At 42.2% G+C, this 144,179-nt stretch overlaps 4 protein-coding genes across 9 annotated transcripts; 3 read left to right on the top strand and 1 right to left on the bottom strand.

The window, feature by feature from the left end:
- The first annotated feature begins 1,700 nt into the window (after positions 1-1,700).
- On the top strand, positions 1,701-11,667 carry LOC306788188 (uncharacterized protein). Of its 3 annotated transcripts, XM_079283590.1 has the most exons (14): positions 1,701-1,812; positions 1,951-2,692; positions 2,744-2,806; positions 5,718-5,778; positions 5,867-5,968; positions 7,017-7,166; positions 7,268-7,405; positions 8,413-8,562; positions 8,721-8,783; positions 8,939-8,996; positions 9,146-9,280; positions 9,361-9,475; positions 9,760-9,911; positions 10,632-11,667. In XM_079283590.1, the coding sequence occupies exons 2-14, from the start codon at positions 2,279-2,281 to the stop codon at positions 10,756-10,758; spliced, it is 1,728 nt and encodes a 575-aa protein (XP_079139716.1). In that variant the 5' UTR covers positions 1,701-1,812; positions 1,951-2,278; the 3' UTR covers positions 10,759-11,667. The 3 variants fall into 3 exon arrangements, with proteins under 3 accessions (XP_079139716.1, XP_079139715.1, XP_079139717.1); XM_079283589.1 differs by having other exon boundaries at positions 1,951-2,806; XM_079283591.1 differs by lacking the exons at positions 9,361-9,475; positions 10,632-11,667 and having other exon boundaries at positions 1,951-2,806; positions 9,760-9,880.
- Positions 11,668-12,819: 1,152 nt separating this feature from the next.
- On the top strand, positions 12,820-18,793 carry LOC306788511 (adapter molecule crk-like). The gene is made up of 3 exons (XM_079284061.1): positions 12,820-13,309; positions 14,661-15,265; positions 16,943-18,793. Exons 1-3 carry the CDS (start codon positions 13,090-13,092, stop codon positions 17,075-17,077), a joined length of 960 nt encoding a protein of 319 aa, XP_079140187.1. The 5' UTR covers positions 12,820-13,089; the 3' UTR covers positions 17,078-18,793.
- A 2,187-nt stretch (positions 18,794-20,980) lies between these two features.
- On the top strand, positions 20,981-30,900 carry LOC306788249 (14-3-3 protein epsilon). 2 transcript variants are annotated; one of them, XM_079283689.1, is made up of 7 exons: positions 20,981-21,174; positions 25,573-25,772; positions 26,638-26,744; positions 27,321-27,527; positions 27,646-27,782; positions 28,135-28,186; positions 29,707-30,900. In XM_079283689.1, exons 1-6 carry the CDS (start codon positions 21,111-21,113, stop codon positions 28,140-28,142), a joined length of 723 nt encoding a protein of 240 aa, XP_079139815.1. In that variant the 5' UTR covers positions 20,981-21,110; the 3' UTR covers positions 28,143-28,186; positions 29,707-30,900. The 2 variants fall into 2 exon arrangements, with proteins under 2 accessions (XP_079139815.1, XP_079139814.1); XM_079283688.1 differs by lacking the exon at positions 28,135-28,186 and having other exon boundaries at positions 20,982-21,174; positions 29,707-30,895.
- A 3,366-nt stretch (positions 30,901-34,266) lies between these two features.
- Positions 34,267-116,867, bottom strand: gria4b (glutamate receptor, ionotropic, AMPA 4b; the record flags this gene model as incomplete). 3 transcript variants are annotated; one of them, XM_079283769.1, is made up of 16 exons in its annotated part: positions 34,267-34,498; positions 37,285-37,422; positions 39,077-39,191; positions 42,712-42,959; positions 43,348-43,546; positions 51,971-52,344; positions 54,840-55,046; positions 61,687-61,797; positions 63,550-63,654; positions 64,002-64,169; positions 66,996-67,154; positions 67,501-67,554; positions 71,001-71,185; positions 76,154-76,393; positions 112,327-112,485; positions 116,762-116,867. In XM_079283769.1, the coding sequence occupies 16 exons, from the start codon at positions 116,850-116,852 to the stop codon at positions 34,334-34,336; spliced, it is 2,718 nt and encodes a 905-aa protein (XP_079139895.1). The 3 variants fall into 3 exon arrangements, with proteins under 3 accessions (XP_079139895.1, XP_079139896.1, XP_079139897.1); XM_079283770.1 differs by lacking the exon at positions 39,077-39,191 and adding an exon at positions 39,824-39,938 and having other exon boundaries at positions 116,762-116,852; XM_079283771.1 differs by lacking the exons at positions 34,267-34,498; positions 37,285-37,422; positions 39,077-39,191; ... (2 more) ...; positions 51,971-52,344; positions 54,840-55,046 and adding an exon at positions 60,421-60,453 and having other exon boundaries at positions 116,762-116,852.
- Between the last annotated feature and the right edge of the window lie 27,312 nt (positions 116,868-144,179).

The following is a 144,179-nucleotide window of genomic DNA, read 5'->3' as shown; positions in this document are numbered from 1 at the left end:
ACGAAGGAATTTTAGGACAATTTGCAGCAAGTAACGTTCAGAGAACAACGACAGACCACAGTCATAATTTGTGTCTGCTTAAATAAAGATTATCGACATTTTCTTCTCGCATGCTGTGCCTGGTCGTGGTGCCTTCGCTGCCTCGTTGAGCTGTAATGTGAAGTCCCGGCCACCCAGAGCCACTGCTGGCTCAACATGACGGCCGAGCCGGCTTCTCCGATTTGTTTATCTGACGCTCCACTTGAATGTCTGATCATGCTTCAATCTGTGGGTAGAATGATGCTTTTACAATCACTTTCAAAGCACCATATTTTTCTTTCAATGTTGCACATAAAAAGCAACCTAAAAAGAATAACTTCCTTTAGTAGTAGCAAATACATCAGAGGGTTTAGACGCCGGGCATAATGTGACCTCCTTATGAGCCTCTTTAAAAATCTCTTTACAGGTTGCTGATGAGGATTTTTTAATGTTTAAGGTCCTCTTCAGTACGCACTGCATGTTGCTGGTTTATACATTCATCGATGTTCTTTTTAAACTGCATGCAACATTAAAAGGAACCAAAAGGAAGGAGTGCTTAAATGTGGGAAATTACCTATTGTCAGGTATTTGGGTGAAATGTACAGTGCTCTGCAAATTGCATGAAAATGGACATTTCACTTGACAATTTGACAACATACGTGTAAAGAAAGGCACAATGAAGACAGACAATTACGATATTTAAGATAAGAATCATAGAGCAGGGGTCTCAAACTCCTCTTCACCCCGAGCCACATCAGCATCACGGTCGCCCTCAAAGGGCCGGTTGTAAATGTAACCGCTCCTAACATATTGGTAAATAACTGTCTCTGCATTTGATTATTGTTTAAAAAGATTGTACATGCAGTTATATAAATGTAAAAATATATTTCAGCACATTTCTGTTATAACTTAAATCCTTTTAATTTAGGGTTAAGAAACTCACATTACTCTCTCAAAGATCAAACTATTAAAGAAAATATCGAAGACAAATATCAAACAAGTTATTACAATAACTTTGTTCAAAGCTTAAAATCCTTTCAAGGGTGCGTTTGCACAATCCCACGTGAAGTATTTCATGTGTTTTAAAGTAGTCTTCAATGTACTCACAATACATTTCCATTTCAAGTGTACAGTAACCAGCCAAAGAGCTGCTTCTATGATTGTGTTTAAGTATCTCATCATTCTGACTTTCTATCTCAAAATTTCGACAACGGGGATATTTGTATTGTCAAGTCTAACTTTAAATTTGTTATTTAAAAAAAAAAATTTTGCTGGCGGATTCGTGGGCCACATAAAATGACGTGGCGGGCCTTGAGTTTGAGAGCCCTGATCTAGAGGGTCTTCCGATTTTAAAATTTTAAATCTTTGCGGTGCAGTAAAATGAAAGCCTTGATTTGTCTTTAATCTAAACATGTGAATACATTTTTAGAGCAAATAAAATGTGTTTTCTCCCGTATTACCGATGTGATTTTCTTGTTTGAGTCAGTTTCACGATATAATTGTATGCCTTGAAATTGACCTGTAGGAAACTCAAGTCTCTCTGTCTAGTAACAGTTTTACCAGCAGCAAAGAGACAAAAACGTTTCAATAATCCTGGCCCCTCCCCCCCATTTGATCTTTTCCAGCCCCCTTTATGTCCAGAAATACAGAGGCAAACCTGTTGCGCCCAGGCTGAGGAGACACGGATAGCTTAGACAACACACTGGGCCGGGGCAGCAGGGGTAAAGCATCCACGAAACAAATAGTAGCTGCACCACCACCAAGTCTGACACTTCAACTGGACCCCTCCGAAAGGTTAGTTTGACCATTCCTCTGCTCCTGCATGCACCGAGAACCCGATCTGCCCGCGCAGTACGTAATCTCGTTTCCCAAAATGACATTGTGCGTGAGTTTTCCACGATTTATAAATAACAACGCTCTTGCTTTGACCAGATGAGAGGAGAGAGTAAGAGAATACGCACATTGAGAGAAGTCCTCCAGGGAGCTTGATGGGACTTTAATGTTGCCGCCACGGGATCTTCCTGCACCTCCAACTTATTAACTGAAGGACTGGCACGGAACACGGCCGATATCTTTGAAGCAAGGAATTGGTAGAAGTTAAAAAAAAGTATTTGATCAATTTCATTTTGAGGACGTGAATCGGAGAACGAATTGAAAAAAGGACAATTGAGACTGAAGGTTTGGTTTCTGATCTTTGAACCGACCACCCCGTTACTCATCTGACTTGAATCTCAGGGGAGGTGAGGTCACTGAAAGAGCCATGGAAGAAGCCACACAGGGTGTTCAGGGGGTAATGGTAAGCGAGGCCCTGGTGCAGTTCAGGGCCACTTTGCAAGCAGCCGTAAGGGAGGTGCACGTGGACGTAAGCGCTTTCAAGCAGCGCACAGAGCAGAGGATCGAGGAGATGTGCATTTCCAACGGGCCCTTGGCCGAGGCGGTGACCAGGCTGCAGGAGGAGAACCTGCAGCTCAGGTCAAAGCTGGAGGCCCTCAGCCGCCTGGTGGAGGGTCTCTCCGGGCTAAAGATCGAGAGGGGTCCCGCCGAACTGAAGGGGAAGAACGTGGAGGATAGTATGGAGAACGGGCAACCAGGAGGACGGCAGAGAGGGCTGGTTTACTCTGGAAGATCGGAGAATATCCAGTCACGTCAGTCCACTTCCTCATACTCTGAAACATCACGGTCAAGTGGAGGATCAAGCCATGCTGCTGCTGCTGCTGCTGCTGCAGCTGCACCCAGCAACACCCCAGCCCCTCATCCATGGAGAGCAAAGAAACATGCTGAAATCAATGTGAGTACTCAGATAATACAATTCACAGAATAAAGACTGTTTCGACAAAGAGAGGAATGAAGATTGGGTGATTGGGTGATCAAGAGGTGTAAGGTGTAGATGAACCTGGTCTCCAAGAAATGATGCACCTGTGAGGGACTCGGGTAGACTTCTCTCTAACTTCCACCTTGAATTGATGCTCTACTCAATGAATAAGTGAATAAATAGGATATTCATGCAGTAATTATGCACGCGACTTCTTAGTACAGTGCACAACTTTACTTGAAAAGGCACAAAAATAATCACTTATAAGAATGTAGATCACCAATTTAATTAGACACGAGACCATGGCGGTCTGTTTTCAATAACTTTACATTAGGCCGCATTAAAGATTACTTTTTTTTCTACACGCAGTTCTAAAGTCTGTCTGAAAACAACCCCATTTTACTCTGCCGATTCTATAGCACCCTACAATGCCAACGAGCCTTGGCAGCTCTGTAACCCGAAGCTGTCCGACCTCCCGTCCCAGGTTAATTGCGCTCGTCAAAACATTTTCCAACCCAAAGAATATGTCTGTAAGCAACTATATCCCTTATAGTGAAATGAAAACTATTTCCCAAAAATAATCCATACGTTCAAACCTCATGAATTGAGCTTTCCCGATTCATGAAAAACCTATATTAACTGTATTATATATTTATTATATGATAATAAATATAACATATGTATTTAACCTCTGACTTCACATATTTATTAGCAGTAACAGCACTGCTGCAAAGGCTCTGCACCACTGCCTGTAGTATTATTCGTATTATTTTCAATCGCAGTCAAATAACAATATAACATCAAGCATTATATGCCTTGAATATTCAAATTATCACCATTACGGTGATTATTTCTTTACATTGGCCCAAACAACAACCCCCCCCCCCCCCCCCCCCCCCAACTCTAGTGCTTCTGTCCTGCTTTTATAACAGCAGGTCCTCCAAAGGGCACATGTATTTTGGGGTCTTTGATTTGGGACTGAGCTTCAGCTCTTTGGAGCCGTTATCTGCTCAGGCAAAGAAGTCCTGAACATTTTGGAAATAAATCACTCTCCCCTAATCGCTCCGGAATCTTGCTTGCCATCAAATCCAAGTCTCAAATCTCCGAATGGAAAGTTGACTTGCGTCTACGTCCCCGTCAATAACACCCTGAGACGGACAAACAGCTGTCCTGTCGAAACGCACACCCTGCCAACATTCCTCTCCGCTGAAATCACCGGGTCTTCTCCCAGCCGTGAACCCTCCCTCTGACGTACCGCAGTTCAATCCCCCCCCCCCCCAGGTACCAAGATAGCCCTCTGATTCATCACCTAATACTCTGCTTCATCATTTTCACATTCAACATCATCTTCCTTTTAATATTTTCAAAAATCTATTGAGGAGTGTCGCCCGCCTCACACAGCGAGTGAAAAGCTGTGCGCCGTTATCCCAATGTGGTCTGGTCTCATGTTGCCACCAGGCTGAAGCCAATGGCAAGATGTACCACCAACAATGACCAATAGTTGCCAGCTCCCTAAAATCTCTGTGATTATATAAAGTTGTTGTATAAACCTGTGTTTAAAGTATAAGTCCAATATACACTCTTCTTTAAACTCCGTTTTTTGGTCTCCACCAACTCCTGGGAAACACCCGGCTCTGTAGCTGCTCAATGCTCCACTATGTTGTTCAACTGCTCGTCGCTATCTTTGTCTGTAGACTCTGGACCGGTAGAGTGAGTTTTAAGGTCAGGCGTTTTAAATAGTCCGAGGAGAACCGTGAGACTGAATCAAACGGTAAAGTTGTGCGCCGTAAAATGAAAACGGTGAACTGAAAGGTGCTAAAACGCTCCGTAGATTTGAGGGGAACAGCAGCAACGTCTCTCACATACAAGTGAATCTTTAATCCATTGTTTATATCATTATTAGAGGTACCGGTATCCAAATGCAGTCTTAGGACATGGAATTCATTTAATGGGAATTTTAGATTTGAAAAATGTGCAGGTGATAAAAAAAAAAAGACAAAACAAAAACGTATCTTAGTGCGTTTGTCAGTTGCCTACCAAGGAATGTGACACGGCGGTAAACCCAGCCAGAGGTTGAAAGGATTCATCGGGTCAGACAGTCACACTGTGATATCCTACGGGAGCTGTTGTGAAGCCCAGAGATCACTGACGTGCTAATCCTCCTCTTGACGAGCAGTTGACGGGCTGGCTCATGAAACGGCTCTGTTGCGTGTCTCCGGAAAGCAAAATGCAGAGGGGTTGGGGAAAGGGGCAAATACAGGCCAAGCTTTTAGGCTGATCCACTTGAACAACTCCCCGATTTCCAAAGCATCCATTCGGGGCCATATTGGGACGTAAGCAGAGTGGAGCGGAAACTCTCGCAAAAGGACTGATTGCAAAATCTAAAATAGCGTCTCAGTGGGAACGTGGGTTTGTTCACCTCAGCTGTCATTTAAGGAGAAGCTTTCAGCTGTTAACAGCTGAAGATCCCACGTTAGATTAAGAGAAGTGAGCACACACACACACACCGCCAGATTTATCACGGAGGATAAAGGCCTTAAAATTAATTTTAGCTCCACAGCAGTCTGACAGACAAAAAGAACCAACTTTGTTTGTTTGCTGTGAGCAATGCGATGAGTGTTGCTACGACAAATGTATAAATAGACACAGGCGCAGTTCGTGTCGTGCCTTGCATACCTCATCCTGAGATAATGGCTGGCAAAGGAAATAGGATTCCTTGTACACTTCATACCAGTCTTTTTGAAACGAGTAAACCAGTTTTTTGGGTAGATTATTAGCCCCTGTTCCCTCCCACTTGCGTCAGCCACCAGCATATTATTTAACTGTCGTGACCAAGTAAATAAATCATAGAATTGCATGTTTTGTACGTCTTGTCTTTACCGATCAGGGCACTGATGCAAAAGGAGAGACACATTTTGCCACAACTGCACAAGAGGATGGGAACCCAGGTAGGTGGACGATCTGAGAAGTTCCACACATTTAACCCGACAAGCCGACAGGCCTCACCTTTGGTTGTGTTTGTTTGTGTCTCCTCAGAAATCTCCCAGCAGCCTCTCACAGTCATCACAAAACTAAGCACAGAGACCTCTGCTGTCACTAACTCTTCTAAATATACCTTGGAAACCCTCAACATGTGGGGTCAGTTGATTCCTTTACATGTTTTGCAAGTTCATTTTATGTTTGTTTTCTTTGTGCGAGATGAGTTTAAGGGTGCTTTTGACACCTGAGCTTTTTGTTCCATTTGAACTGATTGGTTTGGGGTTGTGTGAAAGCTCTGGCTTCCAAGTTTACTGGAGTTCAGCTCACTTAAGTTAAGAACGCAATGCGTTGTGGGTTAAAGGTGAGTGCACACTTTGTCACGCACGGGATCAACATCGAGTCAGGCAGCGAGAGAAATGGTGTGAGAAATGTCACGGACGGCCGTGGTCAAATGAGGAGGTGAAAGCCCTCAACGATAACACGGTGCTGCTGGTGGTCACACACAACAACACGGAAGTGTTTACGTTATTTGGCAGAATGAAGCTTCAGTCTGATATTTCTATCCAACAGACAAAGTAGAGTGTGAAAGCTCACCGAACCAAATGAAAAGTTCACTGCAGCTTCACTCCTGAAGCCTTAAAGCTCCACACGGGGACACTGTTGCAGCAACAGATGAAAGCATAACACATTATGTCCAGAAAGATGTTGCTGTGTCATGAAATTAAGATCAGACTGGAAAAATTCAAGCGTTCAGTTTTTTTTCTCCAGAATGATTTTTCTAGTAGTCTTTTGATTCAATATCAAAAACACAACTTTAAAATGATAACCTCTAATTTATCACACGGTTACATTGTTGCTATTTTATTGCAAACAATTACAAATGTTCATTCATACACGCTGACATTGTTTGTACCTGCAATGATTTCTTCATGTAGAAATCTAGTGCCAATCCCTGTCAATGATCGTTACTATCGGTTTGTTTGTTCGGCAGAAATATTAAATATAAACTACCGGCCTGAATTTCATCAAACTTAGTGGGAAGTTGTAGCACGGGCCAAGGAAGAACCCATTCAATGTTGGTGCAGATCCGAATACCAAGGTGGATACACCAATGATTTTTACACTTTTGTGAACACTGCGAGATGGTGGAGGTCTGCGCTCTTCGAGTGCTCTTCTGTTTTAAGAATGCGATTCATTTTCCTTCCAGATCAAGAAGAATCAGGTCTTCTGACCAAACCTCATCGTCCCCTCTCTACAATGCTGAAACCCAGCTCTGACGCTCCAGCTGTCCCACAGTCTCCTGCCTCAGCGCCCAAAGAAACGCCAGTGAAACCAGCAGAGTCTCCTGCTAAATGTGGTGAGAGAGAAATCTCTTTCTGTTTCTGTCACAATCTGCTCTGCCAGTGTAACAAACCCCATTACTTCAAATCTCAACTATTCAGATTCTCTCTTTTCCAGACGCTGATGAACCGAGGCCCCATCTTCCCGTCACTGCAATGACAACCAAACCAGAGGCTCTGGTTGCCACCAAACCCGCCCAGTCTCCAGCATTGGCGCCTAAAGCGGCTGCTCATTCTGCAGCAGAGGCTCCAGCAGGTGAAGCGGGGGAATGTTCTTTTATAAGAGGCCAGCGAGTCGGTCTTTTGTTTCATGTCACTGCAGACTATTGGGATGCATTCATAAGATTTGATCCCTGAAAGTAGTAAATGACAGACATGTCTCTTTCACTGTGTCTGACAACAGTGACATAAGTACACCCACCCAACTAGTAGCGCCCTTTAACTACTGTACTCAGAACACCATTGCAACCTCTTTGGTAGCGGTAGAACGTATCTATGTACATTTACTCAAGTATTGTTCATACGTGTGCTTTACTTGAGTATTTCCATTTTCTGCTACTTTATACTTCTACTCATGTCTCAGGGCACAAACATGCAAAAAGCTTCACCATCTTTTGTACATAGGAGCAAAACATAGACTCTGTGATGCTTTTGCCTCTTTTTGTTGCTGTTTTGCGTGTCTTTGTGGTGTTTTTGTGTCTCTTTGTGGTCTTTTTTGTGTCTCTTTGTAGTGTCTTTGGGTCTCTTTCTAGTCCCTTTATGTTTCTTGTGGTAATCTTGCATTTCTTCCTGATTGGTACGTGTCTCTTCGAGTGACACTTCCCAGTAGGCCTGTTCAGTAAACCATCCACTACATTTTAGAGGGAAATATTGTACTTTTTACTCCACTACATTTATTTGACTTGGATAGTTAATATACACGCAAAGAAATGCTATGCTTACAACAAATGATGCAGTACTATACTAGTAATTCACCCAGCGGTACACAATGTCTGGGACATTGGCTCCACATTGACAAACTATAACATTAAAATACTCTACACTAGAATTACTGTATATTCTATAATAATATAGAATAACATTTTGAAAGGAGCCTTCATAATGAGCCCTTTTACCATTGATACGATACATGAAGTATATTTTGCTGAAATTTTTTTTTTTTTTTTTTTTAACGTTCATAGGGTATTTTTTCAGATATCTTAAAATCAAAGCAAGACTTAACGATTTTTGGGAATTGGATATTCGTGTGCTTTCTCTCTTTAGACGTCACTGAAACCAAGCCACACTTGCCTCCTTCGGCTATGAGCAAACCCAACACGGAGTCTTCATCGTCTGCTACAACAGGACCGTCCCCGAGTCTCTCAGCATCACAGGACACCGCAGTAAAACCTGGGGAGTATCCCTTTAAGAGAGGTGAGTTCAACCAAGGATACAAGGATCTGTCTCTGAAATAAAAGTCACAGGTAGTTGCTTGTTTTCAGTGTCCATATTTTTTTAGGATTTCTTTCTGTCCTTTTAACAAAATTCTCCACTTTTACCCTCGTTGTTTTTGTCTCACCATATCTATTCAGCACCTATTCTCAAGACACCCAGTCCCAGTCTGAAGAGAAGTGTGAGCTTTCCTCAGTCTGCAGGTAAGATACAGTGAACAGTGTTTATAACATATGTGCAAGGATTACAACCTATTAGTTGTAGTTTGTTATTGTGTTCGGGGTTGTGTGTTGTTTCTGTCTCTTTCTAATCTATCTCATGCATCTCTCTTGTTCACTATGACTTCCTGTTTTTGCAGAAAAATTGCTGCCCTCCAAATCAATCATAAAATCTGGTTTCTCACCAAATTTGGACAAGTAAGCCACGACCATGAATCGTGTTTTGTAACATGAAACAAACTCACTGTTGACTGTTGTTTGATGGATGTGCTGTTTTGTACATTAAGAGCCTTTTGGCAGTTTCAGTCTAAATGTAATTGTGTCTGTTGTCCACTGTTTCTCCAAAGGAAGGCGAACAAGATAGGGGGAGTCGAGTTCAAGCAGGATGTGATGAAATCCCAAACGCTTCCACGCTCGGGGGGGCTCAATGGGGCTCAGGCCAAGAGGGCCCTCTTTGAGAGGATGAACTCAGAGCCTATAAAGTAATTTAAAATACTTTCCATATCGTCCTAATTCATAACAGTCAATGGCATGTTGTCACATTTGCATTTCTGTTGAGTAGACCAAAGGATTCCAAACCTAAACTGAAGCGCTCTCAGAGTTTTGGAGTGTCCAGTGCCAGTGGTATAAAACAGATTCTCCTGGAGTGGTGCCGCTCAAAAACCATTGGCTATCAGGTATGACTCTAAATAAAGGTGCTAAACACCATATTCAGAGCATTAATATAGCAGCAAATATATATTTGCTTTGTAAAGATCTTCAATTCCATGACAACTTTGGCAATAGAATAGGAATGGGGAAAAGCGCAAAAAGATGATTAATTCGCTTCAAGACGCTTCCCCCTTATCTCACACTGGACTGATATTTTGTCAAGAAATACAATTTAAGTGTGACTCAAGAACTGAATGAAAACAAACTACATGAAGGACTTAGTGTCATGACGTTGCCGTCGTTCTTTCAGAACATAGATATTCAGAACTTCTCGTCCAGCTGGAGTGACGGGATGGCTTTCTGTGCTCTGGTTCACTCCTTCTTCCCTCTGGACTTTGATTACAACACGCTGGAAGCTGCAAACCGCAAACACAACCTCCAGCTGGCCTTCAGCACCGCCGAGTAAGCGGGCTAAGATTGACTGTGTGAGGCTGTGAGTGACTGAGCGTATACTTTGATGACACTGAACTACATCTGCACTAAAATTAGAAGTACCTGGGTGATATGTTTAACATTTTTAAAAAGTACAACAGTTTAGTTGACTGGTAGTCTCTCAGCCAGTATTTGGACATTCAACATTGAATCAAACAGCTGCAACACTTTGTCAGTAGGACAGTACAGCACGGCCAAGATTTACATTCAAGCAAGACTTTAATTTAACTGGCCAGGCACAGAACACAGGCACAGAACCAAATTGTCATTTTTACACTCCGTACAGTTATTGTACTGATTAAAAGAAGATATATAACGTGAGCTTTAGAGGAGCTAGTAGGGGGATTTAGTTACCGATGCACAGAGCCAGGCTAGCTGTTCCCACCTGTTCCCAGTCTCTGTGCTAAGCTAAGCTAATATAATAAACAGATGGTATCAAGTTTCTCATCTTACTCTCTACCAGAAGGCAAATAAGCAACTTTTGTGATAAGACCATTGACTGGGGACTTGACTTGTATGAACTAAAAGACTTCTCAAACCCGAACAGAGAGGGTCTTGGCTGGAGCGCACGTTGTTTGGATGTGCTTTGAATGATCACATCTTCATGTCAGCATTTATGTCGTCTTTAACAGATCAATCTGTTGCACTTCTTTACACTTTATATACATTTTATACACTTCTGCGTTTCAGGGAGCAGGCTGACTGTCTCCGTCTGATCGAGGTGGAGGACATGATGGAGATGGGGGACAAGCCAGACCCCATGTGTGTGTTTACATACGTGCAGTCCCTCTACAGCCACCTGAAGCAGTTCGAGTAACTCTGTATCAGAGTAGACGACCCAGTCTAGATGTTAACAACCACAGTGTGTCATGAACACTTTGAATAAGCTCAAAAGTGGCCTCTTGCCAAGCAAAATAATAGAGAACCACTGTTGAATCACATAAACACAGACTTTAATGTTAGACAAATGGTTTTTCTCTGCCAAATCTGTTTTATACTGTATGTGTGCAATCACCAGTTTTCCCCATCTCCTTTAGAATTTGTGGTCGACTGACTTTGATTCTTAAACTGCAGCTTCTTATAACATGTATTGTGACATGTGTGGCTTTACAAGATGCAGGTTGGTTTTTATGTAGTTCTCAAATCAACAATAATGCTGCAGTTAAAGAAGGGAAGATTAACACTCTTTTTAAAACTAACTTGTGATAGCTGGCAGCTGCTGTTGACCAATCAGTGTTTGGCAACATGAGCAATCTTTACAAACCAAAGAGTTTATGAACCAGCGCAGAGATGCTCCAGTAACAAGAGTCTTGCCCGAGTCTTGCAATGTGGCGAAATAAAGCTATTTTCCAATAATTTTCATTTTTAGTGTGACGTTTTTACATCATTGTGGCAGACTTGCAGAGCAAGACTATTAAGAGGTGGAGTGTGAGTGTAACTCTTTAAATGGACGATGCCAGAGATAGTCGTTTGCTTGACACCAACAGAGATTGCAGTTCATTTTGGTAGCCCTTCCTGTGACACTCATATTTCTTTATAAACTTATGTGTGATATTCTGCTCATTCTGCTAAATTATAAGAACTCATTAATATTTAGAATTCTTCATAACAATAATCATAACACATGATGAAGCATTATATCATGACTTATACGGTCACTTATCATAATACTTCTGAATATCTGTTTACGCACATTTGTTTTTGCAGAGATAATAGTGTCTTATAATTCCCATTGTTGTAGTATATTCTGATCATTTTTTATAAAGCATTATAATCCATTGTAATGTGGCTATAAATGTATCTAAGTGCTCATTGTTTAATGTAAAGTGAACATTTATTTATAATGTTTTTTGTGTTCGTCTTGCATAGGTTTAATAATATATTTTCACTTTCCTCAAGCAAACAATGACAACTTGGAGCAACTTATAATCACATGAAAATGCATTTTAATAGAGATAATCAGTTTTTGTGACAACTTGGAGCAATTTATAATCACATGAAAATGCATTTTAATAGAGATTATGAGTTTTTGGCCGTCATGGCAAATTAAACTTTTTTTTTTAATTTAGAAATTCCTGCAAACTGTGTCAGAAATAATGCGTTAATTAAATGAAGCTCCATACTTTATAACAGTGTTTGTTTCCATCTACTGGTAGAATGCATGTAGTGCAGAAGGTTACTGATATACTATATAATGATTTTCATTATTTCTTTCACTGAACAAATCTTCATTTTAACTATGTTAATTTCCCATCCCTGCATGTGTGCTTAGATTATGCAATAAATTATTCCAAGAGAGAAATTAAATATTATGAGGGGGGGGGGGGGGGGGGGGGGGGGACTAACTTTCAGTTTCAATTGTTTCAGGTGTGTTACTATATCGTAATATTGTTCACATCAGTTGTAAACTTCACTTTAAACTTTTGGTTTTGACACTCTCACAAGTCAATTTGAGATCACAACTTCTTGCATTTTTTTGGTTCGTGTTTGACATCAACGTGTTTGCGTTAGTGTAAAACAAAAACCTTACATTCGACTCACAAAATGCTGTGTTAAACTGTTTAAAAGCCAAATAGGAGCAACAAGAAAAAAATCTGCAGAAAAGTTTTATTATGGTGCGTTTACGGCCTCAAAGTGTTTAGAACATTTACAGAGAGCGATTCAAAAAGGTTGCTTTAACCCACCACGGTGCTGTAAGTTATTTTAAATATGTTTAGTTCGTTAACTATTGGATTAAATACATGCTAAATGTGCTGTAATCTTAAAATATGTCGAGTCGTATCGTATCTACAGTGGTTTTTGCATCGCTTCCCATTGACCAGGCATCCCTTCCGGTAGATGAGGTCAACTTTTCCCTAGATCCGCCATTTCAGTCCCGGAGTTTCTTGTTGCACATTAGTTTTGAATTCATTCTTTTGTCATTTTAAACGTTTAAGCAGTCCGAGTATCAGGATTTCGTGGTGCAACAGAAGTTCCGTCTTCTTAAAATTGAAATTAGTCGTGGGAGTTTCAAAATATCGTGGTATTATAGCGTTTTTTTCCACGGGGAAACGTTAGTCAACCAAAGTTTTTTGTATGAGTTGCGGATAGGGAGAGGCGACGAGGGGAAAAGGCCTCAAAGCCTCGGACTGGATTTCACTTCACAGCCATGGCCGGTAATTTTGATGCCGAAGACCGCTCTAGCTGGTACTGGGGGAGGCTAAGCCGCCAGGAAGCCGTTTCTCTTCTACAGGGACAGAGACATGGCGTGTTTCTGGTGAGAGACTCGATCACCAGCCCGGGTGACTACGTGCTGTCCGTCTCGGAGAACTCCAAAGTGTCCCATTATATCATCAACAGCATCAGTAACAACCGGCAATCTGGCTCAGGTAACGTTGAATTGTTCGTCACGTAGCAAGGTATATAACTGAACCCGCGACACTCGTTGAAACCGACGTTAAAATGTGTATTTCCATAGTGAATTGCTTTGATTTTAGCCCCATTTACGTTCCACTCTCGTCAAGCCACGCCAGACGCCCTTTATGAATTCACCGATTTTACTCGATCTTGGTAAATCTGAAGCTATAAGCCTATTATCACATGTGTTTTAGTATTCCCAGTGTTATCGGAAGGTACGCTCAAAGTCGGCATGTGTGTAATAAAACAATATTCACTGATTTGGAACAAAAAGTCAGATCTTTTACATGTGGTTTAATACACTGCTCGATACCGCCCACCGGAGTGTGTGTTGGACCGTGTAGCCGTTGGCTAACAGGCTAGCTACAGAGGAGTCTGTCTGAAAGTGTTGCAACATTTGACTGAATGAATTTTGACTGAAGGTTGCCTTGTTTTGGTTAATCCTCAAGTATCAGTTGTCAAAGCTGAACATGACAATATAAAGGCCATCATAACGTAACGCTAATTTTGGATACATTGTTTGGGTGACGTAAAGTTAAGTAAGTTACTTTTTAAATGGAGTTTGGTGTTACTTTGTCGATTAGCTAGCTAGCTACCAACCAATCGGGCTTTATTTGTCATTTATTACTTTTTCCTGGCGGAGGATGGAGGCGGTATTTTGGTCCTCGTAACAGGACGGTGGGCTGCTGCTGCAGGGTTTGAATGAAACTGGGCAGACCGGGGTGTCACAACTGGAGTATGACTGGCCAGCTTGGCGCTCCTGGAATGTCTGTGATCCTTCTTGTCCTTTCAGGGCTTCCTTATTATTGGGTCTTTTTTCTTCTTCTGTGTCCTCTTATAATAGTCCTCTTATAATAAAATCATCAATTGTGAGCCATTATTGGTATGAAAGGTACCCAGTATCTATTACCCAGTATCTATCTGAAGAAAACATGGTGCCAGAGTTTAAAACAGAAACTAGCAGTATGATGTGCACACCAACTTGTTTGCAGAGTTGTGCGAGCTATTGCCACTCCATTTTGTTACACATTTTGAAAGGATTGGGCAATACAATGGAGAGATAGAGATGTTTTTATTGTCTTTGGTTGTATTCATCAATGAGCACGATTGCTTTCTGGTAGTCTCTCCAAACACACCACTCTTTAGTTGCACTTCTCAGTGTGTAATTAATCCAGTTAGGTGAATTCAAAGTTAGAGAAAAGCCTGTCAGTAATTGTGGCACTTGTTGATCTGCCCAAGAGCATTGGTATTTGTTTGATTGTTGATTTCTTTGTTTTATTTTTTTACTTTAACAAACTAACAATGTCACCCTTCCTCTGCCAGGTTTGGCTCCCCCTCGGTTTCGGATCGGGGATCAGGAGTTTGAGGCGCTGCCAGCCCTGCTGGAGTTTTATAAGATCCACTACCTGGACACCACCACACTCATAGAGCCCATCAACAAGGCCAAGCACACGGGATTCATCAGCGCCTCCTCTGCTGGCGCCCCGCTGCAGCCGGACGAGGCGGAGTTTGTCCGAGCGCTATTTGACTTCCCGGGTAACGACGAGGAGGACCTCCCCTTCCGCAGGGGGGACATCCTGCGGGTGTTGGAGAAGCCAGAGGATCAGTGGTGGAACGCGGCCAACCAGGAGGGCCGAGCCGGCATGATCCCCGTGCCCTACGTGGAGAAGTACCGGCCCGCCTCGCCCACCGCTACTGGCCTGGGTCCCCCTGTTGTGGGGGGTGGACAGGGGGGGCAAGCGGGAGGGGTGGTGGGCAGCACAGACGCAACAGGGGCCCCTCAGACCAACCCTCCGGGGGACCCCGGCCAGTACGCTCAGCCCGTGGTCAACGCCCAGCTACCCAACCTACAGAACGGGCCCGTCTACGCCCGAGCCATTCAGAAGAGGGTGCCCAACGCCTACGACAAGACGGCACTCTCTCTGGAGGTAGCAATCTCACCCGCCATTCATGTTCTCCACGGCTGGCCTTCTATTCTCTGTTTTCTCCATGTGCGTCTCAGCTGTGGCAGTGTAGATTGTCCCGATCAGTTAATGGCTTACTCATGCACGTGCTCGTGCACACAAAGTATCTTCACAAATGCAAGTTGACGGCGCACACGAAGACACTGGCAGTGGAGATGGCACTATAGAGAAAGACAGACGCAGATCCTTTTGTTTTTTACAATGGCACCTCTTCATGTACTCGTCTCTTTGTGGCCCATTGGGTTAATGTGAGCGTTACATTGTACATTCATCACCACTGGAACAAGCCGCCTTGTTTTTAGTATTAAGGGAACAGATAAACAGTGTTTGCTCAGATTAGTATTGAAACGCAAACGGTAGGGGAGGTTAATAAAGACAGGTTGAGATATGTTGCGAGGCCGTCCCACGGTGATGTAAACTAAAGTGTCTCCACGTCACACGCACACTTTGACCGTCTTGCTATTAACAAGCTGACGGTTAATGAGCCTAACATGCTGACTTACAACTCAAAGACTCAATGTTTACAGCCTCTAAAGAAGGATTGTTATGCACTTTCTGTTGTTTAAGTCACTTCAGCATGTAAACTTCTGCTCACACGCTAGCCATTAGCTAGAGATGGCTCTGATACAGGACACCTGGGTATGTTGATGGTGGTCTTCTTCCTCTCAAAGTCTCCCAACTTGTTTTCATCACAGTGATGTGTACAGTCGGTCTGTTGTAAACTCAGGAAGAGCTGCAGAAGAGTAGTTTTACTGTTAGAATAAATGCAATAAATCTACCACACACACACACACACACACACACGGTACCAACTTTCAACACAGCCAGCTCTTAAATTCCCGGCTGTTTATCTGAGTCTTCTCAAGAAACACGGATGCCACCATTTTGTTTGACTGAACGGGTGGAAGACGGTGTGTGTGTGTGTGCTTCTGTGTGAGACAGAGCAGACCTGATGACAGTGCATTTATGAATCTGCTGGTAAAATAGCTCACACTATATGTGTGCAGCCTGCTTCACTATATACTATTAGTAGGAAACACTGAGAGAAGTCGAGATTCTCAGCGCTGTGCACGTTGCTCTCACTGTAGATAAGGACGAGCAATTATTCCGTAATTCACAACTGAAGATGTTATTTTGAAACTAAATCCTATTTTAAGCGAGTTGCAAAAATGGTGACGCAGCTGTACAGATGTAAGTCAGTTAACCACTCTTAAATCTGCACCGTTCTTTGATTGTGGTGAAAAGATATGAAATAGCCTCCGCTCCCTTAACAAAAAAATGGCCCTCGCGAACACAATGTCAGGCTGAACGAATGAAGTGTGACAAATTTCAATTCAATGTGATCGTCTAGCCAAGATGGAAGGAGTCGCCGAAGTTCTGGCAGGCGTGTCGGCGGTCAGACAAGCGGTGTCGCACTTTTGTAACCAGAAACTAGGGAGTCGATGTGTGCGTTAGCTGGCGTACGGATGAAGAGGGGTCACTCAATTATATGTCGACGCTGTTCTTTCTGCGGGCTGTCAGACATTGACCGTGTATTGATCTGTTCGACTCGCACGAACCGATCCTGCCGAGAGAAACGGGGTGTCTTTGTGTCGTGTCCATGCATTCATCCTTTTCTCTTTTCTCTTGCTCACCTTGCAGGTGGGCGACACGGTAAAAGTGACCAAGATCAACGTGAACGGCCAGTGGGAGGGTGAGTGCAAGGGCAAGCGAGGCCACTTTCCCTTCACCCACGTCCGGCTGCTGGAGCAACACCATCCCGATGACGAGAGCTGAGAAACTCCCAGCACGCCCCTTCTCTTCTGGTCATCACGTCATGCTCGGAGAGACAAAGGATTTATACAAGCACACACAATATGAACCTATGAGCTCAACACGAGACGTGTTGGTGGATCTTGCCTGCTGTCATTTGAAGAGTTTACACTACGGTCAGACTGATATCGGTTCGCCTATATGAGCGTTGTTTTTTTTGTTTTTTTAAGTCTGCATCACACACTGTATGCTCGCTGCTTGACTACTTCTCTGAAACCAGCAATTAAACATGCCTTGCGTTCAGATCGATGGCGGCATTCATTGGTTTAGTATTTATTCATGTTGCATTCAAAGAAACACAATTTGTGTGTCATCTTAACCAGATGGTAATATTGGCTCATCTTAGCCTAGCGTAGCTCCACAACTGAACGCAGCCGAGTCGATAACTCCAGAGCCTTTTATTTGATTAGATGCATGTAGGAATTAGACACTGTTTAAAGAGGCTTACACACCTAACGTCTTTGTAAAGAAGGCATGAACATTTGGATTTCTGTCCCACTCTGATGTATTATAGCAGTTCATTATAAAGTGTATGAAACCTACCAACCACACTAACTATTCCCCCCTTAGTGTTATAGCACAACACTCCCTTTTCTAGCCATCAGGCATTCTTTTTACCACTCGAGGTCCCGTTGCAGTGTCGACTAATGATGCTTATAATCCTGACTTGCTGTTATTGCTTTCTCCTCGTGGCTCCATGTAGCGCTGATGATGCGTTTACCAGAACTGTCCAATCAATGAGCTCCCTGTCAGTCTGTGTCACTTCATGTTTACAGTCTTTGTGCTCATCCAAGTTGGTGCATTGGAGCTGCTAACCCTAAAATATTCCATTGTGTTTTTTTTTTAATGCAATAAAAGGTTATGGGAGATATTCAGTTCAAATTGTCATGTTTAAATATTGGCAAAATGTCAGTTTGTATCCAAAATGGGCAGTATTAGGCGGCAGGAACCGATATCAGTCGAACCGTAGTCCACACATCTCCATCCCAGTATTGAAGTCTGCAAACACACACACACAGCAGAGCCGAGCCACTCTTCCCCGCCTGTGTTACCCACTGCATTTGATTCAGAAGGGAAAATCAATTGCACATCGGGAGACGAAACACTTTGCTTCTCTCACAGAATCATGAATCAGAGAGTTTTTGTAGTGCCAGACTGTGAAGCGTACGGAGTGAGATGAGCAAAGACTTTTCCCGATGACTCAGTCTTGCGGAGAAGACGACTTCACCAACGTATTACACCCCACACTACACACAGTCTTTTGTTTTTGTACCGAAAGTGGAAAATATTATGACAGAACACATCTTACATGCTAAATACTGTAAACATGTTTTTCCTACCTTTATATTTTTCTTTTACGTGTTGCCAGAGACATCTGTTATTTTATGTTCCTCTTTTAAAACACTATTCAGCGCCGACGCGGATGACTTCACGTGAGACGGTGTGAAAGAACAAAATGAGGCCGTTTTAAAAGATGAGCGAGGTTGAGGGATTTTATGTATAACTGGTAAAAACAGACATGTCTGCACTGTCGTTGCTTGTGCCATGGTTCACGCATGGTTCATTGTTTCTCATCAGCCACATTGAATATACATGCTATTATTACAAAAAGCTTATTTTTTTCTTTTTTTTTTACAAATTGAGCATTATGTGAGTATGACAATAAACCATGAAATGGTCTATGGCTGCTCTCGTGAGTGACATTTAATTTTCCGATACCCTTGAGATTGGACCTTCCTCTAAAGCAGGCAGAGCGATCGCTGACTCGGGATGTCCTCGACGGTCTCTCTGCTGATGAGATGACTTGCAAATGTTTGTAAAATGCGGTAAACGGCGATGAAGCTGATGTAACGCTGTTATCAGTGACAATAACACTGTTTTTAAGTAAAGAAATCATCCTGTGGTCACAGTCTTATTATGTATTATAGTAAACCTTATACTCTTATGTGTCAACTCTACCTTGATACATCAATGCAATGGAGGCATCTTGTGTGATGGAAATGGTAAACCACAGCAGGAGTGATGAACCAGGGAGGAGCTGCAGAGTTTTGTATCGGAGAAAGTCACCTGAAGCCTCACGGTTCCATCATTCATCCAGTATTGTCTTTGATATGTTAAAATGAACAAAACACACCAAATGGTTTCCACAGCGCTCGCAAAACAACACGTTATCTTTGCTTCCAAAGCACACGTTAAGCACAGCCCTGGGGTCAGATGTGTAAATGATGCCTATGCACAGCTATCGTTCATGTCACTCACCGAACATCTTTATAATAAGGAACGCTGAGCAGGTGCACATCATGTACATGCATCATGAAAGCATATGCATAGAGTGCCATGGTAGAGCGGAAATTAAAAATAAGATGATCACAAAGTGTCGCAGTCAAAAATATTATATTATTCGCAACTGATATTTGGTGACGTGCTCTTTCGTTCTCCTTGCCATGTCTTAAAAGTCCGAGCATCTTTAGCTGACTGTGAGTAATCCCCAGTGAAGCAGAATATCTGAGTGGTCGACAGTTACAAGAGGGATGTAAACATGTAAAAAGTGGGCATGCTTAGAATGCAGCACAGTTCAGAGCTACAAAGGACTGGCGCCACACACACCTCCCTCTTTGCCAAAGGTTGCAGATGAATGAATGTCATATTATTGGTTTAAATTGGTTCGGTACAAGCTTACCGGCTCACTTCATATTGTGTTTTACAGGAAGAAAGGATGATTGGATTTTGACATAAAATATGAAGAAAATAAAACATTAAAAAAATATTTTGCAATAGAGTTAAAAAGGCGTTTTTATTTGTATTAGTATCTTTAGAAATATTGATTTGTGTCCAGGCTGAGCTATTCATTCATGCATCTGACCCCAGACATCCCAAAGTGTCGTCTGAGTTTACAATGTCTTGTGGAAAGTTTCCCTCCATTTTTTGTTATTTAGACTCAAATTTAAGGAAATTATCTTTTGTATGCTAAATTAAATGCCATATTTTTTGTTACCGTAACATGTGTTTATCAAGGTAATTTAAAGCCCTGTGTATATTAACAAACAATAGTTTTAAGTGCCCATATTCCATGTGTCTTTGTTAAGGTGAAATATTTGAGCTCAGCTGAATTATTGGAATTGAGTACATTCAGTGGTTAATGTGACGATAATTGTTGAGTTTGTGTAACTAAGTAGAGCTCACATGGATATATAGTTGAACAATTAACACTAAATCACTGGTGACAGTCCAATCGTTGTGATTGGATGCAAATGGGCCGTGTTAGTGATCTTGGGGAAGAATGCTTTAATGACATACAAATCTGGTGCGAGATGTCTCCCAAATCACGGCATTGTGCTGCATATTGTTTTAGCAATTTAAAATTATCAAGTTTTTGTTGTTGTTTTTTAATGATCATATATTTTTGTGCCATTTCGACCTCACGTTGAAGAGGACCCCAACAAGCAAACACAGGATTTAAAAAGAGAAGAGATTGTATTACGTGTCAAATATGTTGTTTGAATTTAAAATGTACCTTTTTTATTTTCTGCAGCATGTAATGTGTTAATATACGTTGTCAATAAAATGATACCAAATTGTATGTTGTGTGACTGTGAGCAAGTTAAAATTGTAAAACAAATGCTTATTTATGACGTATATTTATGCCGAATGGAAGAGTTGCTACATTTTAATAAATATAAAGATCACAGACATTTTAGATGTATTGAAAAGTCACTTCTTCTGTATTTGCCATTGTTTGAATGGAGTTTTGTGAGAGGAATCTTGGAGAATCTTGGTTTATTTCGGGACTTGGCAAGAGGATGAATAGTGGGCGTGAATGAGACCGCTGCGTGGGTTTCCCGGATGGAGTAGCGGCGCCATCTTTACGCCAGTGTGCTACCTACCGGTGGGTTATTCAGTTCAGCGGAGCAACGGCGCTGTTGCTGATCCACCACCGAGCAGCTAGATAATCCTCACTTTCCACTGGGACGAGCAGCCCAAAAAACATCCGAGCACCATGGCGGCTAGAGAGAACTTAGTATACCAGGCGAAACTCGCCGAGCAAGCGGAGAGATACGACGGTAAGACCCCCGCATAAATGATAATGGTCACTGCAGAATGCCTAGCCCCTCTTTGCCCATACAGTCTCCGTGCGCAAGGGGGGCTTTTGGAGACTCAGGTAAAACACTAACGTTACGCATGGATCTGTTGGGTGAGGGACAAAATGGCGGAGGTTTCTCCAGCCGAATGAATCAGTAAACGTCTTTTAATTTATTTTTCTTTCGAGTTCAGACGGAAGGTGCATTTAGCTTAGCGTGCCTTTGTCGCGTGGCCTGGTCAAATGTTAGCTTACGTTAGCTGGTGAGCTAAGCGAGTTCATTGCGTTAGTTAGCTACCACTGTAGCTACCTAGTGCTAACTAGCTAAACTAGCCATTTTTCAGACACGCGTCACACCAAACTCCATTCAGAAATAAAGCAAACGTCTCTGCTTCTGTTGTAACCGTTGGACTACACGTGGACTATATCTCCAGCTTCAGTCGGAAGATGTATCCGTACCACCGTTAATGCTGACGCACCGCCCACACAGTGTGTAAGAAAATACAGCTCCAGTCCTACAAAACAAATGGTTACCATTGCCATTTGATACACTAAAATCATGAGGGTGCAAGAGTGGCATTGCTTTGCAACAACTCGTATATGGTCTGAATTGTTTGTTGAACCCGGAACAATTAGGCAAACAATTTTAAAAAAACCCTGAAATATGAAGCTCGCTTTGTGTTGGTCCGTCTGCTGTACTTAATGGGGCCGGTGGTGTGCTGGTGTGGGTTAATTGATTCAGAGGTGGAGCACCAATGGTGGACGGGAGTAGGCGAGGCACAGAGTATTTCTTTTATTTTAGCACAGCAACGTTAATTGAGCTGCCTATTGGTATATTTACTCTGTAGTTGATTTAGATATTCGGTCAATAATGTTGATCCTCGTGGTGCACAGAGGCCTCGGTGTGGTGTAGTGTCATCCATCTCTTGCACTGATGGAGTGACTGAACTACACTGCATCAAGCATTTTAGTGACTACACACACCTGAGTGCTTCTGGTGTGAGTCACTGCATCTTGTCAGACGTGTACTTTGTTCTCCATGATAACTCATTTAGTCATGCACTATAATAAATCATAAACATTTGCATTATTTCTTCTCATCAAGGCACAGGACCCCATCTCATTGACACGTTAACATCTGTCTCCATGCTTTACATTAACGCACGTCTTTGACTATAATGCAAAATTCTAATGTATACATTTTTAGCAATATCTGCTTTTCTTTTTCATGTAATCTCCTGTCACTATGTTAATGTAATGGGTCAAATCCCGATAAACCGGATTGTGATTGAGGCGTGGATCTGCACGGCTGCTCACTGCAGCGCGTCCTTTATCATCCTTAGTTATACCAATAACGCACACTGAACGTGTACACGAGCAGACTGCTGACGCAATACAGGTGTGTGTGAGAGAGAGAGAGAGCTCCAACCTTTATGTAACACAGGGAAAGAAGCTCGCCATTTAATGAGACCTAAACGCAATTAAGACTCACACTGAGCTGGAATTAATTAAAACTCCCGATGTGTTCCATCACTGCAGAATCCAGCATGTGATTCTTTGCCACAGTCACTGCTTTCTATTTGTGCTGTGGTCCTCCATTCATTTGGATGCAGGCTGTCGTGGCACTGATGGTTAAAAAAAGTTTTGTTGCGTGAATAGTCGGTGGTGTTTTAACGTGTTTAGCAGCTCTCCATGTCTGACGGAAGACTTCATAAGGTAAACTTTCACCACGACAGGAAGTCAATGAGGTGGCAGGTTAAAACTTCTTTCAAGCAACCGGCCAGATTTTTACGTCATTGTTATTGATCAACTCTACTGTACAATGGCGTCCTACCCCCTAAGGCCTCTGGACACGGCTGCACTGTGGTTTAGCTGAGCTTCAGCTGCTGCTTCGTGTGTCCAACAGTTGTGTGGTGCACGGCTCTTTCATGTGCTTTGGTTTCTTCATGCATCTGGTCTATTTTTAAATGTATTTGATTACACGTGGCTTTGAAACTTAGAAAAAAAAGTTAAAATGCATTTTATGGGTTAATGTCTGTAAAAATACAAACAAACCACTGGGTGCTATTTTTAGTTTCTTTGGTTGAAGTGGGCGAGAGACAGACATGCTGTTCAGTAGCATACATACCAAACTGAGAGCTAGACACCAAGGAAAATGACTAACAATAAAACCAAAAAGCAGATGTTTGAATTAGTCTTTTTTTGGCGTTCTGAGTGGACATTGGAACCACAGCGACGCAGCAGGAAAGGTATGCAACTATCAGTAGGTGCATGGCCGTCCATGATTGTATATGCATTTCAAATTTGCACCATTGAGCTAAAATGCCAGCTAACAAAAACATAATTTTGTCAGACAAGCTGACATGCGTGGCTGAGTACCTGCTGCTTCAAATGCACACATCACAGGTGACAAATTCAACCTCTAAAATAACACAAATGCCATCTTAGCTGGTGGTTAAAGGAGCCCAGTTTGTTTCAGCCAGAGACCGAGGTTGACTGATTAGTTCAATGGAGCTGCAGAGCTTGCAACGCAGCTCCATTTTTTTTTAAAGCACAGAGAGGTCACTTGAGTGTGTTTGAGTGCGCGCTGGGCTGGAGGGTAAAATGATCAAAGCAGCATTAGTGCTCCTCCTGGCTTGAAACCATCGTGTATCAGGTTTCACCAGTGTGCTGTGCAGCACCCTGCCGTCGGCTTCAACAGATAACACCTGTCTGTGAAGCTGAAAGCCAAACAACTGGCACACCACTCCTCTTACCTCCAGGGTAGCACGGTTAGCATGGCCGCTGGGACTCGTATGCAGCTTGAGCTCGATTCCGCCATTAAAGACAGTCATCACATTTTTAAAAAGGCATTAGCATGATGCTACTCCGACGATTAGAAATCATCCCACAGAATATGTAGTGCATTTTGATATCGGCGTATAAGTAATAATCAAATAATACCCTAATGGCTTATCCAGAAACGACATAGAATACGTCAACAACTGCAGCAGCAGTTTAGTTTAGTTCGGTGTTGTTGTTGCCTTCTATGCCCCCTTGAACTGCTCTGATTGGGTTCCAGAGGCCCCATGCTGTGTCTGTTCTTAATCCCCAGGGAAACGGCTTGTTTGCTAATTAGTAGCTCCTTCAGAGCGGAGTATTAAATTGTTTATTGTAGATTCTTTATCAACCACATCCTACTGAATCACCATGAGAGGATGTGAGGATGTGAGGCTCAGCCTCCTGGTACATAGTCCTGGCTCCGGTCCCTGTACCGTACCATCGGTGTCTCTAGCTGGTGAATCTCTGCATTAGAGGAGTCTATACTGGGGCGGTGTCCCAGGAACCCCATTAATATAATACTGAGGATGGCAGAAAGCTTTCTATGCTCTGCTCTGTGGTTTGAACTCATTCATAATAGAGGGTGGATGTGCTTGCTTTATGTACACCTCCCTCCGCCACAGAAGACCAATAATTCCAATGGAGGAGACCGCGATATCTGCCTCCACTGCTAGAAATTTACATTACTGACGTGAAAGCCCATCAGCAATGGGATTCTCCTGACGTCCTCATGTTGAATTAAAAAAATGGAGGACAAATGTTTTAGGATAGTACCTCGTATTTATACAAACTTTGTGTATAAATGTCTACATACTAACAACAACGTTGATGCTGTAGTTCCGCATAGATGACATTATTTTTGTTATATTGTTTTGATTGAGCAACAATGTTTGCATAACCTAGCACCGATCAACCCGAACTCCATTGACTTAATAATTGTTAATAGTTGTTTAAAAAATGTAATAACAATAAATAACCACAAAGAAATAAGAATAAAATTGAATGATTGTGTGATTTATGTATGTTTTTTGTTAAATAAATCTAAGAAAACACTTTGAATCTGTAGACTACTGCCTAATAGTCTTATTGCCATTTGATGACAATTGCTCATACACTGTAAGCCTAAATAAGTATATTTATTATTTTGAACAAAGGTTGAATGTTATTTCACAAGTTTCAAAAATTGCCCCCCAATTTTTTGAAAATGCCCCTGGATTTCAGTCAGTGGGGGCAAAAATTGCCCCCCAAAAAATATGTAAATTTCCTACCCTGGTCAAAACATCATTGAACACTAGTATTGGGCTGTTGGACTGTTGGAGAAACCCAACGTCCCACTGCAGTGACCAATCGCGTAACTGGCGTTCAGACCAGAACTCAATGGTGTGTGACGACATGTTTCACGTTGAGACACTAGATTTGGCCGTGTGCACCAGTTAAATACCCACCGTTCTGATAGGCCTCACGCCCGGGTTAGTTAAAGTGAATGCTTCACACAGTGCAGGTTGTTGCTCCTTCTGTGCTGGCCTCCGCCTTATGCCATTTGTTTCCCCGTGTCTCCCAGAAATGGTGGAGTCGATGAAGAACGTGGCCAGCATGGACGTGGAGCTGACGGTGGAGGAGAGGAACCTGCTGTCGGTAGCGTACAAGAACGTGATCGGGGCCAGAAGAGCGTCCTGGAGGATAATCAGCAGCCTGGAGCAGAAAGAAGAAAACAAAGGCGGAGAAGACAAACTGAAGATGATCCGGGAATACAGAAAAACGGTCAGACACCGTTATTAATACAATGTAATAACTGGTTATTTTCCACTGATTGTAAGCAGTGTGAGAATGTCTTTTTGAGGTTTCTAAGCTACAAGGATTTGATCATGAAATTGAGTTCTTTATGCAACATGGCTCTTCCTGCATTGGAAATACAAACCCCTACTTAGAGCTTTAGGTTGCTACGTACCTTGTTGTTTCACACAGATCATTGTATCTGTCGTGCAACTGTCAGATAATCTCATTTCCACATTTAGTAGCCAACTTTCTGGCAATGTTTTGCTGCTTTTGGCAGGATTCTTTCAGGTCTCCTCCCCTGACCTCTCCACTTTGAGAGGAGATGTTGAGACTTGTCTGAGTGAAATAACGAGCTCGCAGCAACCGAGAATCGGCTGTAAATCAATTCTTCCTCATTTCCGCTGCAGAGTAACTCTCACTCACTGAGCGCAGCAACCTTCCAATCATGTAGTGAGAGCAGAAACACATTTTATTTGCAGGGTTTTGTATGCATGTCATTTCCCACAGCTGTAAGATGCTGGAGAAGTTTCATGGATCTGTTTTGTGTACATTTTATTGAAAATAAATTCAATAACATTATTGACAGGCTGCCTCGAAGACCACTGCCCTAAACGCTGCCTTGTGCATCTCTGCCCACCTGCAGCTGTTGTTCTGCGTGAAATATAAATGTAGGGTGTTTTTATAATGAGTAACCAACAGTCATGACTCGTAGACATTCATTTATAAACTATAAAATATCAAACCAGGTTTAAATTGCAACTGATTAGTCAAAGGGACCTTTATTCTAGTACCTGAGGTTTTATGTGACCATACAAGCCGTTGACCGCCGTGTGTGTGTCTTGGTCTGCAGGTCGAGAAAGAGCTGAAATCAATCTGCAACGACATTCTGGATGTACTGGACAAGCACCTCATCTTAGCTGCAGTCACAGGAGAATCGAAGGTTTTCTACTACAAAATGTATGTATCCAACACACGTGTGTGTATAAATACTGACCGTATCTCACTTCTCTCCAATCCACAAATTTCCTGGTAATCATTATAAGTATGTGTTTATCTCAGCCACTTCCTGTTATGGTTGCAGTGCAGGGGATTATACGTGGATCCATAACCAAGTCATTTAATATGCCTGTGTAGTGAGAAACTAGACATGGACCGAACCTCATAGTGGCTCTCGGTGGAGATTTTCTGTCACTGCGTTAGTTGCTAAATTAACTGTTATGTAGTCATGTCTTAAGTAGCGTGTTCAGAGTAAGCCAGGGTCCTGGCACGTTTTAACTGTCCCATTTAATCAAGTTCTAGTAAGTAATCTAGTCAAGTTTAGGTTTAGTGGCTGAGGAGGGAAAGTTATTCAACAAACACTCTTTCAGTTCTGCGAAAGTTGCAAAGCAAGCATGTATAATTGTTGGACCAGCTAATGGGGCTCAGTGTTCATTGATGTAAATCCAGTCTGTAATATAGATTGTAGGGGTGCCTTGATGTTGCTGTCGCTGCTGGTTTGTTAATGCGTTTGTTTGTGGTGTTCCCTCTGTTCAGGAAGGGAGATTACCACAGGTACCTGGCAGAGTTTGCCACAGGCAACGACAGGAAAGAGGCAGCCGAGAACAGTCTGGTTGCGTACAAAGCTGCTAGCGACATCGCCATGATCGAACTCCCTCCAACGCACCCCATTCGTCTGGGACTGGCCCTTAACTTTTCTGTTTTCTATTATGAAATCCTCAACTCGCCAGACCGTGCTTGCAAGTACGTGTGATCATTTCATGTTGACGTATGACACCGTTTGTGATTCTCAGATGAATTTGCATCCATACAATGCTGTCCACCTGTTCGCTGAATGCAACTGTTGTCTTGTGTTGGACAGGTTGGCGAAGGAAGCGTTCGACAATGCCATCGCAGAACTGGATACGCTGAGCGAGGAAAGCTATAAGGACTCAACACTTATCATGCAGTTGCTACGTGACAACTTGACACTATGGACCTCAGACGTGCAGGGAGATGGTGAGAGAGCCATTCTGTTTCACTCATGGCTTCAGTTATAGGTGCTTCAATAGACGGCATCTACTAGCATCTAGTCATCAGTGATACTGAATGAAGATTAGTTGTTTTTTGGAAGTTTTTCTTGTATTTTTTTCCTTTAAATAGCCGCTCCGTAGTCCTTTGACTTCAGTTTCTGAGATACTTGTGTTTAAGTGCTGATACCACCAAAAAGCATCCTGAAAACTGAAGAATTAACCTTTTCTCTAACATTTCCCTTCATCCCAGTGGTTCCTCTGAAGTGAGAAGCTCTCTCTCCTTTCCTTCTCAGTACTCACACACTGCTTTAACTTCTCATCTCTCCACCGTTCTGTAGATTCTTAAGGACAGCCCTCTTCCTTCACTCTTCCATTATACAAGTCTAATTTGTAAGTCATTCCTTCTGCCTGTCTTTGGCTGTTTCACCTCAAGCTGTCTCACCACCCCGGCATCCTTCACTAACCTCCTCGCATTATAAAGGAATGTTTTTTGGGTGAGAGGAGATTATATCCAGCCCTGTTTGCCCACAGCTCTGAAGGATTACCTGCTGCTTTTTCACCTGTTATCCACCTATTTGTGCACGAGTGGAACTCGAGTGCTGTGTGCTTTTAGTGTCATCGGTGTCCGCGAGTCGCTAAAAGTTGAAATAATGCTAGGTTGCATTTTGTTTAAATAGTACTGTCCACTAGATTTAATTTCCCAGCTCCTCTGATCTTCTGTTGCTCAATGTAGTCGCTCATTGAGCGAATGGAGGTTTCCATTTGTCGCTCTTTTTTTCCACAATTTTCTCTCTAACACGCTTCCAGTGTAAGTAATGGGGGGGGGGGGGGGCTAAGCTTTCTTACACCAGGAGCACAGCAACAAACTTCACGTTCTACTTGGGCTCGCTATTAAAAATGTACCGTGTGTCTATATACCTGTGCAATGTGAGCAAAAACAATCAGTTAAATTTGAGATGAAATGAAAAATGCTCCTTTTAAACCCTTTAAAATCACATTCGGAGTCGTATTGTTTTGCTATTCAACCATATTTGCGAAAAAGTGTAAAAAACCCCTCTTCTTTATAGTTTTATATGAAAATATTTTCTTCCTGTCAAACCAAATATTTAGGTGAGCTTGCGTAAGCCTCCGTAGCTCCGTATCGCGCTACATTCTTAAGATTGTGATTCCGGCCTTGGAACACAGACTGAAAGAACTTGCGGACGCTTTCGCGGCGCTGGTCCGTCTCACTGCACACAGCCCGTTGGGGCGATGCAGCAGTAAGCCCGTGAGCGCTGCAGCGCTCTGGAGTGTGATGTAACGGATAAACTGCAGTAACGGCGTGCGAGGCCGCGGCTCCGTCGCCTGCGGCTTTCTCACATCCCGGTTAGCCGCGTTGCTAATGAGCACTGTTGCGGTTTCTGTTTTAATCATGATGGATTCTCGAGCCTTTTGTTGTTCGTGCCTCTTAATTCTTCATTACACGGATGGCTGTGCTGTCTCTATGGTAACCTTTCTCAGCAACCAGTCGCACAGGTTCACAAGGCATTTCCCTCCCTCGGTACGTCTGACCGCGGCTTGTTGTGAAGGCACTGGGCACTAACTGTTGCTCACTCGACTGCATCTTGACACTAAACACTGTGGTCTACCTCTACGTGTTGGGATTGTTTGTTGCATGGTTGACCAATCCACACACTTCTGATGGAACGATTGTGTTTCAGGGATTTCAGTTTAACTCTTCAAAGAGCACCAAGTAACCACGCACTCGTCTTCCTCCTGGTCGACGTCATGGAAGCTAAACGCCCAGCAGGGAGGAGCTTCCTCTGGCTGGCCTGTTCATCAGAACGGCCTCATTTAGCCGCCTTTTTAAAGAGAATCTCTCATTGAGTGTGCAGAGATGACATTGTGTTATGTTCCTTTCATTATCTCAGGTGAAGAACAGAACAAAGAAGAAGCACCGCCGGCGCCAGATGCGGAGGAAGAGACCCAGCGAGACTGAACGACACAAGACGAGTCCTCTTCCTCCTCCTACCCATCCTCCTTTTTTCCTCTCCTCCCAGCACTAGCTTCTGTCCCCAGCCACAGTTTTCAACTGGATTTATACTGCAGCCCACACTCTTCCTCTTCTTTGCCCTCCATTTCTACCCATCTGTCTTACCCTTTCTCCTCATATGCATGTCATGTCACGTCCCAACCCCCCCCCCCCCCCCCACAGGGCCCGCTCGGGTCTCCATTTCCACTTCCCAGGAGTTTTACCTTATTTTTGATGACTCATTTTGCAAGCCTGTACCCTTTAAGGTTCATGTCCTCTTTTACTGTTTTTGTTTTTTGTTTTTTGCTTTACTTTGCTGTATTATCTGTTGCCAAGTACGCTTGCCTGTATTTCTAACACACATATGCAAGAGTTTATTTAAAGACAATACTTAGCTGTTCAACTTTTTCCTGTAGTTGTGTTTCTAAACAATATATTGTCCGTGCAGTCAGTCAGTTTTGAAACATTTCAGTTTGCAAATTGAGGAAATAAAGTGGCGACGAAAGATTTAAAAGGGATGTGTGAAAGCTTTTTGGAAGAACTAAGTGCCCTCTTTACTTTGTGGGTACCAAACCTGCTCCTTCGACACATCAATAGTTGTTTTTTTGAATGACAAATGGCAGAATGTCCCCCTTCTCCAAGCATCACTCTGACCTCTATTCTTGTCCATTCTCGGACCAAGTAATGTTGCTGCGAGGCTGTAGCGCTTTTGCTAATGGCAGATAGTTAGGTAATGGCTTTTTAGCTGACAGAACGCGTATGTGTGCGTGGGAGGGGAATGCTCAACACTATTGATTGTAATATAATGCAGTTTTGCATTGGCACCATATAAAAACAATTTTGGGAAATAGAGACCTGCTCTATCTTTACTGTCCTGACTATTTCAGGGTTCCTCTTCTCAACTCTTTCTTTCCTACTCCTCGTTTCCTCTCTTCGTTCTCTTCGGTATGTGTAACGTGAATCTGATTTGTACTACTGGATATTCTCAACGGAGCCACAAGTACCATCTGTATTCTTACGGAAACGCAGCATGGAATTAACATTAAACTTCAAATTCAAAAATGTTAAATTCAAATGTGTAAGATGTTGTCTTTTCCTGTTAGTGCTGTGGTTTGATTTCTAATCACTAGAGGGCAGTGCTGCAGTAGCAGAATACATCTGCTGCTGCATTGATTCTGCTGTAGTGGTTCAAAGTACATTTACTCAAGTACTGTACAAGTACAGAAGTACTATTTTGTGGTGCTAGCACTCTAATAATAGTCTACTATAGCTGACAGTTGGCGTTAACTGTTTATTTTTAGATGGTTTTACTTGAAATGTGATGAGCTTGTAAAAACACACACAGACAACTCCGCGGTTAATGTAGAAAATATATATTTTGTTTTGTCCACTTTTTCGGCGCTCTCGTATCTCCTAAAGCAACAGTAAATTGTAGTATAGCACATCTTACAGTATGTCATGGAATAGTCACAGTATAGTGTCAAAAATATGATAGTTATAGTATGTGAAAAGAAGTCATGAATACATAAACATCCATAGTATGGTTGGCTTTAGCAATAAAAACACATCGTATTGTATGCCAAGAAAATTGATGAAGACTTGGTCTAGTATGTGGAAAAAATGTAATCAAAGATGTAATTAAAAAGTCATAGGGTCATTAAAAGTAACTATAGTCTTCCATAGAAATCTCATTTAACGTCTTGGTACATAAACTAGTAAAAATCATAGTTTATACCAAAAATGTGTAGTATTAAATGGTTGGATAAAAATAGAGTAGGCATAGTACAGTATGTCAAAACATTTCATAAACTTTTATAGCATGTCAGAAAAAGTCATAGTATAGGCTGTTGAAAAAAAATTCTATCAAAGTATAAGATGCCATAAAAAAAAAACTCAGTCATAACTTTCATAAATCGTAGTATAGAATGTTGTAAAAATGACTATTTTGTAAAAAGCATAATATAGCATGCCATACGAAGTAATATAAAGTCATATTGTTATGTGCCTTTCTTTAGTCTTCTGTTGAATTCCATTTCTTCATAGGTTCAGTTCCCTAATGGATGATTGAGAACACCTGTGTGAGGATCTGTGCTGGGTGGCTTCTTACTCTGCGCATACTCTCCCTGACACAAGACGGCAACAGCCAAGGATCACACCGCTTTGTAACTATGCACCATTTCCTCTAAAATCGAATCTGAAATTAGACAAATTGTCTCTTTTGGGAGGGTTAGGGTTAGGATTAGAGCCTTGGAAGTGGACTCAACCCCCACTAACGTGGCCATTGCGGTTGGAGTGGTACCAGTTCCGACTCCCTACGGCCTTCGGAAGGGGTCGAAACCAACTTCACCCCAAGTCCAAATTGGCTGATGGGCTGTTTTGGGAGGGTTAGGATTAGGTTTGTACTTTTTTGTCAGGCTGGCACTGTCCAAATGTTAAGGAGGCTATAAGTTGAACTACTTTTTGACTTCCTGGAGGAATAAGTGCATTTCTAAAAATGTTGAACTACTTTGGTGTCCGTTGGAGGTCTGGGGCCCTCTGGAAGTTATTTTGCTCGCAAAGAGGTCACCAAAAACCTTAGAATTCATCCTCTCAGGCCATAATATTCATGCAAAGTTTCAGCACAATGTGGGCATTTGTCGACATTTTTGTTGCAGGACACAAACACCAACGATGCTTCTCTCTTATCGCTACATGAAATAATGACACACTACATTGCAATTTGAATTATTTTTTACTTAAAAAAGATCAAAATAAAGATGTACAATTGAACCAAAATAAGACGCCATATTACACTTCAGCTCTAAAGACGGATGGCAGGACAAAAAGGCATGACCTGAAATTTCAGCTGGTTACTTCGCTGCAAACTTCCCCGTCCTGCCACATCGTGTGTACGGAAACATGAGAATTGGGAAAACAACGAAAATGTTTAGAACCAACTCCATCGTGGGCTGGTGTTGCTGAAGATGTGGCTTCTTGTATCCTATTGCAGATTGTGCTTCCAAAAAGAGATGAGGACACTCAGCGAGACTGGAGCAAATTCACTTCTGCTACAGTGTCCAGCCTGCCGGGACGATCCAGTGTTTCAATAAGGAAGGGCCCTATAATCATTGTTCAACATATAAACAGTGGCTTCATCAGCTCAGGTTCGACATCTTACTGGAATTACCATCGACACTTCAAATAACATATGAGAGAGAAATGGCATTTTTCAATTTCACATCATGTTTTGATTCATGTCTCCACACACATAATGGTCTTAAAGATCTACCCAGATAGTACTGGACTGTCGACATTTAATACCAGGACACAGACAGTTTCTTTTGAAGTTCTCAGTACAAAAAATAGATCAAAGAGAATGAAAAAAGTAGTTCTATTCTGACTGCAGAAACTTGATTTGTAAAGCTCTACTCATGAGCAACTCTCTGGGGTCTACGTCTGCACAGTGAGGGGTGTGGTTTAAGGATTGGGGGTGGAGCTACTTAACATTCATTGTTGAATATATTCATGTATTTGACCGCAACAGGTATCAGAATATTTGGGCAGTTGATACCCCATTCACATTTAGAGTTTGAATGTTCCTGTATAATAAAGTTAAGTATTCAACACGTAACATACTTTAACACTGCTCTCCACATGTCTCCTCTTTCAAGTGGCATCATCTTTTTCATTATTGCGATAAATAAGATCTTTAAAGATGATTTACAAAAGAAAACAACTGTCTGTCCACTACAGTATCTATGTACATCTGTTTAAAAAGCAAGCATGTTACACAGTCGTCCCTATGTACAGCTAACTTCTTCATTTTGTTTTTCCTGGAATATACACATTTACTAATTTTCACAGTTTCCTATGTTTGCTCTTATATTCAATGTCAATAGATTTCATTTTTGTAATTATGAATACAAATCGTTTTCATCATATCTTCACGGCACTGGGCTTCAACTCTCCCAGAGTCACTTGTTGATATCTCGTGAGATTGTTGTCTCATGAACGCTGCTCGTGTCTGTGTAGCAAATACTGTTCAGTTTGAAAACAATCTTGATTGTGGTTGTTTTTTGTTTTTTTTCCCGCAATTCACAGCAATCCAAAAATTCAGTTTTGAATTTCAAGTTGACAGTTTTCTGGTCTTCATCTTTATCATATTTCATGATATTATTCATTTTCTTTCTTCTCTGTTGCTCTTCTCATCAGTGGCGTGGTAAAGGTAGAATGGCTCCAGTGGATTCCAATGACCCTTTGATTCAAAACAAACGCTTCCGTGTGGCCACACAGTAAAAACAAAAAAACATCAAAAAACACGATTTTTCAGCCTCTGGTTTCCACAGGTTTCTGAGAGAAACCATAGATCCACAACAAGTTGTGACCTCGAACAGTGGGATTTCTTGTTCTCGTCTCGCCCACTGGAGGTAACCTGTTGGTTGTGTGAATCCTGTTTCTTCGTAGTAAGTTTCTGGTTGTTTCGTTCGCGGTGTGATTATTGTTTTTTTCTTGTTATTGGAATAAGGCACTTGAGAGGTTTTTGGTTTTCACGGGAGCTCGGAGGAGACCAGGGCGAGGCCGGAGCTCTGGCGGAGGGGAGGCCCGGTGTGGACGGCCTTGGGACAATCTGGCGTCAGCACCCGTCCGTTCTCCCCGACGCTGCCTGTGATGGACAGACGGGCCTTGTTCCTCATGGCTTCTGTGAACGTTAGCTGTGGAGAGAAATACAGAGATTTTGTGTAGGCGCAGGTGGAAATAACACAAATGTGTACATTTGCAGATTGGAGTTTTAGGATGTGTTCATGCCAGATATGATCCTCAATCAAGATACCTTATAAAGCGTTATGTTTTTTCAGAAAAGAATATAGCTATTCCCATTCATTTCGTCCATACATAGTACGTGTTTTGATCCAGAATAATCAAGTCTTAAAACATCCCGAACAAACATCAAAAGAACATCAAAGAACAAACTTTATAGAAGTTTGCTTATGATATTACCTGCAAACATATGAAGTTCTAACCATCATTCATATCAGTTATAACAGCATTGTACTCATTACAGTAATTGCTGAGATGTGGGAACACAGCATCACTCAAAAGAAGTCAAATGTGGGAAGAAACACAAGCAGTCTGACAAACATACAGTAAAAAAACAACCCTGAACTGAATTTTCCAACCTTTCAGACTATACTGAATCAGCAACATGTTCTCACTCCCAATCCCTCAAATACTTTGTCAGCTTGGTCAGTAAGCTTCAAACTGTAGGTACATCTCTGGCGTCCGTTTTGGACTTGTCAGGGACGGCATGTCAACATATACTTGTTACATGCACAGTGTCTTTCAAAAATAAACCTCCATCTTCACAGGAAGTTAGGTTTAGGCAACAAAACAACTTACGGTCAGGAAAAGATTGTGGTTGACTTCAACTTGACTGACTAACAACTGACGAGACGAGTGACCAACAACTGATGTGACAACATTTCAAAGATGATTACAATGCACACAAACAGCAGTCTCCTGGGTGAAAGTCCTGTGTTTGTCTGATGTACGTGATGAAGTGCATTTACATATTCAGTGACTTTGAATTTTTTAAATTGAACCGAACGGAACAATTCAAATCAGTAAGATAATTTCCTCCTCTAGCAGCTGTGTACTGGGCTCTGCTTAAGCCCATTGAAAACACAAGACATTCGCAACTTACTCGAATAAAAATGTAAAACGGCGATACTATGTTACATTACTTAGCCTAGCTAAACTTCCAGATGTATGACATTTATATTTTAGTCATGGCAGTTTAACTCAACAAGTGACATTACTTCTGTCACCCAAAAACTTGAGTAGAACTAAAACTCCAATATGCTTCAACGTTATCAGTCAAACAAAAGGTATAACAGTCTCATAGTACGGTACAGTTAAACGTGATAAACAGTAGAGTAGCAAAACACCTTTCATAGCCATTCAGTACAGTATCAAGCCAGCCCCATACTACATGTAAATCCATTAGCCACAGAATTATTACACGGTGAGTGATAGTTGCAGGCAGTGGGACAGGGAAGCTGACTAAGCAACAGTCAAGCTAATGAAGCGTTTGAGCTGAAGTGCTGATGGGGGGACACATGTTGGACAGATATATACACCGGGTGTGAAAAGATTTCTGAAAGTCTAATGGTGAAGGAGCTGGGGGAAATATCCAGTGGAACCAGCTCAACATCAATACAGTCAGCTCAGCTCAAGGGATACGTCTCTTACAATGTACAGTGTTTAAACATGGCGTTATTGCATAGGGCTTCCTGTGTGCTCAGGGTTAATTTCTCACGAAATTAGTTCTGTGGCTGTGCATTGATGGCCTGTTGTAACTGACAGACTGGAGACAGTAATATCACTCAGCTGCAGCATGTACTACTCAGGTTCAAGTGTGTGTTCGTGTGTCTTTAGGCCATCGACAAGGCTGCAAAGAACTTCTGACGGTTCGCTGTGAGAAAAACGTTGAGGTTCAGACACCAGATGGACGGATGTACTTTGATGAAATGTCCTCACAAGTGTAGATGTGTGTGTACAAGTATGACATTGGTCCTCATTTAACATGCCTTTCCTACCTGTTAACATGCTATGGGTGCAGTGGGAAAGCTGCTCCCCACAGCAACGCGTCTGAACGGAAAGAATTCTCGTGTTAACTCGTAATAAATGTTTTCTAAGACTGTTCCTATAATTTACATGCCAATTAAATGACTAAACTTTGCATTTTCATTGTAACACTGTTTCTAATCAAATAGCAGAATTTTACAAGGGTGATCCATCATGGGATTTATTGTATATTTTCAACGTTATTGAATTCTTATGAACATTTGATTTGATTGTCATCTTCCCAACGAGTTCAGAATGAGCAATACGTTTTTTGATTTAACCGGGAAAATGGGTCACACGGTATGCTCGCGTGATAAATGAGGGCCAACGTCTGCAGCCACACAAGCTGCGAAGCAGTAGAGGCGACGTCATGTCTGAGGATGACTCATCGCTTCTTGTCACATTGAGAAAAAGCTAGAACGTAGACCAGGACGTCACATGACCACATAGTGAGCAGTAAAGACAGAGAAGTGGGAAGCATTTTTGCCACTGGTCACGACAGTCACTTAGCATGGTAAAGCTAGCACGAGGATACGATAGGTTTCACTTACAGTCTCTGTGCAGGGAGCTAGTGAGGGGGGGGGGAGCAAAGGCTTAGGCAGACCTTCTATGGAAACCCCAACTACATCTTATCAGCTTCCCCATTGCTGCCATACCCATTGAAAACATCGCTAAACTCGGCTAAGTTGTGGATGGTGGGGCTGAGCCTTGGGCTCTGGGTGGGGCTGAGCCTTGGGCTCTGGGTGGGGCTGAACCTTGGGCTCTGGCTTTGGCTAGGCTCTGGGCTATGGTGGGGGCTGCCTGTCTGGCAGGGGTAGCAGTGGTCGTGAGGATGGTGGTAATGGGGGTGTTGGGACTGGGACTGGTCTTCCACCTTCATTCTCTTGGCCTCGTTGCGCGACTTGTAGCAGAATTCGATGAGGGCCACCAGCATGGCCAGGCCCAGGCCCCCAACGAGGATGTAGAAGACCCCCGCCACGTTGCTCAGACTGAGGGCCTGGGATGACTTGTCCTGCAGCCGGCGGCGGGGAGAGGAACAAACACGAAAGTCAGCGCGAGCTTTAGCAGAAGCAGCAAAAAGTGTGTACAAACACTTAACATTTATATATAAGACAATGGAAAAATTACACATCAACTTCACATGCACACGCACACACACACCACACACACACAACATATATCACTACTCTTCCTCTAGCTTCTCAATCTGCTGCTCCACAGCTGTACATAGCCATGCTAGCAAAATGATCTGCTGTCATCATAAACAGAAATCAGTTAACTCTCTACATGAAAATCTGTTCAACCAAAGTACAAAAAAAACACGTTTTCTCACTTATCCCCAGTGCTGCTAAACGTGCAGATCGTTACATTTGCCCAAGTTTTGCACCTTTGAAATTTTTTTGCCTCCACCACATCTGAAAAAATCTCACAGCACCGAAAAAATCATCTAGCAACGTATCTCTCAAGAAACAATGTCCAAATTTACTTTGGGCAATCCAGTTTTCATCTAAAGGCATATTTAGACTGTGAGACAACAGCCATGGTTTAACCTGATTGCTTGTCACACTCTGAGGTAGAAAATGTTGTGGAACCTTTCACAGATGCTTCTATGTATAAACCTGTATGCTGGGTTCTAGGATGGACCCTGAAAGGGTCACAGTGGGAGCCTTTATAAAAATGCTCTGGACCAAAAAGAGTTCTCCCATGGGAACCGTAGCGCCGTTACTTCCAAGAGTGCAGAGATAGTCCCTGCGAAAACTGCTGACAGCATGTTCTGCGGATTGTCTAAAGAAACAATGACAATGTTGCTGGACAGAGATGCTGCTGTTGATATTTAAATATGCAATTAAAACGATCTGCATGCCTACATATAACTAGAGGTAAATGAGAAAATCAGTTTTTGTAAGTTGGATGAACTCGCCCTATAATTTCCCTGCATATTTCAACAGCCTGCCTTGTCTGTCAGCTCTGACGTTCACCTTTTAAACCCTTTTATTCAAATGTATGCAGCTGATATCTCTGAGCTCTGACTCTTGCTCCTCCCTGCCATTTATGTCCCTTCGATAAATCACCTTCTTCCTCAAGAGGCATTCAACGCATTACCTTGACACAAAAAGACTGCGTGTCATGCTTAGTCTCATTTGCAGGTGATAGCGCGTGTGTGTGTGTGTGTGTGTGTGTCCTGCACTTACGGGGTCTGATTACGAGAACATGACTGATGTGAAAGGTGCATGCTGTTCTATTAAAATGTGGCAGCTCTCTCCATGCTCCAGTGCATCAACAAACTTGCCTCGTGTGTGTGCTGCCACAGCTGAGGCATACAACACTGGCATCTCGTGTGACATACAGTAACGTCTGAACATGCCCCGGGTTTGTCTGAGGCGACAACCAATGTGAGCGTGATCCCTCATCTGCAGTTGCAACACACAGCTTAGCTGCTGTAAAAGTGTTAGCGCTGCACCATGCCTTGTTTGTCATGCTGTGTCCCTCGGGCTACGCTTTAAGTCTCTCCCTGCATGTCTGTCACTTGCTCTCTCTCAAGAGTATTATGTATGTGTGCATATCAGCCAGCCTGCTGGAATAGCAGAACAGTACTGCCAGCGTTATCAAGGTGTGCATAGAGACAAAGAGAGGAGGGGAGGCTCCCGGGCTGGTGGGGGACTGACCTTACTTCCCGAGTCCTTGGGTCCACACTCCCCTTTATCGTACCACCATTTGTTTTTCAGTTTGTCTAAGACTCCTGCTTCACTCAGTTTCAATACGGCAAGGTTTACAGGCGTTCTTCAAATCACGGGGGGCGGGGAAGGGTCGGGTGGGGGAAAATAACATAAATAACATCATAGGACATGTTATTTTATGTTATTCAATCAGAAGAAGCCCAACAAGAGCAGCTCAGTACTCTTCACAAAGTGACGAAGCCGGGAAGGGGCCCCACTTGTGCTACATGTCTCTTTGCTCATTGGTTGAGATAGTGGTTTGCAGGGTCGGGTTTATTGGGAGATGTTAAGGGGATGGGGGGGCCGAGCTAACAGACATATGTGGGGCCCCGGCTGCATCGCTTTTCTGGAACAGGCACATGCTGCCGGGACTTTTCTTTTTTACAACAATCACAGAGGCCAGTACTGTCAACCCAAAACTATTGGCTCAGAAAAAGTGCTTTATGCTTAGTAGTACACTTAAACACCTAATATGGGGCTGTCGTGTTCTAAGATACTTATTTTAAGCAGTAGTTTTACTTTTCCAATCTATCGCTACACAAGCGAATATTTTTACTTCGCTCTCCTATTGGGATTAAACGTTTCCTACTCACTATACTGTAAGGGTCGACCCGGCAGATGCTCCTGTTACCAACAAAACACATTTCTCTTTTACCCACATCAAGGTCACATGGGCATAGCGACATAGCGGCTAACCTTCTCGCCACCGCCTCCGCTGCCACACTCTCCTTTGTCGTACCACCACTTGTTTTTCAATTTGTCCAACAGGCCTTGCTCATTGAGTTTTAACACTGCCAGGTTAACTGCACTTCTTGAAAACGATAAAAACATATTTGGTGAGAGGGGGTGAGTATGCTGTCCAATTTGGGAGGGAAGGAAGAGGGGGGGGGAGGGACAGGGGAGGGAGGGAGGAGTAGCAGTAAGAGAGGGACAAGGGTGGAAAAGTGCATTAATGCTCTAAACGGTTACATTCCAGGACCCAAACACACACTGAACACAGATCTCTCCCCTTTTAATAGGCTGTCTTAAGTTAAAAAAAATCAAAAAAAAAAAAAATCGAATCTCTAATTCCATAAGCTTATACTTAGCCTAAAAAAAATTGATTTCAGTTAATATTCTCCCCGTCTAAAAGGGGGGAAGTTACATGTATGTGTGTGTATCCATTAAGTGCAAATTTAAAACCTTATGCTGGTTTGTCGTTTTTTAAACTAATCAGCTCGAAACATAAAAAAAAAAACTGCTTTAAACCAACTCTCAAAGTGTTAGTGTGTGCAGCCAGCGATAGCTGATTAAATGTGCTGGTGACAGTAGATGAAAACAATATGGAAGAAAAAGAAAAAAACATGCCTCTGCTTCATCGACAATGAGAAAAATAACTTTTAGTAATTTATATTTAATGACTAAAAGTATTATATTTCATTTTACTTCTTTTACCTCCACAAGCAAAATAGCTCTTTGGATTAGACATGTCTGGTAATATAATATTTCAGTCTGGACTTAAATATCTCAATATTAAATCACGGTCCCCAGAGGATGATCCCAAAGGACTTAGTCTCGTCTTTACTCGACAGGGCATCATGAACAGAAAGTGGAAATTTAAATTTGTCCAATACTTTGGTTTAACAACGTTTGTATAGGTTTACCTTTTCAGGCCTTAGACAACTTTAAAAGTGGAACAAACAGAGCAGAGAACATCACCGATATACTGAGAGTAATCTGGGAGTTGGGTCGCATATCAACATAGCTTTGCTTTAAAGGATCTAAAGTTTAGGAACCACTGGTTATAGGAAGCAAATATCCTGAATTTATTTTGTGACAAGCATACATGTAACTGTACCATCATGTTTTTTTTAATCCTAACATGGATAAAAGCATTGAAACACAATATTTAATTTAGTAATTCATTACTTTCTTTTTTTGGCACAGAAATGGTCCAATTTAAAACACTAAATATTGGCAAAAAATGTTGGCACGTCAATATGCACGTCAGCCGATTCAAAGCTCACAGGATTTATGAGCATTAAGCTGTTCTGGAAAATCATGATTGATAAAATGCATGAAAAGCTGTTTAAATGAAGTGTGCATTTTAATTTCATGGGTTCTTTTGAAGGCTGCTGTAGCGATGTCTGATGACAGTGGAGAGGAGAGAGAGAGAGAGAGAGAGAGAGAGAGAGAGAGAGAGCTTTGTATCAGCGTGCGTTTTGATCCTTTTCATTTATTTGCATCATTATGAAAAATAAAAACAGTCAAAAATGGAAATGGATCAGAAACACAAAGCGACACAAGCTGCTATTTCATTTTTAGCTGATGATGTTAGCGGAGCCACGTGAAATGACAGCATTGAGCAAAAGCCATTGCCCGCTCATGATGTTGCTGGTGTGTTCTCTCGCTGGAATCTGGACAATTGACTGACAGAACACGATAATCCCCCAAAATACAAGATGGAGGCCCGGAGGACGGGGACTATAAAGATCTGTCAGGGACTCTTCCCGGTCAAAGCAGTGGTTGAAAACTGGCACCAGCCTGGCTGCAAAACAAACCAGTACAGCTGCTCTGTACTTCAGGCTTCATGTGCAGAGGAATTGACTGAAAACCACTGACAGGGTTTGATTTACTGGCTGTGAGGAGTTGACTGCTTTGAAACACATTACTTTGTTGCTACTTATCCACACAATGAAAAAACGCAAGGTTGCGCTCTCTAATTACACATGGTCAATGATAGCAATGCTCCACTATTGTCTATTTAGGGGAGCAGAGACGCTCAGAGCCTTTATAAAAAGTGCTCTCAATGGTGCTCTCTAACATGTTATCGTACCTCCGCAGGAATACATAAGTGCAGGCAATCATGGAGCTGTTCTCCGCTGTTTTGCAGACCTGCACACACTCATCCACAAACACCTGTTAATCTTTTGCCTTTTAGTATATTTATCCATTCCCTTCAGTGAGACCTTGCCGCCGGGCTTTGATCAATGAGTGTGCGGATTGAAAGTGCAATGAAACTGTATTCTCTGGCAGGTCTGTACATTCCACTACGTGCGGGAGGCGGTGACAGAGTCTGGCAGAGTTACTCAGGGCTGAGCGTTCACATGGCTCCCAAAACACGATTTCAGTCACTGATAGGTGAAAAGAAAGAACCAGTCAACCGTGAAGGGAAGCTGAAGTAGCATCAGCAAAATACTCGTCACTAATTACATCTGTATATAAAGAATGCAGATGATCGAAAATGGCATTTTCCAAGTAAGACATTTTAAGGAGTTTACTAACAGCCTCAAGCATGCCATTCCAACACCTCTGCCCAAACAAGCAAGCACAAGCACAAATATTTACCTGGTGTGGAGAGCTGTGAAGAAGGAAATAATGAAACAACCACCCCTGCATGATCACAATGACTCCCACATGCATGCCACAAAACATGAATGACAAAAAGCCACTACGTCGGCTCTAAAACAAACGCATGAAAACACCCCACCCGCCCGCCCACACTAAGCAAAGTAAAGACAAATAAAGATACAAAAGGCGGCACACCAGGGAAGGTGGAATACCATAACAACACGTAGAGCATATTGTTACACTACTCCACCCACCTTAACTGTGAACCCTTGGGTGTAGCTACTCCGTAGCCTTTGGAGTCCAAGTTTCCTCCCACTTTCATGGTGTCGCATGGCTTGCGCTGTTCTGTGTACTCGTTCATGGTGGACTCCAAGAGGAAGGCGTATTTCCCTTTGGACTTTCGGACCTTCGCCACGCCTTCTGCCGTGGTCTTCGTGAAGACCGTGGGCTCGGCCGACTTCATGTATCCCCACATCTTCTCGTAGACGGCGATTTTTGACCGCTGTGGTTTTTTTTTGAGGGGGTTGGAGGTTCAAAGGTAGATGTGGTGTGAGAGGTGGAGGGAAGGTGGAGACAGTATATCCACAACACCAGGTAGATGAAAAGGGTTTTTAAGATTTGAAGCATTTTAACATATTCTTACGAAATACATCCCAAGGAGACATATACTATGCACTCGTCTTTGTATGAACTACTTCTATAATTTACCACAGCTAGAAACAAAAATGTATAAAGTGCAGTAGTGAACGTATTTCTACGATTTTTACGTTGCTGCAAAGAGTGATCAGTTCAGCCTTTTTCCCTGGTGTGTAGAGGATGCACGTACTGAATAGGTTTCTCCTACCTGTCTGCCCGAGAGTAGATTATTAACTCCAGTAACACCAACTCACCCTGAAGAACTCTTTGGTCGAGCCGGAATCTAAAGTGCCGTAAGCGATGTCCGTCTGCTTTGCCAGATCCTCGGCACTCTCAATGGGGGAAACCATCCTCTCCACAGTGAGGAAGGCAGCCAAGTTAGCCGTGTAGGACGAGATGATGATGAGAGTGAAGAACCACCACACTCCTCCAACGATTCGACCCGACAACGATCTTGGAGAGGAGTGAGGTGGAAGAGAGAGGAAGAATATTTCGGGGACAGTTTGAAAGGATTAGAAAGCAGAGAGGATAAGAGGAAGAGAAAAGGGTTATTGGAGTGGTAAGGAGGAGAGGAGGATGAGGGATCAGTGGGGTAAGATAGAAAGACAAAAAACAACCAGTCAGTGTTGGAAAATACAGTGAAAGAAGAGTCAAATTGAAGGAATGAAATATGACTGAAGCATGGAGAGACAAGCCACCACTGTGGACACCAAAAGTGCAGGTGAGCCACCTCACGGTGGAGCTCTGACAACACTCAAGCGCTCCACAGCTGTATTCACCCCTCATTAGTGCCGATTGCCTCATAAAGAAATCCCCCAGGCTTGTGTTGACCAGCTTTGATACAGCAAAGACTGGCTACTCCGGCCCCTCCTTCCCCACGCACCCCTCTTTTGTGGCGTGGCGGCGGAGGCACTGTTCTTTTCTCGTTTGTTCGCTCGGGGGAGACAGATAGCCCGCTGCTCAGGAGCAGCGGAAGGTCGTGAGGAGAATCTTAAACCATAAATGCTGCATTGAGGAGAACAAACAAGATCTCCCTTCGGTGCAAATCAGACAGCAGAGGATACAAAACCCTCAGAAGGAGCGAGAGCGGGAGAGATGGGCATATGAGAAGGGGCAGAGAGAGGCATCTGCAACAGTCAGTGCTTTCTTGGCGGCTATTTCCACTGGGTCTTATTGCAATCTGGCCATATTCCATTGTTCCCCATATACACGGGACTTCTCTACATCCTGTAATCTCCACGCATGTGCACCGTTTACAAAAAGGGCGGTAGCGTAATTTTTCTCAATTGAATCCACAGTAAAAAAAAGAAAATATGACACAACCCAAAGAACCTTGATTACCAGCACTGCTAAAGAACCTACTACTACTTTAACTGAACAAATAAGAGGGTTCTGCCAATTCAGTCTCACGCAGATTTGGTGCGGAAGCCTCCGTTTTGTCGGTGTGTGGAGATGAAAGTGCCTGTCACGGCTAAGGCGACTTCCAATAGAGTGCTGCAGTAGAGCATGTCTGCTCCGCACACACAGGAGGCTTTGCCCATGAAATAGACTTACTTGACGTATTAGCTCTGGATTTGAATACAAATCACTTCCCTCTCTTTTTCTCCCCACACTCCATTTTCCTTCTCCTTGAGACGATTTGAGTGTTTCTGTGGCTTTTGAGCACAGAGAATTAGAACTGTAAAATAATGAGTAAAGGGGTGGAGGCGTGATAAGATGCCTGGGTGAGTTTTACCATCTCCCTTTCTCTCTGCTGATTTATTTCCTTTCCCCACCTGGCAAAAATCCCTTCATTCTTTCTATCAAACCGTTTCCATCTTTCCTCTTTCTTGCTTTTCTTTTCTCCACAGCAGCAGTGGATTGTAGGCGTGTAATAATGGGACAACAGGAGGAGTGTCTGTTGGCGTTCCCTCCATCCCTCTGCGCTGTGTGTTCGCTGGCTGATACCCTGCTGTGTCTCGATGGGCCCGTAGTAAACAGAGGGGATGGGGGAGTTTGGGTACTTCTCAGGCCACGTCAGTGTTTCCTCTATTCACCTTGAATTAATGATGGCAAAAACAAAATGGATACCACATCCTACACTTCATGATAACAAGGGCTCCATCATGAGGCTTTTATCCATCCATTAGCTGTACCCGCTCACCCTTGAGGGTCGCAAGGGAGCTGGAGCCAATCATAGCCGACATTGGGCGAGAGGCAGGGCACACCCTGGACAGGTCACCAGAGGTGACACACAACACAAACATTCACATCTACAGGCAATTTAGAGTCGCAAATAAACCTAACAGTTCTCAGCTCTGAGCTTTATATGACTGTTGAATCATTTGCATGTCGAGTAATTGATGTACGTATATCTAAGTGTGGTCATTTCAAAAGTTTGTGTGCAATGCAAAAGCTCTACCAAAAAAAAACAAAAAAAAGGAAAAATTGGAAAATGTTTCACTGCAGTTGTATGTGGTGAACAACATTGGGGAGAACCTGACTGTAATGATGTATGAGTTCAGTTTTCCCACGAGTGGAGGAACCAAGAAAAACCAGACGGGGGAAGTATTAGAGGAAATAAAGTGGAAACAAAACAGAAATTGGCTCCAGTGTTGAGGGAATGGGATTCATCGCAGCAGTCCCGGACGCCTCAGGGTATAAAGAGTACTAAACGTAGAAAAAAGAACGAATAATTTCAGCAATTATACAGCAATTAGTCAGCACTTTCCCCCTACTGGTTAACTTGTTACATTTATTTGTATTTGATGAGAGATCTAAAGAGGCTGGCATGGTCTACATCTTGGTGGCATTTCTGCACTTCGCCTGCAAGCTTTTATGTAATTAATCTCAGCTAAACATGAAGTTTATCATTTGAATCTATTTATTTACTTCACAAAGTGAGGGCCTTTCCCAACTTAAAACTCATGTGTTGTCCAATCCCACAGAACGTTACTCCAAATCGAAGTCTTACAGTTTCCAAATAGACATCCACAATCTCTTCCTAACTCGAACTAAGCATAGTTTTGTTGCCTAACTTTCCGGGAAGAAGGGAGCTTATTTTGAAGAGACATTTCACACTTCCCTCATTTCCTTTGATGTGAAATAAAAAGGCTGTGAGAGATGATTTGGTGCTTTTTCTTTTAGTGTGTGCGTTTCGGTTTTCCAAGAGATTTAAGGAAAGTTTGTGGGACACAGAGAAATAAATTGGGGGCAGAGAAGAAAACACAGCAACATGAAGTGGAGGAGGTGATGAAGTGACGGATTGACTTACACCATTTGACTTATTCATAGGAGACAGACTGTCACTCCAGATCCCATTCTTTGTTTCTATACTTCAATTTTCTGTCCGCAGCCTCCCTCCTCACCTCAGCTGCAGCCTTATTATACTATTCACAATCTCTGTATCGCTGTAATTTCTGATGATGCCTTCCAACCTTGATGAAACATTTCTTCTGTGTTATCGTAAGTGGATCAGTTGTTTTGCATTCACGTTTTAAAAAATATGCATATATGTCTTTTAATTTGTCTGGTCGACTGATTTCCTTCAGAGTAATCAGAAAAACACTTCAGATGTGCAGTCGAATAAACTACCTGGCGAAGTGTAATTTAGTTTCAGGAGCAAGACTTTCATCAGGTCAAAATGAACGCAGATGTTTAAAGACAAGATGATTGCTAGTGTAGGAAATAAGGAAAAATGTATTCTACTACTGAACATTATATGTATTTTTTTAAGCTTTTGTCCAATCTTTCAACCTTTCCTGTGAAACACTGTTTTGTTTTACCTCTTTAAGGCCATTAAAATGGTTTAAATGAGGCACAATTTAGCTCACAAAACCTCATGAAGATCATTCAATGTATTAAGAGGTCACAAGGAAACAATGGCGGCACAAATGTGAATTTAAATGGTAACTGGGGAGGTTTGCTTTTGATGAAAGCTATTAATTAGCAAGAGCGAGCACAAAATCAAAGGGTGAGACTGTGAATTGGCTCTTGACTTTGAAGCTATAGACCTCCACTCTATACATACAGATGCAATCAGAGCCGCTCGCAATGGTGATAATTTGCAGGGATAGTGCGACGAATCAACAGAGTGTGAAGAAGGACAAGCACTGCTGACGTGAGCAATAAGCGACGCAGGAGAACCGCTGCGTGTCATTTGGATAACAAAGCTAATTGGCATTGAATTAATAGAATAATGGGAATCTTGCAGATAGACCACTTGAAAGTAATTTCTCATTTTCAAAAAAACGCAGCTTTTGTTGGCCTAAATTCACAAGTCAAATTAAAAAGTTACACACTTCATCTGTAGCCATCATGGAACTTTCCATCAGTACGCACACACTCCGAGCTAATCGGGGCTAATCACACCAATCACAGCGTCCCCATTAGCTCGCCAGAGATGTGGCAACCGTGACTCAGCAGACAGAGACAAAGAGGATTCATCAGAAGCAACGAGACGGAAAGTGACTGAAAACACCTGGAATGGCCAGTCACACCTGCACGCAGTGGCAGATGGCTGCCTTCATGCTCACATTGATATGTTCTGACTTGTTACACGGTGATGATGTGACATCCTGCAGCCTCGGGAGAAAATACCAGAATAACTTGAGTTCTATTCACCTGGGATTTGTAGTCAATTATAAAGACTATTGTGTCACCGTTTCGTTTAAGCTCCCCTCTTCTCCTGTTACCACGGAGACATTACCATCGGAGACCAGGATATTAATCACGGAATTAATTATTATGGGCTGCCTTGAGGGAGCAGAAGGGACGATTAACCCTTATTAAGAGAGAGTAGAAGAGAGGGAGGGGAAGATGTCTTGCGCTATTTCAACCTCTGTCTTTCCTGTTGGAGCTGTGTCATGAAATGAGTAAAAAAAAAAAAAAAAGTATAGAATGATAATTTGCTGATGTTTAGGAGATAATCAGGCTCTGTCGGCTTCGTCTGCCTAGTGGCCAGTGTTTCTAACCCTACAGCTTTGTCAGCTGATGGCTAATAAGATGCAATAGCTGTATTTTATGTCACTTTTTATTTTTTTGACTACCACTGGACTGATTCCGAACTGCTTGTGTTTGTAGGGCCCATTTTAAAACACAATGAACTCAAAACTCTGAGTCTATCTCGCTGTATTTGACGTTCTGTACATAACCACAGATAATATATTTGGAGACATCGATTGACTTGGATGCTCATTATTTCTCGCTGGTGTAACATTAAAGGCGAGGTTTCTCCGTCAAACACACGTATGTGTCTGGCCACTAAATATTGTGCCACTTGCTAAAGTGTTCTACCCACTCACTCATAGCGTACGTACGTCGTCACTGTATACAAACTGTAAAAGGGTCTATTTCTCTCTCCCCGTTCATACTACACGTTCGCCCGGATACAAATGATCAATCCTGACATCGTGTGACCACCACTCACCGAAACCACCAATTAATTATCCGCACAGATCATGAAGTTATCATGTGATCCTTTTGAGGTGGATGGACACCAAAAGTTTCAGAGTCTGTGTTGCATGCAGACTGAGCTTCCGCCGTCAAGCCAATTCATGAGCGACACTGCGGCCCTCGACCCAAGTTCGTCCCCTCCCCCGTGTGAAGGGATTTGCATGTTGCCCTGTCAGGCTGAACTGGAGTGGAAGCGCTCCTGAGCTCTGGGGCTCTGTGCTGATGGATTGGGAGAGGCCCATGGGATTAGCAGTGACAGGGGGACCACAGCCAGAGACAGAGAGGTTTGAAATGTAGACTTTTCATTCTGATGCCAACATTGTTGTGCGGCTCTAAAATCCTTATCTGCAGTACACAGGCGGAGATGTGACGAGCACTGGTGGTGATGGTGGTTGGTGGACGGCACACATGTGAACAAAGCAAGTGTACTGGTTAAATAGGTGTGCTTAATCACAGTCACATGTCCACTGTAGTCTCTTCTAAGGGTTGCTTACGTGAGGCCAGGCTAATGTACCTCGGAATCCTCCATCTGATCTCCTCTGGTGTGTGGGGGGGGAGGGAAGGCTGAAAGATACAGGCTGGTTTGGTCTACCTTTCATCTCCTAAAATCTTACCAACTCCATTGCTGTACATGATCCATAAGGGCTTAAAGCAGATAAAAGAGGTATTATATGACAAACTTAAATATAACTACGGAGGCCATTATAGCAGTCGCTTAAAATAGCCCAAACAATCCAAACTTGCTGGAACTTTAAGCTCGACAAAGCCATTCAAACAGATAAGAAAGGCTCGACAGGAAATGGGAAACCATTAAGAATTACAGGCTTTACCGGTCCATAGGTTTGACCCTGACAGTTAGGGCTGCACAATTATGGCCAAAATGATAATCAAGATTGTTTTGATCAATATTGAGATCACAAATTTTCATAAATTTTCGGGACAGAATTTTTCAAATACACTTTCACATTTAAATAAACAGTCCTTATTCACAGAGCCTGTCCTAGAAGTAAAGGAAAGAAAGAAAGAAGTAAAAAAAAAAATTACTACAAATTTTTAGGCAAAATAAAATCAACAGAGCAGTGCTTTCACTTTCACATTGCACAAATTCAGTGCATTTCATTTTGCCTGTAACATTGACAGTAAGTTAGGGCCCACTGCAGCAGCGACATTGTTAGTTTAGAAAGCGTTTGATTTGATATGCAGCGGAGTTCATGTGAGCGGATCAAAGATAATAAACGTCATTATCGCAGTCGATCCTGTTTATTTAAATGTGGGTAGACGATTGTTTGTGCAGCCCTACTAACAGAAGATGTGGGCAGAGAGAATGCCGGAGTGTGATGACGGACAGGACGACCAGCCCTTAAATGCTGCAGAGGAACACAGACAGACAGTTAAGTGTACAAGCCCTAATTTCTCCACCCTTCTACCAAAGTACTCCATGTTGATCAGACACCAGTCTGCTGGTCTTACGCTCAAGGGATGCTGGGTTTGAGTCTCGTAATTTGGACAAAGGGAAGAGAAGTCTCTACAGAACCACGGTCGCCAATGTAACTGGAGCTCCCGTGGACAGACGTGAGGCGCACAAGAGCGAAGCCACAACTGCCGAAGCTGACAGACGCAGAGACAACCTAATTCCCTAACAAGCAGACAACACAGTGTATGCAAGTCAGACAGTGAGGAACAATGCGGCTGTAGAAGAGAGAGAAAGAGAGTAAGACAAAAAATCAATACCAGCAGAAACACTCTCTCTCTCTCTTTCTCACACACACACAAATACACCGCATATACACAAAACAAGTGTGATGCCACTGTGCATGTACAGGTAAACACAGAGCGTGAGCAGCAGACACATATACTCATATACAGCAGGTTATGTGCAATAACTTACTTAAATAATTAAGCTAAAATTGGTAAGATGAAAATTAGGGCGCTTTCACAAGCCAACAATTAGAGTTTTAATTGGTTCAACCCCTGGTGCGGTTCAACGTCTGGTGCAGTTCGTTTGAGCAGTTGTGAACACAGTAATCGTACTCTGGTGCAGACCAAAACTACAGGCCCGGAATCGCTTGTGAGAGGGGGGTCTTAGGTTGGTTTCAAGCGTTTCGATTGCTGGGACAAAATAATAGGACCCAGTTGCATGAAGTGCAAAACGCAGGCTGGCTGCACAGACTTTGATGAGATGGACACAGGTAAATGAGAGGTTAACATGAGGGGAGAACTCTGACTTGGACTTCTGCAGTCCGATGTTTGCCATTTGGGCCGAAGAGAACATAAAGAATATGCTGAATAAAGTCCACATAAATAATGACGTGCATAAAGTAAGTCGAGATAAAAGGGGTTCGAGCACACAGTAGAACAGTGCTGAGTCAAAATGGCAGTTTGGCGGCAATATTTCAAAGTCCGAGATTCCCTGCGAAGAAGTGGCAGCTCTCGAGACTAAAAACATAAATGTGCCCCTTCGAACATGCCCCTCAGCAATCACTTGTTTGGTCCGCATTTGTTTTTGGTGCACCGTGAAACCGAACCAGTCAAAACAGAAAAACCAAAAGTATAAGTTTCTCTCTAATTCGGACCGGCCAAACAGACTTTGGCTTGTGAAAGCTTTCTAAAAAAAATAGTTTTCAGTGTAATTGGTTGAAGTTTAAAGGAATAGTTCAGCATTTTGGAAAATTCTCTTATTTATCTGACATATGGGTTAAGTAAGGAGCTAGAGATGGGACGTGTTTAGCTTAGCTTAGCATAAAGACTGGAAACAGGTGAGAAAGCAAACAAGTGTTTTCACCAAAGCTTGAAGTATTCCTTCAGCCACAGAGTTGTTGTCATCTTTATGGTCAAACAACACAGAATTACATCATTCAAAACCTTAAATTAAATGAATCTTAAATTAGTTTGAGAGTCACAAAACTGTGAGGTTTTCACAGTGTAAAATAATATACAATAAGTAATTAAAATAATACAGTCATGGTAGAAATGTATCACATATAATGGTTTACCATGAAAGCTGCGACTTAAATGTGAACGTTAGTTTTGACTCAGGCAAAGGACACACTGCACAACTGTTTTGTTCTGAATTAAAAAAGTAATGCCAACCGTTATTTTCGTAATGACAACTAAACATGATTAACAACATCAAGACGGAAAAACATCCTGATCGAGTTGTTCTTTCTTCTTTTCACTGCCACACGGCTTGTCACTGGAGGGTGTCTAGACGTGTGCAGTTTGTGTCAATCAAACATGTTTAATATGATGATAAAGGTCTTAACAGGACTCGTCCAGACAATCCATTTGGACGTGATGGCAGATAGCAATTATAATTGGCCTAAAAGTCATGTAATGTGCCCCCAGCCTGAGGGCAAAAAAAGCTTACAATGTATTAGTGGGACTTGGTCTCAAACATCCAGTAACTGTTGTACTTTGTTGAGATGAAACTCTTGTGTGTCTTACCTGGGGGAGATGTCACAGCCCTGCTGCATGAAGGCGCCCAGGGAGAACCAGAGGGAGTTGAAGATACCAAACTCATTGGGGGGCTGATCGCTCGGCGGACCGTCGGTGCCCTCCTCGGGCTCCTCGGTGTGCCATTCGTACGGGCTGAAGCGGCTGACCAGGAAGAGCACCACGCTCACGCCGATATAGGCGAACACGATGCACATCCAGATCTCGTAGGCCAACGGGTCCAGGAAGGAGAACACCCCTGGTTTGGATTTTTGGGGTTTCTTGATCATGATGGAAATGCCCAGCGACATGAAGGGCTTGGAGAAGTCGATCACCTCCTCCCGGACCAACGTGATAGTCAAAGGGGCCACAGCGATTTCCGCTTTCTGTGGGGATTTAGATGAAAAGGATTTTGATCAGCCTTCTGAATGAGCCTCCTCTGAGAGAAACTCGAAATCCAAATGATGACAGATAAACACAAAAGCAAATGATGGATCATCTCTCTGAGCTGGGCCGTGCAACAATCCAACATCACTTAGTCACAGATATGACACCCCGAAGGCCGATAACCAGCCAGCCATCAGAATTACCCCATTTATTTTCTCCTCAGCTCATGTCGTATGTATATCTGAATTCCTCCCTTGACTGAACAAATCTCAAAGCCGTCAAGTTTAGACGGCGGCTGAATACATCTCGGAGTGATCAAGTTTCAGAAAGAAAGGAAATTGAAAAATAAATCCTGAAACCCTCTCCAATGCGGAGAGGCTTAGCTGAAGCTCCGGGAGAATCAGCAGGAGGGATAAAATAATGTATCGGAGAAATATGCTTACAGCACCGGAAGGCAAAAAATGGGATACAGCCACCTCTGAGGTCTGCAGCTGTGGAAAAGTTCACACTGGCTTGCTGAGAATCCGCAAACCAGATTACAGTACGTGACTTAGCAACACTCGTGATCTTGTCCGCCTGGCTTGAGAGCAAAGGGCTTATATCAGCAAGAATTTAAGGTTTCATTACGGCCATCTGATACTTAAGGAGGTAGGAAAGAAGAAAACAACGACGAGGGGAAGAAAATGAAAGAGATTTAAGTTCTTTCATCCTCAGCAAAATGAACTAAGATGACAGCCTCGGGGCATTTGGTGAGCGCTGAAATACATGGGAGGTAGGCAGGGCTTTTGTGATATCGCGGAGTCTTTTTTCAGGGAAAAGCCGAGAAGAGATGAGTGGTCTCTAAGCAAAGACTTGGACGGGAAAGTGCTGACAGCTTCCATGTCCTCAGACATTCCCATGAATGCTGTAGAAATTTTGTATTGTGCCATCATGTCTTGCGTTGGAAGCAAAGCTTTAGGACAGGACGTGTTTCTGCTCAGTGTGTTTGCTAAAGAGATGAAAATAGCAGAGAGCACATTGCTGTTCTTTGGACCAACCTGGTTAGTCGTTACACCAAAAGTGCAGTGTACTGCTCGATCAGTCCTGACACATCCCGAACTGTGCATCTCCTCGCACTCGCTGCCGTCGACTTCACAGTGAGTCACTGCAGTACCGAAGAGGCAGAGCGACGGAAATGCCACGATGTGAAAAGGCCACTTATCTCATCAGGAGAAAAAAGGACGAGAAAAACTGTGGTTTCTCTTTTTGGACTGAACTCATTTCAAACTAATTTATATTGCTGCTCATGTAAGCCAACTTAAAAATTGGACAAAGGTTAAATAACTACTGTTCTATGGTCTCCATCAGTGACACAGCGGGGAAAAATCCCAAATCAATTCAACCTAAATTAAGTGTGAGTCACCATTTTTTCACTTTAAATTCTTCCTATTCTGTATTAGTCCCAAAAACATTCAAGTAAAAGACACAACAACACACCTCTCTTTTCTCACTTTGATGTTTGTTTCGGCCTTGAACTCCAAACCTGAAATCGCATGTTTGCATAGCCTTTGATCCCGCTGCAAGGTCAGCAGCAGAACGACGCCTCATCTCATCGCCATCAAATCATCACCTCGGAGATTCTTTAACAAGCTCCAAACCACTACTTTTCTTCTTTAAACCCCCTGTCTTGATGAATTCAGATTAATGTACATTTCATCAGCATTAATTCCATCACTTCGAGCTTCTCTTCACCGACAAAAATGCTGATTGCATTCATTCATTATTTCTAGTTGCAATACATCTTTGTACCCTTTGTAATGTTTCACAATAAAAGCATCCCTGCCGAAACTGCATAATTACTCGTGTTCCTGGTTGGCTTTTAATTTGAAATATTTGCAATGATCAACGATTGGTGAGTATGACATGACTGTTGTACTTATGGAATAAGTGCTATTAAAAAGGCTCATTAAGCTCAATTAACTATATGAGCTATGTTTCTTTTTTAAATATATAGTTCATATGTTTCTTAAAGGCCTTTACTTATTTGTGCTGGCCATAACTTTAATACTGGCTATTATGTGAGAATGTACGATAAGTTGTTTCCATGTTGACATTTAAACAAGCATAAATGCATTAGGAAATGTCATTATGGCTTTATTATGTTCATAAAAAGGTCATTGGAAGAACAAATTATGAACAAACTGTTCCATTTAATACATCTTTGCTGTTATGGAAGCCTCTGCTTACAGTTTCACATGAATAACAGGACTCGATGACTCATTTTTGTCCATTTTCAGCCTTAAGAACCAATTGTTCTGTCAAAAGCCAATCTGCCACATTTATTGTTAGCACTAACACATAAGAAGAAGACCTGATAGTCTCTAAATACCATCTTGAATCTTACTGACAAATTAAAGTTTGAATGAGATGAGTCAGCTTAGATGAGTGCTTTAGGGAGCTTGGAGAAGAATCACTTCCTGTCAGCCAAAGAGAATAAACAAACAAAGGTTCCTACCCCGTAAACCAGCTCCCCGACCATGCCGTTCCAGATCTTCGTCTCTGGGTCCCTGGCGCCGTACTTTCCGTCAGGAACGATGGAGATTTTGTACTTGATGCCGATGTGTTTGGCGATCTCCGAGGCCAGGTCCACGCAGTATCCCTCGAACTGGTCGTTGCCCTCGTACATCTCCCAGTTCTTCTTGAGCATCACATAGGGACTTTCCTACACAAGGGACCATAACCAGGGAACCAAACCGTCAGACAGACAGACACACGGACATGAGGGCTCGCACAATGGTTCACTGACACACCAACAGAAAACAGAATGAAAAGCACAATCCTCCACTCCACAGGGTGAAGTTCCACTTCAGTCAGTTCATGAAATTGAATTTCTTCTGATCATGATAAACATAATAGTTTGACATTTTAAAGCTGCTCCATTTAAGATGATATTTTATAAAAATAGTTTGGCATCATCTCTGACTGATATAATTAAAGTTACTGTTGCTAACTTGGATTATAGCACATTTTACAACCAGATCAAGTCCACATGATCAATATTCCTGCGCTATGATGAGAATGTGAACTGTATCATGATGTGAAGGTAGCATAGCTGCCAAATTCAATCATCCAAAATTGAAACAGAATCCAAACCTAATTTAATCCAAAAGCACATCTTTAAACTCAGTGAATCGATGTGTCCTACAGAGATGCACCTTGGGAGTCATCTTTTCTCTGTATCTTTTAATGAACATGTTCCTTTGACTTTTTAAAAATCAATGAACCAGGTATTTTCTGACATAGTCGTTCATCTTTTAGACTGGTGATTCAACTGGAATAATTGCATGTCCCTTCAGGGTGTGGAAGTGATCCAACTGTCTCCTAACACTATCTGCAGAAAATGAGAAACACTTTAACTTCAGGAACTCTGAATTCAAACCAAACTCTCCGTCTCTGAATCTCTATAACTAAACATGTCCTGTTCTACTCCCAGAGAAAATCATAGTGCAGCTTTAAATGTAATGATTTTAACACAACTTGATTCCAACTGCTTGGCGATAATTCAGTGAACAGCAGAAAGGGATGCATGTGTAATCATGATGACAGCCTAACGCTGCATAAACACAGCACAGACTGGGGTTTATAGGCAGGAAGGTGGGGGAAACAAGTGTTAGTGTGGATGCATGATACAAAGAGACTCAAAGAGAAGGAAGCAAAGCATGACTGAGCAGACATGGAGGCTGACATAGAACTGTAGGGAAATGAGAAATGAGCTGCAGTCAGACTGAATGACTGAACAAGCCTGACTCGACTCGACTCCACTTGGACACGAGTAATCAGAGGTGGCTACATCAGTCTCCACTGTGACCAGCAGGAGGTTACAGATCACTCGATTCGCTGTTCTAAGTGTACACCTTGCCTGCTTTCTGCGTTCATATTTCCAAACAAATGACTTTTGTCATGGAAGGCAGCGGATTTCATGTTGCGAACGGCAGCAATTTATTGTGAGATGTGTGTTGTTGTTTTTTTTACATTGCCCGAAGCAAAGTAAACCAAAGACTCCTCAGTGGGAAGAGAATGCAAATGCTCAGCTGAGCCCGCGGCACAACACAATGTGACTGCACAACACAATGTGACTGTACAACATAATAACGGCACACGTTTGCAGCTTTGCGTCAAAATAAGACATCAGAATATATGATTCCCAACATGGTGCTGCAGCACAAAACAATGCAAATATAATTATAGAGCGGTATTTAAGCTCGGCCCTTGCAGAAGTTACACAACACAAAGTTATTTTTACTTGTGGGTTTAGATGCATCATGATGCGCTAATAATGCATTAATAACTAGTGAATTAAGATTATAGGTAAAAAATTGGAATATAAAGATGAAGACGCATGCATGTAAATCATCATCTCCGGTTGTAATTTGATCTAACTGCTGATATTGTATCAGAGCTTTATTAAGTTGCTGCTGTTGCAAACTCAACATTCCCTACTGCCTCTATAACATATAGAGCAGGGTGGCTTTATTGTGAAACGTGGTCAGCGCTGACAGCAATTATTCAACAATACATCTACATCACAAAAAAATAAAAATCAATTCAACTTTTCTATTTTTCTATATTTGTTTGTTGCCTCCAGATTACACCAACTCAATCAGGGCTGAACTGCTCCAGCAGTATTTGAAAAGGTCAAGTGGTACAATCAACATAGACACGGTGGCAGGCAGCAATCCATAGATCCAATCAGGTAAAAATAGTTGGAACACAATACAGACTGCAATGACTTTCACTGGAATTAATGAAAAAAACAAAGAAGGACCAACAGAATAAAAATTCTACACGCGATTGCTTTTACTGTCCTACGAGCACTACTTCATGCAAAGCAATACCACGTTTTCTTCGACTGACAACTCGAACAAAACAAAACAAAACGGCTGAAAAATGGAATTCATGATGTGCTTTTAATGAAGCTCGACCACTTTAATGATGAAGACTCTATTTACAGGTCGCGGATGTTTTGGATGTCTATCAGAGGGGGAAGACGGCCCTAATCCACGTGATTTATGATAGCGGGCTACATGACAGTGCTGGCAGCCAGAGGAGCAGAGATAAAGGATGCAGTCAGTGCTTCAGACGTCTTCACAGCAAAGGCCAGCAGGGCTGACAGGCTGGTCAATAATCCCAACCACACTGCTTCACTCATTGCCTAATGAGACAAATTAAACATGCCATTAAAACACATACACACATCATTGGGCCCACGTCATGTCACCAACCATACATACGTAAATAAGGACACACACACACACACACACACACACACACACACACAGTGTGCATGAACACACTTTTGTGTTAATGCACAAAAACACATTAATGCTTCTCAGTAAATGACTCATTCTGGGTCTCAGTCATCAGTAGCCACTTGAGGCACTAATTATAATATTTAATTGATTGATTTTGGTTGTATGACAATGAAAAGAGGGATCAGAACATTTACCATGCACCTCTCTTTCTCACTCATTTCTGTGAGATTTAATCAGACAAAGGTTGCTCGTCGGATTTAGCGAACCCTCTTAAATGCAGAAACATTTAGTAAATCGTTTGTTTCAACTTAATAAAGGTTCTCTTTTCGATTTTCATAGAATTATTATTGTTGCTATTTGCACTTGAGCGGAGAATGAAGTCTCCCTCTGTGTGTGTTATGTTGCACCGGTACACTACTCCTCTGTGAGTGCAAGTGTTTTATATAGTCAGCCTTTAGCGAAGATTTATGTTCGGGAAGTAGTGAGCATTAGCAGTAGTGAGATTATAATGCATGAGTTGAGAGAAGTTTGAAAGTAGATGTTTTATTGAAGAATTCGGGGTAAGACAGGGTGAGCAATTGTTTTACAAATAGTCATTTTGTGGGCGAAGTATTTCTTTAAATCATCATGCGACTAAAAAACGAATCTGTTCATACGAGAGGTTATTGGATGAGGCCCAATGTGCTCTAAAACATCTATGTAGTTGCATCTGCAGGAAGGGTTTGGGATACCAAAATAGTCTCTATCCAGACAATCAAAACATGTCCTTCTCCCTCAGAGTTCCTTGAACAAAGGCTAACAAAAGCATGATTATACCAGGACCTTGTCTGTACTTTGTTGCCCTCTGGTAGATTGACAGTGTGCCAGGTTTAAAGTGCAATGGATGGGTTTGAAGCCAAAGACGCACTTCATCAAAGCTTTCAGCCTTGTCCTGCCAATACGGTGACAGTCAAACGTTGTCCTTGTCTGTGGGAGCTTCACTGTTAACGCACTAACCTCCAGGAAGATACGAGTCATCGTTGATGTCTATAAACACTTATAATAGCTGAAGACATATAATAGCTATTTACGCTACTAATAAAATTCCACCGGACAAGAGAAGATCATGAGGTGGTTGCAGATCTATTCATTCAAAGTACACGTGAACGGCCTAATGAAATACATTTGCTGACAAATGTTGGGTTCTGAAACGGCCTTTTTTCGCCCCAATCAAAAACTATCGATAAGCTTTCAAAATAAAAACCGGTGGCTAACAAGCAGCAGTAGCCCTGTTCAGCTTGGGGAAGGGGCTGTACGCTGCTCTTTAACTGTGTGTTGCCATTGTAAGATCATGTCTTACTTGTGAGAAAACATTTCCAAAACAAGCATATTTAACTTTGTCTTCGGGGCGGTAATAACGAAAATAGAGCCTCAGGTCTTGGGTTAAGTTTGGGTCTCAAATGATGAAAAGCAGGTGGTGCGTGTACAGGCCACGGCTCGGGTCTGGGCCTGTAGGCCAGTGCAGAACTCTAGTGTGTCGTCACATCACAACAAGGGTGGCTAAAACAACAACATCTTGAGCAGAATAGGAGATACGACACATCGCGGAAATGTGATGATCGAAAAATAAAAATCACAATTCCCAAACTACCAACTCAGCCGTGCCTATAGATTCTGTCTGCGCTTAAACTTACGTCTCATGTTCTCATAAACGTGACAAAATCGACAACAATACCATCTTTACTTCTTCTGTTATTGGTCTTGTACAAAAGACTGACAAGGTTCTTCAATGTTCAAGTTGAGAGAAGCCCCGGGATATGGTGTGTTAACTTTCTGCACTGTTTGCCATTAAGTCGACTGTCACATAACAACAATGCTACCGATTTCACTGGTGTGCATACAGTACCAAGACAGGTCTGGGTTGTGAATATCTAGCTTGTTCACACGCTGAAACCAGAGGGCAACTAGCCCACACTAGGTGACAAACGAGATATTGAAGTACTCTTTTATAACTGCTCCTTAAAAGTTCCTAAGACACGGAGGCAGCCTTTGCTGCAATATGACACTGGGACACTTCATTCAGTTGAAACAAACATAACTCTCACAAACATTAAACGCGAAAAGGAAGCCGTCATAATGCAACCGTAATATCAAGCTGCATAAAAGCGTGATGGATATGAACTGGGGTGATTATGAGAGCATTAGTCTTTCTAAGCTGTTTCAAGCTCACAGGAAGCCCTCTGAGTGTGCAATGTACTGTACGGGGGAGCAGGTAGTCAGAGGAAGTGACAGATTTAGAGCAGACAGGAACTCAGTTAGACATGATACATAATTCATCACATTCTGGTGCCGCCTCACTTTATAGTTCAGGGCCCCGTAGATCTTTGCAAAAATTACAAATTCAAATCAGGATGGGATTCAAGCTGTGATTGGCCACACAAACACACCAGGCATGACAATGTATGACTCTAGCACACACAAACAGGTGTAGCGGGAGCTTGTTAATGCTAGGAAACAGACACTGTGCTCTCTGGGACCCATTTTAGCCTCAATGGGTGTCCATCCACAAGCACCGTCTTTTTTTTTTTTGCCTCCATTTGCATTTCATTTTCCTCTCGAGGGGCTCCATTACAGCTCTGAGTGGCTCCATTTCTTGTTCAGTTTTCTGAACAGGGTGTCCATTAACAAAGTTGCCGTGAGTCTCCTCTCGCCCAGAGTCTTTAGGGCTTCATTTTGGCTCGGGTTGTTGTGTCCATCCCTCTGCCATTAAGGGCTTTCATATCCTCGCTTGCGTCCAACTGGGGCTCAGTTTCTTAAAATGGGGTTCCTCATCAGGGGCTGAAAAGAGGGAGGATTGTGCTGAGCTGTGACTCTCCATTCCCACCTCCTTCCCTCCTCCACTCAGCTGCTACATGTGCGCTCATAATTTGGCTGCTTTAACTGCAGCCAGCCATGTCAGAGTCATTGCTACAGCCAGAGATTGACAAGCCATGCAAAGGCCTTTGATTTCTATCATGTGTAAAATACTTTGATTGATTTCGTAGCAGTGTGCAACTCCTTTATGAACTCTTTTATCTGTGCAATGACAGCCAGATTCGCAGCAACGGCAGCTCTTTGACTGCTGTTTGAGATGTTTACTGGTGCAATACAAGAGGATGTAAGTGACAGTAGTGGATTCTGGAGTTGTATGATGGTTTGTTGAAGTTTGCTATTTGAGTAATAGAGAGTCTCCTTACTGATAATGTTGTATGCATGGATTCTAGTCAGTCATAGTACACAACATAACGTCCTCCAGGGGTCTGTAAAAAGCTGAAATCTGAAATTTCATCGGTTCACAGTTGGATATTTGTACTGTTCATCCTGAGATATAATCAATTTGACGGTCAAGGAGTTATGTGTGATGAGATGTTGGCTACAGAAGGGCACCTTTGAGTTGAGATTATCTTGTCACACCACAGAATGTTGTTGCCGCTGCTGTATTCTGTTCTATAGCAGCTACTATTGCTGGATGATTGGTATCTCTAATCTTTTTATGATGGATTTCTCCCAGTGAGAATGTTGATGTTGTGTCTGAGCAAAATGGCAGAAAACAACTTACTCTCTGGTCTAAAGGCTGGCAACAACACCTTTTTAAACAGCTGAAAAAAAGGTCAAGGTAGATTCTGCGCATACAGCATGTCTACATTTTATCTGCATCGACGATAAAACACAGCATCAAACAAGAACAATTGCCCAAGAATGCAAGATGACTGTGTTAAAGTGCAAATACTGAGAGTTCTGTAGTAATACTTAAAGCGCCTCCTTAAAAACTGAGGAGGATGAAGGATAACAGTGCAGCTGACCACCATACTTTAATGTCGGGTTATTGTGAATACAGGTTTTGATGTTGGAGGCAAGGACATGTAGCCACTGAACCTCCTGACTCTGCAGATCCCAAACAGTTTATGTACTAGATAATAAAGTCCTCTTGCACTACAAATGTGTGTGTGTGTGTGTGTGTGTGTGTGTGTGTGTGTGTGTGTGTGTCTGTGTGTGTGTGCGTGTGTTGGCGAGCGCATGCCGGCCTCTTACCATGATGGTAGTAACAACAACAGTGCGGTTCTCCATGCCAGAAGTGTCATTTGGAAGCAGAGGAGAGTCCTGGATCAGCACCAGTTTGTCTGCATCGTTCCAGTAGCCGATCTGCCGGGAAAACACAGTATGAGATTGTGCATATGTGTGTGTGCGTGTGTGTGTGTGTGTGTGTTCAAGTCAGAAATGCTTGCAAGTCATTTTTTGTGCGTCCAAGTCAAGTCGCAAGGGTATTATGGTTGAAATGAATGTTCTATCATCTGCTGTATGCCATCCGGTCTGCTTACACCAAGGCATAGCTATATCTTCAATGTATAATATTAATAATAATAATAAATGCACTTTAAAATATATGCCCCTATATGGATATAGACTTGGATATTATGTCAGCCGGGGTAACAGGAATATTTTGCTAACATTATTAGCATCATGAAATAACCCGAACCAATTTTTCAATGACAGTTAGAGTTCGAGGGTATCGTACATCATTACTTCTGGGTCTCCAGCTAATGACAGTTCGTTATGAACTGTAATTTAACACATCCCTCCCGACTCTCAAACCCAGAGATGCTCGTAAGGAATTTTGAAACCAGTACAACTCAAGTCACTGTGGGTGCGCCTTGAGTCCAGGTCCCGATTTTTGGTTCATGTTTTTCATACAGTGGCCATGATTATGTTTTTTTTTTCTAGTTTGATAAAAGAATCTTAACTCAAAGTCTTTGTAATTCAGTTTTTGTTTTCTTTTTTTTTTATCTTTAAAACTCGTGGTGTAAAGCTTGGCTGCAGCAAGTGAGTAGATTCTTTTTTTCAAACTGCTATTTCCAAAGCCAAACATTACTTTCATAGTAATTTATTTGTTCTTTCTAAACATTTACTCATCATGCTGAGATTCCATGTAAACAACAATAAGTGGTGATGCTGCATTATTACCCGGCCTGAAACGCGCTCATGCAGGATTCCAATTTCAAGCTCAATGTTGTGCTGCTTCTTTTTCTCAAAAGCTATTTCATGTTCAGCTGACATTACTGTCGTCTTCCAGAAATCCTTCAGGGTCAAACTGACCGAGTGGAACTGACGGACATGATATGCTGCGGTCACAATGTGAGCACGCTCTGTCTATCGAGAGGAGGTATGGAAAATGGTGCTGGTTTGCCCATAGGCGATTTTTAACAAACAACCAATATCTGTACAACCAATACTGTGTCAAAGTGATGTATAGATAGTAAAATAGACAAAGAGCTTTGACAGCAAATATAAGCAGCTGTAAGTCAGAGGGAGTGGTGCCGTTGAGCCAGCCAGCTGGCTGCTGGTGGGGAAAGAAGAGCTGTGATTGGCTGTGATACCTCCTGTGTGTTGGGACATTGGGATGATTGAGGAACATGGAAAATGTAGCAGAGAGGCCATGACTGACACATGCACACACACACACCGTGTCCTGACAGGACCCTCGCGGTGCACAGTAAGACAGGCCAAAGCAGCTTTTGATTGATGGGAACTCCTCTCTGCTCCCCCCTCCCCTGCCTCTACCTTGATTGCTCTCTATTTAATTTCATCCTGTCGCCATCTCTCTCTCTCTCTCTCTCTCTCTCTCTCTCTCTCTCTCTCTCTCTCTCTCTCTCTCTCTCTCTCTCTCTCTCTCTCTCTCTCTCTCTCTCTCTCTCTCTCTCTCTCTCTCTCTCTCTCTCTCTCTCTCTCTCTCTCTCTCTCTCTCTCTCTCTCTCTCTCTCTCATCCCAGCCCCTAAATACTTCACAAGACAGAAGGGAAAATAACGTGTATGCTAAAATACGCAGTTCTACTGACTCGACGTGGACAAATATAAAACATAACACACAAATGTGCGCAGTGTGGTGTGATGTTTTACCCGTCTGGGTCCGTTATTCTTCAGCTCAAACACGTCCATAGTGTAGTTGACCCTGCGGCCATAGTGGTCAAACTGGACATTACCTGTTAATCCCTGCAGTCGGACCTGCACACAATGATATGAACAGCGGCAAATATTATTCAATTACTCCACAGAAAGAAAATGTATTTACTACCAAAAGAGTTTGTAATGGAGCAGCTTTTCACAGGGTGTTTTACAGTGAAAAAACGTGATGCTTCATCCACACGCTCACCACAGCGTAGGAAGGCACATTAATACCAGATGAGTGCATCTTTGTGTGGCTCATTTTCTATAACCAGTGTAGCGTTGAACTATGGTGGTGTGAGAAAGCTAAATGAAAGCTAAATGAAAAGCAAGAGGTAAGTTGAGTCTCCTCAAATCAGAAGATCCGTTTAGATCAATGTGTGATGCCGTGTCTTTTAGTCTCTCACCTGTTTGAGAGTACGCTCCATGTCGATGCCTTGGTTCCAGGGGGCGGCGGGGTTGGCCAGACAGTCGCCGGCGTTCCCCCGTCTGGAGATGTCTACCTTCTGCCTGCGCAGGTTTCTGAAGGCGTCGGCCATCACCATCACCCCGTCATATGTCAGCGCTGAGGTGTACTGGGAGACAAGAGGAGGTGGTCAGATAGACTTCACTGTGTGTGTGGGCACTGTTGGGTTATGCGCAGCATTCTGAAACAACGTAACATAACATGAACACACTGCAGTAGGAGTTATGGTTCAACTCTGGCCTATTCGATTTGAAGAAAAGCCTGGTAATGTGCCGTGTGATTTGTAAATTACAGCCTTTACAGGCCGACCTTCTTCTCGGTCTGTTTTGGGTACATACAGTGCCTGGGGGACACACACTATGCGGCCAATTAAATGCTGATTTAGCTGGACGGACAAAATGTTCTGCAATATTTGCTGGTCAGATCTCCTCTGCCTCTGAGAGCACGCCGAGTTTCTGCAGGGCCAAGCAGTATGTTGTAACGGCCTGGCTTTTGCAAGAAGTTGCAGGCTTTTTAGAAGAGGAGAGAGCATTTTCCCCACAGTGTAAGCCTCACAATTTCTCCTAATCCGTCTTTTGACACGAATATTTTGAGTTGTCGCTGATTGTTTGCATCTACAAGAATCACACTCTCCGTCAGAAAGGCCATACATTTCCCTAAAACTCACCTCCGGCGTGGCAGAAAATGAATTCAGTGAATGACAAACGGCAGGAAGAAGGAGGGCGAGCGGGGGAAAAAGAAAGGGAAAAGGTGAAGCTTTAGTCCAGCCGGGTAGCAGTCTGGCATTAATTATCCCGGCTAGCAGGAGTTCATTAACTTTGCCTCCGGCCGGGGGATGGATCCTATTCATTAGCCCACTGCTCACTGTGACATTATGGCTCTCTACAGAGACTGCTGCAGTCTATCCCCCTGTTACTCTTTGACAAGCTGCCCAAAGTAACACACAAACAACCAAGGCGCAGCATAAAGTCACTGAGAGTCGAGACCATCTTCACTGCTGTTAGTGAAATGAACATGGACAGGTTGACATGAGGGAGTTGATTAATTCTGCACTCAAATGACATGAGCCAGACTTAATAAATAAAATATATGTTCCTTAATCCAGTGTGCCTGTGTGAGTTGTACATTCATCTCATGTTATATGCCAAATAAATGCAAATAAGACAATTTGTATCAGAGTACATTTTACAGCAAAATCTGCAACAATTCTGTGTCTCTTCTCTTTCTGCAGAATGGTTTCAAATGTTTGATGACTCATCCTGCACCCTGGGGCGTTAACAGAAAACCCTCCAATCAAGTGACACTTTGGGCAACGAGCGCTATGACGAGATAAGAAGGGATATGTTTTTGGATTTCAGTGGGCAAAAAAAACAACTAATTCAGATTTTCAGCTGGCTCTGTAGTCACTGCAGTGACACAGAGGAAGGAAGGGCTCATTAGTTCACTGCCTGCAGATTTCTGGAACTTACAAACACTGCACATAACATTTGTCTTTGCGAAGTGAGTAAACATGCCAGAGGAAGGGCCAAACTAACCGGTAGTGTTAATATATTATTAGAAAGAAGGGCTGACTGTGGCTCGGGCTGTGGACAAACGTAATAGGGAGCAGAGTAATTTAGTCTGAGTGGATTTTTAGGAGAGAGAGCAATTCATCAAGAAATGGAGTGGGGATAAACGTGCACGCACACGCACACACACACACACACACACACACACACACACACACACACCACCTCGTGTGATATTGCCCTGTGGTGTAAACTTTTAATTTGAACCACCCCCAGTCCATCAGACACACATACTACACACTGCTTGACTCGCACCGTTTCCACTCCACTGCATCTGGTTTTTATAATGGAAATCTTTGCTGGACACTGGACCACCATTGTGTGATGCCTTCTTGCCCCAGTGCCATTTGCAATCTGTGTGCCAGAAAATAATCTAAAGTGGGTCAGTCTGTCACGCCTCTGCAGATGACAGCGGTGGACAAAGTGGAGCCGATTGCCGCTGCCGCTTGATAATGGTGCCTGTTCCTCGTCTGCACGCGCTCGTGAATGTCTTTGTTCTTCATTCGTTTTTGCATCAAGGTGCTGCTTCTGTCTGCACACCTTGCAAACATGCTGCTGCTATATATTCATACCCATTCCATCTTATCTGGCATTGTCCTTTCTTGAAATATTATTACTTTCTTTGCTGCATCTGCTATTTTTTTCCGCTGTTGCAACAACTCCAGTCAGCCCAGAGGAATCATTGAAGGGCCCCGCCTTTGCATAATAGGACCGTTCACTACAAATTGCCGATACCGCCCACTATTCTTGAAAAACATGCCATCCGTTCTTAATTCATTTCCCAACCTCCAGGTAGCCATTGGTTTCAGCTCATTTCACTACAGTCTCAAAATCCTATTGTAGAGATTTCAAATCGACGCAAGATATACGGTGGCCCTGAGAGCTCAACGCACTGCAAACACACACAACACAAGCAACAGAAGAAACATCTTACACTACAAAGTGATGTACACAGCTGGGACTTGCTTGTTGTTGCCATGGTTTTTGCGAAAGGATAACGCAACGTTAAAAATCAGGGATCACAATGTTGAAATCAGCCCAAAGAAATCAGCAAAAAACACGTGTGTCCCAGGCTGAGCATCACTTTTGTGTCCCCTGGAAACAGTTTTCTTTTTTTTTAGCTTCCTGCAATGCTTTTTAGCTAATGCTGCGCATGTATCAACAAATTCGTATTTTTGTGTATCATGAGGAGTATCGTTGATGTTTTCGAGTGTTGTGAAGTTGATTTTTCCCTTTTAAATTGTTTGTTTCCTCTGAATCCACCACCAGAGGGTTTTCAGAAGGATCCCAGCTCATAGCTGCAGAACCAAACCACAATAAGATGTTGCATTGCTGATCTGATTTCATCTGATTTTGAGACTACATACCTTGGGTGGGACGTCCGAGCCCGGGTACTCCCTCTGATCCAGCTTATTCCAGCGTTGCATTAGTTTGATGACCATGGGGTTGCTGAAGTCGACCAGCTGGAAGCCTGTCACGTTGGCTCCACCGTGCATGAAGCGCTCCAGGTTGATGTCCTTAAAACCCTTGAGGGGCAACAAGGGGAAAGAGCACACTGAATCACAGTGATGGCAGAAAGAAAGATGTCAATGACAGACACAATGATATCAAAAGATACTCTTTTGGGCAAGACACTCACAGCTGGCCAGCACTGAAGTACCACTAAACTACTGTGTAAATGAGGGGAATAAGAGCAACTGATCCAGGACCATCAGACTACATATCATGATCCTTGGAAGCCTTCAGAGGGAGCTGAACATTACAGCAGTCTGTGTCAGACTTTATGAGATGGCAAGAGCGATATGTGCTAAAGATATGATTGGAAGAAAGAAAGAACAAACAAGTAAACCATCAGAAGTCACATCCCCTCACCAGGTTGGCCATGATGTAATGGTAGCCTTTGACATGCTTCCCGACGCTGACGATCTGTGAGGAGGAGGAGCAGAGCTCAGCGTTAATCTGACTGGATTACAGCATAAACATACGTTGATTACATGAAATGATGCATGCGACAGGCGAGTGTGTGCGTGTGTGTGTGTCTTGACACATTGGGAACGCCAAGGTTTAATGCGTAGAAGATGGGATGTCGAAACAAATGAACAGGTAGTCATGTCAGCGTCTCACTGAGGAAGTAAACGCTTCACGCTTTCAGAGACATGACAATGCTTCTCGACACTCTGACACACACACACACCATCCAGACATCCAGTTAATAAGGGCGTGAATTAAACTGAAATGAATGCTCACAGCTGCAATCTGCAAGATTAAAAGATTACTTGTGTTAAAGGGTCCATTCATCTCATGGTTTGCCTTTAGTCAGCTGAAAGTAGTTCCAATCAAACCTATTCACAGTGAGGTCTGTGGTTTTAATGTCTTTAATGCTGGTGTTTTTATAGTGTGTTGAAATCAAAACAGACAATATCAATGCATGTTTAAGCATCCTTTAAAAGAGGAAGAAAAACATGTCCGTTACCTAAAATGAATACAATTTCTCAGTTTTTGAGAAACCGGAAAGACAATGATTGATGTCTGGATTGAACACAATCCTGCGTGTAGTTTACTGATCTTATACGACGTGTTTAACGGCTATTTGTGTCCTCAAAATCCAACCACTTAAGCCCTTTTCAGACATGCCATTCTTTTGCAGTAAATGTTCATACTAATGACGGGACCGTCACGGAAAGAGCCACATGTGATATTTGGCATCTGCTGTGAGAGGATCGGTGTCACTGCGGCAGAGCAGCGGTGAGCTGGAAAATAATGATGAGGAGGACGACGAGTGTTTTCTGATGGAATCTATTTTTCCATTAAATCCTTCATTTATTAAATCACAGTGAATCGCACTCTACATTTTCTCATCAATTGAATCTCGTATCTGATGCTAAAGCCATTTTCATAACGTCCTACAGTGCACGAGCGTAAAACGATGAGACGATAAGTTGGGTCTCTCGTTTAATTCCTATTTGCCCACACACTGGGTGTATGTGTTTTGCTGGATATTTACATTTGCATCCATGCAGTTGGCGTGGAAGCGCTGGTCTGATTATTATTGCGGTTGTGCTGCATTGTGAGAGAAAAGTCCTTTCAACAGAAGAATCGCCTCAACAATCGTCTCTGTCACAGGGTATTATCAAGCAGATTATTCCGTGCATGAGCGATGATCATTAAGTGACACACTTTTAACGCTGCTCTTTACAAAGCAGAACAAGACATGCATGTTTGACTTTGTGCTGCTGCAGCCTTAATGCTAATGTGACGACATTCGACTCAGACGATTGTGTCACGCTGGAAATGTTACACATCTGACCTGATGACTTTAAAGTAAATGTGACTTTGGCATTTATTCAGATATGAAACCAACATGAAACACTGCTCATACATTTATATATTAGGCAGTTGTTGGTCTGTTCCTATCCTACCTGTGTCTTCATCACACATCACATGTTTAGATTTTAGTTCCTTTAAATGTTTGTCCCCTTTTGTGTTTTCTGTCTGTAACGACGTGTTTTCATGCTGATGCTGCCTGTCCTGATCAAGTCACCCTTAGAAAAGAGATTCCTAATCTTTATCTCTGACTCTCATGGTTAAATAAATGAAGTAAATAAATCAATCAATTACAAACCAAGCGGCATGTCTGAAAGGGGCTTAAAAGCACATTTTGGCAACTTACTTACTACACCTCTTGGATTTTAATTCTAACTTTCAGCCAATCAATTTGCTGCTGTGATACAACCTGTCCAAATTGCAAATTAGCTGTCAGCAAATTACATTCCCATCTGTAAATGAAATAGGTTTGCATTGAGAGATGCTCTCATGATCCAAAATTAAAAATAACATCTGGTTGCTTATATGCTTTGATATGTACTGACCGTGCTGTTAATTAGCAGCTGATGAGGCCCAATTATGTATTCAAATCCTTGTCCTGGATCAGGAGAAATTTGGCAAGATGCAAATATGAAGAGGATGACAGTTGGAATGAATTCAGGCTAAAATTGTTCACGTCTTTGGCAGTGACTCGGACCACCGCCTGAACAAAACAGCGTATCATCCCACAAGCTCTAAATATGACTTTCACATCTACTCGTGAGATCCGAGCAAATAAGGAGGGAGCAGGAAGCCTGCTGCTGTGTGGGGCGAAAAGACTCACACATCTGCAAAGTAATTTGTTAGAGCTGTGACAGATGTCAGAGTGGAGATTTCCTGAATAATTGAACAACTACACAGGCACCAGTTGCCCCGGGGAAAGATGGTGGGATGAGGGGTGAAGGGGAGGAGCAAGGCACACATCATATTCTGAGTGTGCTTATGCCAACTAACACCACCGGAGATCCAAACAGACGGTTTTCACTTTCTAAACTTTCTAATTAGCACAAACATACTCAAACAAACAAATAGTGAGTAAAGTGTGCAAAGTATTAACTTCTGTTCTTTGCAGATATTCAGTTCCTAGGATCATCTCATGCCTTTCAGAGAACGGGGAAAAAACAGTTCGTCATTTATGTAATTTTGCTCAACTTATGGTACGAATAGAACGAGCTTTGGATTTTAAAATTTGTCGTTCTCATTCTCATATAAAGAGCAAATATTCTCACCATCATCCCCTATCACATCGTGGCCTCTGCATTTATTTTCCTGGAATCCATTGAAAAACATGGTTGGAGGATACTTCTGATTCATAACAACTGGAGCTATATTTCATAGGTTTGATCATGATTGCTATCAGTAAAGATAAAGTTTTACTCGGTAAGATAACTGCTGAGATCTGGTAAATACTCGGAGCTTTGTTCTCCAGAGGCCGATCACGTAAACCACTTTACTTGGAGGAATAACATGAATCGGTAATCATCCCAAAGCACAAAAACAGCAAGAATGTTTGGTAAAAGTTGAACCAGGACTTTTGACTCTAAACTGCATTGATGTATCAAAAGATAAAGATATGGCATGAGAGGTCAGCCTTGTTGCTGAGGTACCACAACGTAGAAAGTCATTGAGCTCCTTTATAAAAGAAAACGTGGACACCTCAAACAAGGCCAAGTATGACTCGTTGCACAATGCATTTCTAATCCATGAAAACTTTCATAAAGGCAAGAAGATCAACTTTTAACTGTCTGACATTGTTTCTCATCGTGTAAAGTCTACAGCATGTGCTGCAGGCTGCAGAACACAGAATTAAAAAAGTTTTTAACTTACACTGTAAGGAATGGCCGCCGTGCTGGAGCCCAATTTAGTTCAACTTTTGCAGTTGCTGATTCAAACAGGCTTTAACATTCGTGTGAACCAGATGCAACACAAAGATGTCTGATGCTTCTTTTGAACAGGAAACACAAAGACAGACAAATAACAACGAAAGGCCGAGGTCATGGTGGCATCACCTGTTCCAGCATGTTCTGCAGCCTCTCCGCCTCGAGGTCGATGACGAACTTCTTCTCCTGTCTCCGGTCCAGATCCTCCAGCAGCCGTCGGTAGTTGGCATCGTTGAAGTTTTCGACGCAGATGGCGCTGACCTGCCAGTTGTTTTGTCCCGCCTTTTCCATGATGGCCTGCAGGATGGCGTATCCTGATGCAGTCAGACACAAGGAGGAGTCACATCAAAGAGGGCGGGGAAGGAAATACAGGGAACAGCTTAACTTCTCACAACGCAAGAGTATCTATTCACTTACTGGATCATAATGCATAATGATATGTTATTTATGGAGCATCCATTCTTGGAAAAGATGAGCTCAGTATGCTCTTTAACTTAGTTTAGTGTTTGCTGTAACACTCTATGTAAACAGGAACAAACAGACTTCATGCATGTGGTTCGTTGTTAACCTTTGACGACGTTAGCTTTATACTTCTGATGACTCACTGTCAGGTTTGTGTATCAAGAAGATGAGTGTCAGAGAGAAAACTAGGGAGCTGTGAGGGCGGCTGTTCTCCAGCAGGAACAGATGTCCCCCTTAAACTGCCCCTCCTGGTAGCAATCACAATCTGGCAACCTGTCTCGCTTTGCTCCCAATTAGAGGATTAACCTGTGCTCTGGCTCCCTCGCCACCTGATCTATCCCCTTCCCAGCCTCTCGCTCCCCATTCGAGGGATGTTGGTGCCAGGAGAGACTGCTGGTTGACAAGACATACACGTACTCACACACGCATGTAACAGCATGTCCTCAGTTACCCCTAAAGGAAGACCTGGTTCATGACATTTTGGTTTGAACTGTTGGGAAGCCAGACCCCAAACAGGACGCAGTTATTGTTCATTTTCTCACTTATGCAAAAAAGACAAACGGGATTGCATGTTGCAAAAGCTAGAAAAGAACAAAATGTGTTTGATGAGATATGTATTGTACCTCTCTAACTTTTGGGGCAGACACATTTTCCTTCTGAGTTTTATTTGATGCCATTATTATGAAATAAACATTCGAGGGATGACAGGAAATGAGAGGCGATAGCGGGGTCCGACAAGAGCTGGTGGCTCAATCTCATACAACGCATTTCTTCTTATCGCAGCTCATACATGGTTCCTGATAAATAAACAAAGGAGCGGCTCTGTGCAGGGTGGGATGCCACAGGCTTGGAGAAAAATGACTCCCTGTGGTAAGCTGCAGTTACTTTGACTGAAGTTGTTTCAGCTACAAATGAGCAGCTGTTTTGTCTCCCTGTTAGTGTGAAACATGTCGTTACACTGGTGTGCTGCTATCCGTTTGGTTTGTCATAGAGTCGTTCTTATAAGGGAAGAGGCATGATGCAATGCATGCAATGCCACTTAGGCACACGAGGGCTACACATATGACGTAATGCAAAAAGAATGAGGCTATAGCTACACGTCCCAGGCCAAAAGTCAGCATTCACACCAGATGAGGATCCATGAAGACATCTAACTATAAAAGCAAGGAATGTCTGTATGTTCTTTATCCACACTATCTCCCCAGATACTAATCTGCAGCTGGAGTGAGTTGCTTGTTCAGTATCTCTGGCATGTCCTATCATGCCGCATGGTGTACACACAGTGCATGGACAGGAAACCGCAGTGCTGGCAGTCAGGGCAAGTAAAGCGTGCAAGGAGCCAGCTGATTACCAGCTGATAAATGTGTAGCCCTGAGGCTGTATGTGGAGCAGCAGCCAGCCGCAATCAGTATCAGCGTCAAAGACACAGCCGCGGGCAAGTGTGCAGACTAGCGCATGTCGCGCTGATTGGAGCAGAGCTGGACACTAGATGGGAGAGGAGAGTAAGTGCACATCTGGGTTTATGTGTGCGATCTCTGCTTCCCTGTTGTCCCTTCTGTACCCTCCAGTGTGATGCGTATTGTCGGTGTCTGTCTACAGGGCCTCCATCCTTCCTCCTTTCTCACTGAGCCAGTGCTTTCCTTTCACCTCTTGCTCTTCGGAGAGTACATAAAGAGGCTTGTGCTTTGAAAATGAGTCATTCTTCATGGCCTGAACACACTGTTGCTGCCAGTCAATCTGCTTCTCCTTTCCTCCCTTTACTTCCTCTTTGGCTCCTCTCCTCATCTCATCTCTCCTCTCCACATTTTTCATGTTCTCTCTTCTTCACCTCATGTTTCCTCTCCTTGTTTTCTCCTATCCTCTCTTCTTCTGTCGTCTTTTCTAGCTTCCACTCCTCTCTTTTCCATTTCCCTCAGCTTATTTCCTCTCCTTTCCTTTACTGCTCTCTTGTTTCCTTTCCTTTCATTTCCACTGCTCTCCTTTTGTTTACTCTTCTTTCCTTTCTTGCCGTATCTCCTTGTTTCTTCTCCTCTTGTTTCCTTTCCCCCCTCCTTGTTTCAGATTCTCTCATTCCTTCCAGTCTTACTTCCTCCTCTCTCCTTTCCTCCCTCATCATTTATGCTCCTATCCTTTCCCTTCCACTCATCTTGTTTACTTTCCTCTCATCTCCTCATTTTTCCTCCTTCCTAGTTTCCTCTCCTATACATACATCTCCTTTCCTCTCCTCATTTCCTCTCCTCTACATAAACATGTTCTGGATATGTTTTGTATTACATCTTATTCTTATTTTTAGTCTACTATCTTTGCATGTTTTTTCCTCTTCATTAATTGTTCCCCAAAACATTTCCTGGATTCTTTTTTACTTTTATTTATTTTTCTTATGTGCGAGTCTGTATGTATTTATGGAAATTAGGGAAAGCTGAAAGGAACAGCACTCACTACAGTGCTACAGTATCCAGCCCCTTGTATCTCTGGCGCTTTGATGCAGGGAATCAGACTGCCGCTCATTGACTGAGCTCGGCCATGCGTGGGCTGATTCTACATTACAGTCAATACTGGATGAATGCCTGGCCCTGTGTGTGAAAAAGACCCTCAGGCCAAAGTGCTGCAGCTTGCACCCAAAAGCCTTCTGAACAGCACTTGCATGCGCAAACAGAACACTAGTACGTCAGCCAATGCTGACGTGCACAGACACATTCATAGCCTCTAACGAAGACAGAGGCCCTCATGACATATTTGAGGGTTTTAAAATATGTATGTCTGCCACTTCAGACACTGAGTACACACCGAGTACACGCCTACTCACACTTCTTGAATAGCGCCTGTAGTACAAAAACACAATAAATACAAAAAAATAATAAAAAATCTCATGCCTCTGCTAAAAGAGATCAAACAGATCAGCTATGAAGCTGGTCGGCAACATAAATGAGTAAAGCACACGAAAGGTAAGAAATATAGGAATAAGAAATCCAGTATATGCTCGACAGCCAGTGTTTCCCACTGTTAGGATGACAACAACTTGCACAGAATGGCAGAAATAAACCATCAGCCATCAGGCAGTTGAAATAAGTTGCTGCTGCTCACTGATTTCAGCACCACGGACAGAGCTAGAGCTTGAGCCGCTTCACCAAAATACAAAACAGGTACCGGTAGTTTTTCTTACATTTAAAATCTCTTCTGAACTCTTCTGAAAATAAATATCTAGAATGACCGGTCAAGGTACCACAGATCATGGATGGATTGTTATTTACCATCATCATCAGACGATAGCTGATGGATTCCGTGATTGCTTTTCAGTCAAAGCATTTCGGCTCTTTTTGCTCTCAACACGGACTGTTTATCTGCTTTCAACCAAAACTTGTTAAAATTAGTCGATAGTCTACAAAAGGAAATCAGAAAGTTTCCAATACCAACATCTTGCCCGTTGCCTTTACAGATTCTTCCTATGAATGCCACATCTGTTTGTAGAGATTAGTTGTTTCTGAAACCCAGTGTGCGGACGGGTTTGGACAATTATTTACAAATGTTCGGGTCGGGTTGGGTCGACTTGACATAGTGCTTGTTTTGTGTGAAAATACAGTGTGAATCGAGTTAAAATGATGGACCTACTGTCTGTGTAAATGTGTGATTTCAGCTGTACATCAGACATTCACTGCATCAGAGTTTGGTGCTCTAAATAGCGGTATATTCCAACAGTACTCCAAATTTAGGGACTGTCCAGTTCGTGCCAGAGTTAATTTGATTGGCACTTTCAAATCAGTAGGTGAAAGACGAAAACATTACACAATATCATCATCTGTATTCAAGTCACAGCATATTGCTGATCTTAAATCCGTTTTAATGCCAGATTGAGGCAACCTGAAAGCCAGCTTGTCTGTCTGCAGGGCAGCACGGTCGTACAGCTAGGAACCTTTCTTGTGTTTTTTTGAAGAACACTTGGTCAGATACAAATGGGTTTTGTTGAGAGGAGGCTTTGTACCCAGTCAAGCATGTACGGGCTGAGATAAGAGGAAAAAAAGAGACAGGGAATGAGTCGTTCTGCAAAGGCGGCGGCCATCCTGATACACTCCCCACTCTGTAGCTCCTATTATAGCCAACCTGCTCAAACACTCACTGCAGTCTCAACAGCAGCAGAGAGAAAGCATGAAAACACCTGACTACCTTCTGGAAAATGAAAAGCGAGACGTGGAGATGTGATCAAAGCAGCGGCCCATATCCATTCTGTCTTGTAATGGGAATGTGATATGGGGGGGGGGAGTGGGGGGAGTAAGTACAAACCTATTGACTCTGTGAGTGTGTATGTGAGGGAGAGGGCGAGGCGGAGACTAGGTGGGTGACAGAAAAAAGGAAAAGGGAAAAAGAAAAAATCCAAAGAGAGAGAAACACATACGGGCGACAGGAACACACGGTCCTCGTCCTCAGGAGGGGATTTGAGCCGGAGACAAATGGAGAGAGAGGTCCGACACTATCTACAACACTTCTAACAGCCACTGCACTGCAATATTGATTGCTTGGTGGCCCCCGAGACATGTTGTGGATTAAAAACAGCCATTATTTTACAGGCACATCCATTCACACCGCTGCGTTGGCTGCCATGTAGGGAGCATGAGGGCAAAGAAACGCCACACACCTGCCTGCTGACAGATTTATTCCAATTTAATCGAATTATTTTTGAACTAAATATACTTATATTGTATGTTGTATATATAATGTAATGTTTGAGAGCTGAGGATATTTTTAATTCCTTAAAATTTGATTATTTTGCACAAGTGTTATATACAAGTGTCCGAAGGCAAAAGACGTCCATCCTCATCACTCACCCCGGTCGGTGTCGTACAGGAAGACGAATTTGTTCCAGTCGTAGTGGTCGAGGAGGGACAGGAGCGCCCCTCGGATGGACGGCCGGAGCTGCAGTGTGAACTGGCTCTCGCCTTCGGTGGGGAAGCTGGGCGTGATGAGGGAGATGTGCAGGGCGCTGCAGAAGGACGTCAACGTGTGGACCGAGCGCTTGTCGTACAGGCCGAAGATGGCGAAGACGCCGCGGGAGTACTGGGAGCAAACTGGGGAAGAAAAATAAAACAATGAATATATGAGAAGATAGAGCTAGTGGGGATGTGCACTTGGTTGTGAAACATTTATAAAAAAAATAAAAAAAATATCAAGAGATATACAGACAATGAAAGTAGCCAAATGAAGACACAGTGGAAAGTTTGTGGACGGGAAACCAAAACAATGTGCTAAAACAGGTCGGTGCAGTTTTAAAAAACGAATACATTTATCATATATTTTCATTTTCTTATTGGTCTCCAGTGTGAATACACATCTAATTGTTTTTCTATTATTCTCAAATCAAGCATCCGCACAGTTTAAGGACGTTGTCAGGCTGTGAATCAGTTCACTTCTCTTTTATTGAGCTCATTCCCCCCCCCCATGATCATTTCATTGTGTAGGAGCAACAACAACAGCAAACACAATGAGGGCTCATCTCCAGAGAAACAAGAGCCAGGAAACTGATAGCAGAGCACAGGAAGTGTTGTTTCCAGTTTGCTTTGGATCAGCAGTGACAGCCATCTTATTTGACAAATGCACCGTGGCCAGATGAAAAGAGAAGAAGACAAAGGAACGCACGCTTTTCTGAATCACAAGTGACGGCTGGCAAATGCGGTGAAAAAAAATAAATCACCACAGCAATGACTGCTTAACACCAGGACTGGAGACACAATAACAAACCATTATCCCACTGATTACCACTTTAAATCCTTTCAAGGGAACCGCTGAATGTGTAAACAGAGACCTAAACCAAATGCATCCATTTCCTCTGATGCTTTCATCTCAAAAGCTGTTCTCTTCCCGCATTCAAACAGCAACAACATTTCCTACTGGTGCACTGAATCATTGCCCTCACTGTTGTGTAGATGTATACTAGACTCGAGGACCTCTTCCCCATTAACAAAACTCATCACGCACTGCTTCGTGACATCAAAACAACACAAACTGAACCTGTTGTGTTTTATTGGTCGGACTTTGAATTAAATGGAAACTTCCCAATTTGGTAAAGTCTACAGAAGTTGTGCGGCGCGCACATACACAGTGTGTCCTGCTCAAGGCGATCTCCTCATTATAGAAAGGTTCGGCTGTCTTCAAGAGACGCGCTGTAATTGCCTACTTCTTTACTCACACGCAGAGAAACAACAGAAAGGGAAGATAATGAGCATCCTCTGCCAGTTTCTGGGTACGAGGAGAATCAGAGCGAGCGGCAAACTGAACGAAGAGGTCAAGATGTTGCCGTTGTTAAAGGAAAAACAAGAGGGCTACTTTACTGACAAAGCCATTGTTTCCACTGCACTGTCGAGAGAGAGAGAGAGAGAGAGAGAGAGAGAGAGAGAGAGAGAGAGAGAGAGAGAGAGAGAGACAACAGACCGAGAGAAGAAAGCAATGCTTCTTCTGTTGTACACACAATTAAGGTTCAAGGAGGTGCTTGAAACTACAGTATCAGGAGAAACACACGACAGCCAAGGCTGCACTGTGGTGGGGTTTGTTGTAACAACACCAAGGTTTCTCTCATTCGCTCTAAAAACGCAGTGAACACTACAGCACCGAACTACAGACACACAAAGTTACAGCGAGTAGCTGGAAGGAGTAGCGGATATTTCCCTCAAGAGGAAGTGGAAACCAAACAAGAGCTAAAAAGAGAGTGACGAATGGACTTACAGTCATCAGGTGGACACAAACATGACGTCAAAGGTTGCCCTGTTGGATGTGCGAATAAACTACTTTGTGACAACATGTTTATGAATATCTAAATGTGGTATTCAAAACTTGTGTCCGCTACCCCCAATTGGCTCCAAGAAATCAGCTGTTTCAAAGCAAAAATAAGGGTTGTCTTACTATCAGTAAGTTGGGTTATTTCACAGATAAGGGGTGCCGTCATGAAAACTCAAAATAGAAACATACGTTTGTCTGTTTGTGTGTGTGTGTGTGTGTGTGTCCAAATTGAGGGACGAAGGCCCGCAGAATTCGTGGTCGAGAGAGCGTCTACTCAAGCAAGAAAGCAGTCCAGAGGTTGGTAAATCCACACAGCTCCCTGATGTCCCCTCAAGGGATGAGATGACATCAACACACACACACACACACACACACACACACACACACACACACACACACACACACACACACACACACACACACACACACACACACACACACACACACACACACACACACACACACACACACACGTCCCTGAATCCTCATATTTCAACAGACACCCTCTCTCTAGATGCTACATTGCTATTATGCAGAAATACCAGATTGAATAACAACACATGAATATGCATGTAAGGAAACCGTCCAATCTGAGATCAAAACCTGACAGTGTGGCTCAAACTTTGTCTCCCCCTGCTGTGTTTGTCTCTAATTACTGCCTGATTTATTCCTCCAGGGTTTAACTCATTTGCTTATGTTAGACTACAACATACATATCATACATCAAAAACAATATTATTACTCCAGTACCACCACAAACAATAACATTGTATTTCAACCTCCGCTACCGTGCCTTTAAATGAAGCACGTCTCTGCCGCTCTTAGCAGGAGCCCGTCAGATGAATGGGACCATTCAACTCATAGTAATGGAATTAACCATCATAACACAGATAGAAATTCATCACAAACACACTCGTTGTCACATTTACACCACAAGCATGATGAAGGAAAAACAGGACATAACTGACGGTAAGAAATCAATTCACATGTAAGTTAATGTCAGTTTTGCTGAATTGATTGCAAGCATGGGTGGATTACCGAACCGGCATAACGGGCCCAGGCCCAGGGGCCCAAGGGGCCAGAGGGGGCCCCGAAGCCAGAGCTTCAGCATGAATTATTAACTTTGCATTTCTTGTTGCAGAGTAAAAGGGTTTCATGTCAATAACAGAGCCCTAAAAGGTCTACTGAAAAAACATCTTGATAGATTTTAAGTTACTGTTCATCTCCTCAGTTTATCTATAGGACTACAAGAGCGCTGTATTTTCTCAATGTGCTGTGTGTTAATGTGTGCTGTACTGATTAATTGAGTGCACCTGGGTTGTAAATCCTGTGTGTTGAGATATCGGTGAATTTACAATGAGGTTATAAAAGCTTTTCTGCTGTTCTCACTTTAGTAGAAAATCCTGTAAAATCCTGTGTGGGTTAGGTGGAGACTTATATTCTGGCAAAACCAGTGTATACTTTGTTCTAAGTAGAAAGCAAGCATTCAAAGGTTAGTAAGAATACAAAAGTATTAGCATCAAAATATACTTAAAGTATCAAAAGAAATTATGAATTTATGCGTCCATCACGATAATGTTTCACCTTTAAAGGTGGATCGCACTTTAATTGAGAACTTCCCTCCACGGAATCAAGACTCAATATTGTAGCAGAAACTATATAGTACAATTATCCAAAAAACGATATTTAAGTTATATTTAGTTAGTTACTTTCCACCAGCGTTAAAGAGAAACATCTTCTTGACACACAACGTATTAAAAGCATCATGAAAAACATCAGCGTTAGTAGGTTTGAAATCCTGAAGCAGCTGTCGGATTGGCCACCTTTCAGACAATATTCCGTGTGAAGTTTTTCACAATAAACAATCGGTCCAATTCTGAGCATGAGAAAGGTCTTTCGATGTCACAACATACGAGCTGCCAATGAGACCACTCCGCCCAGAGAAGCTCTGGCAGAGCGGCCGGTACAGGACCGAGCTACGCTGCATGCCAGTTGGCAGATGATGAGTGTTTCATTCAAATAGATTACCTCAGCAATGGAAGATGAATCCATCGAAAACCACAAACAGTCAGTTTTTTTCCTTGATGACAAACACAAGGATCACTTCTGGATGTTCCATTCAGTCACTCACTGTTCTTACTACGTGGGCTCTTTTTACCCAAAAGCAGAAAGCATTTCGTATTTGAACAGTTTCTTCATATTTATGTCAATTTTATTCCAACGAGTGTGTTTGAGTAGAGCTAGGAGGTGATAAGGCCAAAATCTTCTATCCTAATATAGTTCCTTTTATATCTCGACAACGATATATATCATGATGTTTTCTGGTAACTCAATAAACAAGCATATTTTGTATATTCGTGTAAAATATATACTTCATTAACGAAAAGCGTTTTTTTTATTTTTTTTTAGCGTATTATTAACGAAGCAAAAAATAAACATATAGCAGTTTCAAAGGAAATACATACACCGTTTGTTAATCGCACTGAGTGGTAATATAAAGTGTGCTGCAAAAGCAAAATCTTCAAATGACTTTCCCTCAAAATATTTCAGATTTTTTTGATAAATGTGACGAAATGTTTGGAATTTCCGACTAGGAAATTGGATATTCCAATCCACCTGTTCAAATGCAGAACCTCACCAAACCCAACCTCAGAATCAAAGATGGCTTCTCCCCACATCAACAATAAAAAAGCTGAAGTAATATACCGTTATTATTTATTGTATTGTATGTCCAACTTCTATCTGTTGCTGTTACGTTTTTCAACTTGATGTAATTGAACGCAGTCAACTCTGACTTCATTCCTATTTCCGAGGTAAATTGAACGCAGCATGTATGTAAAACAAATAAACTGGGACATACTCTTTGACCAGATGTAATGGGAAACAATATTTTAAGGTTTTAAAATACTTAAACTTACGTGTATAACGTACTCAACTCATTTTTAGTGATATTTGTAGCCTCTGGGGTTCTTTGTGGGAAAACAGGACAAACTATTTTACGACATTGTCACAGTGATTTGTAATCAGTCTGAGATGTGCGTTTTAAGACACACAGAAAACCCAGAAGAGGGCCGCAAAGTGACAGCAGTGGCCAATAGTAGCGAAGAGTCAAGCTGTATCAAAGAGTTTGCTCCGTACGACCCAGTCGTGATGTGACAGCAGTACTACTGACAGTGAGGGGGGAGGCCGCTAGTGACAGGCCGGCCTCCTGGACTGGTCCATTTAGTCCCACACCAGCACTGACCCTGAAACAGCATCCGCTGGCCTCACACTCCACTGCACAAACAGGTCAGCGCGCACACACACACACACTCACTGCAGCTCACGCTGATCAATGGGCCAGACATTCTGCGTGTGACACGCTAACAGAGCAACGCAACAGAAGCGCTCCTGTCATTTTACATAACACTCGTCTGAAACCAACTCTTCGAGCAGAAATAAACCTCATGTGAGTGAATTTGGCTGATGTGCGCCTTCTCTCGGGATCATGCTGAGCCAAACGTCGCTAGGCTATATGCTGAGGTGAGGTAAGTTTATCCCAGTCTGTTCCTGTTGACGAGCGGGACTTTGGGCGGCTAAATTGCTTTGTCATCAGTGCTCTGTGTAAATCCGTGGACGGTTAGATAAAGTCTGGTGCCGGTGACACGTTTTCCCCTCGGTCCCCCTGGTGTCAGGACCCGCCCACAGCAGAGGGCAGTTTGATGATGGCTGCCCCCGACCTCTGCCCCGTCAATATATCGATCTCAGCTGCACAGAACAAACCTCCATTATTTATCACTTGTTTTAGAGCAAATACAGCCATCGCTCTCTGCCGGGGAGTCAATCCGCTGAATCTTGAGTTATGGCGATGTCTTTGGAGCTCAAATCATTTGCCAGGGAAATATCCAAACCCGTTAGAATCAATTACATTTCAGAAGAGAAGTGGAATGGTGACTAATGAATAAGGGCATAGTTAGCCTACATTATTCATGGCTTCCTCGATTTCACCTACAGTAACTCCTCAAGATCCATCAGCCTTTTCAATTTCAATGTGCTAAATGTATTGCTTGTTAGGCACCAAAACAATACCTACAGTTTATATACCCATTTTATTTCTTTTGCAATTGTAAAAATCCACAAGATCAAATTTGGAATGACTTACAGTACACATTATTGACCAACACAACTGTCAATATATGTAGTAGATGGTTTTGAAAATAGCAAAAACAGAATAAGAATGTATTCTGTAAAGAGAATGGAGGATTCTAACTATTCCTGATGAGCTACTCCTTCTCAAAATAAAAAAATTAATTAAAAACTTTAACCCATTTTCTACCAGAGTGGAATTTGCTTTAAAGGATAAGGCTGGCGTCAATCTATATTTTTCTTAATGTCAACAAATCCAAAGACCAAAACCAACAATGTGGATGTCCATCTCTTAATATATATATATATATATATATATATATATATATATATATATATATATATATATATATATATATATATATATATATAGTATAGGCTCAGTAATATCTTAAAACAGCTGGGCACTGTAGCTTTTAGCAAAAAATACTCAAACAAAAGTAAATTGTGCATTAGTGGGGTACTACTTCCAGCTGCGGATTAATACACATTTGGTGCTCAAGTGAGTATTCCCAGCAGCAGGATGCTGCACGTTGGACTGACGCACAGTAAACTACAGCGCCCATCTTCATGGTAATGAAGGAACATACATCGATAATACTTTTATAAATTCTTTTATAAATTTATCTGACAATAATACAAATATAGAATGATACCAGTCCTCTTTATTTGAAGCTGAACTAAAAAGTGTGCGCCATCTTTATGATATTATTGCATGATTCATCATTCATACTACAGTATGAATATGTTTCACACATTTTATTGGATTGATGCAGCACCATCTTTGGCTCTTTATGGTTATAAATCAGCGATACTGTAAGCGCAATATTGAGCTGAAATAAAGTTGACACCAACTGTTTAAAATTGTTGCTTAAACTAGCAATGTTTCAAAGGACGGATAGTTTGAGATTTTCACAAAAATATATTGCGTGTAGTAAACTTTCTAGGTATGATCTGGTGACTGGAGTTTTCAAGAAGCCATTTATGGGGGTATTTTCTATCATCATCAGCTCTTGAAGTGCGAAAGCCATAAGATGTCTTCATCCATTCACAAAAGAGGCAAGCAACATGAGTGCAGGTCTTTTATGAAAAAGAATGGTTCGGACAAGAACGAAGACCCTTTGTGTCCGTAATCATTTAGACTCAGTAAAAATCAATACAGACCTCTCGTCTGAGCAGACCAGATGAAGAGAAACCATCAGTATTTTACCGACCGTACACAGCGCTCACACTGGGCAAGGCAGCCATTTTGAACACAGCAGCAAGCAATCGCTCAATTCCCGCTCTCAATTCAACACCTCTATTGACACGGTCAGACACAATGTAGCGGCTTCAATGAAGCTCACATTCCCTTCATTTAAAGGGTAAATTACTGGGTTGAACGGGTTCCCATTGTGTCAGCTGGACAACTGAATCATCATCAATGTATCTGACCCACAACGATAAAACTTAAATTGTGGCAATTACACCTTTTCCTCACCAGTAAAACGAGTGGTGAGCCAATGCTACCACTCAACGAATGACTGTACACGACTCCTATAACAACACAACACGTTTTATTTGCCATGCTTTTGTTGAAATATTAACAACTTTTGGATGGATAGCCATGGCATTTGGCACACGCATTCATAGACTTCTATGACCAAATACCTGGGCAAACGAATGACAGCCTCATCAGCCACAGCTTTTGTAATAACAAATTGCAACTAGAAAATGCATTTCCAGCTGAAAATGCGTCGGAATGCTGAAAGCTGAAATGAATCTCAAAAACATTGCTGAAAATAGATATCCAATTTTAAAACAATTGCAAAAAGCTTAATAATTCAAAAAGTTGAAAGATTAAAAATATGAAGTTATGTCACCCCTCTCCTGAAAGAGCTGAACATTTTGATATTCGAACGGTTTCTGTAGCTTAAAAGAATTCCAGCAGTAGTGATATTTGTTGGAGTAGTAGTAGAAGTATTATTAGCAGTATAAGTATGAGTAGCATTTGAATAAGTACTAGTTGTAGCAGCAGTGATATTTGTAGTAGCAGTAGTAGTAGAAGTTGTCGTCGAAGTATTAGTAATTAGAAGAAGTAGTAGAAGTAGTAGTATCAGTAGTCGTAGTAATAGCTGTAGTAGTGGTCGTAGTATTTTATATAACAGTAGTAGTAGTAGTAGTAGTAATAGTAAAGTCAGTTTTTGAAGTAGCAGTAGCAGTAGTACAGTAGCAGTAGTACAAACTTTCAAAACTCAATCCAAAATCCCTTTCCATGTTTGGGCCACTGAATCCACAGCACCTGAGGAAACACACTGCTGCCTCCTGTGTGTCAGATTGAACGAGGCCTTTGTGCCATGTGCTTGTGTGCATTCAAGTGCATGTTGCATGCATGTACGCATTCGTGCGCATGAGTTTTCCTTTGGCATCAAACACACAAAGGGAGAGAGAGAGAACATTGCAGCACATTTCCCAACATGCATGAGTGCCACTGACAGACCACGTCTCAATACATACATACACACACACACACACACACACACACACACACGTGTACATACATGTACTCATGAACACACACACATGCACACATGCACCGTGCAGTGCCGTATTCTGTCTGCTTGCCTCTGTCTCCCACCATGCCCTGGGTTAAAGAGTGGTGTTGCACGGCGAGAGATAAGACGAAGCTCTGCTCTGCACATCATTTAAACACTCTTCCTCCTCTTGCTCTTGCAGCCCCTCCATTTCCCTACACCCAATCAGGCAGCCTGAGGTTGAATGCTAAGAGAATTAGAGGTAGCCTTGCGTGTTTGTGCACAAATACAAGGAGGAAGCTGGTTGAAACCCAGGGTGTCTATGGTACGAGCCTTAAAGCACTGCACAAGATCTCATTTTCACTATCCTGTCAGGACAACTTTCTTTTTTTGGTGCGCCAAGAAAGACAAATCTACATTGCAGATAAAACACAAACCTGAAGAAAAGTAACGGCAACTAAAACAAACAGAAGATCATATTTACGTACGTCTGTGTGGAATCTATTGAGAAAGCGTCATCACAAACCATGCAGCAAACAAACTGCATCATATCCATCATATGCCAAAGATATTGGCGAACTGTTGGTTGATATTGGTGACATGCATAAAATCACACAATCAGAAAGTGAACTGAAGCTACACAATTACATTAAGTGCACGCTGCAGCCAGTGGAATGCGTCCTTTGCTGTTGCCCCTGTGGGAGAAGCATGTGACAGATGGGCCAAATACCGCTATGACCGTAAGTCAGCAGCCACCGGCACCGCCACCGCCACTGGCCAATTGGCCTCTATATACCAGCAATACCTTGATGCAAAAAAAGGGAGGTGAAACACACATTCGATTTTTAAGTCGAAAAAAACAAAACGACAACAAGTGTACCAGCTAATAATGTAGCAGGGATCCACAGAGAGATCATCAAGAGGCACAAAACGCTCCAAACTATGCAATATTTTAAGTGCACCCACCGAGGGATGAGTGAACTAAACTCCTCGTAAATCCTTTACCACTAAGCATCCATAAAACATGAGCTAAGGGGGAGGGGGGGGGGGTGAGAGTAAGTCAGAGAAAGAGAGAGAGGGGGGGGGGGGGTATTAGGAGGTGATGGATAACAGTCAACCAAGCTGGCTGCTCTTCCTGCTAAGATGTTTGCTCTTGCAGAGGAAAAAGTGATGATTAAAGTGAAACTCTGACATTTTTTTAGCGTAAGTGCCAGATGACATTATAGCCACATAGCACAGTGTGCAGCCATAAGCCTTTTTATAACATGTCACAGTACAAAAAGCTCACAGGTGTAAATAATACAGAAATAAATGATGGCTACATTTCATTGAGCCGCTTCAGTTTAACGGCTGTGGGTTTGTGCATGCCGGATCGTCGCCACGCTGCCATGACTTGCTGGGAAACTTACACAGAACAGAGTCACCGTTAATGTTGTCAGTAACACGTTTGCTTTTACAAATATTACAAGTCAAAAGAAAATGTGCTGTGAAAAAGGCCTCTAGTCATAGGTTCTGCCTTTATTTCCGACTAGGGAACTAAATTCCAGCACCGCTCAGTGGGTGATACCAAATCCTAAACCTCAAGCTCCTGGTACTTTCAGGGGTTGCCGGCAGTGCTGTTGATCCAGATTGGTCAAGAAGAGGATTCATCACATCACAACGAGAACAGCTACAACAACGTCTGGCAGATATGGGGGAAAAAACAAAAAACACGCAACTAAACAGTCCAGGAATAAGATTAGAATCTAACAGTGTAGAACAATAATGGTTTTCACAAAGCGCAGAGTGGAGCAGACTAAAACTATAAAGTGGTCCGATGCCACCGAGGGGCTTGTGGCCGTCCCAGCAGGGCCCTGCATTATCTGTCAGTGTGTGAACTTGTATATCACGTTGTTGTGAAATGTGAAAGAAAATCAATAACAGTGTCAGCACCGCTTCTTGTGTTCCACGGCTACATATTTCACACGGGCTATCAGCACGTGCAGAGGACGAGGTCAGCCCCACTAATGAAGTAAATCTGACAGTTTTAATCAATCAAACTTTACTTGTTCAGCGCCTTGAAAGTGACCCAAAGATGACTGAAACAAGCCCAAAGGATTTACAATTTGAGACGACTGCACAGAATTGTTCGGAAATACATCATTGTAGTTTTGATAAAAAGGAAACATTAGTTGTTGAAACCATGTTAAAACTATTGTTAGGACATGAAATAGGTCATAATCCCCTCTCTGTTTCATATCTATTTTATATTGCTGTGAGAACCATTGTATTCATTCAAGTTTCTCAACAATAACTACATTTTACACAATTACTTTTGCTACACTATTTGATGCACGATGACAACATTACCATTACCTTATTTACTGGACAGAGCTTGAACGCGTCACAATGTAACTGAATGCAACCTCCGTTATCATTGGCTGTTTCCCTTTGCTATGTATCCAAGCAGGACTGTGCTAACCACCGAAGTCAACAAGCTCATTTTGAGTTCCTCGATGAATCATATCAGCCTTGTTTCTCACTGAAAACAGCTGCCTGCTGCGTCCATAAACCAGAAAACCAAAAGAAAATATAAAATAAAAGAGTGAACCAGAACCGTAGCGGGCCGGACTGACAATGACCTGGAACTCAGTGTAGAGCTCTGTAAAGCAGAGGGGAGCTGTAAACTCAGGTGATAATTCTCTGTAATTTTATCACTACGAGCAAACCATATTTTTCACATGGTCATCCATTAGAGCCACTTTGAGATGTCGAGTTCTACAATTAACATGTCGTCGAAGTAAGCCGACAGATTTTGTTTTCAAGGAAACCACATTTCAGCAGAGGGGAATTTGACAGACAGATTGCTGCCAAATATTGACAAAGTGTGAAACAACAGACTATTAAGTACTCACACGGAGCCGTCGCACAAATCTCAGCTGAGGAACATTCATATTACGTCAAGCTAAAGCATGAAATCTGTGTTTTTCAATGGTTGACTGAATGACCATGAAGTAATATCACTTCATGTGCCAGGATGTGCAATCATTTCACATTGAAGTGTGTGAAGCATGTTATTTGTAGATACTTTCCATTTATGTGTCCCCGTTTGTGTCCTTTTTTATTTTTAGTCCCTTCATGAGAGCAGACGTTTTTTGGGAGGCCGGCCATTTTATCAACTTTGTCTCTGAAAAGGAGTTCTCGTTTACTGTAGCTTGGGTCTTATTTGTGTACTTTTGGCCCGCATTGTACTCGCCAAAAAAGAATTGCTGATTAGGGTTGAGTCGGGATCATTGAGAAAAGGTCATTTTAACAGCAGCTATTCTGCCCATGATAGATGTTGGTGTGTTCATGCATTACTAAAGGCCAGTTTATTGTTTTAAGCAATACAATGACGTTTTTTTAAACTTTTTTCTACCACTCCCCTCCCGGGGGATTCTCTGTTCATTTACATATTTCTTTAGATCTCTCATTCGCATAACTTCCAACAGTATAGAATAAAACTGTAGGAGCAGTTTCGTATTTACAGACAACCCTCTCGCCTGAAGACATCCCTCCTACCTTCTATTTCTTCACAAGCCTCTACGAACTCAATGCTCTCATGCATTTAAATATGATGCTCTCACAGCTTAAATGGGTCCAACCCTCACATGGAAGACACTGAGACGCACACATACACACTCATATAACATGTGAGCATGTCAGTGAGAAATCCAATAAGCTCCCCTGACGATCACCACTGCTGCTGCTGCTGCTGCTTCATATCTGTGCGGCCTGATTTACAGCAGCTGCTGGACATTTCTCTGCTCCACAGGTGACTTGGCAAATATTGTCGAGGTTCTTCCAATACAGACATCACCAGCGTCACCCAACAGCTGCTGTACATTGCACATGGATTGCACATGGATAAGCCTCAATGACACATAGGGAAATAATTCCTTCAATATATTGGAGCTACATTTTGGACTATATGTTGGAAAATATAAGCAAAAACATGATTTAAAAAAAATCTAAAAAAACACTTTGAATCCATTTAATAACTACATTTATTGAAAGGAGGATTTAGAATAACCTTTATTGTCTTTTTTTTACTATTTTGCAGAAAGCAATATGTCTTTGAGAGAAAACGGTTGATTTTATCCATGGTTTAAATGTCAGTTACAGAAATAGCCGAGATGAAAGGGCAATTTATGTCACACGTCATTTGCATCCAAACTTGTGCTCCCTCTCTGAGTCATAACTCGCTCAAATCCAAACATGACTTACATGTTACTTGATGACTTACACTTCCTGCGGGTATCATTAGCGCCATCTATCCCGAATAAACATCCATAAATCCGCTTAGAAATCATCGGGAAAAAATGCTCCTTATTGCTCCAGAACAGCCAATAGGAACGCCCTCTTTCTGAAATGACCTGTGATTGGCCAAAGACTCCGGTCACTGGCTATATTTTCTAAAGCCGGAAAACAGAACCAAGAGGAGGCCCGGAAGTCTATTTTTGCTCAGACCACTTGAATTACTGCTCCTATTGACAAAATGTTTTATATGTTTTATTAATTGTTTTATCATGTGACAGTTTAAATAAAGACAAACAACACAGTAACTTTAAGATGCGTGGGCAGTGGGGAGTGCCATAGTTAATAAAAGATGATGTCATATTACAGACAGAAAGAGCTGCACCACAAGGCCTCCATCTGCTCAGCTCAGTCAGGTGGCTGCTGGTCTGCTGTGAGCCCCGAGCTGCGCCATAGGGCCCGAACTATTGCTAAGACTCTGCTTCACTGATTTGTGTTTTTCTTCTTTTTTTTTTAAGGTGCCTAATTCCAAATTCAAAGCATACAGTGTCTCTGATTAATGAATCGCAACGCGGCTCATATCAGCGCTAACCAGCTCGGATCAGCTATGTACACAGAGCACAGAGAAGCTCAGATTACAACACACAGAGGGAGAGCGACGTGAAATTCATTGAGTACATTGATGCTCCCCAGAACCCTTTAGAAAGATATTTACTTTTGTTATACCTTTACAATCAAATTTCAATGTTTTAACCTCATAATGATATCTTATAATCTAGCCTGTACATTGCTATGAGATAAATACTTTGAGATAAACAAAATGCTGCAATGGCTTTATGTAAATGCTGTATATTTCAGTGATGCATATACATCTGCAGAGGGTGCTTATGTATGTGCATTATAGCTAATAACAATATGCATCTTCTAAATGACAACATAACGGTGTATGCATGTGCAAAACGCTGTAATCTTATCTTTTCCCATTTGCTATTTTTCAAACAAACTGTGAATACTGGCATTAAATGTCTGATTTTCACTCAGTCCCTCTAAAGGAAAATGGGCCCAATAAGACTTAAAGCAATGCTCGACGTGGAACAAATTTACATATCAAAATGAGAAAAACACCACGTCAACGAACACGCACATGAATTAATTTTTAAAAAGTTAATGTGCGCAAAAAGTGATTAATTCAGTAATGAGATGCTATCACCCTTGGATGACGAACATAGAAGGTCATGGGGTGGACGAAAAAGACGTCAACCAACAATGACCTTCAGGCTTACCAGCACACACACACACACACACGCACACACACACACACACACACACACACACACACAGACATGATGAGACAGATGGGAGGAAGCAGAAAAAATAAACCAGGCGCTGAAACTGAAACAAATGGATGATGTAGTTCAGGTACATTCTTACGTTGTTTGCTGTCTTAGTTTAGTGTGTAAGCGTGTGAATTTTAAAGTTTGATAACATGCGAGCCACGAGCCCAAGCGAGGGAGTTCAAGTATCTCGGGGTCTTGTTCACGAGTGAGGGTAAAGTGGAGCAGGAGATGGACAGGTGCGGTGTAGTTTAGAGGGAGCTGAGTCGGAAGGCAAAGCTTTCGACTTACCATCTATCAGACCCTCTCCTGTGGTCAAGAGCTTTGTGTTGTGACCTAAACGAATGAGATTGTGGATACAATCAGCCAAAATGAGCTTCCTTCGCTAAGCCTGCTACTCCGGCGAGCCAGCCCCAGATAGTTGGAAGATAATTGATGGATGCAACATGGAAATGAACAATTAGCAGGATCTGCATCACGGATCAGGCTGATGGGTTTGCCGTTAGTTTCTGTGCAATGCAACCAAGTATTACTGGACAAATTGAAACGACGACCAGGCGAAGGCACTCGATGAAAAGTTGGGATCACCAAGGTTACAATTTATCCTGAGCATGCTGACAGGTTTCATCTATATTGCCTAGAGGGACGCCGCTAGCGTGGCTAAACATGAGCTTTATTAACTCACACATGGCAGAAACAACTGGAAATGTATTTTTCTTATTGACGCTGACGTTAGCTTGTGATTGTGCTTCTACCACTTCAGAGACGGAAGGCGGTGACTGAACAGTCGGATTTTGAATGAAACATCAACAATCAGCGTCAATTATGAGTCTGACCCTTTGAGATGAGAAAACCCGAGAGGCTTAAGGAGAACCACAGAAAGAAAGAGAAAGAGAAAGACTCGGACAACAAACTACATGAGAGAGTGAGAAAACCCCAGTGTGAACAAGGAGAGAAGAGGGAGAAAAGAGAGGCGAGGAAGTGATTGAATGATGGTGCTTGGAAAGCATGCCTCCATTTAAAATCCACCACAACATGCGTCCAGATGGGAGGGTTAATGAGGAGAGTCATGCCTGAACACGACGCCACGGTGTTGGGCTGCACCAACAGGGAGCATGGAAAGACCCAACATGGAGTGTGTGCGTGCGTGTGTGTGTGTGTGTGTGTGTGTGTGTGTGTGTGTGTGTGTGGAGGGTCTACAGTATGTGATGTGTGTGATGAAGGATTGAAGGTTGAAGCTAAAAACTGCATCACTGGCAAACACCATCTGGGTGTTCAGAGGAGCATGGACATCCAATCCTCTTCACACTCTCTCACACACACACACACACACACACACACACACACACACACACACAAGTCTTTAAGTGTAATTGTTGAACGAGAGAAGACTTCATCTCATCTTCTTTCCTGGGGGTTATTGTGAAATATGCAGTGAATGTAAAGTTAAACGCGATGCATAATTAAAAAGTCAGACCATGAATAATCCAGGCACAGTGTTGCAGTTACACGGCCGCACGATAGAGGAGATAGAGGATAGAGGAGAGTTTCAGTGGACCAGGGATACAAGATATCATAAGACAACATACAACTGTATTCATCCCGAGGGAAATTGTTGTGCAGCAGTTGAGTAGGAATTAGGAAAGAGCACAAATATGAAATAACAATTAGTTATAAATCCAAACGATAGACAATGCCACAAATATAAACAGGTTAAAGTAAGGATCATTCACTTGTCACATTTGGATGGGAATGTACTTCATGAAGAGCATTTTTACATTTATTAAGAAAAAAAGTTCAGTGTTTTCAGCAGGTCTTTAGGTTTTTGATTTTTTTTTTAAATCGGACTATGAGGCAAGATCTTAAAGGGATAGTTCGTTCGAGTGTTTTGAATTGTACATCGAGGATAGATGCACACTTTCTCCTGCAGTTGGCGGGCGTAATTTGGTAGAAAGAAAATAATTCCTCCATGAAACTGCTCACAAGAAGGGCTGTGGATTATCCGGGGTAAGTGACTTCTGAAAAGACACATTGCTAATTTTTCAGAGTTTTTCCAAACGGACCTTTTGGCATGAAAATTCATTACAGGTTAATAATATCGTCTTCTTACTTGATGTGGTGCTCAATGTTGGGATGGGACACAGTGACACCGTAAAGGATCATTTAATTAGCGGGATGTCAGAGTTTTTGTTTGCATCTACTCATGAAGGATAAGGTCGCCAGAACAGGTATTTCAGGCGAGACAGTTTTCCTGCTCGAGTCCTGCAATGGTCCTGCTGTCCAGCTTAGCTATTTGGAGATAAGCAACCAACAGAAACGAAAACCATCCATAATACCTCCATATCTATCATTCAGGAGAAAATGCTGAATCAGGATAGAACTGTCCTTTCTTTAAAAGTGATTGTACTTGTGTGACGTGGGGCCGTCACGATAATTACAATGGACTACCTTGTAGTTGTTATTGTGACGGGACAAGTGTCACGTGAATACCATATGAAGGGACACCGATTCTGTTGCTGAAAACTTTACATATTTGGTCAAATAAAATGATGTCAAAAGTATCATGAAGAATGTTAAATCACTCGTCCTTTTGTCTTTTTGGGCATTTATCTGGAGAGAACACTTTGTGTTGAAACATTTCCAAGTTGTGCAGATTAATCTTTGCCTGAATTGGCTTTACTGTTAGACAGTATTATGTTATGATTCGCTGTTATAACAGTCACTTTTGAGTAGTTGTTGACTGGTTACCTTATGGTGTCAGGGCCTAAATTCAGGGTCATCAAGCCGGATCTGGAAGCAGATTATTTTCATGAATGTGAAGTGCACAAATGAATTACCACAGCAGCACTTTATGACTCTCGCCCCGATCATCTGATGTATGAATTTCTCGGTCTGTGCCAGCGGGGAAGCTTCTTGGAAGTGTAAAGCAATTAAACACACAGGCTGAACCGCTTTACTAAAGCAGAAGGAGGAGAGAGAGAGAGAGAGATGAAAGGACCAGAGGTACCCGCCACCATGTCATCTTTTCTCCACAGCGAGAAAGAGACTACATTAGCAGCAGAACAAATACAGGGCAAAGAAGGAATGGGCTGCTGGGAACAGACACATTTACAGTCAACGAGAATGCTGGAGGAAAAGAGAAAGACGGACAAAGAAGAGAAAACGCAGGGGAAAACACATGGAGTTTGGAAGTGTATCGCTGCAGTGTGTGTGGTTTGGAACTGAGCCGAACATTCCCGCAAGGATAGAAGATGACAGTTTACCAGGTGCCGCTTTCACAGGTACAAAATAAAGGATTCTGTAAGACTGTCCAGTGGGAAGTAGTAAAGTTATTCTTACAGCGAAAAACTTTATCTCAATGTCATATAGTGGACCCGGCAGGATCTTTGACACTGTTCGGTCTCTGCAGTACTACTGTGCATAGCTGAAACTGCCTCTGCAGCGGATCAATGTGACAACCTTGAAAACATCCTGATCCTCAAAATATTTGAATCCAGACCAGTTAAAACCCACTGATAATCGATTCATTTATGAGCCGAATGTTTTGTACGTTGCCTTCTGTTTGTTTTATATAAAAGAAAAAAACCAAAGCAGTCAAAAGTACGAGACTTGCCTGTTCAAGTATGTGTAGCTACAGATTCCAACATAGATGCAATCAGAATTCTCCCACCACCCACTGTCAGAAAAAAGGGACACATTATCTTAATTTGTTCACAATGTAAAAGCTCAATTTGGTGCGCGACGGCCAATCATCAAGAACAATCGGTGCCGACTGTGAATACCATTTATTGTACCCCATGTAACCGTCCAGTGAGTCACTTTTCTCCAAGGAGTGAAATGCCCCGGCTTGTTTGTTTCACCTCCGAATCAGACCACCGGCTTTCTCTATCATGCCGGTCACCCTTCATGCTCCAAGCTACTCAGGTAGATCTATCTTTATTGGTATGTGCTGCGGGAGACAGCTGGACCTCTTCAGTTCTGTGTAAATCTCCATCTGAGGCAGACAGCGGCGACTCTGACCTCATTACGGCTGGTAACAAGCGTTATCAACACCATTTGGGTTCAGGATTTATCCTCTTATCTCCCGCTACTCCCTTGCTCCTTTTGCCACACAGCCTAACAGAAGAAGCTCACACAGCACTGGAAGTTAAAGGAGGGACATTGAGGTAACGTACATGTACAGTAGCTATAAAATAACATCCTTAGCCCTGCTGGTGGGGTGGCTCTATGGATGGCAATGTCGACTGTCAATCAGTCACTCTCTCACTTTGGTTCAGATCAATTGGCAACCTGAAAAGTGAAGCCAATGCGCAAGAGCCTTAAACTTACATTATTTCTAACAGCCATCAGGGAGAGACACCTCAAATTGCAATAATTAGTTAGATTGTATCGAAGTCTATGAGGAAATGACGCTACACCTCACTTGATTTATTACCTCAGTAAACATTGTAAACTCGAGTTTATGGTCTCAATCGCGAAGTGTTCTTCAATACAGTATGATGTTCATTTCGAAAATGATGGTCCCATTTAGAGTAAAATAGACAATAAATCAGAGTATGCTTTAGGACGTGGCTACCTAGTGATTGACAGGTAGCTACCAGGACGTTGTCCGGTCTGTACAGTGAAGTTCGGAACATTTTTGACGCCTAAAAATGTCTTATTTAGCGTTCAGTTGTAGCTACTTTGCTAAACTCTCTCGTGTGAACGTCCGGCCTCAAAATAACAGGATGGGAAGGCCTGAACTCAAGGCTTCAACACGGCATTCCACAAACCCATGGGTGAAGTCACGGTGACTAAGTCCACTTCTACAGGCTACGGTCCAGACTGAATTTTATCAACAACTATCGGATTTATTGCCATGAAATTTGCACAGACCTGCATGGCTCCCACAGGATGAATCCTAATGGCTATGTAATCACTAAACCTAAGCTGATGACATTCCCCTTAGTCCCAGCTGTACTTTGTGTTTAAGGCTAATCAGCAACTGTTAGCATGCTGACACACTCAAACAAGACGTTGACTATGACAAGCATCATACCTGCGAATCCTCAGCACGTTTGTATTGTCATTGTGAGCATGCTGACACAGCTGTTGCCTAAGTACAGCCTCTCAGAGCTCTCAGAGCATTGCCAGCTTCTTTCAAACATTAGGTATGTAAAACTACAGTTAAAGTTCAGAGTCATTTATAATAATGCTCCTTCGGGAGAACTCATTTGGGAGACGTTCATTTTGCTCGAAGCTGTGTGTAATATATGACTGACATTACAAAGGGAAATAAGGGCAAGCAAGAGGGCATGTCACAGCAGGGCATGTGAACTAACCAACAGTATTTAGTGTTTGTGACACCAATATATCTGCAGCCCTGCTATTAACCTCTGGGTTGCCACACTGTATTATTGTGTCAGTGTGATTTAGCTGGCTGTAATTTCTACTTTTTCACCTCCTGGAGTACCGACACAGAGGTTTTCAATTCAATTCAAAATGGGGGTTAAGTTTTCCATAAGCTTAAGTGAGCAGACCTTTAATTACGTCTGAAGAGCTCCATGGCTCTCTCACTTGGCTGCTTTTGTCAGTACGAAATAGAAATTATTTGTAATATTTAGGATCATTTTAAACATTCATTCAAGTAAAACATTAAAGGACAATTCAAAATAAAAGTCATTGTGACAATTTAAAGCCATTTAAAACATAAAATGAAGGTTTGTTTCAGTTCTTCATTGTCTTCTTGATTAAGATTGTAGCCAAGATATTACATTAAAAGTCTTGACTCAATGTTTTCTTCCTACGTTCTTAACACCAGCAGCTGCATTTTGAGTTTACAAAAGGATCCTAGAACTTTGAACTTTGTGTAGTTTGTAGAAAACCTTCCAGCTTCCCTTCACAGCAGAGCTGCAGTTCAGAAATAACAATGAGCACAGAGGAGATGATAATGGGTCTACTTCAACAAAGACAATAAAGTTGTTGTATTTCTTTAGACCCCTCAAGTGTGTTTGAAGTCATATCTAGTGTCTGAAGAATGAATCCAAAATAAAGAGGCAGTAGGAATAAAAACATTTCCAGCGAGAACAATACATGTTCATACAGCATTATATTTTTCAGCACAAAACTACAAAAACTGGTATTTGTCTATGTTTTGTGCAATCACCACGTCTGAAATTTAGCTCGTTCAATCAGTCCAAAACTGGACGAGGAAGATTGCCGACTAAACTTATTGGAATTTAACTTTTTTTGCCTCATGCGCCACTTTCATAGGAATGATCCAACGCTGCATTTACCGGTAATTCTCTTCATATGTGGTCGTAGTAAATATATAGAGCACTGTACATCCACTTCCTCGTCAACTTGTCGACTCACTTCTAATTTTGCTTGTGCTCATGCTGAAGCAGTAACAAAGGTTAGGGAAGGAATATTATTCTTGTCTGCAAGTTTTGCAAAAATGAAAATGGCATGGCACAGATTGTGCAGTTTTAATTAACGATAAAGAAACTCCAGTTCTGGCAAATAGCTCCACAGCTAGTTCACTGCAACGGATGCACAGATTTCTGCGTTTACTGATGTTAAGGATGATTTACTCTAAAATCTACATGTTAAAAACACACAGAAGTTCCGGCACAGTGAAATAACCTAAAATAGTTTGTACTTGTATACAGGGAGGTCAACATGATCTCATCCCGACATGTCATGCGACTCAGTGACATCGCGTCACTTGACACAACATCGTCATCAGAAATAACTCAACATTTGGTTTCATACGAGACACGAACGAATGTCCCCTTAGTGAAAGTCCTGTGTTCGTTTGACCCGTCCACCATCCCTCCTGGCAGTGGGACCAGACTGGGGAGGTTGTTGATCAGACAGCTGAAAAAGCCGAAGACACTCAAATCTTTTCAACGGCTTTCTGTCTCATGTTCTCATGCTTCTTTTTTTTGTCACACATGGATGTTGGATAATGTAGGTTTAAGGAACTTTGGATGTTCTTCACCAGGAGGAGCATCATCTGGCCTGTCTGCCTCATTAACCCACCCTCTGCTCCCCATGGAGACAGGAAATAACACTGGCAGGAGGGCTGGATCCATGGGGTGGTATGAATAATGGGGGGAGGGGGATTGGGCGTACATGTGTGTGTGTGTGTGTGTGTGTGTGTGTGTGTGTGTGTGTGTGTGTGTGTGTGTGTGTGTGTGTGTGTGTGTGTGTGTGTGTGTGTGTGTGTGTGTGTTTGGGGCACAGGGACAAATGTAAAGAGATGACGCACAGAGGGCGTGACCAAGAACATCAGAGCAACCAAACACTTTGTGCAGTCGTTAAACTTACTATATGATTTGAATAACACCAAGTTTGGTATTTAAAACTGCAATTGCACAATGCTGAGAGTAAATATAAAAAAGATTCAATTTTCCTGTCAAAAAACGTTTGAATTATCTGCGTTTGTCCGAAAGACTTTCTTTCCCACCAGCTTTCAGATCATCACATAAAACACTTTGAACACTTTGTCACCCAAAGTGCATCATATGCTTGATATTAGAGTAGAGTGATCTCACATTCAATAAGAGGGCTACCCAGTATCTTCTTTTATAGTGATAGTGATATACGGGCGGAGACAAAGTTGTCTTCACTGGGCAATGCATATGAGTGGTTGTGCAATGCAAAGACGAAGGGAAATGATAACTAAGCCCGGAAGAACTTAACAGCTGCTGAAGAATCGATGTCGTCTGAGCCTCCTGTTTAAAGCGCTGTAGTGCCTTTACATAAACATAAAGACGTTTTATAATGCTGTAGTTACGACATAATGATAGTGTACTGCAACATCGGATATTCTTGGTATCGGTATTAACATTTCTTCAACTTTTCCAGATATGTTTGTTCGTAACATTTCCCCAAATCAGTACTATGTAAATGTCATTTCTAGGAGACAGGATTGTAAAATCCTCTTCAAGTTAAATGAGTAAACAAGCCAAACCCTAGCACACAGCAGGAGAAGTGGAGTAGTTTTCATATTTAATACCTGCACTGCACTGAGCAGAATGAGTTGATTTGCTGTTAAAGCGCTCATGAAAAATACAAAATCCACCTGTCTGCACTGCGGTGGCATCTTTTGACACACTCTTCTTGAAAATTTGAAATCTTACTGTTGCATAGCGAAACGATTACCCGTGTCACGCCTGACAGACAAACAAACAAACTGCTACTGGCAACATTTCAGGGCAGTAGAACAAGAGGGAGCAGGCATTCCTGCAGTCGATGCTTTGTTTAACTTGTGCATGTACGAGAATATTTGCCTTTACTCCGTTCTTACAGAATCCTCACTCTCTCTTTCTGTCTTCAAACATTTGCGTCTTAACGCTGATAATATGACAAATCAAAGTCAGAGATGGTTTTCGTTTCCCTCACACACACTACTTCTCCCATCTTCGTCCTTCACCCCGTCTCCCTTTTCACGTCCCTATCCTTCTTTGTTACTCCTACAGAATCAAACTTCTCATCGTTCGCAGTCATGCTGTGTCGGAGGGAAATGTCTTTTCTCCCTGAGCCATTAATGTGCATCATCACGCAGTCTCTTCCCACAGGATCGGGCAAGTCAGCGAATTTACTCTGAGAGGAGAGGAGGGGGTTTAAGTTCCCCAGTCAGGATTCAAGGACAATTCATTATCACCGCAAAGGGTGCGGCAGGGCACGAAAAGGGGGCGGGTGGGGTTCGTGGTGTGCTGTCCGACCGCCGTTCAATAATATGCGTTTTGATTCGGTGACGGAGCTGAAATGAGGAGCCGGGAAATGTCAAGGGCATTGCAGAAACAATCCGCTTCCCCGCTCGCACTTCAAATCCACTGCAAGCTGTCTCAGGAAATAAGCCCCGACGTCAGCTGTGTGAACGTGCATCTGTGTGTACGGAGAGAGAAGAGAGCAAAATAGGGCCTCGTTAAAAATCACTCGTATCGTATGAATCTCTTTTTATCTTTACCATTATCTATAAACAATGGCAACATTACTGCTGGCACGAATGCTTCTCGTGCTGTGGCCACTGCTAACATAATGTAACATTGTTCTATCAATATAGCACCTTCAGTCCTCAGCAAAAAAATGTATACAACACCATGCGCACACTTCACTCCACCTGGTGTCAAAAACCAGGCCAACCCTGTCCCTAAACACTGATGAAGTCAAGTTTGTTTAGATTGTCTTCACAATCCCAGACAAATCATTTCATGATTCGCAGTGGAAGGTTACACATAGGGACACTATTTGAACTCATGTTAGATTTAAAGCATTGTTATTTTGCCACTAAGATGCCTTGTTTTTGTCAAACAATCAGCTTGTTTCTCTCAGTTAAAGCAGCCCTCTGTATCCTTTCCCTTTTGTTTTCTTTCAGCGGATGTACTGTGAGCATTCCGAACTCAATCACAGTCATCAACCCTGCGATTTGAGTAATTTTTCATTGAGTTTAAAAATGTCCAGCTTCTTCGGATCAGCTCATCCTCTCCCTCCCGCTGTCCACCGACCGAAGAGTCGAGGGAATATCTGTGATAAAAGTGCAATAATTGCTCAATCATGTTGCAATCAGAGGCTCTTCACTGGTAGAGCGAGTTGGAGCGAGCTGAAATGCTGAGACTATCCAACAGCAGCGTTGTCAAGCTGAAGCGTGCACACACACACACACACACACACACACACACAGTGCATAGAGGGTGAAAGGCTTTCAGCGAACTGATAACTAGTAATGATCTGCTCTAATAATAGTCTCATCATTGGATGCAGCAGTAGGGTGAAAGGTCAGTGTGTGTGTGTGTGTGTGTTTATTGCTGTATGGGGTTTGAAACATATGAAAAATCATGCACGTTAGTATTTTAATTGCCTCACTCGTGTCTGACAAGACCTCTGCGATATGACCAACCTCTGACAATACACCGACAATTTCCATAGACTTACACTATTTTATGTAAAATAGTGACCAAATATTAGTCAATATATTATTAATTAACTTAAATTTGATTGGGAATTTGTCATGGGCACCTTATCAGACCCCAAATTTGGTCCTTCAGCTTTAGTCAACCCTGCGCTGATATGCCACACCTGCCTCTACAACTGGACATATTTTCCAAATGTTAGGTTCAGTGTCAGAAGTTGCTCGGCCATTGTAGCTTCACTCAACACCACACGTAACTAGGTTAGGTGAGTGAAAGTGCAGGTAGGTACACATACTGGTGGGCATGATTTCTCGATGTGCTTCACCTCTCATAATGGCTGAGGTGGGGTCCCGTGTTTCATCACTGACTGCATGTCTGCCCGTAGAGACGTATGAGCTCGCTAATGTTGGGAAGCAGACTGTGAACAGTGCAGTGGAGCGTAAGCTAGTTGTTCAACTGTTCCACTGAATCAATGCTGACTGAACATGGCGAACAGACCTGTTTCTGAATGGGTGCTTGTTTATAATCTTCGACTTAAAAAGGTACCCCAGGGCGTTTGACCACTAGCAGTGCTATAGAACAGACTGAACAATGTTTTTAGGTGCACAACGATGCAAATTCACAAAAAAAAAAGAAAAAAAGAGCAGAAATGTTATGTCATACACATTTGTAATGAAAGTTTATTCCGCTGACAGTTTGTTGCCATAATGAGCCAAGAAACGTAGCAATGCACCAACAAAGGCAAGTCTGCAAGCGAGTAGACATGGATGTACAACAAGGAAAAAAAGATTGAACATAACACTGAAATGTTCATGTTATTTTGGATGTTTCTTTCTTTGAGTCTGAAAGAAGACATGATATGAAATCAAAATAGCCCAAAATCCCACAAGTCCTTAAACTGTTGGTGTTACATTTTGACTTTACTCTGATTCCTCACATGTATGATTCTAAATATAATAGTCTGGTTATGTGCCAGTGTTAGTACTAGTAATACCTTGACGTCTAGAAACCTTTTTAAATGGTTGAGAGAAAATGAGCCCAAATGGAGAGAAACATTTGTCTCCTCTCAATCTTTTTTCTTTTCCAAAAAGGAGGCGTAAAAGTGAAGAGGTCATAGCTGAGGGCCAGGGAAAGCCAGGTTACGACTCATTCCCTCCTCAGGCCTTCCAGTGGACGTTTGACTGTTTGACCCCGAACTGATGAACAAAGTCCTCGAAGGGTTTTTCCATCAAAGCACCTCATCAACTCACACTGTAAATCTAACCAGCATTAAACCAGAACTGCTAATTGTTCGGACACACCTACTTATTTACCTCACGGATATGTTATTAATGGCGTCCGGAGCAGCAGACTATGTTATTTCTATCAGAGCTGCTTGTGTAAATTGCAACGTAATTTGGGCTAAACGTGTTATATGAGGTCACAGGGACCTGTGGGTCAGACCACACCGAGACGCGTTGATAGAAACGCGTCGCCCGCAAAGCCATTGTTTTCCTCTGGTACAGCGCGCATGACGTTTTGTTGCGACCCATCTTGGTGCGATCGGCCTCTTAGACCACCAAATTATTATCACTTCAACTTTGAGTCAAGGTGGACGTTTGTGACAAATTTGAAGACATTTTCAGGACAGGATGGATGTACGGACAACCGTAAAACATAACCAGATATAATGCAGAAGCATGAAAATAACATCTTCAGAATAAAATTAAGATAAGAATGCAGAGATGAGGTCCAAAATGAGCACAACATACTCATGAGGACGCATGCAAGTAGTTTTGTACTTGATGATTTGTACTATTGAGCATGATCTCCTCAGTTTTGTCCTTTCCACTTGATACCAAACGAATCTCTTGCAGCTTGAAATTTGATGGTGTTGCAGATACTTCCTGCCATTTAAAAAACGTGAAAGCGGCTCATACGTATGAGTACGTGCGTGAGCTGTAACAGCGTCTTCCAGCATGTGAGAGCAACTCCCCTGGCCAGAGTGTGTTCCTGTTGAAACCCATCTGTGAATTCACGCGACCCATTCACTGTGATCTGAGAGCAGCAGACCTACTGCTATGTCCCTCCCACTCCCCCTCTCCGTCTCCGTCAGTCTCTTAAAATATTCTGGGCGTCTCTGTCTCGCAAAGCAATTCCCTTCAATCCGTTAGGCTTTCATTAGCGTTAATGTTGCATGAACAATGTTGATATTAGCAGTTGACTGATACGGTTGTTTGAAGGTTGTCATGGACTGAAAAAGTTTTCCATTGAGGCTTTTTAACAGAAATACTGCGGTTATACACCATTGAAAACTAGTTTTGAATGTGATATTCAATTTCTTCTAACAGATCCCCCCCCCAAAATCCTACACGCTGGCCCTTTAAATTTGCTGTGGATATGGTTGTATTTATACATGCATATATACAGTATGTATAAACACACACACACACGTTTTGAATCATATTCAGGCCAAAATTTCCACTTGGACACAATAACTAACAAAAACAATTACATTTACTTCAAAGAGCAAATTCTATGGTGACGGTGAGGTTGTGACCAAAAGAGAGCCCAACTATCTCTGAATCTGTTGAAACAAGTAGAAAAAGCTACATTTCAGTGAAATAAAGTTAGATCTGGTTCACTTTCTGACACACAGTACAACTCTTTTATAGCCATTAAGATAAGTTCTTGAGTAGATTTTCGACTAACTGGTGAAGCAAAGGTGCACATCCCATTTTGTAATCTTGAGTGGGGCGATTTAGGGCCACCATGGCTTAATTTATGGCAAATTATGCACTTTTTAATTCTGCTTTTCCTGCAGCTTTATTTCTCTCCGTATGCAAAGTGATATATTAAAAATCAAACAGCAGCTCAAAGATTGCTAAAACTTGGAACGGAAATCTGTAAATGATTAACAAACTAACTGGCATGACTTCCTGTCCTAGTTTGGAGAAAATCCATCCGAACATCCTCATATCCCAAAATAGATTTCTAATTGAGTAAGAAGGTGATGAGGCTGCTTCTGCTTCACACCCCTGATGGCTTCTAAATGTTCACTGATTCCTTTGAAAATGACAGAGGACACAACTCATTAAACTTCTGTCTCTCTTCTGTGTTACCGTTTCACTGTCCGGCATGACCTGCTGACACACTTCAGCAGTTATTCAATAAGCAGCCAGCAGAGCAATGCACATGACTTATTTAGGTATAGAAGGAGAGTGCAGTTTAACAACATGACCTCAACATGTTGCTGTAGTACTTTCTGTTTGTGGCGTTGAAGATTGAAAACCATTACAGCCTTTCTTTATACAATGGCATCGGGCGCTTCTGAAACCCCTCGACATTTAACTATTCAAACAAATACAAATATTTATCTTCTGGTAGCGTTTGAGATGTTTATTTTGAGCCTCTTTTACTTCCAGATCTCTTGACAATAGACCAATATTTTCCTTCCATACAGCAGCGAAATAACAGTCAGGAGAACAAGACAGTGTAATTTCTGATGGAAGGAAGAACACATTCTGTCTCTGTACAAACAAATAGCTGAATTCATTAAAAACAAATAGCATAAAATCATGTATATGAGCAATATCATGAACAGCATCAGCATAAAATCAACACACTGCAATCATCTAAAATGACATTTATCTTAATGATTTGTTCTCGATTAACAGCGCCGGGATCCCGGACAGTGTTATTTTATGGTATTATTTGTATTTTTAAAATTGCACCCTCAACTACAGCCTTCGCGTCTTGCTTTGTGTTTCATCGTGATTTGAGAATCTTTCCCGTCTTACACTATTTTGGTGCTAAACACCGACCACAGTAATGCTGGTATAGCAGTGGGATGTACATAAGTACAAGTAAGTACTGTACTTGAATAGACATTTGGTGAAATGCTACTTTATACTTCTATTCATTTGCAATTCACAGGTTTTACTTCACGACATATATTCGACAGCTACAGTTACTCGTGTCCAGATTCTGATTTTACATACACTGGCGAGGCCAGACACGCAGCATCCAACGCTAAAGATATTGTGCTTTCTTGTAAAGTGTCTCACAATTTTTTTCACTTTTCTGTAATTCTGTGCTGAAAACGGTTTGACTGAAGCCAAAACTCCTCAGACAGACCATCGATTTCATGAATCAAACAACATCTGAAGGATCAGAGTAACAGTTAACTGATGCTCAGTGCAGGATGTCTCCACAGAGTTCTTACTCAACCTTACTGCACTAACACAGACACACACACACACACACACACACGCACACACACCTCAGGGGGCCACTTACATAACCAGTACACAGGTCAAGAGGGGGAGGTGCAGGGAGGTTGATGGGGAAAGACGGGGAGGAGACCAATTTGAATGAGAGCAAATCAAACAGATATCAAATGTTTGCAGATATTTCACACTTACGTGTGCGGTTACAATGAAATTAATGAGCATTTATGTGATTGAAATCCCCCAAAAAGATGAAGATGTGTATAATTTGTGCAGTTTACCTTCTTCAATTAGTCACACTGATTAAAATACTGAGTGCATGTTTTTTTTTAATATATATACATCTAAGATCATGTCAAATGAATACATTTATAAGTTATAAAATTCAGTATTTCTTTTCTTCGACTGGTGAAAACTCTTTCTAGCGGTGTCGCAGATTGCTCTGGAAAGGGGAAAAGAACTGCGCTGTTCCTCTTGACTGCAAAGTCAACTCTTTCACTGGACGACGTCCTTGCATTTTGCCCACAAAACACAAACGTTGATGCAGGGGGCACTTTTCATCAACATGTCTCGACTAAATTTAGCCACATATGACTAACGTTGCACCGTCACACATGTCGGGGGCAGGTGCTAATACAGCTGAGTGTAGCTGAATGTACAAAAGCCGTCTTTTACTTTGTACAAGACACGAAAACAGCACGTAGTCTGCTCTACGTGAGCCGGGGTTCCTTACATTATCATGCTTGACCTTTTACCAGACCACCTTGTCTTCACCTATTAAACTCCCACATCTCCTCACCCCTCATTCCTCCCTACTTTGCCACAGTAATCTCTCATGCGCTGCCCCCTCCCCCACTTTCTCTCTGTCCTTTCTTTCTTCTAACACCAGCCATTACACACACACACACACACACAGGTATACATCTCTGAAAAGGCCCGCACAATTTCACCCGTGCTTCAGAAGCATCCTCAGACTAATGAGAGGCACGGGCAGCCATTTAAAGGGCAGCACCCCAGAGCAGAAGAGCCCCTCTGAATGGAGGCCGTGGAAGGAGCGATAATAGACTTGAATAAGAGCCAACATGCTACACAGCCAGCTTATTTGTGCTCCAGACACACACAAACGGGAGAGCTTCTTCATCCTCGTGGACAGACAAGGAAGGCATGTGTTCACGTGTGAGCAGCAGAGAGTATGTACGGCCTCCAATGAGTGCACATAGGAGCACCCGCTGCTCGCTATCTGGATCTGGAGTGAGTCAGAGCGCCACGCTGAATAGAAATGACTCAACGCAGATTAAGATGTCACTGTTTCAATGAAGGCGAAGGCAGGGGCAGCATGTAGGAGGTCACGTTAACCCCTTCCACTCCCCACACGCCATGTAAAACCTTTGTCTGGCTGCATGGTTAAGAGGTTACCATGAGCATCAGCTGTGTGAATGAACTGCAGATGAAACAGCGCTGAGGACTCTGAAGCTGCTCTGAAACATACTGTTTTGATTTTAGTTTTATTTTACACAAGATGGTGGTTCGAGTGTCCAAATCTTCACTTGGAGTATTTAATGAAGGCATGGAGAGCTAATACCAACTTTCTCCCAAACTCACGAAATATTCATTTTTGTTAGAGGCTAATTCATTCAGTATCCTCGTTTTAAGCCCCGAATCATTCTGCGGTCTGCATGAAGATATTCTCACCTTTCCTCTTCAAATTTACTCAACTCTCCCGTCAAATCATCCTTACATTGTGTTTCCAAAGTTATGGGTGGAGTTCAGTAGATTATTTCATTCGTCAACATACCTACATACATATGAACGAAGCAGACATTCTAAACGTAAAAATAGCAGTAAATCATGGTCATTGAATTGTGGGAAGTCAAAATTGCGATTGCGAGAATTTGATTGTCTGCGATTAATATTTTCAACAAAAAAAAGTTTAGGGAACAATTTTACTGTTTGCTTTTGTTTTCTCTTCCAAACAAGTGAGCCTTTTTGTTTACGTCCTGTCTGATCGCCTGCTGCTTGTATTCATCACCCTGTTGGACCTTTTTTTTACAGACGTTGTCATGAACACAATGTTCTCTTCACAACATTTAGGCCAGAGAAAGATCAATGAGACCGTCCCCATCCAATGCTAAACAGTATCGTATGAAAGCCCCCGAAAAAGCTGGTCAGCAAACCTCCGATTATTTTTTCTCACATATTTATATTGGTGAATGATGCCATTTTTTTATTTTCTCACTCTTACTATCATGTAACATTAACTCCATGAAGCCAGTCATCAGATCAGGTCAGAAAACCTTTCACCAAGATGGAAGACTTCCCGTATGCTCCTCATATACGCTTCAATGTGGAGAACCTGAGTTTAGAGAATTATCCTGCAAAGTGTTGTTGAGGTGAGGTATCAGCTGCGCTGTACTGATAGATGGGATAGCCCAAGTTCTTAAGTATTACACACGTACCACGACCACTGTGCATCGATTCTCTGCCTATCTTCTACGTTTTTTCCTCAAAGATATTTCACTGGTGATGTTGATGACTCCCTTCTTGTACACAAGCTTCTGTCAGAAACACCTGGACACTCTCGCCGACTTTCAGTCTGAACTCCCAAAGGAGATGTCCTCATGTCCAAAGAGACAAATGGTTGAGAAGCCTTTCAAGTTCAAGGACTCACAGACCCTAACAGTCACTCTGAATCCGACTGTTCTGAACTTGAGCACATTACCAGCGACGGCACCTTGACAGCCGGGCAGTGATCCATGAAATGATCGGCATGCTGCCTCAGTGTTTCATAATGAACCAGGCAGTCTGTCGTTTTGGCATTTTACTTCCGGCCCTTCCACACATGTGAGAGACGAAGCATGTTCTGTCTTAATACCAACAACATCATAAAAAAAGCACAGACGGACTGAAATCTGCATCCAGGCTGCATGGATGCCTCATTTATCAGTTTATGTAAAGTATGATGGAAGTGATGCATCATGTGGCATCTTTTGGACAAAAGTGTCACCGTTTTGATCTGATGGCCTCTTTAGAAAATGAAAGTAGTGAGATGCAGCTTGTCTCATGATCGCAAGATCTGATAATCGCGTCTGCGAGACATTGTGTGCAGACCAATAAATGAAATGAAACCAAATGGAGGGACAGAGACCAATTCGATTCCCCTCCTCACTGGAACTACATTTAAATTAAGACACAGCAAGTAAATAAACACATTAGTCACAGTGATACGCATCTTATTAAATCTGCCATAAATACACTTCTGGTGCACAGAATTGAATTTGAGTGCTTGTGAATTCAACCTTTCAGTTCGAAGAGGAAGATTGTGTTGCATAGTCTTGCTTTCAAGGATTAGGGGGGTGTTATTCTAAACTTTTCCTATTCTCAACAAATCACAGTAAGAGACTTTCATTTCTAAAAGAATCTCGGCAGCTGTTTTATGCATACGTTATTTAAACAGGCATAAGAGGAGTCTTTGTTGGGGACTATTTTCAGTGGCGGATAAATACATTTTCAGTGCTCCAGTGAGAATTTACTGCACCACAACTGGGATTGACTCAAAATAAACTATAGCGTGTGTGCATAACACTGTGACTCATTGATGTGCAAAGATCAGTAAAAGCCCAACCATGAAGCTGTATGGCTCAACGAGATAAAGTGTCAGGGTGTGGCTGTTTCTTCAGTTCATTGTTGTTTTTGGTCTTTTTATGGGTTTGTTGACAATAAAAAAATATATAACATCTTAAGCCATATCCTTTAACGCCACTATGTCTAGAGTTTTAAAAATGGCGGCGGTGGCAAAGGTGGTGTATCAAAATAAAGAAACTGGAACTATATGCAATGGAGAGAGACATAGTGAAAAACCTCATGTCTTTGTGCCATATTTCTATTTCGACATGTTTTCCCATTACTTGAGGTTTGACTGGTACTCTTTTAACTACATCATATCATTGTGTCCTCTTCCTCTGCCATGTCTTAATGGCGCCTGACTGGAAAATTACGACCACCAGATGTTTATCTTGATGAACTCTTAATATTGGCGTAGTGGATGGAAAAGCACATTCATTTACATTTTTTGTGGGCTGATTTTGTAGAAAGCCGTTTGTAATTCGCATTGAATTTGTTGGGAAACCTGACTAATGTTGCTTTTGAGAGACACTATCTTGGAATATTTCCTGTGTGGGCAGAAGCCAAACTTCCCCCCACAAAAAAAACAAAAAAACAATCAGCCTGCTGGAGACATTAAATACCACCGCTGGGAAGCATGTAACAAATGTCCATTGTCTCATTTGTTCATGGTAATTATACCGAGGTGTCACAAATTGCTACTATACATTACATTGCTGTGTGAACTACTAACAGTAGGACCATTGAAGGTTTTGTGAGATAAGCGACATAATAAAAATCCTATTAGTGGCTTTGCGTCACAGTACGACACCAGTAACACTGGTAACCCCAGTGTGAATAATATGGAGACTATACCGTCAATCAAACAAATGAAACAGAGTTTATCAGTGTCTGGGTCTACTGAATGATTATCAATGACAATGGGGAACATGCAACAACGTTCATCCTCGTCCTCCCACCAATTGTCCCCATCAGCCTTCCTCACAGCAGAACGTTGAGCCACTGAATGGCCTAATCTCCCTTCACAAATGAGCTCCTTCTCTCATCTCCCCTTCCCAAATGTCCTCGACGCCCTTAAACGTCACATGGTAACACCGCCTATTCATAACCATTATCTCAGGGCCACCGATAATGGAGCGAAACTGGGGCCGAGAAGGAAAAAGGAACAAAGACACTGGGAAATGTAAAACAGGGGGGAATGAAAGCAAGCGATGTGGTTCGATCTCAGATTCCCTGCTGGCCCTGAGCTATCAGAGCCATTGATTGGCTCATGTAATTCTGCTCTGATTTGGCCAATCAACGCGCTGCAGACTCGCTTCCTGCGACTGTGCAGCCATTCGGTGAAAAATCCTATAGTTTCTTCTGTTCCTGGAAATATACCGTTGACACCCACCCACGCCTCTACTACAGGACAGCTGCTGCTCTCCTCTTATTGTAACGGCCATCGAGAGCTCCTCTAACACACGTGTGCTGTCTCACTGCCTCACTTCAATCTCCGTATTGACCGGGTGAACACAAAATGCATGTTTCGAGGAGGATGACCTTGCAAGTAAAATACAAGCAAATGAAAAGGATTATTGAAACAAAGATGTTTCAGACGCAACTATGACATAACAGAGAAGCCGCTTTTTGCCAAATTCTTAAGAATATTTTAAGTAGCTTATAAAATACAGTCAACCATAATGATCTAGATCCAGAGTGCTGTTGTGTAAGTTTCCTTGTAATAGTGAAATGCACTGTATACACACACACACACACACACACACACACACACACACACACACACACACACACACACACACACACACTTGAATTGCAATTCCTCATCATATATTCTATTCTTGTACTCATTCCCCACTTTTCTATTTTTTCCCTGCACTGTTCTATCCCTTCCTCGCATAACTCAGTTCCCAACAGAGATCAATACAGCTTCATCTCCTGTTATTTCATCTTAGAGGTCATTAATAGGCAAATACCATACAGTGGTTGGTTTTAGGTATAAAAGCATTCAAACTGAATATTGACATCAGCATGGTTTCAAGCTACAGACCACGAAACCCACCAGAGAAAAGCAAATTTACTGGTGCAGAAAAACACTGGACTTTTTGTTTGCTGCATGGCGCAGAGGTAAAGACACTGCATGAGGTGAAACGGACAGGTGCATCAACATCCCTTCTTCTCTAAGTCATAACTCAGTCCAATCTTAACACGCAGACGTGATACACATGTTTTTAGATTCAGAGTGACTTACACTTTCTGAGGATATCCATATCTTCATTGTCAATTCAAACTTCCATAAATCCGTTAACAAGTCAAAGGTAAAAAAAAAAGCTACTCCTTTTAACTCCTTAGAATCATCATGTTTTCTTCAGTATTAAAGTAATCCAGCAAAAGTTGCTTGTACATGCATTGGTCATTTTTTAGACAGAGAACTGCTGACAGCTAATTCAGCTTATTTCTTTATTGTGCCGATTTACCAAAATGCGACTTCAGAAATTCAAGGAAAGTAGAAGGCTCGAAACTGTTATACATAAGAACAATAAGGAAGACTTTAAAATACCCGTCCTCCGAGTCTGATTGCAGAGCGAGAACATTTCTGAAAAATGGCTCTGGTCATCACGCACACACGACCCCCCCCCCCCCCCCCCCTCTATTACCAAATGAAAATAACAGCACTTCATTCTCTGCTTAATTTAGCCATTGATTTTCCGAACACCAGATCACAACACAGATAGTAGAAGACATCAGGCTGCAGTGCTTTATGGTCTCTGTGGGAACCGCCACCCTCTGCACGCACACACAGTCACTCATTCACTCTCTCACTCAGAAAGAAGCAAAGAAACAGAACGTTTCCCCAGGGATCACAAAAAAAAAGAAATCACTGCCGACTACTGTTTAGAGATTGTGTGCGACTGTTGTCTGTGTGTGTGTGTTTCCTGCTGCTGTTCCCTTCAGTGTGTGTGTGCGGCTTTGCTCAAATCAGATCAGATGTGAACCAGCAGACACTCACAGACACTGCTGTACTGCCACATCATCTCACACACACACACATACACACACACACACACACACACACACACACACGTACGCGCATGCACACTCATGCACTCATGCTCATGTGCACACAACGAGCTGGTTTAGTGGCAGGATGGAAACACGCGACCTAAATATGTGTCAGTTAAAACATTTCCACTTTCTTTCATTTGGAATGACAAAGACACTCATGTTTTAGGAATATAATGGTTAACGACTAATTATAATCATCAATTCTATCCATCATGAAAACATTGTACTCACCAAAATAATTGCTGAGATCTAGGAACACAGCAAAATCACAAAACATTGGTCCAACAGGGCATCATACAAGTTATGTGAATAGCGGTGTGAGAAACTATCAAAACACTTGAGTACTGCGATATTATTTTTTGGGATACTCTATCAATTCTCAAAAACAATGCATTGATTCTTAATTAATAGTTTACATGCAAAGATCTGTGTCAGACAGTGGTTCGTCATTTTGTGTTGTGTTTTGATGTTGGATGTTACAGGGACTGTGATAAAATGAAAATGCTGTAAAGTTCTGATTCAATTTAAAAAATGTACTTTTTTTAAACAGATGTTATGCATATGGTCATGTGTTCTTTATACTTTGAGGGTTTTCCTAAAATTTGATTTAAAAGAAATTGCAATATATCCCCTCCCTTACAGTATCGCAATATATTTAGCAATTTATTGGATCGTAACCCCTGAATTATAAGTGCATATTGTACCCCCAGATTCTTGCCAATACACAGGCGTGTACGTGATTAGCCTTGCTTTATAGAAGCCGGAAGCAGGGGGAAACAATGAATCCGGCTCTGTCCAAACTTTAAAACATACCCTTCCAAACTGCTCTAAAGATCATTAATTAACATGATGTACCTTGTTTGTTTAATCTGTGCAAAAACAGAAATGTTAAAATGACAATTTGTGGTTTCAGAGGAAGTTTTGTCCTTTCTTCAGCTCCTTACAATGAGGTTGAACTACTTCTACAACTTGAGTACAATGTTATTATCCACAGGAATGATGGTGAGATTAAGACCCTAGCTATAATAAAACTGAATTATCCTTTAATAACAAGACAATTTTGTCCATATATCTTGGTAAGATCCTGGTCTGGTTACCTCAGACACAGGAAGCCTCATTTTCTTGCCCAACCGTGATCAAAACCCCAAAGTGCACGAACACAAAACGAAACAATGTGACAGACTTACAGGCGTTGGTGACAGCAAAGCTGTTGGCCGTCTCGATGTTGTCCACGTGAGGCACCAGGTTGAACGGGGCTTCCGAGGCGTTCGGGCTGGTGTTGTGCAGGAAGATTGCCAAACGAAAGGCAGTGTACTCCTGATCAGTGTTTCTGATGAACAGCCCGCCTGCACAGAAGAAAGGCAGAAACAACAATTTCCCCATTATCTCCAGATTTTCACTCGTTGGAAAACCAACAAGATTTTAAGAGCCACACATGCTTATTTGCTCAGATTAGGTCTCCATGTCCATCGCTCTTGTTTTGTTAGAATTGCACAATCTTTACTGTACACTAAGATTTCAGATTCAGAGGATGAAAAAACGTGATTTGTCGATATTCTCTGCGGGGGAGGATCACAAACTTCAGATCACAGTGAATTTAAGTAGAATTGGAATGGGCACCAAACCAAGGGACAAAAGTAAGCTGGGTGTTGTTGTTGCTGAGACATTTCAAAACTATTTCCATTCACATATTTCCATGCGTATTTTGAAGTATTGCATGAGAAAAGCTTTATGGAATTAAATTAAAATCCAATTAAACTTCCTCAAAAAACGTTTTTCCGCTTGCTTGAAGATGTTTTTTTGCCTTTGATGCATTAAATGGGACATTGAAACGCCTTTGCCGAATAAATTCTGACGTAGCAAACATTTAACTCACATGACGTGATCAGCTGTTTCTGCTGTTACCCAGATACACACGAATGCTTGTATTTGTCTCCGGACAACATGAATTATGGCCAATAGTAGCTGACATGAAAGAACAATTAAAACGTGCCCAGTTTAAACGAATTCATTTAGACTTCTCTTCATTTTTCAGTCGTCTATGGGTTAGACAGCCAAGCGAACTTGTTTTGTTTCCAGTTCGCAACCTATACGTCTTCTACTCTGTTAACTAGCGAACTACAGGCATAGCCTATATAGCACCATATGCAATAGGGTTTTACTGAGTGTTTTAGGAGCTAGCGTTGGTCAGAGAGGAATCTCGATCATATCACAGGTGGACACAGCTGACTCTTTAAGCACTTGGGCTATCTAGGATATCGTCTGATTAGCACGTAAATTACCATTGTTTCATATCAATGCAGGCAGAGAGAGTGATATTACATTCTCAGAATATCCTTGTGGATCAACAAAGATTTTCATTCAGTTTTTTATGCTCGAGTATCAAGAATCAGTTTGACATCAGAGACAAGACTTTGCTCTTTGTTTCTTTTTTTCTTTCTTTTGACATTACAGCCTGCTTCGTGTACAAAGATCTTGACGATGCTGTTCATGGTTGTGCAAATGTCAGTGGTGTTTTAGGTTGCGTCACATTTAAAAATCTAACTTAAGGCTACATTTCTTGGGATTAGCAAAGTTAATTCAGCAAAATGCCAGTGTGTTCTTTTTATGGCTGACCTCCATAATATGTAAACTTTAGAATATTTTTACTTTATGGTGCTCACTCCCTGGGTGTAAATCCCTTCCATATTTTTTGCATAACTCTAGTAATGGGTAAAAGCAGCACTGGAGCTGCTATGAACTTCATATAATTTCCACTATGATGGTTTCACGTCCCACTTACTCACACTTGCAACCAAATGCTCACAGGAGGTGTTAATTCCTGATTTACAAAAAAGGTGTGAACATTATGATCATCTTGGCAACCTATCAGTAGGAATCCCCTTTACATATTTACAATCAACACACTTTCACTCCCAACTCGTCAAACACAGGCGCCTGGTCAGTGGCCCAAAGCCTCAAACTATGACACGCTTGGTACCCCTCGAGTGAAAGTAAAAGAGGGAAACAAATTGAGCTTCGACCTAAATCCCACTAATTCAGCTACGACTTTCCCATCTGCTAGATGTTACACAAATTGAGATTGAGTACAGAAGAACACACTGTAGGGGCCCAAGACTTTGAACCATCACTACCATATGGTTTGACAACAATACGACTCTTTGGGGTTCCAAAGAGCCTGTTATCTGAATGATGACATCCGATCACAGGCCTTTGAATTCACACCTGCTGCTGACAGTGTTCTTGTTATCTCTGCTCGCTATTTGATCAGATCTTCGTATGCAAATCAGGCAGGCTTGTCAACAAACAAAGCGTGCCTTACGTTGAGAGACGCAATGTAGGATACTCGCCAGAGGACGCCCAGATGTGCAAAGTGAGGGTTAGATGTCAGACGGAAACCAACGACGGTATCTATATGATACTTTTCAATAGCCTTGCTAACTACGCTAATGTTACTAGCTGTGAGACAACAATCGGAGCCAGTGGAGACGCTTGCTAGCACAATGTTAGTCATTTGTCCCTCGTCTTGCACATCAAAGTGGTCCCCCAAGAGTTTATTTTTCCTTTGAGAGGAAGGGGATTTCTTTGCCATCTTAAGCTTTCCGGCAAGCGGCTTAAGGGAGCAAGAATAGGTGAATTTACGTGAACCTTTCATTTACACCAGGCTGAGATCCATGTGAGCCAGATCACCTCCAGATGTGGTTTGTCCGGCCAATTCAGATTGCGATGCATTCTGCTACAACGTGTGGGATTTTCCTTATCCAGATAACGTGTTAATACTCGGTGTAAATGGAGTTTCACTATGAGGTGATGCGACTGGTCTCATTAAGTCTAAGAATCTGGCAACACCTCAGTAAAATAATCTCTGAAGATTCCATTCGCACACACACACGCACACAGCAACTCAGATGTTGTTAGGATCTTCTTAAGATGTGAGAATAGCTTCAGGATCCTTAAAAGAGAACCTGTAGAGCCTTACAGAACTATGAAAGAGCTTTTAGCGACACGTCTTCACACGTATCAATGGTGTCAGAATTAATCTGTGGCAGTGGGGAAGCATGTTTGCCATGGCTGTATTTGTGCACTTGTTTCTGTGTTGCAGGCATGTGTACACAGTAAACGTCCCACCGCTAATAAGTGTTGATTTTTCAGTGACAACTATTTGAAGCTGACGAGTGTCGATTGCAGAGATGTTCGCCTTCTCTGAGAACTGATGGAGCTTTGTGGTGGTTGCTCAAAACTAGGAAAAAGGTTAAATTGAGTCGGGTGGGTGAGGAATCACTGGCACGTAGTGGGCTTTTACACTCCCAGAGGTCAACTACAGGGCTGAGAGGGGAAATATGACGACACTGGTATTACAGCAATGTTTGCTATCATTGGCAGAGATGCTTCAAACAATACTGAGAAGTGCTTATAAAACATCAGGAAACGGTGTCTGAAATTGCAGAAAACGTGTGAGCAAAAAATCCACACACACAGCAGTAGCTTAAATCAGCAGCAAACATTACTTGAATGTTCACCATGATGGCAGCAGTTCCACAGGTGCAGGTTTAAACCACCCAGCTCAAGTGTCCTCAGTTCCACGGGTGCTGTCTGTAACAGACCCTGACCTCTGACCTCCCCCGGAGAGGCCAGGGATTCGGGTATCACGTTGATATAAAAGGACAAGGAGAATCATTTGAGCAGCTTGTCATTTTCCATCAGCCCGACTGGTGCTGATGAGCCTCGACTCCGCTACGAGCAGGGGTGCAGTGGAGGGCAAAGCCACGAAAAAAAGTCAGTTTGAGCAAATGCTTTAAAAGATTTGAACACGTTCATCAGGATCTTTACAGACAACAGCATGACTGACTGCTGTAATTGATTTTTGGGGAGGGTTGTGATCGTCACCAACTGGAGGTCACAGTTTGCCCTTCTTTTCATTCCCTGCCTTTAAATCAACCAAGTCAATCTGCCTGCTCGTGAAATGAAAACCATGAATCCATCACCTTTACTTCCACCCACGACTGTTCAGTTGTTAAATTGAAACATGCAGATATATTTTTTAAAAAAGAGTGAAAGAGTGGAGCTGTAAGGCCCCTGGGACCGTGGCAGAGGTTTATTGCAGCGGGGTCTGCGAGACTGTTAACAGCAGTCAATGCACACAGGCAGCCGGCATAGGGAATACACTCTCTCACACACACACACACACACACACACACACACACACACACACACACACACACTCACACACTCACACACACACACACACACACACACACACACACACACACACACACACACACACACACACACACACACACACACACACACTTTGCTGCTCTGATCTGCTGCAGTGGCGGAGTGTACTGGGATACACACTGTAGCCTGCAGATACAAAGCGCATTTGGTGTGTGTGTGTGTTAAACATGCACAGCATCAACAGAAGAGAGCACCCGGTCTGCCTGCACGTGATATTTCAGAGAAGAAAAATAAAAGACTGCGGAAGGAAATCAACAATTTCCACTTAGAGTATAGTGCCGGCGTGTTAAATGGCAGGTCAGAGGCAGCAGACAGGACGTCCACACATTCATTCACATGACTCATTTTCTGGTCGGAATTTACATTTAAGGCTCTCACACTCACCGATCTGAACGCTGCTCGGGAAAGCACCCATTGTCAGTGCCCAAAAGCCAGAGAATATCAACAGAAACCAGTCGCGAGAAGAAATCCTCATTTTGTTTCGGTTATAAACTGATGAGAGACATCGAGCAGGTTTCATTAACACCCCCGGGGCAAAAGCAACATGACAGGGTCAACAAAAAAAAACAGAGATAAAAAAATATATCAAATGCCCGTTAAATATCCATGTCTGTCTTTGGATGTTATTTTCCTGGACATCCCCCCGCAGTGCCGCTCGTTTGTGCCGTCAAACTGTGTCCGTCCGTCCGGCGCTGGAGATTTTGCGCACAACACCACCAAGATGAGGTGGAGAGGGGTGGGGGGGGGGGGGAGCATCAGCCAGCGGCGGCCAGTGCGTCTGGATGCCGCTCAACTCACATCACAGCGATAACACACATGCGCCTTTTTACCCGACCGGGGCAGGCAGGCAGGAGGGGCGTCAGTCTGTCCGCTCAGCACCGAGCGGCGGAGAAGTGCCCGCACCTCGTTTATCCCCAAAACTTCCAGAGCTGCTGATGCGAAAATACACAGTGAATGTCTGCGAGGAGCACTGCGTGGTTCACATGGGATGGTTTTACTGTGTTACAGGCAGCTCTTTTAGCGCAAGGAAATACTTGTTCCGAGCTCGAACCTCTTCATGCGCAAACCATTCTGCATGAAACCTTTAAAGGTTCCATTTAAAATGCATTAAGTGCCCGAATTAATAGGATTAAATAAAACTTATAAGGATTGTTGTCTATGAACTTTCTTTTGCGTCTTCACACTCCAGGAGCATTTTCTCTGAGCATCAGATAATAATGCCACGGGGTTTTACATGGAAGTTACTTGAAAGTCCAGTGATCTGATTCAGATGATAAAGGTGCCTTGTGAGTCATATCAGACGCTGCGGGGGCAGGACAAAGGGGCGTGTTTGACGCTTTTTTGGATGACAGCAACATTAAATGGTCACAGCTGTTTCATGTTTCAGAGTTTCTTCAAGAAAATTGGTATTAACAGCAAAAAAACTGTCAAATGAATAAAAGGAATGAATGTGTCTTTGGCTGCAGTTCCTCTAGTGGCCACTAGATGCTGCGACCTAGAAAACTTTACCCTAAATCAGTGATACCCAACCACCAGTACTTAAACTTCACACTTTTTCAAGTCTCTCTTAAAACAAGACTCGGATGTACATTGAAACAGCTTTGGCCTCTCCCTGATGCATGATGGGGGACAACATCTACAAAGAACTATGAAGAAACTGAATTTTTAGGTACATCTGGCAAAAACGAATGCAGTCTGACACAACATTCCTGAAATAAATCCAACACCTTCATGAAGGTCACAGTGTTCTGCTTTTGTAGAAACTGTTGTGTTATACTGACAGATATCTCTATTATATTTTGTCCATCACATTTATATCAATGAGAGTAGGCTGAATAACAGAAACACCTCCCTGTGTCAGAAATAACATATATTTGTTTACTGTGATTAGTATGAAACTAGAGCCAGGTCTTGGTTAGCATAGCTTAGCGTAAAGACTGCAAATAAATTTGGAAGTTATGTCAGTAAATTGTAAACTTGTATAGCAACTTTCTCACTTTTCTCGTTTTCTTTTGGGGTTTACTGTACAGTTTATCAGTTGACCTGCTCTGTTATTGTTATGCATTGAATATAATATGAAATATCCATAAAATATGTCCTTTAGGGGTCGTCAGTTTACTCAATGATAGAAAATGGTCGGTTGAGAACGACTGCTCGAAGAGAAATTAAAATCAGTTCTGAGACCTCAGGGAAGTGTAGGCGACAGTCTCCTTGGGGTGATGCAATTAAAGAAGGAGTGACTGCAGTAACTGCAGGAGGGAGTGAAGCTGCAGTCCGCTCACGTTTGGCTGATTTGTATGTAGCCTCAGGTAGACCTGCTTGAAAATGAGCAACTATGTGTGAGACACTGTTGGAAGCAATGCAGGTAGTTGATTCAGTTTTGTCGATGAGAGAAACCGTCATGCGGAAAATCCGAAAAACTCAACTTCTGTTAAAAGCAGGATGAGCACACAAAAACTAAAACTCAGCCTGTGACTCTTTCAAGCCAAGCTGCCATCCCTAATAATATCAATGGAAGCTTAAACTCAGAGTCCTGAATCTAATTTAAAGACACCATCGCCACAGATAATCATATTGACATTCATGAGATTTTATAACGTAATTCAGCAACTCCTCTGTGGATTAAAACTCTACAGCAGGTTGCACTTATAGACAAAGATCCTATCAAACTCAAACAAGTTTGACCAACCGAGATCCTCCCGCCAGCACCATTCAAAGACGAGGACCATGTGAGCGGTCTGGAACATACATTTTGGGCTGAAATAATTCTTTGCACGTAAAGTTCCCGAGGTCAAGAACAATCTCCCATGCCTTTTTTTCCTGTATATCCTATTACATTTGCAACTGCAAAGGTCTGATCTCACATTGATCAATAAAGATTCATTTTATTTACACCCTTGGAGAAAATGCTGCTGACGTTTCGAGAGGCTGATATGATTCCAGTGAAACCACTCAGCAGTCTGTCAATACCTTATCACAAAACCATCATTAATGTATGTAGGAGCATAATACTCCGACATGATCACCACACACTGTTCCCTTTCTTCAAGCTTTGCTGCTATGGAGCAGAAAGTGGTCTCTCACTGTGCAACAAATCTGCAAAAAGCAATAGTCCTCCACGGACTGTTAGGCTGATTTCTTGCTCCCTAATTGCAGTTTTTGGAATTTCTGTCTGTTCTCTTTTTGGGAATATTTACTTTGGTCGCAGTTGAGGATGATGAGAAAAAGAGCACAAGGTTGTTTGTCTGCCGGTTTGAGGTTGTGTACAATAAAATGTTCATTCAGTTTTCCTCCAGTCAGACAAGACATTTTTCAGTTGAACCACTCTAAATCTCTGCTCCAAGGTGTGACAATTAGGAACTGTATTCATGTTGCTGTATTAAAACAACTGCAAATGATTGATTTTCCCTTCAGCACTCAAGTCAACACAAACAAGCACATTGTGAGGGTTGTTAATGGTTACCACTGTGCTTTATTGGGTAGACTTAGTGTGTGAACAACAGCTGAACAGGACCTCACAGTGAACATGGTGGTGGAGCTGTCCATGGTGCTGAATGCTTCTGACTGCGTTAATATGGCTGACTCAAAAATAAAGAAGCAACAGCTCACTGGACATCCTCTGATTTGGTTAGTTTAAAGACACAACATTGTTTTAAGTCAGGACACAGTTTGGCTCAGTCCAAAGTTCAACAAAAAAAACAATGTCCGGTATCTCATTTGTTTGATCCATACAATAACAGTAATATAAAGACTCCAATTTGTAGTTTTGTGAATCCTCCCAGCCCTTTTGTGCAGCATGGCCATCAAACCTGGCAATGAGACAGACTGTATAAACTGTGAGCGTAGTCTCTGTGATGTCATCCATAGGTTTCTGAGAAAACTTTGGGAGAGATTCTGGTAGAAAATACACTGTTTTTCCATAATCCTTATATTGTGTCTTTTATTCCACGAAATGAATCCTAAAAATGCCAACAATGGGCTTAACACGTCTGAAAACAAGCTATCAGAGGCCGGCGAGGCATCACAAGACGAGAAAGCAGAAACCCATGCCCGGGATATCAAGGGCGACAGCTGAGGGCAAGTAGGGACCACTTTTCTTGTAATTTGGAAGCTTGCGTGAGCTCTTTGGAAGAGGCCGAAATCCCCCTCACCACGGGAGTAAACTCAACGGAAACACAATGTCGTCAATTTGGAGATTTGGAAGAGATGCACGGGGGAGAATGTACATTAGAGACCCGGTATGAAAGGAACACTTTTCAGCATCATTTCAAAAGATAACATTACAGACAAATACGATATTTAGTTGTGACCAACAACTCACATAAGTGTCACTTTTGACCGTGTCAGTCGGGATAAAAGACACAGGTGGGTAAAAAGTAGCTCAATGGTATGAAGTAGTTGTTTTCATCAAAGTGTTGTACAGTGTTCTTGTTAATATGTAATTGCAAACATATTGTGGTCTTTACTTTCTTATTATATTCACTGTCACAGTAGTGACAGATCCAGCCTGCTCTGCGTCCTCAGTAGACACCTCATGGGACCAGTGCAGACGGAAGAGACACTGCCTCCACACTTCCCCAGGCATATTCTGTCGGTGAAATATGACATGCATTTTCATCTTATGCTAATCTCTTCCCGGCTCTCCCCTACTTAAGTAAAGTATAATATATTCATTTTTTCTAACACATTTCACAGGGAAATATCAAATGCAAGCATGCAAAGAGTAATCCATTCGATCAGGAGCCCACGTTGAGCAGCAGCGTTAGCATCCTTCTGCTGCTTTACAGCTGACAGTGACCCCCCCTCCTCTGTCACAGCACCTGCTGTGCTGCCTTCTCCCGTTTCATTCGTAGGCTGAAGTTCCAGCTGTTATTTATTTTCTCATTGCTCCCCAAGGATGTGCCATTGTATGTGAATGGGTGCAAATGATTGGTTAGTATGCTATATTTCAAATATTTTTACTCCTTTGACAAGAACAGTCATTTTAGCTTGCAGAAGAGGGGAGTTGCTACCGCTGCCACGATCGGTTAGTTTGTTTGCGTGTGTGTGTTTCTCCGAACCAACACTACGTCCACAGCAGTATATCTTCCGTGGCAACAAATTTGCTCATGTCTGCTTCTCCAAGTTGCAAGCGTGCCAACCACCGCCTACGTTACTGTAGGTAACACACAGTGACGATGGATGAGGGTATATGTACAGTATGTAGCAATGTCATCATGCAAAACTCTGTTATGTCACGTGGGGAAAACACTTTTAAAAACATACGTAGTTCAACCAAAATGTTAATGTTTGGATTTGAATACGAAAAGAGCACCAATGGGAAGCTAAGTAAATGAAGTAAATGTACTCCTCTACTTTCCACCACCTGTCTGTTATATAGGAAGTAGTGAGTGAGTGAACGAGGAAGAGACTGTTTTCTTTGCACATTCAAGTTTTAAAGTCCGGTCCATCTTTGTGAGCTGCACTCCAGTTCATTTCCAGCTATATTAAGGTTTGTATCCAAACAGACAGGACTCTGTTCATACACTGAGCAGGCTGACTGGGCAATGGCTCTGAATGGCACAGTATGTTAAAACTAGACTTCAGGAGGAGCTTTTCTTACACTGCTGCTATACTCTCCCCCGCACTCCGCTCCCAGCGGATTAGAGTCTGACCGACTTTATGAATGAGGTGTGTGTGTGTGTGTGTGTGTGTGTGTGTGTGTGTGTGTGTGTGTGTGTGTGTGTGTGTGTGTGTGTGTGTGTGTGTGTGTGTGTGTGATGGATCTCTGCCATAACTCTGGAGTTGAACAGATGGGAAGCCTGCAGTAGCTCTTTCCTGCTCACACCAGGGGTGATGAAGAGTGTTGTTCAACCGCTGCTGGGGAATCCCACACACACACACACACACACACACACACACACACACACACACAGTGTCGTTCTCTACGTGTACATGTGTGTGCTTCCTTAAATGTGTGTGTGTTTGTAAAAAAGAGACTAAAATCAAGCTTGCAGCTCAACAGGGTTCGTCCGCTCTCCTTCATGCACCCTTGAGAATTCAATTTCCAGCTTTTGACACCCAGTCTTTCAAAACTGGTCGGAGAAGTATAAAAAAAAAAATCTTTGTGAAAATTTCCAGGACTGCAGAGTAGGAGAGAAAGGAAAAAGACATGGCAAGAGAAAAGGTTTGTAAAGATAAAACGAGGTATCTCTTCTCGATTGTGAAGTTTCCTTTCAACACAACCATCTGTCAAGCCCGTGATGCGTCTGGATGGAACTCCAGACACTTAAAGCATTCAGTTGAACCACGTGCAACAACGTGCAGTACAACATCCTCAGTAAGAAAAAGAGAAGTGAAAAGTGGATATCATCAAAATGTTTCATTTGTTATCAAGCAGTAGCTGTAATCAGACTGTATATAAGAAGAGGATGCAGTCACTGTGACGTCACCCATTGGTTTGTGGACGACAGTTTTGAAGCCTTGACAACATGTCAATCACAAGGTAGCCACGCCTTAAAGCATGCCCTGTTTTCTTGTCTAATTTACTCTAAATGGAACCATAATGCACTGAATGATCATCACTTTGTATTGAGGAAGACTTGAAACGAGCAATCGAGACCGTAAACCGCAAACAACTGTTCACAATGTTCACTGATGTAATAAATCAGTTTAGGAGTTTTCTCATAGACTTTGCTACAATTGATGATTCTCATGATTATGAGAAGGATCATCTTAAATTCATAAAGTCCTCCACAAACTAGCTGACTGTACAGCAGCAGGAGTCATTAATATCTGCAAAATTCAATTTCCACTGGAACCTTCATTAAAAATGTATCCATTCCACTACTTTGATTGCTTTGACCAAATGTACTGAAGATGTGTCTCTTGGAATAAATTAGAAGTGCATTTTTTACTGATTATCAAGTAATTTTTCTGGCATCTACTCACACAAACGCAGTGCCAATACTCTGTTTTGTTTCATCCCCACTGTCAGAGTTGAGAGTGATTCATATATATTTGTCGTTTGTTTGTTTTACTGACATTTTCTTCTAATTGTTCCAGTGTTATTCAAAATGGTAAAGCAACAAAGCATTTAAAAAGCAATTGTGGTTGCTGTAAGATGGCTTCAGAGTGTTAATTAGTGTAGAGGTTTAGTATCGTCAGAGAGGTATCTCAAAGAGGCATAAATCAGAGTACATATTGATCAAACATCTCAGAATCCCTCCAAGGAGTCAAGCTGAAAGTGAATGTATGTTTAATTATGATGAAGAACCATTTTACTCCGGGCTTTATGTGTACATGAAATAATATAGGTAAGTAAATTATCTAGGTTACATTTTCAAAAATTAGAAAATAGCTTAAATCTCATAATGATATAAGTATAATATAAAAAAAAAACAAGCCCTCCGGATCAAACGTCAAAATACGTTGTCTGTCCAAGCTCTCTTGGAATCACGACTGAAGATGTAAATCTGTTTTACGAAAGGACAACCTCAAGGTTTGTACCTGAACCTTAAAGTTAGGGACAAATTGTGGTTTGGGCTGAAATTTCTACTTGGGTTCGAATAATAAACAATCCCTTAAATAAGGGATGGGGACAGTTGTGGTTGTGCTTTAACCTCAACCTTCCCCTAACCTGGATGTTTTCATATGACAAAACAGGAAGAAAATACTGTGCACATGTTCTTCATATAATCATGTTTCTGTGCCATATAATCTAATTTGTGGTGAAGACACATAATTTGTGCCCCAGAGTTCTGGCTCGTATCGTATCATCATTGCATTGTTATATCATCTAGGGAATAAAGAGATATTGGCGAAGACGAAGAAAACAAATCGAATACAATTCACCTTGCCCCCCTGCTTTATGTAATAATAAATATTGCGGACCGAGGCACGCACAACCTGACACAATCGTAACCCTGGGCGAGTCATCCAGATTACAAAATGGTGGCGACTTAATCTTAACTAACAGAGACACCATAGCTGCATGAGGCCCCATCCAAATTGCCAATTGTCTTACTTTGTATATAGAGTGGGATGCATGTGACTCGTCATGCAAGATATTACTCATGCAAACTGAAACGGATCTGATCTCGACCAATGCCTCTGTAGCGTCACCAATCGCTCTAAATGGGGTCCTGTGGGCATTACATGGTAGAATTCAGGAAATAGAAAGCGACAAGGAAAGACAGTGAGGATACGAAGCCCTGCAACAACCCCTGAGAACAGGTCTGAGTCACAGGATGCTTCACGAGGGAACAGCGATTTCTACTACTAAAGGTATTTGCATTGCACATAGTCGCTCAGCAGAGAACAGGCTGAACTGAAATGCACTTGCAATAAAAAGTTATATGAAAATAAAGTGCATATTGTCTTCTCATTGTGTCACTGAACACGTTTTTACTCAAATGCACTTGCCACAACTTCATTTGAAAATAAAAAAGCATATTTGATTCTGTTTTTATTGTGTCACTGACCACTCTTAACTTACATGTAGATGTCATGAACATCATATGAAATAAAGTGCATGCAAAAAAGTTGTCTGTCACTAATGGCTCGGTCTTTCCCATTTATGTCCCCATTCCTCCAGGTTCAGTTTTCAGTACCTCCGCGATGTAACTGCCTGCAGTTCTCTCGTGCTGTGGTGTTGTAATATGGTGTGACGTAATCGACAGCATCCAGACCTGTCGATCACAAGGTAGCCACGCCCTAAAGCATACCCTGCTTAATCTTCTATTCGACTCGAAACCGGACCATAAGAAGACTTGAAACTACCGATTGAGACAAGCTGTAACCTTGGGTGTTAGTTCAGCACCAAGGCAGTTGTATTGCATCATCAGATGTTTTACTCCAGGGCGAGGTGCACGGTGATAGCATACAGTCACCTATTTATGAAAGTCACTAGTTTTTAGAGGTCAAAGTCTTTACAGCGCATCATGACTCATGCTCTGTGAGTCACACACACAGTCCAACAGCTGATAATATTGGCTTTCATTCTATCCAGCCCACCTCTGCCAGTCGCACAGTTCAGAAAGGAGCTTACAGAGGAGGGCAAAAACACTAGAGTTCATAGCTGTGGATTATTCTCACTAAAGGTTTAGACCTTCTGCAGTGGCAGCAACCAAGCGCATTGCGGGGACTCCATGTTTTATATTCATGAGATGAGCAAAGAAAATGAAAAAAAAAAGAAAACGGTGTGAAGCACATTATCAGCATGGGTTGAGGGGGCAGATCAATGAACGCGTAGATCAGTGAAGAGCTGGCAAATCGTATGTACTGGAAGTAGGAGGGTGTGTCTGAAGCCATAGCTTGAGGGCGTTGGTGACGGTGTGCTGCTGGGTTGCTTGTGTATGTCCCTAGACAAAAGCTGCACTCATGTTTTGGAAATAGTGGTTTAATTACTCATCTTGAAACTCATTTTAATGACTTAAATGTTTTCGTGGACCTTGGTTGCCTCAGGTTGGTTGCATCTGCACCACAACAAGGTTAAGAGGGGACAATTTAAATAAGGCTGGAACCATTATTTGGAGTCATTTAGGTCATGAAAACTAAATTGTTCTGCCTCAAAATGTTCTGACCATGAACCTGTCATACAGCTGGCGAGTTAACATAATCAGGAACATAGGTGGGGGAATAAAAAGAAAGAGCGAAAGCAGAAGGGCACTAAGAATCCCAGAAACTATCCAGGCTTTGGAAGCACATCAGCTTAAAAAACGCTGACGCTGCTAGTTGGTATTTAAAGATAGCTACCTCTGCTAGCTGTGAACAAAAAAACGCTGGTGCGTTTGCAATTGTAGACTCAAAATTGTATACACAAGGTGTTGTTAGCTTGATGTATAAATGTCTCAATAAAGTTGAGGAAAAAAGAAAGTAGGAGGCAGAGACCATAGCGACATATGGCAGAAGCTCTGGTGGAAAATATTACAAAGCTTCTAATAAAAAAGAATCTCCGTTTTAAGAGGAAGAATGAAAGAAAAAGCCTGCAAGGACTAACACGAATCACCGTGGATCCAGCAAGCTCACCTGCAGGCATAGCCTGCGTTATATGCATACCCATATGTCATTTTTAGAAATACAATTTTCTTTTGCATTCTTGCGAAGATGCACCGCATAACCCCTCGTAAAACCTAAGCATGTTGTATTTTATCCTTTGCGTGTTGCATTGAAACTTGTTTGTTGAATCCAGACAAAAAAACAATCACTTCTTTTGGTCTAAAAGCCGAGTTAAAGTTAAATAACACCATAGAGCCTCTAGTAGCCGAGTATGTGCAGGTTGATGAGAGTAAAGAGTGCAGCGCTGTGAAAAACTAAAGAATTTCACTGCAGCAAATGTCATGTGTGTGAGGCCAACCCAGTAGAGAGCTAAGTGTGTGTTTGAAATGTGTGTGTGTGTGTGTGTGTGTGTGTGGGGGGGGGGGTTAACGACAAGAAAAGGGTATTCATCATAAAACCCCAGGACTGTTTCCTACTTACAACACAGAGTAATTTAGCCTGGAGCAGCTCACCAGGATTACACATAACACACAGCAGCACACAGGCATTCACATACTGCTGCACACATATACCTTCCTGGGGCCATGAAAGGGGGAGCAGTGCTGTTGCAGTGGGTTCCACTTGGCCTGCACAAGAAGAGATGGCTGGTGGCTGCATGGGAAACTGTCCGCCTGACACTAAAGAAACAAATGCAGCTTACACAGCTGCAGTGTAACTGTAACAAAACGTCTCTTCTGTGCACTGATTGATTTCGGTTCTTGCTGTGTGGCCTGCAGGTTCAGTCTTTTCTGTGTGCCTGTGGGTACATTTGAAAGGCGCAGATCAATACAATACTTATTATCCAGGAGCATTTGTAATTGGGATTACTATATTACTCTCCTTCCTTCTGCAAGGGGTCTCTGGAGTCAACCCGTCTTCAATGGCACTGCTAAGAATCAGCCGAAGAGTTTAGAGAAACACTGAGGTGTGGTACCTGAGGAGGTGCATGTTAAATAGTTTCTGCAGAAGAAAAATAACCGTGTTGTGTTCACCTCTGAGGGTATTCTCCAGCGTGAACAAGGGCCACTTGTTTAGATGATTTAAAACAAAGTGCTTATTCATCTTTTCCGAGAGCATAATGATAACTGGGCTTTTTTCACTGCTTACTCGGAGGAAGACGGTCCCTTTGCAACGTACTGCTTGACAAGCAGAACGCATCTGTACCGCAGCTGCGGTGCTAAAGTTCGACTGCAGCACTTTTCAAGAATTCCCAAATCAAATAAACACGGTGTCGATAAGCTCCGTGCTCATTTGCAATCTCGTAAGTAAGCTCGTCGAGGGAGAACGTGTCTCTTCTCTTATCGTTACTGCCTCAAGAACGCCATGTCAGTTTGTTGGTGAGTCCAACGCTTTGCTCAAATTAAAATCAGACAAAAACAATCAACGTCCATTTACAAGCATTTTCCAGAGCTTTCAACAACTCAAAGCTGAGCCAATAAATAGTGTGAGATGCAGTTAAGAGCTCCAGCAAAAGACAGTCAAACTGCTTTTGCCAAAGTCAAGTATGAAACCTTCATGCTCATGAAATAACAATAGTATACAATAAAACAGTAACAATAAAAATAGTAGTAGTAGAAGTAGTTTTGATTCAATTTGTCCGCTGACTTATTTGATGTACTGTACGTATTATAATATCCAGGTGGTATACAGCAAATTGTATTTTCAGCTCTATTTTTATTTTCCTAGAAATAAAAAAATAGAGTATTGCAATATGTATCGTAATGCATCGCGATCATATCGTGAAGAGCTAATACACAGCCCTAATCAAGACCATACTTTAGCTCATACAACACTTTAGTTTATGACCTTTGTATGTTTGTGTCATTGCCATCAACCTGAGCTGTTCTTTGTGTTTAGAACTCCATCTGTGACTGGTATCGTCATTGACATGCCTTTCCCTTTATTATGTCAAATCACAATACAACACAGATGTTATCAACAGTCTCGGTCTATCTGCTTAAAAATGTACTCAATTTGGATCAAGTGGAGTTTAAATGACTATGTAACAAAAGTATATTCTGACTTCAGGACAGAACCCTGTTTCAATGAAAATGACGCTTTAAAATGCATCTTAGCAGTGGCATGACCTCAGCTGCCACCAGTTAGCAATCAAAATGAGTGTATTATGAACATTATTTCAGAAAATCTTGATTTCTGATATATCTATCTTACAAAATGTGACAAAAGTAGATACAAATACTTTAGCTTTTTGTCCTTCACTTTGCTAAACGATAACGATAACTTCTTTTATACCCCATCATTCTTTACATCAGCAAACAGATATATGGCTCTAACCTCACACTTAACTTAGTCTTCACAGCTGAACCAAAGCCAGCCACCGTGATTTAAAACCCTGCAGAGAGATATATTGCTACAGAAGACAAGGCTCCACTCTTCTTCCTCTCTCTGTCTCGGCCCTGTGTGTGTGTGTGTGTGTGTGTGTGTGTGTGTGTGTGTGTGTGTGTGTATGTGTGTGTGTGTGTGTGTGTGAGAGAGTGCCAGGAAGCCCAAGAGGTCAGTCTGCATCCATCACCATCTTCCACTGGGTGTGAACGATTGCCGCCAGTTGTGCCAAAATCACTACAAGCAGGAGGAGAAGGATGGAAGGATGTGGAGGGAGGTGAAGAGGAGAGACAGGACTCCCCCTGTGTGGGTTCATGCACTGAGACAATGACAAGACAGATGCTCACACGTCCCCAGGTGCTGCATGTGTGTGCCTGGACTGCCATTCGTTGCAGCGTTCCTCACCTTAATACACACGTACATTCACACTCCCGTCCACAGAGAAAAGAATGCTCATATCAACCTCTTCTCTGAATACACACTTCCCCTGTAACGCTTTTTCGTTTCTGCTGACAGAACAGAATGCCTGCGCTCTTGTGATTAAAGCTGCTGTCACTGGGTTTTCAACAGAGGCCTCTCCTCCGCTCTTTCTGCTGTTGTTCTTTTTTCTAATTTGTCAGCTCTATCACGGCGCAGCGGCATCGTGGGAGGCTCGATGGTGCTCCAGGAGGACATGGAGGGCCTGAGGAGGACAGCCACTAACAGCCGTGATTGTGAGCTGACGGAAGAGCAACTGAGATTACGAGAAGTTTAGATTGGGGTGTGTGGCCAAGTCAGCACTTTCATTTAAGGGGATAAATCTGGTACAATAAAAACGTTTTAAACTGAAATTCCAGTTTATCTCAACTTAGCTCTGGGGGGGGGAACAGAGCGTAGCACTACATCGCTAAGTCCGACAGGGCAAGAGGGGTCAGGGCGCGATCACACCAGCCTTGCTTTGTCCGGTTACACTGAACCCTGGAGCATTAACTTCCTTAACCCGGTTCGTTCGGGTTGGTGTGAACGCCAGACTGGAGCTCAACATTTATTAAAGAACATTTGATCAAAAATAAGTTATTTTAGATCACTAAGTTCTGTGCTTGGTGCGACAATACCATGGTGTTTTGTTAAACTACATTACCTTATCTTTAATATCGCATATCATGCCACAAGCATATCCAACCATAACTAGTGCTGTGCTCAATATTTTGAAGCTCAAAAAAGAAAAGATGATACAACCGTTTCCAAAATTCCCAACGTGGTTTTATGGAACATACTATTCTGCTTTAATCCATATTTACTTACGTTCAGCCTTTCAAAAACAGCATTTTCACTACAGCCAAAATCTGCATCCAACTTGCCGGCTGCCGCGCACCTATATTAACGAGGCATTCAAGCATGTCTTACAGCGCCATGAATTACATTTATATAACCACAATATGACGACAGACATTCAAAGCTTCGTTCAAAAACCTCAATAGAATCTTTGAATGTAAACAAAAAAAGACATTCGAAAAGACTTTTTATAACCTTTTATAGACTTTTTATTTTATAACCTCTTCGTTCTGATTGTAAGTAAGTTAAAATGACATTGATATGTGAAAACTCATCCCTTCACTTCCTGATTTCCAGTCGCCACTACGTCGAGGTGAAGTTGAACGTGGGTACACCTGTTGCATATAATCCCGTATTGCACAGGAAAACAGAGAATGTGCACAACTAGGACAAATATAGAATGTGATGTGGAACATGTGTACTTCTGGTCAATCTTCACTTTGATGAACAATACAAACTCGATAAGCCTCGGTTCACAACACAAATCTGACATCAGAGACGATATTAGTACAGCATGTCCCACTTCATGTAGAATCATGTATGAATACGCATGAGGGTGGAGGCAAGCACTGTATGTAGTCCTTGTTCCAGTGTATTAAGGGAGTCTGGGACATCTACAAGGTCTTCATGCTACTCTGAGACCCGCAGCGCCTCCTCACATAAAGCATGCCAAGTGTGAAGGCCCTTCAAGATACCATATGTAAATTGTGATGGATGCTAAAAGGAAGACAGCTTGGGTAATCATTTCAGCAATTCCCATGCTCTGTTCTACAAGTTTGGCTATACCTTGGTTTACCATATCATCTAAACACTCTCATACAGTTCATTAGTTCTGGATAAACCTCATGGATGTCTTCCAGAAAATGTCTCATTGCAAAAGCCTTTCTTTGTTCATGCTGTGACCATTAGAACAACAGAACGTCCTTTTCTTGTCATCATTTGGAAAAGCTCATACGAAATGTGAAGGATTGACAAATTTTCATAAAATAATCAAAGCAATGGAAAAATATATGGATAAAAAAAAAAACAGGAACACCTACATTTCAATTCATCAAGATCACAAATAAGACGTGGCCCTAATATGTGGACATTTCTTTAATTCTATAGATTATATCTTATAAAGACAGTGTTTATTGAAGTGGATAATATTGAAAGCTGCCTCCTAACGTTTGCATCTACAGTGATGTAAACAAATCCTTTGAAGGATTGCTATACACCTTTGTGTGGGTTACACCATGAGAGTGTGATACCATACACACTGTTCAGTGAGCTTACCCTCCACTAAAAGTACATCACTGAATATATGTATTTCACAGCAATCAAATACGAAGCATATCTGCCAGTTCTGCATAAGCAGAGAAGAAGGTATCATTATTCTTACAGGGAAAGTAATACGTTCCCTAAAAAGAACGAGACACGACACCGCTGCGGTCAATAGATTACCGGTGCATTGTACGACAGGCCAGCTGTATTGCATGATGAATTGTTTCTCATTACATTTTCAGTTTAGGTTTATCAGAGTTGTCAGTTCCCATACACAGAGCTGAGACGCACACTGCTGAGAACCAAACAGCAGCAGGAAGCCACCCGACTCCAAATGTAGAGAAAAATAATGTTGCTTTATTTAATTTTCCAAATGCAGTTTTAACAATTTGTGTTTGGCTCTGACACTAATATTGACGAATGGCACTTTTTAGGATACAAGCAGGAAAAAAGTGCAGTAAGACTGCAGTTTAGATGGCTGTGGTTGTGTTTCCAGGGGTCCTTTGGGTTATTAGTAGCGGTTGTGGGGGTCGACGGGTTGTTTTGGTGCTCCCTGAGGGGCGCGTTAAGGGATGTCCAGCATACAGACCATTTGAAACCTATAAAGTGAACATTTAAAATGTTTTATTTATGTTTCTTGCTGCAGCAGCGTGTGCTAATGTCAGTAGGTGACAGGAAATAAATGGAGGCCCAGGCTATTATCAGACAATGTAATTCCAATGAAAGGTCTGCGTAAGAACAGCCTTTCTAAATCACAGGTCTCACGTTCAGCACTGCCATCCCGCAGTCTACAACCGCGACAGCTCTATAATTAAACTGTAAATAATAATGGTCACAAACAACAGCAGTAAATATTGTAGCGGCGGAGCTAATGACGGGGGCAGTAGAAACTTAGCCACCCATCTTTGTGTCTGCACAGTGAACATTTGTACTGGATGCATGACACCGTTAACGCTACTTCTCACCTGCTGCACTACGGTTTCACTGCATTCAAGTGAAAAATAGCAAAAACATCCCTTTCAAACAAACAATATAAACCTTAAAGAGAACGGGCCCTCTACAACAACTCACAGGAGAAGTGTGACATCACATCATCATGACTCACTTCATGACGTAACAATGCTCTGGTTCGGTTAGGTTTAGGCACAAAAACTATACAGGGAAAGATCATGTTGGGGTTTTAAAATGACTACTTCATTAAGGTTAAAGGACCTTTGTCATGGTGGTAAAATAACTACATTGACTGTCAGTTCGAAACAAAACAAACAGCAGTCTTCCATGTTAGCATCCGTTATTTTGTTTACCCATCCATCCACTCAGACGTGCTCCGTACGCTGACTTTGTCACTCTTCATCAACGTCACTTATACTTCTTGCTTTGCTCCAGAGCATCAAAATGACCACGGCCACTAGAGGGCTCAGTCGCTTGAGCGGAAACATGTTGTTTTGGGACATTGCTGACACAATGCTGTTCTTTTTTGTTTTAGTGGTAAAAACCAACATCACATAATTCATTGTGTCTCATTGGGTTCAACACACTAATATCTACTGTGGCTCCCAACACAGCCAAAGCTCTCTAAAAAAAAAAATACACAAAAGAACATATTGTGCACATAATGTGAAACAATGTGGAAAGCATAGGGAGATGCCGTTCATAGTCAAATCAGCCCTCTTCAGACAGCTTTGGGTGTAATAGGAGCCATAGATGGGAGTTACTATCAGCATACAGGCTTCACAGGGGGTGGATCCTGATGACCACACCCCCTGCTGTGACACAACATTAAGTTGTGGAACAGTGCGGCCGGCAAAACCAGCCACTCAGCTCCACCATGATTTTGTCACGACAACCTGTGACACAAGACTGATTTGACAGCAGACCGATGCACAGCAGGTCATCGAGATCAGCTACTCTCAAACACAGGTCCAGGGCCCACTGTGTCATCTAATGGGCTGCGGAAGTACTCACTAGTATTCACTTAAATAAAAAATACTGTATTTTAAAAAGCTTATTTTCTCCCTTCTTGTCATGTTTTTTTCTCATGTATTTGGGAAAGTGGTCGTGGGAAAAGTGGGGGGAAAAAAACAATGGTTAAGGACCTTTGATCTAGGTACAGGGCAACATGCCCCTCACAGACTATCCTCCTTGCTCTGTGATGGACAGCAAAGCTGACAAATGCAGATCTGCACAAACGCTCACACAAAAGAAGTCAGAGAGAGTCCTGATCACATCCGACAGTCAAGAAGAAGCCATAGCTACACAGTTCAAAGTGATTGAACACCGATCCAGACACTTCACGTACACGTTTGATCAAAGCGCCATCGCACCATCGCACAGGCTTATGAGCCAACACTGCAGAACTAGTTGAAGAGTCTCTCTCTAACAGGTTTGTAGGCGTGAAGGTGCTCTCAGACAAGGGCCGGTTTGCCGCCGCTCCATGTTCTGCATTTTGAATTGGCGGCGGGAAATATATAGCAACATGACACGGTTAAAGTTTTGATTACTATCATCTTAAACGTTGTTTGTTGTCTCAGACCAGATCGTCACACTTGTCCGAATGACAATCAGATACGGCTTTACTGCCAAGTAAAATTTACAATAAAATATGATAAACAAACATTTAAGTTATTCTCCCGGGGATCTAAGTGTACGAGTCAGTGGGGGTCCCAGGCTTTGCTGATGAACCCATCTGCAGACGTCTCCATGGCCACACAGCGAGAAGCCCTCCCTCCCCTTGCCACTGCTGCTGCAGACGGTAACATCACAAATGCTTTTGAAAAGTCAGAAAGCGTTCACATATTTGGCACCTTTTCATTGAGTATTGACCACTTGGGGGTAATAGAACTTGTAAACACATCACCAAATAAAGTTGTTGTCGTTAATCATTTGCAAAAAATTGCCGATTTACACATCTGGCAGACACAAAGCAACAGTCACATTCAGTGAAATCAAATATCTGGTAACTTGATCAATAGAAGTCCAATATTCACTCTCCTTGCAGCCCTGTTTTTGGTCCACACAAAGTTCTGACAAAAACACTTTGAAAGGAAACGGGCTGTATATAACCATCCAATCTCGCAAGGGAGACTTCCTGCTGAGGACAAACGCACTGCTGTGAAGGAGAGGACAGATAAATCAACAGCAATACGTATTTTCCTCTGCAGACAAACAGGACTGTGTCTTATTTATACTAGCAGATTAACCCTTACACCACGGTCTGATTTGAAATGAACTAGCCTAATTAATTGTTTTATAGTCGTGCAATTATGCTTATTTAGCGTTGCATCGCAGAAGGGATAAGCATGGGTTTAATTAAAGAAGAAAAATCAAAAACTGGCATGGAAGGAATTGGACATTGTCGATGCTTTTTAAATTATATTTAATGACTGAGTCATTAAAAAACAAAAATAAAGACATATCTCCAAGTCTAAGTCAACACGGTTCATTTGCAAAAACATCAACGAGCAATGATCAACTGGCTAATTATGGTTTTAATAATGCACGTTGACGGTAAAATGTGAATTGGTATTTTATTAAGCGCTTATGTATTGAGTGGAGGAGAGGCAACTGCATGAACTTTTAATTAGGTCTTGCTCCAGGAATGCAGGAATGGATTTTTGTCTTCATTTATTGTCTTTTTGTCTTCATTATTAGAGTGCGTAAAGCGTATGACAGAACACACTCATCAACATTAGAAGTTCGGGTGTTGTGGATAACGTTACAACCAAACTTTTCTTCACTTCCTTCGAGTCAACAAGCACAAAGCGGGTCGCCGACATGAACAGTGCCACTCTGCCATTGCAGCTCAAATTGTATGGTTCTGCTAATAAAACCATGAATACTGCACATATGATGCTGGACAGTTTAATTAATAACAAAGCAGCATCTTTTTATTGTTGTATTTTGTCAAATCTGGATCTGCAACGTGACCAGTAACACTTCTCTGTCAGGTAAATGTAGAACGACAATGTTTTCCTCAGAAGTAGAAGTACACAGCAAGTAATAAGTAGTTGCGTCGCTTATTCCTTTCCTGTTTTGAGGGCCTGTTGTAAGCTATTTCGGGGTACAATGAGAATAGCAACACAACTCAATATTTTTCATACAGTATGTAAACATTATAATAAATCTGTAGTTGTTTGGGGCCCTTTTAGTTGGGTCCCAAGGCCCAGGCAAGTGTGCCTGTGGTGCTTTTTCCTGAACCAGAGTATTTCAACATTGTTTCTGAATAGCTATGACTTGGCTGAGTACTATGTAACTGTCTTAGGTGTATTGCACAGGACCCAGGGAAGTGCACTGCACTGTTTAAAGGAGGACTAAGGGGGATTTATTGGCAGGAATGGAATATTATAATCATAACTATGTTTAGCACATTTGAAAAGGGAGGGGGAGACGAGCGGTATTCAGTTGGTTGCAATTTACAGCCTCACCGCTAAATGTCATTAATTAAGTATGATACACTGCTCCTTTAATAGAAAATGGGCAACTTCTGTCTCTCTGTCATTCGTATCCTCTTTGTGCGCACAGCTGGTGTGTAATTGGTCAATCTGTGCTTATCTCTGGTACGATTGGTTGATGTCTCACCAGGCCGCAGGCCCCCGATGATCTCGGTGACACCTGCGTTTCACACAAGAAGACAGTCAAAGACACAAAAACCGCATGGTTCCCATTAATTATAAAAGGTTGGAGCATGGATACGCATGGAAGAGAAAACTCATACTATCATTGCATCCCAAATACGCTCTCAAAGACCCTAAAATAGTTTGGGGGCATCGGAGAAGAACAAAATGCTCGGTATGTCAAAGTCAAATCGTTATTCATGAAAAGTAATCCTTTCTCCTTCATACTGCTGATGAAACAAACACATGTTGGGGATGTAAAATACCTGCATGTCGCTCATTTTGTGCTGATGCATAATTTTACCGCAGTATTTCTTTCAAAACAGGGCTCCAGCGGATGCCTGCAAGACACCAAGCTTGAGTTTATGCAGCTCATGCCATAAATAGAAACATGCCACCCCCTGTAGGCTAAAACCCACCCCCACCCCTTTAAATTCAATGCTGGCCTAATCCCTCAGCTGAGCTGAGAGTTGCACAGCACTGATATTTTACTGGAAGGGAACGCAATGGCAAATGCTTTGCTCCTCCACAGCAACATTAAATAGAGCCTATGAAGTGTGGCCCGTGGCTCGTGCTTTGTCTGCGAAGCAGGACGTCTGAAAGGCTTGAGCTGTTTGGGTAGTCTCCAATGTGCACACGCTTTGTAAGCATTTGACATTGTGCGTACTGTGAAAGGAGAGATAATGTGCTTTAGCCTCTGTGTATGTACACACAATTACATCCACTATTTAACACCAGATAGACTGCTAATCAGCCTTCTTCACACAGATTTAAAGAGATGTAAACAATGTCGTGATCACGTTTTGTAAAAAAAGAGAAATATATATATATTGTCAAACATATGACAGATTATCTTGCACCATCAATGTTGTCTCATGATGAACAAAGCTGCATATGTTATTAGTATTATTATATCCAAATAGGGACATTAGTTGCATGCTTTTAGGATAACCAATAAAGTAGAGCATGAATTTAAGGTGGTGACCATTTATACTAGAATGGCAAAGACTGAGTTAAGTTGCAATGGCAGAGCAATGGCTCACGGATGACTCTACGGAAATGCAGAATAATTCAGTTAATATATTCAGCATCCATGTAACGTAGGTACATCCAGCATCGAGCAGCGCGAGTCACTGAGCCGTGGCCTGCTGCTGCACAGATTGAGTTTGCTGTTTATTCAAAGTTTATTAATATTGAACATGTCGCGTGTCCAAATTTGACAATACACCTGAGGGGTTTTAATGATATGATTGCAAATGTTTAAGCAGTGGTTCTCATTTTAACGTTTTTATGTCATGCATTCTTGAAAAGTGCATTTCATTTATTAAAACTGCCAGAGTTTCTACACACAAAAAACAAAAATCTCTTCTACTATTTGATAGACAACTCAGGTGCAAGATCTGCCATTTACAATATCGTACTTTTATTTATTTCCACCTTCTCCACTTGAGAACCACCACGTTAAAAGCATATACACTTATTCAAATATGGAGCAATACATTGCATTGTAAGCTAACATAAGAAACTAATGATAAGAAACATCGCATGTGCCTGCATCAAATCAAGTTACATTTCAACAGCAACTCATTACATTTTACCCCAAAACACTAGTGCCTGTAGTAATGAAATTACTCACGGCCAAGTGAGTGTGCGCTGGTGTCTTGATATATAGAAATAGGATCACCAACAGGAAATTTGGGAAAACATAAATAAACAGAACTGAAAATGTAAATGTTTGAGTTACAGTTGTTCTTCCAAAAGGATGAATCTGGTATGTTCATATAATTGTCTAACACAATGCTTTCCACATAATGAAAATTGACACGTTTAAAAAAGAAACATCTCTCTTAGTGTAGCAGACAGAAGCAGTTCCCATAAATAAAGCCTTCAGTTGACAGATTGTTGGCTCCACTGTCACACAAACACACTGATAGTACTGAAGTACTCTGATTCTGCATCTACAATAAAACCAAAACTGGCTTCTAATACAGAGAAGCAGGCTTAAGCTTGAATGGTTTCTCAGCGCTCTTCTGTCACAACATGAACACTTCATCTCATCCACACACACACACACAGACTCTCCAGTGTTCTCCGTCGAACCGCACTGTTCAGAAACGTTCCAGTGATTGGCTTGACGGAGGCGTCATCATTAATGATGCATTTTGAAACCTTGAGAAGCCATAAGTGCATCACAGCACGTTGGCTGTGCTGACGCTGGAGAGGATGACTCAGGGATGAGTTGTGTCACTTGCTCGGTGAGTGGTGTAGTGAATCCCTCTGAGGTCAACTTTCTATTTCTTAGTTCCTTTGGGCACGAACAAAGAAAAATGACTTGTGAGCACTACTACTAAGTGACCACACAAGCCATGTTTCCATTCACATACTTTTATTTGCATTTGAAGTATTGCATTAGAAAGGCTGAAACATTTTTGATTTCATGGAAAAACAGTTGTTGCGCTGTATGGAATAATCCACAGTGAAAGAGTGAATTCTGACGTAGGGAACATGTAACTCACAAGACTGATAAGCTGTTTCTGCTGTTGCCATCCACCCAGATATTCCCATAAATGCGCCGATACATGCTTGATGATTAATCCTCTCTAGGTAACATGTATATCTGCATCAAATGTCATGGCGACCCATCCCATAGGTTTGAGATTTCACTAAAATCCAAAAAACCTGCTTGTGGTAGCAGGTAAAGTCTGCGTATCGTCAGTAAAAGTCACCCTTGTGATAAATGAATAATGACAATTTCATTGCAATGTATTTAACAGTTCCTGAGATATTTCTGGACCGAAGCGGTGGCCTGACTGAGAGACTGACTGATTTCAAGATGGCCATCCCTCAAGCCTTGCCGCTAGCAAAGTCATCAGACTTTTTGGGGGTTACTCATTTCCATATTTCTCTTCAGGAAGTCCTCTGGCACTGAACTAAATCAAACTCATTTGATGACCTGTGAACACTCCAACATAAGCACATGCCAAGGAGGATTTTTCAGACACTTACTTCCTGGAAGGACTCCAAGAGAAGAGGTCTGGTTGTAAAAACTGCAGTGTGCGTACAAATATACTTCATCTGAGGTGGTTCAATCCTATTGACTGAACCCATTATTTAACTTGATATCGTGACAAAACATTGACCCAAGCCAGACTTTCTGTTTTCCCCATTGCTGCCTTTAAGTGCAAGGCAGTGTTCTTTACCTTTTTTTTCCTTTATGACCACGACAAAGGCAAAAGTCTCAATTACACCAGCAAGATGAGAGAAGGTGGCAGGCTCATCCATCACAGGACAGAGGCGAGGCGGTCTGAATTGGCAGCTGTCTCCACCGGTGCCCTGAAAACTCAGGAGGCTTGTTTGGAATCACGATGCAAGGCCGGTCTCGCTGCCAAGTTTTCAATGACACCCAGATCTGTTACGTGCATCTGTTGTGTAGAGGTTTGGTTTTTTTACTTTACTGTGGGCGAGCAAACCGAGCCATCAACAATCGTATTATTATATATCGTTAGTTCTGCTATCGACAGCTGTGTTAACCAACTTCAAGAGGACTTACAAAGTGTTTAAGCTATGACAATGTTATGTTATTAAGTCAAGAACAATATGAATCAAGTTAAGTCTTACTTAAAGCTCCACTAAGAATTTTGTAACCACTTGGCGGCAGCAAAACTAGCTCGACATCGTAAAAGACCGATTGGCCGGTCGACCGATTGGCCGGTCAGCCGATAAGCCAACAACCGGCCAGTTTCAACCAGTGGCCGATCGATGACAGCCCATTGTATAAAAAGGAGCAAACATGGTGTCGGAGCAACATGGAGCAAAACATCCTTCTCCTTCCAACTAGTCACACTCAGCGATGCCTGAAGTTTGGCAAGTCTCATACGTTATTGATAAGTGAGAGAAAACAGTCTGAAGAAAAAACTGCAGTGGAATTAGTGAAAATAAACTTCCTGCCTTTAAATTTGAATGAATTTAAATGAGGATCCAAATTGTAGCGCATGAATAGTGCCAATTAAAAAGTCTAATTTCCCTATCAGCATATGCAATTAACAATAATTCTGTGTAATTGTTTGATTTTAATTGTCATTGCTCCAGTTGCAAAATAGAGCTTGGACAATACAGCTTATGGGGTTTCTGACTAGAATAACTTTAACAATAATATGTTCTGGTATGTGTGAACGTTTTTTAATAAAAGATCTGGGCTTAAACGTTCGCCTGTCCAGGTCACAGAATATGTATGATGATATATCAATATCAATGATTCTCTACAGATTTCCCCGCCAAAAAAAAAATGAAAGCCTCTTCTGAGAAATACTTTTTATGAAGCATCTATGTGCTCTTGGTCAAAGAGTCTGTGTGATTCATGTACATTTTCCACAAAACAAGGCTCAGAGATGGTGCGATAACAGCAGAGACGTCGATGTGATTGTCGATGTACTTGAGAAAGCCGTTTCCGACAAGGATGGCAAGTATCCATCCGAAAAAAACTGTAATTTTAAACACGGGTGTTGCTACTCGACCGCTACCTCGATCCGTTTGTTTGTTTGTGTTGTTGAACACAAAAAGGAGAGCAAAGCAGAGCGGCACAGTCTGTAGAAATATATCAGTTTTGCCTCAGACAAAGATTGTATCACTCCGGGCATATAGACAGCAGTAAGATATGAACTTAACAACCTGCTGAGGAATAACAGAATGCTATTTGACTGAATCACGGCGGAATGTGAGGTACATGAGGCTATAGGTCAGAGTTTAGCCAGATGTTTTAAAACACTTGGATAACTGAAAGTGAGCACACTTGAAATGTTGCCAATAATCCCCAATTGCACATGAAAACAGCCCAACACCTGCAGGGAGGACAGTCGGACACAGTTTCACCAGGAAGTCAGCCTGCAAACTGTGATGGATGTTTACAATCGACCGTTTGGGAAACAACTTTACTGTTTAACGAACCTGAGGGGTTTTCGACAACCAGTCTGATCGTCTAACTGCTTGCAATTCTTGCTTCATGGGACTTTGTTGTAGCATACATTTAGTAAAAACTATTAAATTCAAACCTAAGTTGTAATAAACCAGAATTATCCTTTAAAGCCAGTCCTCAATTGTGACTGAATCGTTGGCCCTTTTATAGTCATTTTGATTGTTTATGAAGTATATTCCATGAAATAGTTGATACAAAAAGGAACAAACGATATCAGAAGGATCAAATTCAGTCGCAATTACAATTTTGAGCAGTGAGTGCTTGTATGCGTGTTTCTGAATGATGGTGAAAGAGAGGATTCCAGCGCAGCATATGGCTTTGTTTGGAAAATGCCTTTTTTTGTTTGAAATGGGCAGACGGAGATATGCAACCCTGACAACAAAGCCAAGTCCTCTGAGGCAAACCAACAGGAAATGTGGGTCAGCACAAAAACAAGTACAATGTTGAGGAAAGCAGCACGTAAGATTCATTATGATAGGATATATTCGCACCTCTGAAATCTGACTTTATTCCCCTCCCTTGCATATTTTTTCCCCTCCATTCCTAAACATCTGTCCCGCACCATCATTAGATCCTTCATTTTAAAATCCCAGCCCCATTTTCCATCGATGATTGGGAAAAATCTTCATGTGAAATCACCGTAGCCGTGTCAGTAATTGCCCTGGCAGCCAACAGATGTGCTTTAATGTGCTAATGCGGAAGCGGAGAGGCCGGGTTGAGTCGTCACATGAGGGATGTGAGCTGGAGTCAGCACATCCAGGCTGATAACAAGCCCGGCGCAAAGTCAGTTAAAGGTCAATCAATGTTGTTTCGAGAAAACTTTGACAACTTCAAATGAGTGGCAGGAGGCTCATTTCGCCGTTTTGTGCCCAGAGGAGAAACTTTTCCGGGTAATGATATGTTGGCTCTGCAGCTGATCTGAAGTCAGGTCCAGCTCATTTTAAAAAGGAGAGACATTTAAAAAAAAGGAAGAGGAACACGTTGGCAGCCTCTGAAGGTACGTGAAATAACGCACCTTCCGATCAAAGCGGACAACCTTTCCAAGATGCCCTGGAGAGTTGGTCTTTTGAAGCTTTTATATCACTTTCACTGCTGAAAAATGCCGTCCCCTCTGCCATCCATCATCCCATCCGGTCATGAGCTAAACCCCAAGCTTGGTTATTTATAGCACGTCCAACTTAAGCGCTGCATGCGTCTAAACCTGTATTGATTCCCAGCCAGGAGAAACCCAAGCTCCTGCATTGATGATCAGCCAATCAAAAAAGGCCTGTTATTGTCTAACCATGTGTGTGTATTAGGTGGATTTTATACAATGCAAATAAGTGCTCAACATGACATCCAAACAATCCGTATTTCCTTTTGCCAAGGTGTGGTGGCTTGCCCATTCTTGCCTCGATCCCACCTCCAAACAGACTAAAATACACTCATCCATCTTCATTCTCTGTGATGGCTCCCACCAACAAATGAGAAGAAATGCATCATGGTTAATTCAGGTTGGTGGCAGGGGAACACCTTGTGGCTGAAAGATGCAGGTGGACGAAAAAGGAAAACAGCTTTTCAGGGGCAGAGCGATAAATTGCTGAACTCACATGTGCTGCGGCTCAAGCTGATCGAGGCAGGATTTTAACTGAACACCTCGACAGGCCAGCCTGAACCACAAAGCAGGGCCGCGACAGTGAAGAGGGCCCCATATGCTCCCTCTAAATGTGTGTCTGAAATGAAGTCTGCTGTCGATGTGAGCACTGATGGAAAAACGTCACATAGAGTGTAAAAAAAATCAAAAGACCAAAAATCATGTCTTTGTTTTCAGGGATGAGCGGGCACTCTCGTTTATTCATTTTCCTTTATTTGATCAGGTTCTCTTTGAGATTTATCTTTTTACCAAGAGAGACCTGGCCAAGACGAACAAACACAGACTAAAACGGCTGTCACACACACAAAGTATACCCAGTTACGATGGAATTAGAGTGAATAGACAAAAGGAAAAGGGAGGGTTTTACATTAGAAAGCTAAAGTCACCGACATCATATTTCTTTCTCTTTTGACCTTTTGGCATTTGGAATCTTCAGACCAGGACCAAGATACATCTTAATTTCATTTATCCTTTCATGTCTGTCTGGGTATAATTTTACTATCACTCACTGGTGGAATCAGATCGGCCCACCATTGAGCAACCCTGTTAAAAAATTTAAAAAAAGAATTGCCTCGATGGTAGATGGAATATGATAAAGTGCTCTCCAGGGTGCCATTCCAATGAGAAAATGTGATAAAGTGCCAATCCCATCTCTCCTATTAAAAGGTATTTTAATAGATTACATGCATGCTTTCAGGTTCTTGCCCTTAGGGGTACTTTCATTTTTCTACCAAAATTCAGGGCTTTACCCCAAGTTGTGTTTAATTATAGGTCTTTTCTCCAAAAGACCGACGTAAGTTAAATGAAATCAGTGTGAGCTCCATCAGCAGCTGCTGACCGGCTCAAACTCCTCTGCAGCTCTGAGACACTTCAGCTGAGACATGAGTCACTTCACATGTTAGGAAAGTTGACTAAATGCTTTTACTCTTCATCCTCAAAGAGTCAAGAGTCACTCCGACAACTTTTGTCCAGTTCGAACGGATTTCCTCCGCTGAGACATTTTTGATGAATTCAGCTTCTGATCTCTACAGCGTCACAGCTCGTCGACTGTAGGTTAAATACGAGCGGCCCAGTAAAGCCAACACCAAGTCTCACGAGCTTAGTTTTTGCATTTATATTGGAAAAAGAAAATGCAGCCTGCCTGTGGCAGGTCACAAAATGTTAATATTGCATGTATCAGTAAAATGTTCGATACAAGAGTTTGTTGACGTTGAGTCCAATGCTACAAGCTCAACCTGAGGTCTGCAAGGCCTTCAAAGTGAGACCTGAACGTTTTAACTTCACAATGTCAATGAGTCCGACTCCCACATAACTTTGACTTTAATCTTTCCACAGAGAGAAAGGGGGATAAGCTCGCTTTAGACACACAGAAGGAAATAAATGAATAAATAAAAATAATTTGTCGTCCCCCACACAAAATAAGCCACGGCAACCCACCAGCAGAAAACACACAAATGGCTTATAAGCCAATCGGCACAGCAGCATGTCATCATAATCAACCATCTGCAGCCTTACCTGACAGGCCAAAGGTGAAGCTTTCCGTTTGATGAACTGGTTGTTAGAAGTTGCAACGGAGTTTAGCATGGAGAAGCATGGTGAGGAGGAAAAAACAAATATCTTTGGCTCGGGGCTTAAGGAAAACAGGAA

This window comes from Melanostigma gelatinosum, assembly GCF_949748355.1.
Source record: "Melanostigma gelatinosum genome assembly, chromosome: 14".
Lineage (NCBI taxonomy): Eukaryota > Metazoa > Chordata > Actinopteri > Perciformes > Zoarcidae > Melanostigma > Melanostigma gelatinosum.
This window is presented reverse-complemented; position numbering and strand designations above follow the sequence as displayed.

Excerpts from the sequence above, each read along its gene's own strand:
- LOC306788188 (XM_079283589.1), top strand. The coding sequence starts at position 2,279 with ATGGAAGAAGCCACACAGGGTGTTCAGGGGGTAATGGTAAGCGAGGCC. Across the intron at positions 9,281-9,360 it reads ATGAACTCAGAGCCTATAAA|ACCAAAGGATTCCAAACCTA; the intron begins GTAATTTAAAAT and ends TCTGTTGAGTAG. Across the intron at positions 9,912-10,631 it reads CTGGCCTTCAGCACCGCCGA|GGAGCAGGCTGACTGTCTCC; the intron begins GTAAGCGGGCTA and ends TCTGCGTTTCAG.
- LOC306788511 (XM_079284061.1), top strand. The coding sequence starts at position 13,090 with ATGGCCGGTAATTTTGATGCCGAAGACCGCTCTAGCTGGTACTGGGGG. Across the intron at positions 13,310-14,660 it reads CAACCGGCAATCTGGCTCAG|GTTTGGCTCCCCCTCGGTTT; the intron begins GTAACGTTGAAT and ends TTCCTCTGCCAG. Across the intron at positions 15,266-16,942 it reads AGACGGCACTCTCTCTGGAG|GTGGGCGACACGGTAAAAGT; the intron begins GTAGCAATCTCA and ends CTCACCTTGCAG.
- LOC306788249 (XM_079283688.1), top strand. The coding sequence starts at position 21,111 with ATGGCGGCTAGAGAGAACTTAGTATACCAGGCGAAACTCGCCGAGCAA. Across the intron at positions 21,175-25,572 it reads GCAAGCGGAGAGATACGACG|AAATGGTGGAGTCGATGAAG; the intron begins GTAAGACCCCCG and ends CGTGTCTCCCAG. Across the intron at positions 25,773-26,637 it reads TCCGGGAATACAGAAAAACG|GTCGAGAAAGAGCTGAAATC; the intron begins GTCAGACACCGT and ends CTTGGTCTGCAG.